We start from the raw sequence: 144,179 nt of genomic DNA, 5'->3' as shown, positions 1-144,179 counted from the left end.
TCATGCTTTTTTTTTGGATTAGTATGACAGAAAAACTCAAATATAATACATTTAAAAAAGACTTTCTCCTCCTTATTGTTCCAGAAGTTTGGCGTCCATTTTCCAAATGACAAATGGAAATGTTTGTATTGGGCCAACGCTGGAGTTTTACTGCTCTATGAAAGAACCTACACCCCATAAGCATGATTTGTAATCATATGCCTGAATAAATGCCATGTTATATCGTATTGTTTATCCTCCGATAGTAACACCTCATTTTATTGGCAACTGTTCTGGAAACATAATAGCCCACATGGAACTAATGAGAAGACGTGGCAAGGTAAATGTACAGCCAATAATGAATGGACTCAATTTGCCAAAGGAATCCATATGTACAAACACTGTGAGGCTAATTGAACATTACAAAAGGCTGCAAGAGTGTGAACCCTAAAACACATTTATTTGAGCGTACACTATTCGGAGGGCCTCATTAGTAATGGCGCTATTGAAGCTGAGCAGGAATATAATACTGTATCAAACATGGCAGTGGAAGTCAAAAACGAGGTTAATGAGAGGTTTAACAAAGCGCCACAGAGCCATGAAAAATAAACCGTAAAAAGCGGCTTCTGCAACCATTAAAACGGAGGTTTCTTCCCTGCTTTTCCAGCCAGTATCTCACTGTTACAACAGGAAATGCACACAGGCTGTTAGGCAGCAACACAGGCCTTTATGAGCTTAGTTATTACCACTGCTGGCCCACTTTTAATAGCCATATGATCCACCCAGCGCACAATGGGCTGCGCCGGATAATATCATAACCAAGTATTTACCATGGAGCCGTTTAAGATTTCCCAGATAAAGCTGAAACACTAGAGCTGCAAATTTGTTAATATCATTAAAAGATGTTACCAGTAACTGAAGCTGAGAGAATATGATCCCTCAAGGCCTCCGTCTGTGGAAATAATTTATAATGTAACAGCTATAAAACATGTACAAGTTATCAGGTTCAAGACCTGTCCCAGTATCTGAGGGCTCCTGTTACACATGGCACTGCCTTTAATACAAGTGGTAAAACAATTAAGGGAAATGGATTTTCCACCGTCTGCATGTCACAAATGAGCCTCTGAAGTCTGTAATAAAAGCTCCAGTTGTAGGAAGAAGTCATAAAGACGTTTAGACCTACAAAACTCATGTTTTCTTGCAGATTTACATGTATGATGAATAAAATGTGCAACTCTGGGTCCTTTATGCAAATGTGTTACAAACGCAGTGCCCTTTAAAACATAGATGATTGTAGTGAATAACTCCATACAACATTCAGCATTTTCCACAGCGCTCTAACAGGGAACAAGCGTCATTACAAATAGCTTTAACTCTGCCATATCTGCACGATCAGTACATGTATAATACCTATCTATATTGTCTAAGGTGACAGTGCTGGACAGCAATTTAGCTTTAGCAAATGGGGCATTAAGCCCCGTCAGAAGACTGAAGAATCGGACGGTCATTGAAGCTGCCACAGTGTTCAGTATCTCCTTTATTGTATTCACAGTGGTAATGTGATATGTCACACTGTTGCTAATACACTTCTGTACGCTGTCATCTGGCTGTAATGCTTATCAGGCCTGTGTTGATGATTTGCCCTCTTGTCAGGGCCAATTATGCTCCGATGCGTTATGGTGGCAGGCGGCGCGACTCGCTATTACTGGTGCAGAGGGATGACGCCATGCAGTCACAAACCTCTCCAACCCAACCTTCAGGTTAGCAGGTGGTGCTGCACTCAGTCTTCCCCTCTGTAGGTCGATGTAGGGCGAGAAGCAGGTTAAAGCTAGCATGGGTTGTTGAATGAGGAAAAAAATGGAGCTATTCTTCATGTGATTGGTCGGATTCTTGACGGCCGTTTCATATACAGCGTTGGCTGTTGTCACTCAGCATGGCCTTGCCTACGTGCAAATAGAAAAGGCAAATAAACATAATTGGGTTTTTAAAGCTTATGTATAATCTGTTGAAAAAAGCAAATATTATTCAATTAAGCTACAAATCCCATTGTATACATGCAGAATCTCATTAAGAATGCTAATCCTCTTTAATGACCTTGAAAAGCTTCATTATAACATAAATTAATCTATTTGGCGTGACTTTTCATTCCATATTTTGTTAAAGATACTGGATGTATGCAGCTTTTGCCCTTGGCTTTGATGAGTCAGTCACTATAAATGTGTAAAAAATAATTGAGTGTTATGTATGCATTTAAAAAAAAACATCGCACTTTGTTAAATTCCATTGCAGTGTTGGTATTTGCCAGCTCTTATATTCCTGCCATCAGGGCGAGGATGTATGACATAAGCTGTCAGGTGTGCGTTAGAACTTGGAAGGTGTTGCATTGCCTTTAGACTGAGATAGTCAATTCCTGGACTAGGACTTTGTAGTGTTTCCCTTTAAGCTCTGTTTGGTTCAGAAACAAGACAGTTTCCCAAAATAAAACTCCTCTCAGTGACCTTCCCTTTCCACTGAGTAGTGCAAATCCCCATTCTCTCTGCCAACAAGGACTCATTACTCCCTGTTTTAAAGAGAGCTTTCTGGTCCAGGAGGCCTCATTACAGCTGGAAAAGACACCCATGGGACATGCAAGGAAAACATTGAAGACCCCCCCTTGAGTAATAAGCCTGCAAACTTCTACACAACACTCAGTGAAGAACTTACAAACTGTAAAGCGAGCAGCCCCCCGCTGTTCCATAGGAAAGGTGTCTTTGAGGTGTGCAGATTGTATGGCTCAGTAGTCAGGAGAACTTCCAAATGCTCGCTAACTGATTAGCGCTGCACAACGGTTCAAGACAGCAAAGCAGGTACTTTGACACAACTGATGCCTTCACTGTCAAACACGGCTAAGAAGAACACACTTTGAAGCTTTCCTTTTAGCCAAATGTCACCACTAATATGCTGCTTCCGTCCCATCCGATTGTCAGAATAAATTACGACTCCGCTCATTAAATTAGCTTCATTAGTAACATAATGTCCCTGGTGGAAACAAAGACTGAAGTCTTTGATAACAAATAAGTGTACGTGAAAAATAAGCACCGTCTCTGCATCTGAAACTACAACAATTGTTGCAACAAGACATTTTAGAAGGAGTTATTTTTAGTCGGTGTCTATCCAGTGACCTTGTGGGCCGGATTGAAAACACAGCTGCTCATTTCTTTGGACAAAAATGTTATCTGAACTAATAAACTTTGGACGGCAGTTTACTTTAAGAGAAACATTAAGGGACCAAAAAACTCACAATTGAATTTTCCCACAAAGTCTCACAGACGGTTTTGTTTCAATATTGCTGCAAGCTGTGATTCCCACGTGAAAGGCATCAGCGAACTGCCTCCTCCTGTCACTCACTGCTAAGGACACAGAGCCTGGTACGTCAAAGCCGTGACCCCACGCTCCAGGCGAGTGTATCCACCCACAACCAACTCCACAGTGTCAGTTACACAGTCTGGACTTGATCACCAAACTAAACTCTTTGGGCCACTAAAGAAAACAAACATAGAGCATGTACTCACAGTTTGAGGAAGGAAGTTAGAAATCTGTTTCTTGCTAATAACTTTTAGTCCAAAGGGGTAACAACAGATATTGTAGTTTTATGTTTATATCTGACCCTGTTTCCAGTTTTGTCTACAAGAAAATGTTCAAAAGAAAAAGAAAAAACTGTCAACCTGTTTAAATCTGTAACTCAGCAAGTCTGCCTTTCTGGATCTGATCACTTTTGGATGACTTCGGTGTCTGCAGAGGTCAGCATTCCCAGCAGTTAACACAGTGGCAGATGGCATCTCCATAAGATTTAGTAACACATGTCAACTGAGGCTCCCTAAAGGGAGTTACCCGGCCCATTTATAGCATCAACTTCAATCTCATCAGTAACAACAGAGAGGTGACTACGGCTCGCGCTCCCCATGCAAATGCGAACGACTCCTCTTTTTTTTTTGCTCCTTAACGCTGATGCAAATGTTATTTTTAGTCATATCACTATTCATATAGTGAGGTTTCTTTGGTACCACATGCATGGAAATCTACACTGTTCATCATATTATACAGTTTATAATGACTGCGTTATATTTTTTGCTTTACATGCCAGGAACAGAGGATGACTCTGTTTTCCCACCATTTGTGACTTGTGTCCTTTATTTTAAGAGAAGGACAGTTTGGAGATAGATTACAGAGAGATAGACAGAAATGAAGTGATGACTTTGACATTATTTTGGTGCACAGAGAGTATGTGTCATGAGTTCTTATTGTTCTTATTGTATATAATATATTGTGTTCTTGTCTTGTTTTAGTCTTGTTTATTTATGTAATTCATTAGTGTTTCATTGTCTAGAGATTTTCTGCTTGAGTTCTGCTGTCACAGTCCTGAGTTTGGTTTTTAGTGTTTCCTGTTTTATTTTGTAGTTCTTGCCCTATGTATGTTTTGTCTTGTTTTACTTCCTGCCTTTGTGTGTTTTCCCGCCTGTTGGATTATGTGCCCTGCCCTTATTGTTTTCACCTGCTCCCTTGATTGTCTCACCTGTGCCCGATTAGTTTCACCTCCCCAGTGTATTTAGTCTTTGTCTTCCCTTGTCCCTGTGCTAGTTCGTTGTCGCCTGTCCATGTCATTGCATCGTGTTATTTCTCTGTGATCTCAGTGTTCCCTTGGATTTCTTATCGCCTGTTTTGTTGGACCTTTTTTTACCATTGGATTTTGTTTGCCTGCTCCCCTTGGATTCCTCATACCAGTAAGCCTTTTGTTTTGCCTTGTGCCTTTTAGTTTAACTAAATACTTATTTCAGTCTGCATCTGGGTACTCAACCATTTGTTTAAACCCTAAACCGGGACCGTATGAGCAATGTGGCTTGTCTACACTGCACCATCTTTTATATTGCTAACAATATACTGTAAATGTGCATATGTTTATGCATCATTGGACATCGGCTAAACAGCTGGAAAACACACAAAAAAACAATTATTTATATTTCAATATTAACTGAATTGTATCTCAAAATATGCATAATAAACTAAGGATGCACAATATTATCGGCACGTTATCTGTATCTGCAGATTATGGTTTGAAAACGACATATCGGCATCGGCAGATATGTTGTTTGTTTGCCGATATTTTCTGCTGATAAAACAGTGCTTTAATTATGCCTTAATGCTCGACGAGTCCCTAAAAAAGCGTTACGTAATGCTACGACAATAACTCTAGCCAATAGCAGTTAGCTCACATTCTCGTCATTTTACCGGACTTAACAACATCAAAAATACACTCACGGCCACAGCCGACGCTAACAGTGTGTAACATAAACATGAGTGCAAAACTAACTTACATGTTCATGGACGCACACACGATAAAAAGAGTCCGTCGGTCGTCGATGATCACTGATGTCTCCGTAGAAGGTGCAGTAAACAAGTCCGGGCATGTCTCCCTCACTGCTGTGTATCGGGGGGATGCTGCATTCAGGTGCGCTCAGAAACGTGAGTGATCAGACATGTGACCTTGTGTAGAACGCCTCTTTCGTCAAGTGTGAAGAAGGGTGCAAGATGTCTGCTGTATGGCAGTTTTTGGCCACTACAATAAGAGTAGGCATGATATCAGTTCCACCACAGGGGAGACTTGCCTTATATAGCGGTATCGGAATCGGCAAAAAATCCAATATCGTTCATCCCTATAATAAACTAATTAAGCTAAAGTTTCACATATAACACTGTAACCAATCCCTGGCTACAGTAGAGACGTGCCTTGTTTACACCAGCTCATAATTAGTTGCGTTCATGACAGTGAGCTGCATCGACTCTGCACATGAATTGAATCCACATTCTTCAACAGGTAGCGTCGAGTCATAGGGGACTGTTTATTGACGGGCCTTTAAACGTTCCAGTCGTTTAATTGATCAGCCCCGGAGCTCGCAGGCTGCTGGTCACAGGGTGCAGGGGAGCTGTAGGGCAAGGGGGGGGAACTTAAGAGCCATTAGGCACAAGTGAGTGCACAGTCGTTGATGTGAACAGATTATTGTGGCTGGTCAAGCCTTAAAGAACACTGATCGCAGTGATTATCTTTTCACCGGGAGCACTCACAGTGCACTGACACTGGCAGAACATTTAAGACATGTCCAGGATGAAGTGCAACTGGAGAGGGCTCCTCTCAACAGCGCGGATCAATGTGGCACGGCCTACCAGTGTAAGTGGCTTAGTGCTGACAGAAGGTCATCTTCATTTTCCTAAATTTATTAACCCCTTGGGTTCTGTATCTCACTGTCGGCCAACAGCATTATGTGCCTATCCAGCGTCACTATAAATCTCTGCTTTTATTTCTGCTAGCAGGGAGGTTTGTTACAATAATTCATCCTGTAACAGACGATGCAGCAGTGTAATCCCTGCAGCGTATAGCACGTGCAATCTGATATGTATATCCTGTATTAAGATACCAAACTCCTATCTACTTACATGCTGCAAAGCAGACCAGATAAGAGTGTTACCTTAAGGAAAAAATAACCAAGGATATGTATGTTTGGCCGTGCTTGAAGTAGGATCTTCTTTTTTTACAGTGTACGATATAACCACTAACAAACGCTCACTACTGCAAGGTGAATCTCTCTTATATGCATGTCATACTTTGCTTTTACCTCATCTACTGTATCATCTGAAGTCCAGATGCTCTGATGGAAAACACTGCGAGTTATTTCTGTCATAAAAAAAATCTGCTTCTTGTTTGCAGTGCTGTCAGACTTTTTGTTTATCGATACCCATAGCAAATTCTGTTTGAGTGACAGAACACTGCAAAATGCCAAAGTTGGAGAGAGCTTTCAAGTGGAGGGAAATTGAGTATGCAAGACTGACACTGACTGATTTAGCAAATGTCAAGCAGTTATCTTGAGCAACAAGAGCCACAATCATAATCGGAGAGGCTCACTTTCAAGTAGCTGTTGAAAGAGGAGATATTTTAAAAAAAGATGTTTCATCTACTTTCCCCGTTCGGCTGGCGTCCATAATTCTGAAGATTTTCTGCACTTCTGTTTTCATAATGATAGATATAACCTTGATATTCCACATTCCTTGAATCACATGACTGGGAAAAATATCTGCACAAACTTTGGATGCCGCTGAGAAAAAATGTGCACAACACCATTCTCGGTGTATCTGAGCTGTCACCGAGTTGTCAGAGTACAGTGATGCTGACAATTGATTCATGTGCAAATGTGTCCGCTCCCCGCATGGCAGTCAGAGTATATAAAACTCACTTTTCCCTCTGTGAGAATGACAGGATGCAGTGAGTCAAGACAACAAAGCTGTCACAAACAGCTGTCTGCACTGACAATTATCAGATTTATTTATTGACAACGATCGGGCAGAACCACTTCATGAAAAGCATCGCGTGAAGACAGGGACATCCTCTCCTGTTAGACAGGATGGACAACTATGATAATACACTGCACACTTACACTGATAGGATGCTGTCAATCACGTCCTCTTTGAAAGGCTGCAGACTGATGGCTGAAAAATTCTTTGAGGCACTCGTTCATTACCTTTCACCATCCTCTAAGAGGGAAGCGCTCCCAGTCAAGTCAGCGTGAAGCACCACATATTGAACTGGGTCACAGAAAAATAATGTTGGGGTAAGTGAATTCAGTGAAAAATAGCCCTGATAATGAAGATCTACTGTGTTAAGCACATAATGATGAAAAGGCTGACACTATTACAGAGGCAGCCTCACCTCTGTGTCGCATCGGCTCTCTGAGGACAGCTATACGTGCATCTGGAGAAACACGGAGTGTAGGCCACCGCCCTCGAGTGGCTTATGTACTCCTGGTCACAAATGCAGTGCCCTGCGGTTAATTTAATGATCTCTCCATCCAAAACCTCCTCTGAAAGGTGAGCCTAATAATCATTGTAACCCTACTTGTTTGCCGGCGAGCAGGGGATGCTTGTGACTTGGCTGTGGGGGACATGTTTTAATCCTTGCGGCCCCCGGTAGCACTCGCCTTTCTGCACAGGCAATGGCCCTTCATGTCTCATCTTTTCTTTGCCGTGCCCCACTGCTACCCATTACATAAAGAGGCTGCGCTGTTTGTTCACGGCTGTAAGTGTCACACCTATCTGAAGAAGTTCATTTGTATTAGTGGATGCACACAGCAGGCCCTGGAGCTCACGCCTTATGGGATGGATGTATACTGAGGGCCACCAGCTGATTTGGGTAACAAGGTTTTCCAAAGAGCAAGTATTTGGCTCGGGGTAGCTCCCAAGTGCTGCTGAATAAGAAGTATGTGATGAATAGTATGGTATTGGATTTTGGCTTTGTGTCATGATGCTCCCGGTGATAAATCCTACTTGTGCAGATAATGTCAAACATTGTAATATATCCAATGACACCCAGAATATTTGCAGCTAAAGATAGAGCATGCGACTACTGAAGCCAAATATCTCCTTCTTATATTCAGCAAGTGAAGAATATGAAGAGTTTAATAATGATTTTTCTGATCAAGGTACGTCTCCTTGATCATTTATTCTTATTTGCCTTCTCTTCCTTGGAAATGCAGAGCAAATACTTTCCCAAATTGGAGGTCAAATTATTATCATCATCTTTTGTCCCAGAGTAGATACTAGTCAAACAACGGGGAACAAAGACAGACATGTGGGTTTTAATTCCATTTTGCAAATCAGAAAAGCTGCAGCATATCGGACACAGCTCTTACCCTGAAAACCCTCATGACCATTAATTGTATACGAACATTCACACATGGTGTCTAAATACAAAAGAATATGTCTTCAAAAGCAAGGAATTCAAGCGTTGACAGAAAATAGTCCCATCGCTCCTGTGTGTACAGAGACGAGACTGACTGAGCCTGAACCTTCTGTCCCTGGATGTCATTCAGCCCCGCAGCCCGTCATGCTAACAGCATCCATCAGGTTACATTCTCTCGTGTCTTTAGGCTGTAATTTCCTCATGGAGTGGCAGATAACTCACCGCAGAGCTGATATCAAGTGCCGGCAAACTTTTGAATGTTACGCTGCACCTCCCGCTCAGCTGAAGTGCACGAGCGAGGTCTTTTAAATGGCCTGAGAGGAGACAGTGATGCTTTGAAGCTCACATACGAGCAGGAATTATTCCTGTGGTCTGTATATGGGCCATTTTTGTGTGTCTGAATAATCTTGCGTGCTCCGAATGCTAATTTACAGTGTTGAAAGTCTAACTGACATTTTTAATGCATATTCCTAGATCACAAGCAGCTGATCCATCCTTACTGTCAGGCACACATTCATCTCCACACAACTGTTTTGAATCTTCCTGTTCCAACATTCACAGTCTGAGAGAAAAGGAGCTTTTCTTCAACTTTATAATTTACATCTCACATATTCATGCTGTCAAGGCAGAATCTGTACTCGTCATTTTTATTATATTCCTTTGAAAACTGTGAGTTCAAAGGAATCAGTGTCACAAAAATACTTTAAGCAAAAGTTACGTAGGCTCTTTCCAGCTCTTATTAAAGCAATAAATAAGAAATTGGGCAAATGATTTTTACCGCAACAACAATAACACGCAGGACAATAATATGCATATGTATGTATGTATTTATACTACTTTACATTATCCTCTTTACTATACATATACAGTATATGGTTATAATATTACAGATAGATGATGAGATGATTACTATCGTTGTATTTGTGACTGCACTCTTTGCACAGAAACCTCAGACTGTCTTGTCAGCTTGAGACTCTGTCTTGAATTTATCTATCTATGTTAGACCTACTAAACGTACAATGCATGCACAAGCAATTCTTATCTCATCTAAAGTTACTATGGAAACAGCAAGACATAACTCCTGCTAGCTAGCAGCTGCCTGCTAGCTGTAGCCAACATTAACCCGGGAGAGACTCAGCATATGACAGAAGTAGTTAAATTTCAGCGCACAGCGCTAACTTACAGTATTCATGCAGCTCAGTCAGACAGTCTTCTTCTTCACACTCCTCATGCTCCGCCGTCTGGGGCAACATCTTCTCCACGTTAGCATCCTTGATAGAATTAGCGATCTGTGATCACGTACATCATCCTCTTTCCCTCGTTCCTTAACCATAACAAAAGTTTTGTGGTCCATAAAACACACTTGAATCTGAATCATTGAAGACGCTCTAACTTCTGACTAGAAACAGTTTTAGTGTGGTGCGTCTATTTTTTTTTTTTTTGTCAAACTTAATTGAACAATAAGTCAAAATACAACATTTAAGAAGTGCTCGACAAGCATACAGTAATTAAAAATATATTTCAAAAATATAAATTCATATAAATTCCTTGTTGTATATGAATGTAGACAAGGAAAATGATAATATGACTTCAATAAATTCAAGTGACGTATGTTTATGTTTTCCACACATATCATGAGCTAACCAATCAAATCACACAACATCATTATTACTCACGTCACTGGAACGTCATAACATATATGGAAAATATGGATATAGTTAGTTTCTTATGAAGATGAATATAAGCCAGATGGATATCTCTAAATGTATATATTATATTGATTATGTCATTATTTACACCTGTGCTTTTCCCATGTGACATGTAAAAAAAAAAGCCATATTATAAAGAGTGCCATATCTGCTCTTATACAAATAATACTTTGCTTCTGACCTCACTGTGTGATCATTTTGAGTTTTTTGCTATCATTTTGCTGTACTATTAATGTCGCTAACAGCAACTAATACACTTCTTAAGAAAGTTTACTGCACTTAATACATTGCACTTCTGTGACTTTCGTCTACAGCTATATGGATCCGTAAACAAATCATTCACAAATTATGCCGGGATGGCTCATTTTCTTATTGAGTCCCAGGTGCCGCTATTTTAATCATTACCTAATTGTCTGGCTGCTCAATCGACAGCATAGAGGCCTCCCACTCTGATTCTGCTGACTGTGGCAGGGCCTCCAAGATCTGGGTTAACCTTTCGATGTCCATTGACGCTCCACAGGCTGATGATGATTGATCGAGGTGGCCCTTGCTGTTAGATAATACCTAATCAGCGTTCGGAGTAATTTGTGTAAATGAGACCTCATTATTGATGGTAGGCAACTTTAGGAGCTTTCATGCACACTGAATCTAAACAGGGATTGGATCAGCAATAAAACTTTGCTTTGTGCCTCCTGCAGATTGAGGGCAGACGGGCTGGATGAACTGTTGAATGGAAAATAAGTGGAGAAGATGAGTTGACGGTGCATGTTGAGAATAAGAATAAACTGCATACTAGACTGTGGAACTACTACAAGACTATTATATGTTGAGTGGATTATACTCAGCATTTAATTTGGTCACAGGATTACCATGCAAGAGAATAAACAATAATATCTTCATTAGGCAAATAATGCTCGTCCATGCTGCCTGAAGTTTTCTCTTCCATTTAAAAATCCTTCATAATGCGACTTAGATTTGTCCTTCTTATCTTAATTGAGCTATCTGTGATGAACCAGGCGAAAATAATTTTCCTTCCCTTAAGACGACTTATTCTCAGAAACCATTCTGTCAGCACACTGCTAAAATAAGTCCGAGCAGGGTATTAAAATGATAATAGAGCGTGTGGGTGCTTGACAAGCCGTCCATGCTAGAGATTATGAAAAGTAACTATTATATTCAGCTCTTTACAAATTCCCACTCTTGTGGATTCGACTGCCAAAAGACAGACAAAAGTCAGCATGTGGACGGCAGTGGCCATGAATAATAAGCCTGCATTGGATACACACCATTATAATCATATACAGTAGCAACAATTACCTTCTGATAACAACATCTGTCCCATCGTCTGCTTGACGCAGCTCCAGTTTATCATTAGGTTGATGGTCATGGCGGCGCTTTAAAATCAAAGAGATGCTTCAGGTGCTGCAGCGTCTGAGATGTTGATGTTGGAGGATGGATGGTTGCCCCAAGGACACGGCCCCGGTCGCTGCCCCCGTAGATGGTGCTCTGCCCCGACAGTCACACAGCACAAGGCCCGGGCTCTGACATGACGACACCGGGCCTTGATGATGATTGATCATGTTGTTTTCTTCATTACTTTAAACCCAATCAGCGCATGCTGTAATTTGAGTAATGACGGCTCATTATTGGCAATTGCAGAGTTTAAGGGCTTCTTTATTTTACCCCACCAGTGGACCCTTTGGGACAGCATTAAAGGATCAATGATTTTGCTCTTTTTGCATATACATTGCTCGCTTGGAAATCCTACATCAACTGTGAAGTTCAAATGAACGGCCTGTAATGTGTCCTGAGGATTTTACAACGCGTGTTAAAGACTCTAGTGTTACCTGAAAACCTTAGAAATAAAACATCATGTAGTGCAGTTAAATGAGAGACCGGAGGTGATATTCTTCTGCTTGATTTGATCAATACATTCAAACATACCAGTAGATAAAGATGCATATTTTTAATCTATATAATTAAAGCAAATGGACAGTAACTAAATATGAACATTTAAAGTGGTACTGCACTTTATTTCAGAGTTCTTAAAGAGCATGTCATTAAGCGATTATACTGATCACAACAGCATGTGTCCTTACTTTTAATTATCCAATATATTATAGATTATGCACCATTATGCAAAAAAAGGGGTTTAAACTCATTTATCATTACTTCAAACCTAAACCGGTGTTCTACCTTTGCTGTGTATATGAACATGAATGTTACATAATTACAGTAGAAACACTTGTACTTGTTCATGCATTACTTAAAGTGGAATATTCTTTGCTTTGATGGAGGCTTGCAGCTCCTCACTCAGTGCTTAAACATTGCATACTGTGACGATTGCTGTTTAATTATTTATAATTAATACGTGTGCAAAAACTCTGTAATGCCATACTTTTGGTTTAAATGAGTCCAGGGATTTCGAGGCTAATTGTGAAAAATATAAATAAAAATATATACACAAACAAATAGAACTTATATATGTATCTAGGAAGATTATGTTACGTATGTTACGGAAGCCCTTAGCAGCCATGCATCCATACATTTTATTTGTTCCATTTTCCCATAACGAGTAATTTTTGAGATAACACACTGCACCGCTGTAATGTCAGATGATCATAACTTCTATCTCAAGAGTTGCAAAGGCACAAAACAAACATAGAAACAGGCTCAACTTACCTCATTAGTGTGGGCAATGGCAGCACGGCATGTGGGGGGCCGTAATATCGCAGTGACCAGCCTGTTGTTTTGAAAAATAAGAGAAAAATAAGTCGAGATCTCCAGAAAACAACTGTAAATTACTTGTGATCAAGGAAAAACGGAGTAAATAAAATGTATGGATGCATGTCCGTTAAGGGCTTCATTAGTATGTTACATTTTGAAAATGAAATACACTCTATACAATAATTTAATCACTACATATAGCACCTTAATATTCCAACTTAAAATCAACGACCATCAACACATTTATGTTACAAAGTTACACAACGCTGTCATTCTACGTGTGTGACGGTCTTGTTCACAGAGCTTGATGTGTCTAAAGCTGCAGCTGGATGCTTATAAGCTGTGACACGCATTCTGCGTCGCTGATAATCAGCTATTGATCCCAGCCATACAGATGTGGCTGTGAAAGACAAATAATCAAATCGCAAAGTTATTAAAGATGAAAATATGAAATATGACAGCTTAATTAAAATGAGTGCGCTAATTACAAAGAGGAAGGACACTGAGCTATGATAGAGACAGACATCTGAATGCCACCACTCTTGATATCTGCAGATACAAAAGCAACATTACCATTTCTAAAGCTGAGTGCTGCAGCCGAGCACTGTCTATAGCAGCAGTGCGGTATAAAGGCACGTCTAAATGAAGCTGTTTCTCAGCTAGATTGGGATCATATATTCTTAGATGAGGCAATCTGACCTTTGTAATAAATACCATGCAGGTGTTTAACAAAACAATCACAGCAAAGAGCATTTCCAATTTCACTCCATGCCAACAATCAATCATAGGTCCAAAGAAGGGACGTAGCAATAAAGGCACCTGCGAAGCCATTAATGAGCCTTTTCTAGTGCTGAGAGACACAGATGCTGAGAGGGACCCGGGCGAGGGAATTGTAAAGAAAGGTCATGCCACAACTTTACACAGTCTGATCAGAATCAATAGAAAATTTGGAGATAGAATATCAGCAGTCCTGGAGGAATCAGGGGCAGGAAGGGTGATTAATCATGCTAACACTTTATTATTATGTCTCTGAAGGCCACAGCATATGTGCACAGGACACTTTGAAAAGCAAACACTGAAGTAAATTGTTGTGTTTCCTCAACTAGTTTCATATGTTTTTTCTTTAAAGTGTTGCACTTCACTTTGATGCTACTATAATGACCCTCCCATCACACACTGTTATGAAATTTACTGCATAAAAGAATGCTGTGAGACACATGAAAGAATCTGCAGCAGTGAAGTCTATAACAATTCTTGTTTGTAGCCTTGACAATGTTGATCCTGTGAGGCACTAATGCCCTGAATTAGAGCAGATGAATGGGCCACTCTCCTGGTCATGACAGGGTTTCACTAGCCATCTAGTCTTTCCCTTTTCATCTTATTCCCTTTGGTGGATCCCTGGTCCAAATGTTGTCCCCTTTCTTCTGGTCTCAATTTCTGTTCATCAAAAGAAAGGTGAACATATGTCCAAATCCTGTGGCCTCAGCCGCAACACACTGTGTCATTAGAGCTGAAATGGGAGGGTTCTGCTGGAAACACACGCACACACACACACACGCACAGGCACTCAGACTCAAACGTATCATAATGGCGGATGAAAACACAAAAATGTACAGCACATATAGCGATAAAGGCGTCTTCACACACTCTTACAAGCACGAAAACACACAGCTAGTGGACACTGACACACACACACACGCACACATGCTAGGAGGTATTTGATGTTGTCCCTGTTTGAAGCCAAATTCTTGTTATCACTGCCTGCTCTATACCTTGCTCCATTTCCAGGGTTTTTGAGGAGAGTCCAGCGCTTTCATGTGAGAGCCACCGTCTATACAGAAGCCAACAGTCTCAGAAGCGGTGACACACTGACTGATGCTTAACATTCCCAAACCCTTGCCTTATATTAATACATGACAGCTACAACCAAAATACCAGGTGAGTGGAAACTACACACAGCCACTCAGACACAGACAAAGATGGGGATGTACACACAGGATATACCACCCCTGTCTGAAATCGTTAGATATATTCAGCTTTTTATGTCATATATCATCACCTTATTAAGTATCTCTGCCCCCTGCAGCACACCTCGACCAACAGCCCCCCTCTCTCCTCCCCACACTAGCACCCACTCCTTGTAGCTCTGTAGAGAAGCACTTACAGACAGAGGAGGTAGACATTAGCCATTAGGCCTTGTTGCCGCTACTTCCTGTCTCTTATTAGAAGAAGATTTTGAGCAGCAGGGACTTGGAGAGGAGGACGGTTCCACTTGTATGAAACATCTGGTGGGGTGTGGGAGTTGGGGCTTAACGTTCAAGCATGTCCCACACACTGAATGTTTTAAATTTTTCCCTTCTGTAAAGGGGCCCATTCGAGGACAAAGCAAAAGAAGAAATAAATCACAGAATGACTAACCATGCTCATAGAAAGAGTAAATAAGAGACTGAATAAAAATGAGAATAAGATGATGTTGTGAATTGGTCATTGTAGTTCTTTTTCCACTGGAAGATGAAAAGGAATATAGTTACTGCCGAAAGCACCTACAATGGGCACGTGAGCTTCAGAACTGGACCATGGACCAATGGAAGAAGGTGGCCTGGTCTGGCCTGGATGAATCACGTTTTCTTTTACATCATGTGGATGGCCGGGTGCGTGTGTCGCTTATTTGAGGAAGACGAGGATGCACTATGGGAAGAAGGCAAGCCGACAAAGGCAGTGTGATGCTTTGGGCAATGTTCTGCTGGGATGCTCCTTTGACACGTACCACCTACCTAAACATCGTTGCAGACCAAGTACACCTGTATTCCCTTTCAGCAGGATAATGCGCCCTGCCACACTGCAAAAAATGGTTCAGGAATGGTTTGAGGAACACAACAACAAGTTCATGGTGTTGACTCGGCCTCCAAATTCCCCAGATCACCATCCAGTCGAGCATCTGCGGGATGTGATGGACAATCAAGTCCGATCCATGGAGGCCCCACCTCACAACTTACAGGACTTTAAGGATCAGCTGCTAACGTCTTGGTGCCAGATTCCTCAGCACACCTTCAGAGGTCTAGTGGAGTCCATGCCTCGACGGGTCATGGCTGTTTTGGCAGCAAAAGGGGGACCTACATAATATTAGACAGGTGGCCATAATGTTATGACTGATCAGTGTAATAAGTTTTGAGACAAATTTGAACACGACACTGCAATTACTGTACATAGGTAAAAACAGTTTCATATACAGCTGATGTATTCAAACTTAGACAATAAAATAGATTTTGCCTATAACCAATTTCAGACTGGCAAGTGGATCAGTAAATTTAATTAGTTGTATCCTTCCATAATACTGAGTAAATAAAGAATATTCTTGTCTCTAATTTTTCAACACAGGGAAAATATTCACACCATCCACTCCTGTTTGACAATTGCAAACCATGCCAGTCTTACGCTTGTAGAGGAGGTTTATGTAAAAGTGGAAGGAAGGACACAGCTAATATGATAGCTCTTCCATTTTGGACTCACCGTCTCTCCATCCCCTCAAATAAGCACTGTCAAGATGCTGTGTGATTAGTAAACACTGTGATTTTGTGTTAAAGTTGAACCCTATGCAAATTGACTTAATCTTGGCAGACAAATACACTTTTTCTGACAATCCTATTGAAATTGTTTTTTAGTGTGAATTTTTGCTGCGGCCTAAAGCTAAAGCCAGCAGTTTGCACCTCTCATTATGACAGGAGAGTTTTAAGCACACCGGGTGACAGAACAATTTTTTGGCTGTTTGAATTTGGAGAGGCCCACGCCCACCCTTGAAGGCAAAACGTGAAAAAAAATTGTATTGTCTTTGCCAGATCTTTGCTGCCTTCCAAATTATCCAGTTAACATCGTTCATTGGACAGCAGGATCAGAGAACATTGCTCCTACCTTTTGAAAGGATAGGTTAAAAATCAGCTGCTTGACATCCACTAGTAAGGAAAACATACAAGTATTGTATGGTATGGTTTCATATCCTATTGTATACTATTTTATTATATCATATCTCAATGTATTATATCTTATCGTATCTTATTGTATTGTATCGTATCATATATTATTGTATCGTATTGTATCATGTTATTGTATTGTATAATATGTTATTGTATCGTATGTTATTGTATTGTAACGTATCATATGTTATTGTAACGTATCATATGTTATTGTATCATATGTTATTGTATTATAACATATCATATGTTATTGTATCATATCATATGTTATTGTATCATATGTTATTGTATTATAACATATGTTATTGTATCATATGTTATTGTATTATAACATATCATATGTTATTGTATCATATGTTATTGTATTATAACATATCATATGTTATTGTATCATATGTTATTGTATTGTATCGTATCATATGTTATTGTATCGTATCATATGTTATTGTATTGTATCATATCTTATTGTACCATACCTATTGTATCCCAGAACTGTTTTCTAAACATTCATTTAGACAGCAGCCACAGCTTTTAGTATGGCACATTTGCATCCGATCCTGAAAAAACTTCCCTTTTGTATGCAGCCTATCAGTGTGCAAATGAAAGAAAATGCTAGAGACAGAAAAATAGAGTGGTAAAGGCAAGAGAGGGAGAGAGAGAGAGAAAGAGGACAGGGTGGGGGTTGAGGGTGTACTTAACTCTATTGTTCTAAAAATGTTCACTTCCTTTTTGAACACATATTTGATTTACTATTTGGCAGGATTTCAATGCACTTTTACCCTCCATTTTCAGCAGAGGAGGAGTTAGTTGACACTCTCGATTCAGAACTCCACCAAAAGCTGAGGGGATCCCTGGAGAATCACTCATTCATTCAGCATTCCCATCAGCCCATTAGACTGGCCATCAGCCAACATAACTGCTTCCTGTTTCTCTAAGACACCTTTTTCATCCTCAGTATAATTCAGTTGTTTGAGAAAACTTCCAACGGGAAGAGGCAGCAGATTACTTTAGCCGGAGGATTCTCATGCATTTAACAAACTGAACCAAATATCAGGAGAATGGTGTTGCATTTATTCCCGCAATTCATCGCCTACTTGAAAAGCTCGGGCAAGGATTGGATTGAGATTTGAATCTATGGCATGGGATCCACTGGAGTTGTTGCAAAAGTGCATCAATCTGCTGTGTAAGTGAAAAAGTAAAGGGTCAACACGTGTAATGGGATTTCACAGATGCAACCATTTGCACTGACTCTCTTTGAAAATGAAACACCATGTGAGTGCATCGCTGACTGGAAGTAGACAGGAATAAAGGTAAGTATAAAATTCTAACAATGGACTATGTCTAGTGAGTGTGGGTAAATTATCACACATATAAAAAGTATTAATAGAGAAAAGAAAGTTGGAATAATTTGCATTTCGTCACATTTTACAAATGAAACATTTAGCCGAGGAATCGCACCCGGGACGTCCTACCTGCAAGTCAGCAGCACTAACCATTACACCACTCTGCCGCCCTGAAGTGTTTACAGGTTGGCTATATCGACCTGTCATCCCATAGAGATGACTTAAAGAGAGGCCCCAGCTGGGGAATCGAACCCGGGATCTCCTACCTGCGAGTCAGTGGTGCTAACCATTCTGAAATTTTACGTAAACTATTTTTAAAAATGTGTTAAATGATATGTCTAAATACTGCATCCCTTACTGTGCTGTTCAAGTAAACAAACGGATGATCATTATTACATGTATACACGCTGCACATTAGCCAAATTGAAGTATAGAGGGCGAAAAACAGAGAAACAGAACTGTGTTTTTTATACATGTAGGGCATAAATTATGTCCGGTCTTGCAAGCTTGATGCCACCGTCGAACAGCTAGTCAATGGAGAGGGCAGGGAGAAGCAATGGAGCGAAGTAATGTGTAATCTTACTACTCAATGGGCTGTGCCCAGCAACGGGCCTCTGAATGCTGGAAGTGTCAGAGAGATAAATAGCGGAGTGTCCCCCTCGAAAAACATGATTAATACCCCGCCTGGTGACGCTGCTGAAGATGAAGTGGGAGCAGCTGGCTCAGGCAGCGTAGGCACGCAGGGAGAGGTGGGAGGGGGGACGGGAGCGAGCGCAGCGGAGCAGAGAGGGCAAAGAGTAGGACACACTGGCAGCTAGGGGAAAGGAAGGCAAGGCAAGGGCAATCCGGGCCACCGTAGGCAAAGGGACCCCTACCTCCCTTCATTTCCCCGTGTATTAGCCCTATATTCACGTTTTTACCTTTTCGTCATGGTTTAGCACTTAAATAATCTTCAGCTACCCATTTCCTGTTTGTATACATGCACACAGGCAGGGCCTCAATGACACTTTGTTTCCTTATCAGCCCATGAAAGCCGAAGCCTGCGTCCCTTAATTATACAAATCTTACAGGAAATAAAGGCTTCCAGGAAATTCATCTCAATTCAATTAAACAGCCCAACAGTTCATAACCTTGCCATTTATGACATCCGGAATATAACGAAACGTCCCGCTAATATGTGGCACTCAACCGTTTTCCTGAGTGTTATTAACATGAGTGTGCACAGAGGTGAGGGCGGCACGAGGTGGTGATGTACTGCAGAGCCTGCTGCACTTCCTTCATGCTAATTTCTATATAAAAAGGGCATTTGTATTGTTTAATGTCAGCTTTTTTATTGCTTTGTGACCGCTCACGTATCGGCCGACACCTCTCAGTCGTTACTGAACGCACAAAGTTTTGTCAGACTGTAAAAAATCCAACTATAGTGTAAGTACAGTGTCCCCTGCTGAGTGCGGCCTGTTCCCGTGGAAACATTTGAAACTCCTGAAAAGAGTACTGAACACATGGAGTTATTGGGTCTGTTCTGTTGTGTAAGTAAACATGTCGAGGGGTGGGCTACTTTTTCATGGTTCAGGGGCCCCAACCCTCCCCTCACACAATTAACTTTTCCAGTGTAATGAGATGATTGATATGCTGGAAGTGTGTGCTTTAAGGAGATATTAATCATTCCCTCTGGTAATTTTAATCATGCGTTCCATCATCCCCAGCTGCTGAGGATCACCTTCCTAGCAAACAAAGGGCGGCCACGCCACTTGCATAGTCATTCTGTTCTAGTTTAACTTTATTTTATGCTGGTTCCTCCCATCTGTTCGCACAAGCCTCCACAGCCCACGTTGCACGTTGACAAGCTGGGGAAGCAGTGTGTGGGTGGGTGATTGTACGAGTGTGTGTGTGTGTGCATGTATGTGTGTAAACTTTAGAAACACAGGCATCTTTGAAATGGTAAATCTAATCCTCCAGGTCCGTGACTAGTTGGTACACCGCCACCAGCCACCTCCACTAACACGTACAGTAATGCATACAAACAGCGGACACACACACACAAACACACAGCCTCGAACACACACGATCGTTGCGACGCACATATAGGTGCGCACGTACAGAGACATATACAGAGGCATGTACACAAACACACACGTACACCACATGGTGTGGGCAATATGTCAGAGCAAGGCATAATTTGGCATTTGAACCAGTCACTATTATTGGAAGTATGAAGAAATGCTGCAGGGGAGATTTTCTTAGATGACAAACAACTTGGAAACTCTTTCTCTCCCCCGACTGCCTTGAAAGTCAAAGAGACTTATATATTCCCAAAACACTGATTAGTTCATGTTGAGCGCCTCCATTGTGCTGTACTGTACCTCTGCGTTGTTGTTGCATGTTTCCACCTCGGGCTATGGAAGATTTGGAAGGGTATTCCACAATGAAAGGCATTTCTCCTATGACTTTTATTCAGCTGCTGTTTTGTCGCAGTCAAGGCCACAGGGAAGCTTGTGGTGACCCAGCGGTGCTTTCAAACACAAAACACAACCGCTATACAAAAGCTAAAACCTCCTAAGTGGAAATGACAGAATTCAGGCATTTCCTGGAGATGAACTGAAACACATACGGAGGGTATGTAGTCACAAATTAATGCAAAATAACACAAAATAATATTGAATAAAATAGCAGCCTCAGTTTGGGCACGAGGTAGTAAACAAAACATAGAGGCTTGCATGTGCTCAAACCAGCGTCTGCGCCACACGTCCACTTGACAAGTGTCGTAAACGCACGCTTAATCATGTACTAAATTAATGACAACCAGCTGACAGATATTCCATCATCAATGCAGAAGTTTGTGAAAGTTATTGAAGGGGGCTTGCCTGGTTGTGCACAGATTAGCATTGCTTGCATGCAGTCAGAGGCCAATGCGAAGTAGATAGGTTAATCCCCAGGACGAATTGATAGGACACATCCCTAAATGCTCTGAGCTCGGCTGCTTCTAAAACCCATTAATTGTGCCCAATATGAAAAAAGGTAATTTAATTTTACATGAAGTCCGGCCTCATCTGTTATCTGTGGCACACTTCTGCAGAGTACATAAAAGGTAATGGAGGTTTTCAGGGGCTATTCCCCACTTATTATCTAATAATGATGAATGAATCTGCCGGGAAGTGACAGGTGTTTGTCGGCGGAGAGGCATCTATGTGCAACTTTCCTGGAAATCAGTTCTTATTTACTTTGAGGACATGAGGCAACTTCAGGAGCAGCGAGGGCTGCAGTGGCTCTAAATCTCAAGACCAAACAGGAACAAAATGATGTCCAAAGTGTCTTAGGATATTGAGCCTAATACAAATAATTTAATGTGTAGGTTAACATTATGTTGTTACTGTAAAAAGAGACTATTTGATTTTAAAACATGTCTTTAAATGCCCACTTTGTGAGGCCTACAACGTCTGAACGTACATGCTTTAGTAGCGACTCAAACATGGGATAAATTGACTGATTTTTCTCAGTAATACTTTGTACCAATAGGCTCATGAGTGGAGTCGCTGTGTGTGAAGATCAATAAGAGAGATTTATGGAAAATGAAGGAGAAGCGAATAACGTAGGAGACCTCTTAACCTTGCAGGTGTGTTTTCCCCGGCCAAACAGCACCTGTATTATTACAAACGCAGTGTTTTACTTCAGGGTTTGTCAGCGAATTTCATAAACTATCTTCCATTTAAAGACATTTCACATGTTATTATGACTTCATGCTTATCACACATCTAAACAGCGTTGATAGAGCGAAGCTCCTTACAGCAACTGTTTTGTGAAGGGTGCTTATAAAGCAAAGCACCCCTCATTATTTCCACCTTGCTTTACCCTGGCTCTCCTGCTCCACTGCATGACTAAAAGACAATTAATCCTAATAATCAGGGCCTTAGCCGTCATTCCTCATTCTGGCAGGCCTCTTTTTCCATAGGGGCACAGAGGGAGTGCCCGAGCCATGGATCTCTGCTGCACAGATGAACCTCTTACAGATGTTGAGTGAGCAGCGCGGTTAATCGCTTAGCCATCTTATGGCCTTCACACATGTATAAAAATGGAAAACTGAAGGTGGTGTTTCATCATGTCATGTCTGCTGCTGAACGTGAGACTGTGCCGGACAGGATATATATTTAGTTTGGTATTCTATGCAATGTCATGCATGCGCTAAAATAGGAAAGTTAATAAGAGGAGGATAGCAACGTGGGCGCCTGTTACAGCGTGTCGTAAGGCAGTGGTCCAACATGTCTGCACGGGTAATTTTAGCCTCATTTAACATGTTGTATTTTTCATTAAAACATTAACATGTCTGCTGAGGCAACAACTCTTAAAATAAGCAGGCTCGCACGCTGGCACCGATGTCGCAAACGTGCACACTATTTTGTCAGCAGTGCCAGAGCATAGTGACAACCCTTTCATATCTCAGCAGAAAGGCTGTGATGCAATGTTTGACTTATCAGCATGGGGACCTAATCTGCTCAAATTAGTGCCCAAATGTTTGGTGAGTGCTACAGGCCCTGTGTGTGGAAGCAGAGGGAGCGCTCTGACCGCCGCAGACAGGAGGCCCCGGCAAACAAGCAGATGCTAAGGGGCTGCTTTAGATGCGGATGAAGAAAATCACCATCACAATGCAGCAATTATGGCAAGTCTCAAATTCACTAGGCTGGAGCACAGTGTGTTCTCACAGCGTCTCAGCAGCACTCACAGCATCCCACACAACAAGCTCATTAGGCCAGCACACATCCTCCCTCTGATTTAGGCTGGAGGAATTAATGCAACAGCACCTGGTCTCCCGGAGCCATCCATCCTGCCACGTACAGCCGGCCACGCTCAGGTTATGCATTATCTTCTTTAAAAGCGTGAAATGTGGCCACCCCTGTTCAGTTTTAAGCTACACCTCTCTTTTTCCAGAGTGCTATGTGAGGGGCAGGCATATTAATCACACTCACAGCCACTAATGCTAACAATCAGTCAACACTGTTGGCCGGGCTCTCCATCTCTGGTGACAGGGAGGTTTGTCCTGAGGCCTGCTGATTCGTCCTGCTAGGTCTGCCTCGAGGACAAAACACACAACACAGGCAGCCTTATTCTCAAGCATACCCCTACATCATATAAAAAACGACATCATTTTTAACAACTAATGATAAAAATAACCCCTTTTAGTGCTTAAAAAAATATATCAATGCACAAATGGAACGCAGCCTATTCCAGGCAAATCCGGTTCGGGATAAACTAATTTGTAATTGGAGTGATTTCCTACAACATGGATACAACATATGTCAAACAGTCAAGTTTTGATAAACTAACAGCTGGCTGGTTCAACTGAGAGGAAACTGCCTACTGAGCAAGAATGATCTCTCCCTGAGTGTCATCCGCCAGCAGCATGAGGCAGAACCAGCATGTTTGGATTCCTACTGTACACCCAGAATATGGCTCCTCTTGTCAACTTCAAGCTGACAAGTGGAACATTGACACAAATTAATACAAAAACCTGCACAATTAATTTCATCCTGAGCTCCAGCTTACAAAAAAAAACAAATAAATTAACAGGAGAATGCATGTGTGTGTGTGTGTGCAGTTGCTTATGCAAGTCTGAGGGCGCATTTGTTATTTTGTCCCATTGCTGAAGAAGAAATGCTAATTATTGGGCTTCAGGTAGCGTAAAATGTACAGCTGTGGGGACTGTCAGTGCTCGGTGGACTATTGAGCTGGTGTGCGTCTTGACAGTGGGTGGCGTCTCTCGCTCTCATCCCAGGAATCACCCAGTGGCGTTTCCGTCTTCTGCGAACGTCAATCAGCAGGTTGCTTTGAAAGCACAAGGGAATCAAACTATACCTGCCGTTCTGTACCCAAACCCTTCCTCCTGCTTCAGTGTCTGTAGAAAAACATCACTCTAGGATGACCTATACTGAATTGAAGGTTCCTATGTTCCAGAAAATGGGAATTCGCCATTTAGCAGGTAGTTTGAATCAGTTTGATCCCCAACTTGTTCAAACATTGAGGTCAATTCTAATGTTTGCATTTTAGATCACCTCACCTTCACGGCTAATAGCCAGATGGCAGCGACAGTCCATGCACAACACTTATAAGTGGGGTCTGCTAGCAACAGCTGTGTGCTGTTCCACTGCTCTACATGACTGTGTGCCACAAGTCACTGCTATTTGTTAATAAAAATGTTTCTTTACACTCCACGCCGATGTTGAGCCAGATTGCTGGATCTTGGGAACAAACTTTATCGACCAGCTTGACGTCAACTTTGATTACTTCATTTGTGAAGAGCTCCAGATGTTGGAGTCTTCACTTCAGGGGATTGGCAGTACCTGTGCTGACAGCATTTGGACCAATGTGCTGTCGCAAGGTGGTGTAAATACACGTTTAGGTGAGTGCAAGTGTATTTTTATCAATTAATTGCAATTTAGTAATAATCACTTGTGTGCCTTCTGGCAGAGTTTGACAAGGAACTGTTTCATAATTCTTGACTGTGAGATTTACTGATTACAGCTGACTTGGTTTATTAATTACTATTTCAGAATCCTGAAATGTTATTTAGGCTATGGTCTGGATGAATACTTTATTCGTATGTGGCTGACCGCATCAGGTCAGTGTGCGCTTTTGTGGGCAATGTGTTACAAGGACTGTCCTTATGAGGCCGATGACAACGTGTTTGAAAGCAGGTGCGTGCTGCGGACGTAGGTGAGGACAGCAGACGAGCAGTGGAGGAGCAGCCCTGCCTACTCCCCGAACAAAGTATCCAGAGCCGTATAGACAGAGAGTCGCGTCAGCGGAGGTCCAATAGGCTTCATCATCCGCCATTGTGATGTCGCAACTCTCTCTCTCTAGGGCTCTGAAAGTACAGTCACTCACTCACTCACTCAGTCAGTCAGTCAGTTACTCAGTCAGTCACATACAGACCCATGTGTAGGGCTGACCCCGGTGATCAGCCAAAAACTCTCAATTGGACACCTTTATGTAGTTTTGGTGTTCAGTGATGTGGCCAGTTAGCTAGCCAGTATTCTTCATAAACATACTGCCAAATTGTATTCACTGTATATCAACCACATGCAATGGTATTGACTTTGAATGTTGCTAGCATATCGTTAGCTTTTCAGCTAATAGCAGAGCAAAAGCATTTTTGGTAACTCCTTGGAAACAACCCTCCCCGAGTGTGCGTTGGACTGTTCTAGCCTCCAAGTGGACCATTAGTACCAGATAATAGACACCTCATCGCTATCCCTTTCTTATCCATTCCTTATAAAAAATGCATCAATCATTGAACAATAATACAATCATAGAATTTGAATCTGCATCCTTTAACTTAGTTAAATTGCAGAGGATGGACGTCCTATAGGTCGGTAGAGAACAACACATGAGAACTACTCTTGACTTTGTTGTTTGGTCGCCTCTGCTGATAGGGAAGTGCATGACTCAAGTGCTTTGGTGCAGAGGACGCTGCTGCTAACATAGAAAACAAGTGAAAGAGTGTCCTGCACCAAGACCAATCGCTGCTTGTTTTTGATGATGCGTGTTTGAAGCTGTTTGATAGAACTGAAGTCAAGCTGTTTCCTCTCCCGCTGGAAAATGTCTTTCTGGTCCCTTCTTTTGAGAAAGGAATTTCAACATAATGAAGTCTGCCATTGTCTTAGTGTCTGTGCCATAACTTTGTCTCCTGGAGGGACTCAGCAAACTGCACATAGGTTCAAATCCCACATGTATTGACCCTCAGCTTGATCAGAGCATGGAAGGCCAGCTGCATCAGGCCTTCTCTCCTGTTTCCTCAGGGGAAGAGTGATGACATAGACCATGGTATTCCCAAAGTCAAGGATCCACTGGCTCCTCATTTGTCCCCAACTCTGCATGTCGCAGGGTGGATGAACCTACTCTCTAAGGGACTAGCAATGTCCTGAGGCTATGTCATTGGTCCGACCACAGCATGAGTCAGGAATGTTTGGCTACATGACCACCTTCTAAAGTTTGGAAAGGGAAGATCTCCTGGGTTTTCCACTGTGTCCACAGAGAAGCAACAGTGTCAGAAACCAGACGAACCCAGAGACTTGAGGAATTCAAGAGACACATCTTCATCTGGCGGCTTGAATGTTTGCGAGCCCAGCTGGGACACCCTGTAAATCCAGTGTCAATCCAGTTTAACCCCTGAGGTATGAAGAGTCCAATGACCCTTTCACCAGTTTCAGAACTTGAAGTACATGCCTGGCTCTTATTGTACAGAGGTGTTTAGGCACTGATGTGTGATAGATGAGTACAGCCATAAGAACATTTATGAAAGCAAGTGTTGGTTGCAAGAACACTAAACTGGCTGAGATCAACATCCAAGCTCACAACTTGCTGTGCGATCCAATACCAGGACCAACAAGGACCTTTTCGACCTAGAGGTGGTGAGTGTTGCTCTGGCTAACCTTTGTGGCTAATGGTGAGGTGGCAGCCCGTCCCATTCCATGCACCTTAATATTGGACTGTTACACATTAGATGTTGCAGAAAGAACTGGGGCCTTTGGCATCCCAAAATGTGACTTGTCATCATTCCAAATTCACCAACAGGAACCTGAACCCTCACACCCTGGCAGTCAGAACACCTTTTGTAGAGTTTAACCATCTAAGTTTCCAGGTCTGAGATCAGTAGCCCTGCCTTCTCTTCTTCTCTATACTTTGTGGATGAAGAGTTGAACAGGGTTGAATAGGTTCATCCTGTTAGAAAGACAATGTAAATGTTAATGTAGTGGGATGGAAGAGACTACAGAGCCCCATTAGTGGTTTCAGCCAATAACTGTTGTTATACAACATTAGAGTACATTTTACCATCACATAATGTATTTCTATTATCATATACAGTGAGGTCTTGCTTTGGTGGTTGGGTTGGAAAGCTTGTTCTCTAGGCTATATGCTCTCAACATTATGTCATAGTAAGGCAGCAGGATGCATTAAGTAGGTGTCGCGCAGTTTTTTGTTACTTGTACAGTTCAGAGTTCGCCGAAGACATACACGCCATTGATCTTATTAAGTTCAACTACGCTGAGTCACACGTTCTGAGTCAAAGTGCACAACAGGGACATGTTAGGGGGAAAAATAAGCTGGAAAAGGAGAAAATGTAAAACAGAGCATATGTAGTCGAGCAGGGTTGAAACTCACTTGGCTGATTCCGTCGCCCGAGGGAGAGCTAACACTAAAATGCTCTTTGACCATGAAATGGCCCTGCCCGGTAATGGTGGTTAATGGCTGTATGGTGCAGTGGTGCCGAGGCTAGGCAGGAGGGAGACCTAACAGGGGCATCCTGCCTGCTTCAGTAGGCTCCATCCAATGAAGGAGAAGGGGGGAGGGAGGTGGGGATAGTAGAGATGTTTTGCTTGAAATTAGAAATGTAATATACTACAGTCAGTATACTACAATCATTGAAAAGGAGGGATATTTGCTGGGTCTTTTTGTTGGCAAATGCATAAATGAATACACGGTGAAACCAAGCTATACCATCAGGAAATGTGTATTATTAAGAATAGACTGTATAAACTGTATATTGTGCTATATTCCTTGCATTCTGAAGCACTTTCATGGCCAAAGACATTAAAAAACAAAAGTCCACAAACTTATTATTATGAGAAATCATAATTGTTCATTTTCTAGGTTAATTTGACCTTTTAAAGGATTCACCAAGAAAAGGAAACAATTTATTCTGTTAGAAACATGTTTGTTACTTGCATGCATGATGGGAGAAAGTAAGTTATCGTTATTATAATAATTTATATTAAATTATTTTCCACAATATTTGATCAAATCTATATTGTTATGGATAACTAACACTGCCCCCAAGCTTCTATGTATACATGTATCAGATTAAGTTTGATTTAGCTGACCTTCAGATTAGAACATATATTTTAACCTTTGACCCTTTGACTCTTCAACTTGAACTACAGTTGATGCTGTAAATTCTTGTGTCCAGCTATGAAGAGCCTCTGACCGCCCTCACCACAGTAAGGTTTCACCAATGTGGCCTCCAGGTGAAATCCTGAAAGAGCAAAACCCCGGGGCAAGATGTGGGTATCAAGACCTCAGTAGAGCCATGGCATATCATGGGCCAACCATGGCCAGATGAGGTTACTGTTTGAAAGCCATCTGGCAATACAGCATGTGACAGGACAGAGGTGATGCTTGTATCGTAGCCTAAAAGTGTCTCTTTCTAAAGGTCATTATGAAGAGACAAGACATTACACCACCAGACCTTTCATTGCGAGTAGCCCAGCCTCTGATAGATGGACCTATCAGGTACATAAAAGGATTTTCTATCATTTTCAAAGAATACAAATGAAGAAAGGTATAATAGAGATTAAAAACAAGAGTACAGTATCCTCCCTTTGAAGGTTATAATTTCACCGGCTGGTCATTAAAGAGCAGCTCCAGTCATGTTTTAAGACATATAAAATGTTACGTTTAATCACCTTGTAAAAAGGCATCTCCTCCCTTTCCCCCTCATTAAAAATTCCCCAATCTGCATAGTCCCCGCCCACTATGCAAATTTCCAACCGCCGCCTCCGTCGTGAAAGCAAAACACGTCTGCCATCGTTTAGTGGAAACTTGTTGAAACTTGGCTAGCTTGAAATGTAGTAATTAGTTGTAGTAACGTTAACGTTAGCAGTAAGTAGTGAGTTTGCGAAACTTTAGATGAAGCTTACAGCTGGCTCGCGCTTTGCCGAAGTGGTTGCCATAGGTTGCACATGATGATATGCATAGCGTCACCCCATTAGCGTGATTGGCTCCTTCAGTTTGTGACGTCTCAAACCTGCCACTCTAAAAACGTGTTGTTCAGCCTGTCCTTGGTACACTGCAGTTTAAAAGCAGACAGGCCCAGCCACGGAGATGACTTCTTATGTTGTCTCTGATATGTCTTGTAGCACATAAAAAACACCACATGGAGATGTTTTATGAGGTTAAACACTGGATTTTCACTGGAGGGGGGCTTTAAGCTAATGTCTGTTTGCCGCTTGGTAATGGGCAAGTAGTCTGTGTACAGTGGGCTGGTCAAAACGAACGAAATGTTGCGTGCAATATTGAATTACCAAATATCGAATGTGAAGATGTGTTTTTTCGAGCACATTCACAATGAATTGGCATCCAAAGCCCAGCTTATTCTCTCGATTATTTTTCTATCAATGCCTCGTAGCTTCATCATGGCTGGCTTCCAATGTCAGTCTTGCAATTCAGTGTACATCAATTTTTTTCTACATAGACAATTTGGTCGTTCGTCTCTCAATTGGAAGGTTGGCGGTTCGATTCCTGACTGCTACAGTCACACGTCGAGTGACCTTGGTCAAGACACTGAACCCCAAATTGCTCCTGGTAGCATAGCCAACGGGTATGAATGCATAGATCCAGATTGGAAATTGGCACTTCAGTCATTACCATCAGTGTGTGAATGTGAGTGCGAATGCAAAAGCAGCTTTGAGTGGTCTTAAGACTAGAAAAGCGCTATATAAGTACAGTCCATTTACCATTTATGTGCATGAACATATTGTATGTAATAAACAAGCATTTATGAATAACTATAAGAGCACAGACTCACACATATGTCCCACATTAAGGCGCTGCCTTTATGTCGAACTGTTTGTTTAGCAAATCCAGTTTTAATCCGACTTGACGATGAGTCGTGGTAAGGAACTGAGTCATCAGCTGCGGCGTAGACAGCGAGGGACAGACAGAGACAACTGAGGGTTAAGCTGCAAACCTCTTGTGACAAACCTTGTCTGAGAAAGCTTTAGTGGACAACGTGACAAGTGAAATATGGGGTCAGCTATCAGTCATTCATCAATGAACCCGTCCTGTCATCATTTGAATTTTGAGCACTAGGCAATATTAACCTTTATAACCCTGAGTCATGGAGGACAGCTTGGCGATGCCTAAGAGTGACAGGCACAGTATCAGAGTAACTGTTGGGTGTCACTGTAATAAATGCTTTCAGTCACATAAAGCCATGGATGAAATGGTAGCAGCGGGATGATAGGCACTTGAGGAGCTCTTCATAAAAGTCTTACGCTAACTGCTTTTACATCGAGGCTTTGCCAACTCTTTGTGGACTCTACAAACATTAAATTTAAGTACTGTTTTTTTTGTGGGGATATTTTAAAACAATTACTAACTTGTGTCTCGTACACTGCTTGTCCTTTGTGCTCTAAGAGAAAGTTCTGCCAAGAAAAGCTGCCAAGGGCCACGGCGAGGCTCAGGGCTATTTAAACTAATCGTTATGAGTGTAAAGAGAAATGTAGCCGTAATGTACAGAGGGTACTTCACTGACCTCTGCCGACCTAAAAGTTCACTGGCCTTAAGTAAGTCGGAGATAAAGTTACATCCAGTGGGAGCTGGGTGATATCCACTTACTGCAATGCCTTGTGGGAAAAGACTGGTTGACACAAGGATCGGTGACTCTAACACTTTATAATCAGCAGGCTGCAAATGTAAATGATAGCTTCATCATGTTAGCTATCTTTGTAAAATAATAACTGGAGATAAAGCACGCCATGCTAAGGTTTAAAATGGCGTCTCTCCTTCTCCTGCGTTTAGCTGGATTATATTTTCTGTTGGTAAATTACTCCCTTTGGAGAGAGAAATTAACCCACATTTCCATATCAAAGCGTTATGAATTGAGCCATTTTCCCTGCCCTCCTGTTCTGATGCAGAGAGAGAAAGTGGAAGGAGCGTATAGAGGTAGCCTGCAGTGACACGCAGGCCGCACTGGTCTCCTTTCTTACAGGAGCGACACTCTAACAGAGAGAATCAGCAGCTTTCTACTGAAGCGAAGAATGAGATCACTGGGCTTTTCGTGCAAGGTCAACTTCCAGGCAAGACACGTCGTGTTTAAAATTCAGTCCTATCCTCACCGAGCACTTGAAACACACTGTGCCAGCCGGGGAACCTGCTTGCCATTATGCAAAGAGGCGGCGGGCTTAAAGTAAATACGTAATCTTAATGAATGCTGAGATGTGTGGAGGTGGGAGTGAGGGGAGCCCAAGTCAAGTAGAGAAGGGTCAGAAACACAGGGTGAGTAATCCTGAGTGTCAACAAGACACAACTAGCGCGCTCTATCCCAAATGTAGCTACGTTTACAGTAAAGTGAATCCAAAAGTTTTCTGACATCTCACCTCGTCGTTTCATCGCGCAAAAACAAGACGGTCCAGGAAGAATTTCCCAATTGCTTTTTACATGTAAGAAAATGTTGTTGAGCTCTTGCTTTTTGTGGAAGTTGTACAACTAGGTAAGCTAATTTAAATCCCTGTTGGAGAAAGGTTTGTGATTAATAAACAGATGCTAATGATGCTAGTAGGGAAGATACTTACATTATATGGTGTATTCAACGTATCTGTGAGACTATTACAAATTAAAACAATGAAAGATGATTGTTTCTGCTACCAAAGAGCCTGCTTATATTTGCTCATTTGTCGTATACATTGTGCCCTTTGTCACTGGCCCCAACTTGTCTCCGATGCATAAATTTAAAACAAAAGGACAGCCATTAGATGACATGTCACACAATATAGGGGTCTTGTTCTGGCCCCTTGCCCACTGGCTGTGTCCTTTGCTTTGCCCACTTTGCTCTACGAGACTGCCAGGACATTGAGCCTGACACATCAGAACTGCTGCTCTCTTGGTGCCCTCTTTCATTCGCACTATCACAGAGTCAAAGCCTGCAGAGACGAAGCTGTCCAGAGACTGAGCCCTGCTGGGTTTGACTGGGCCAAGATCCGATCAAGCCTCGAGGAGAGGGTCATCCTCTTCCCTGACTTCTACTTGCTATGATCTCTGAACCGATTCTAAAAAGGCCTCTGACTTGATTTGAGCAGACAGTCCCCCTTGAAAGCTGCCTTTGGTTTGGCTTCTGTAGCCTGGAACGGGAAGAGCGGGGTCAGGCTGCACACAGGCAGGAGAAAGCTCCAGCAAAGGCAGTGTGAGGGGGAAAAAACAGAGCTGATAGCCATGCTCCAGGTGCAGATGGCACACTGTTTTATGTGTGGCCTCAATGGATTATGTCAGCCAAGCTACTGGAGGCATATAATATGGGGAGATCACACAAAAACATTGTCAACCAAAATTCAAAGATTCATTAACAAAGGTCATTTCCATGACAGCAAACGCCTAATAGACGGCCAAGACTCCTGAAGTCACCATGAGGATGAAAGCAGGCTGCATAAAGAAGCCTTGAAAAGAGGATGAAGATCATTATTATCGCTCTCACAAAAGGTTTGTACAGTAAATTATGTTGCATTCATACAGGATTTTGTCAACAGCGTCTCATTTACATAAGATTTACGCAAGTCGCTTAAAATAACAGTTTTCAAATGAAGTGCTTAACTTAAAGCCTCGCATCACAACAAATATTTACGGTTTATGATACATGTAAACCCTCAAAACAAGAGGAATAAAAGCAAACACTACTGCTATACGAACAGTCCAAATATTTAATTCAATCCAATTATTAGCTAAGTAATTCTCCTGTTTGTGCACATCGTGATGATATGATCAAGGCCGACACTGCCCCTAAGGAGCCGATGCTGCCGCAACCCTGAAAACCAATAACGGTCAAAGGTCAGAGGAGGGGAAGCAAAGATCCAAGTCCCATCCTATTGTGTGACATGTTTCCTTCGCCTGCTCGCCCCAAAGGCTTAGTGTCAGTGTTAACACTTCAAACACTCAATATCTTCACAAAACACAAAGGACACAAATGCTTGCCATCCACATCATTTCTTCCAGGAACAGAGATATGGATCCTTCCCAAAGGTCACTGCCAGCTGAAGTTTCAATGATTAAGCAAAGCTTTGTTGTTTGACTTTTTTCCTCTGGGAAGAATCTACTTTTAGGTGCAAATTGAGGAGTTTGTTCGGTGTTATGGAATAAAATGCAACCTTATTTTATATGTCAACTTCAAATTGTAATAGGCGGTTATATTATTGCTTTAAAAATTGTATAATTTAAAGATGGACAATCAAAATCAAATGTCAAATAGAAAAATCACATCAAAGAATACACAGAGACTGCCTCTCTGACCATAATGCATGTTTGTATAAGCAGTATTAGTGTTGCATGGCATTCAAGCTGTAATAATGTACACATCTGCAGAGGGCAGATTCAGTGGACGACACAGACACACCTACATAAGTTAATTTTCCCAGTATAGAGCTGAAATCTTCCTCTGGAACTTTCCTTTTCCTGCCACTCGTGAACCCACAAACACTGTGCCTGCAAGCATTTTACAAAGCTCCGCTGCTACTGAACCTCCTCTAACAACACGCTCCAGAATCAGTGAAAAGACCGCATTGTTACCAGACAACTCTCTGTAACCAGAGTCCAGCGTCTACTCTGTTACACATTTATGGAATCATGCACCAGAACACAGACAATGTCGTCGGCTAATCTCACAAGACCTGGATCCAATTTCAAGCAGGCACGGGCGATTCAGGAATCAATCTGGTTAGCTTTCTGTTTTTAGCCTGCTGCTGTTATGCTCTGGGTGTAACTCAAAGGGATCTCTGGTTTCCCCTGGATTGTGTTCCTGCTCCAAAGGTGGTGATAAAACACCTTATTTTATGGGTCGCCGATTACTCACTGTAGCCCGATGTGTGCGCTGATACCAATCTTTGCAAAACACAAAACTAGAGGACTCTCCATATTTACAGTATCCTTCAATTTTGCATTTATTTCCTATTCTCCTGCACAACCACACACACAAAAAATAAAGAAAAATCTCACAAGTGCGGCAGACAAATATATAATTGTTTGTTCAAGTGTGTTTTGCACAGTATGAGACCTTCCGATTGCTGCACCAAGTAGAATGCACCGCAGGCAGTCTCTTGAGGGAAGGTCTCATTTTCTGCCTCCCGCCGTGAAATATTCAGTCCGGCCTGAAATAATATGGGACTCGTTTCAAGGCTTAGCACTTTTCAAATATGCTGGCAATAATGGACAGGGCATCAAATGAAGCACAGCCTCTCATAGCAAGAGGAGCAGAGGTTTTGAATCCCCAGCCAGGGTTTCACATAACACCATAGACAGTTGAAGTGCTGTCTGCATGTATAGTGTAGTGGTTAGTTATCGCTGGGATGAGCCTATGAATGCATGCCAACAATGAAATTCATACATCCTGTACAAGGTCTATTTAGTTTAGGAACACATGATGAAAATGATATCACAATATTATTTCAAAATACATTATTTATATCTCCATATTTCCCTCCTGCTTTTTGCATATCATCAGGGAATCTGAATTTCATTCAGCCTTAAAAAATAAAAGGGGAAAATCAAGAGTGCACCATAAATGCACAGAGATGGAGTGCAGAAGAATGTTATAGGAGGGGGCTTTGGTGAAAGGATTCAAGGATTTAACAATCCCACATACTCTCAGCCTGTCCTTCATCTCTAATAATCAAGCTTGGCCACAGAATATCCCTCTGGATGGGAAAAAAACATGTTGCCGGTCCGCCTCTCACTCATCTTTAGACTGCCAGTCTTGGGTCTCCCTCTTGAAGTCTTCTGTCACATTTACGGCTTCAAACACTAAGCACGGCCTTTTTTTAACTGACTGCCATGCCTTTAAAGCGAGATATCTTTTTGTACTACATTAGCATGAGATGAAGGGCAGTGCTTCTGATGCAAAGGAAGCCCCGAGAAGGCTGGACCACAGACACTATGAACTTGTTTGTTGCCGTACACCAAAGGCCACCGAAACAAGCTAACCAGTCTCAGCTCAGGTGAAATATAATAAATAGTATTCCTGCACGTTCACTGGCACTCTTAGTGCAAATAAAGTCACAGCTAGTGCTTGAATCTGATGTCTGTAGAGTTAATTTCTCACAGACTTAGGTGAAATTCAAATTGTTTTCACAGATGGTGCATGTTCATAGGTTCAGTTACTATAATCTGTAATAATCACATAATATTTACAGAATATGGAGCCTACTCTATGGAGCAAACTTTTGGAAAGGCTACAGTTTGTTGGTGTGCAAAAGTATGACAAACTACTTTCACCAGCTCTCTTTTACAAGTGAGGAGGACACTCAACAGACAGAAAACCCTCAAAGCCTCCGGACCAAACTCATTGACATCTGAGCATTCATCATCAATTATTTATAATTGATTAATCTGACATAGCTAATAAAAATAAAACTTTACCCATCAGGATTACACACTACTATCTATCTATCTATTTATCTATCTATCTATAAAAGTATACTTACCTTCAGCAGTGTGGATGACTTCAAAAGGTGCTGCACAGCAGGGAAAATTACGAATAAATACTATATTTTTCGATGATAATAGGAATATAGGCTTTATCCTACAAAATATTGTTGTGCTTAAAAATAAACATGGTCTCTCTAAAAACGTTAAATAAATAAACAAATAAATAAAATGAAGCACTGAATACATTATAAAAAAGTTTGGGGTCTGAAAACTTGAAAAAGAGTTGGTGTTTTATTTCCATGCCCGGAAGGCTGCCGTAAATGAGAGCTGCACAGTGAGGAAGCAGCTCCAGAAACCGGAGCGTCCACTGAGCGGCGCCGCAGCCCGCAACTTCCGCAGAGAGGCGTCCAGGCAGCCAGCCGGTGCTTCCTCCCTGCGACACGCTGCAGGCCAACCCGCTCCCTCACTCACTCCGTGTTGGGTTACAGTGACAAGGGCCCTGTCTGAACCACGACTTTTAGAAAGATAATATTACAGGTAGGTGCAAGCCACGGACCGTGTCACTATCGATAGACAAATTAAGCATTGAAAAACAAGACCGTGACCCAGAAATTCTCGCTTTAATCGGGTCACCGTGCTCGTTTTCAGCGCTGAGTGATAATGGCACCTCTCACTGTCCTTAGCATTTGAAGTCCCCTTACCGCAACCTGTAGCTTTTGGGGCAGTGAAAATTGTCCAGCTGGACGCCTTGTATTTTCCCCTATTGGTGCCTTTGTGTGTGTTTTGAGCCATGTACACCTGCCTGCTGATAGCTTTCAACGTTTTTTTTTCATCTAGTTGAAGGTCAGTTTACCCCTCTAATGAGCTGCTGTGAGCATTTGTACCAGCAGAGCTATAACCGAGGATGTAGCTAGCTAAATGTGTATATCCTTAATTCACTCTGAAGTATGTTAAGTAAAATAGTAGGGCCATTTAAAATGTATTATTTTTTGTAAATGTAATCCCTTTTTTGTTTCTTAGTGTGTCACAGTGTGTGTGGATACAATTTTAAACCCCACACTCCTGAATTGAGCACATTACTCTGACCCTCATGTTAACTCTGCCATATGCTGGAGGACTGTACTGATTCAAGTCAAGAGAAAATCTTCAGTAAAAGAAGGGTAAATCTCTTTCCCTTGCTGGGGTTTCTTCATGTTGCACATGGGAAACCAGAAAAGTCCAAGTAGGCTTGTCGGGTGTCGAAAGAAATGCCGAGATGCAAGCTAAAATTTCTCTGAAATAGGCCGAACAGAGAGTGTTTTGCTCCTACAGGGTTTTTGTTCAGGGTTCCACTGAGAAAGCCCAATGCAAAGTGGGCCTACAGCCAACTGGGATGGTTTCTAGGGTGGAACCTAAACAGATGGGAAATAGTATAAAGGTGAACACAAGGTCAATCTGAGCTTCAGTGATAAAGCTGTGGGCACTGCTCATAGCAGTGTTTTAAAAGTTGACTTAAGAAAACAGATTGTGTGGTCAGAATAAACTCTTAAGACCATATTGGAGCGCTTTTTTTTCAGGCTTCTTTTGTCTAGATTGCCACAGGCGGAAGCAGCAGACACCAAATGGTCAAAAAATTGTTATCATTATGTTTGTCTGGAAATCAGCAGAATGGGGGCGTTGATTTCCAGCGGGTGGGTTTTTTCCTTTGTCCCTTTTTTTTTTGTTTTAACCCAGATTTTCATGTTTTACAGGACCACAGCTGATCCTTCTCCCGGCACACCGTTGAGACGGTGGAGGTTAAAGCTCCCTGAACGCATTGGGACCATATTGCAGGTAATTAATATGTCAGCTCAATGATGAACTTCGTCGATACATCTATCACCACACTTACTTGTAACTGGAGTAGCTCGTGGGATGCTGCAGAGAGCGCAGCCTGAGAGTACATTTGTCCATTAGTAAACACTTCATAGTGTGTGTTGTGATTGGGGAGGTAGCGGGGCTCCTCTCCGTCCAGTTGCAGTCATTTTCGCCCGTCACCTCCTCATTGCTGTAAAAACACTTGCTGTGGTTTGGTAGATTAACAGAGAGCCCCCTAATGGAGTAATTACACCGAGCCAAACATCTATTTTTCACCTGTGCTCTGCCATTATTCTCTGTCCCCTATCCACTCCATTGGAAGTCACTTACTCTCCTTACAATGAGTTATCATTGACTGCCATTTAGACGTTCTGGAGCAATTTGTCTTACTGAGGCCACGCGCTGGCCTCATTGCAAAGAACAATCATTCTCCCTCCAATATATAAAACATTCATGGGGAAAAGGAAGAGAAAATGCCCCACAAACAGATAGTAGAGAGTGGCTAATAGATACTATAAAGGTGACAGACAAGGAAAATAATGTAGGAGATTACTGGAGCGGGAACAAGCCTGCACAACCAGTACAAAGCTTCAGGGACTATACTGCTGCAGGAAAAAAATCCTCCACGAGACAAATGTGTTAAATGGGTAGTATGGCAGCTATTGCTGGTGGTAATTGCTGTTGCTGCAAACAAACTATAAGTCTCAATTTGAATTTAAAATCTTACTCTTTCATTTGCAATTGTAAATTCTCAGTTTTTCTGCCGTCCATTATCATTTTATGTAAAATAACTGTTTTTATCGTGCTATATTTTCTGCATTTATTTGGTTTGGTTGGTTTTTCTTTCACTGTATGCTAGTTATTGATTTAGTCCTTGATTCTTCACCCGTGCTTTTCAAGCTTTGGATCATTTGTTCCTAAGCAGCATATAAAGAGGAAACCTCTTTCATCCTCTGGCCTGTGGGTCATTAGCCCGGTCGCACTCTGACTCATGCACCAAACTAATAGGAATAATAGACAGAACATTACATTGAAGTTTGTGCAGACTAAATTTGCAAGTGGAGATTTCTTTTGTAGCCTTGACTACTCCATTTGAGCATTTTCTTGTCTCATAAACACCACATACACGCAACATTATAGCTGCTGTTAAATTACTCTACTGTGCATCTGTGTGACACACCTCTCCTGCAGACAAGCATGCATTTTAGATGCTGTCTTCACTCCTGTGCACAATCCAACAAAGATCCCACTCGGTCCCAGCAGAAAGGGTTAATTGCATTCCTAACTGAGTGTTTTGTTAGATTAGTCTCCCTCTCTGCTTAACACAATGACAAATAACCATTATTCTTTTTCTTGCACTGATAATCGGGACAACTTAAACATTTCTTACCAGCACAAGTGAAACCATTAATCCTCGGTGATACTGCTGATAAGTGGTGACTTTGGAGTAATGGCCCTGTCACCTTAAAAAAAAGGGGGACAATTTTAACAATTAAAACACGGTGTCCATTATATTTGGTGCTTCCCATCTCTTCGTGTCATCAGGCGGGATATGACGGTGATATTAGACCAAATAATGGGATAAGTTTTATTGATGATATACATAAAAATGTTGTCCAAACAAAACAGTATAAAAACTTTCAGGCTCTCAGAGGAATGACTTGGTCAGTAGAAGAAAGAAGAAGAAAAATATTTTGTTTGACTACAGATATATATACATTTTATTATTATTGGGCTTTTGACTCAACTTTATTGGAAGATCACAGCAGAAAGAGAGACTTTAAAGATTTTGTATTGAGAAAGTGATAACAGATGTCCAATGCTGGCTGGCTTAAACCAGACTTGAGTTACATGGTATTCATCAAAGTCTTCAAAAAATGTCCCTTTTGTGAGTCTAATAAAAGGTCATGATAATTCATTTCAAATGATAGTTATATTTGCCTCTATAGCTGCAATGATTATTAATAGATGAATGGAAAGTTAATGTGAAACAAATGTAATCAGAAATTATTTCTTTAAGTCAATTTTCCATAAAGATGCTAGTTTTATGCTTTTATTTTGAAGGATGTCAGCATTCAAAGAGAATGGGATTTTGTTTTGGGCATTTTATGACATCATCTTTGGTTGCAGGAAAGTTTTAATCAAACTTTTTCCTATTTTTTGATGTCTTATAGAACCTGTGAAATAATCAGCAGAATAATTGATCATGAAAATAATCATTAGCGACATCCCTAATTGCATTTTTTCCAATTTCAGCTACTGTACTGTTTTGCATTTTGGCCCATTGAAACTTCCAGTGTTAAGTGTAGTCTAGAGATTTAATTCAAACTTAGTTGAAATGTAAATATTCTTACAAATGAGTTGTGATGTATTCAGGTACAAATAAGAAATTATTTAGTCTGCTACACTTAAATAAGAGGAAGGCATGGATGATTTTAGACCATGTTGTACAATATATCCTTCAGATCTTGTTGCAAACTGTCCATCTTGACGACAGTTTGTGTTGCCATTGTTTGTTGTACATCAGTCACACTGTAAGACTTCCAATGTAACTGGAAACATGATGATAACCACTTAAATACGAGCTAACCACCAGTGCCAGGAGGAGACGTTCAAAGACCTCACGCAGGCTAATTGAAAAGCTCTAATTTTAATAGCTTTCTCCATCATATGTTCTATGCACCATCATGGCTGTCTCCTGCACTAATCAGCTGTTGATGTAGCTGCCGAGAGGTGTTACACTATACCTGACAGGATGATAATAAACACGCATAATTGAGTTTTTGATTGCTTAAGATTTTAGATTATTTGCCCATTTTCATTTAACGACTTCAGGTATCTTAATGTTAAGGAAAAACACGCATTAATTGCACCAGTCAGGTTATAATGCTAGCCTTATTGTCAATTTGGTGGTTGTAACTTTGAACACGGGTGGATTGTTTTGGACTTAATGCAATTAATATTAGAATACGATGAAAACATGCCTACCTAATTAGTCAGTACTGCCCAAGATGGGAAAATCTGTTCAAGTTAGAGTTTGAATGGTTATTTTATCTTGTTTGTTTCATCAGGCACACTGACTAAAAACAGGACGCTCATGGAGAGTCAAAGAGCTTAATTAGCCAGTAGAATATTTCCAGAGTTAGCAGATAACGTCCTTTTAAAACAGATGGTGAGAAAAATTGCTGTTACCACCTGTTTTAGTCGTTGGATGTCATTAGATTAAAATAGAATTAAAAGGCAGGTTATGGAAACCTTTAACTAAAATTGACTGGAAATTAAAACATCAACTGTAGCCAATAGTCAGCATCTTTCTCTGTCTTTGTTGTTTAAGAATAAAGAGGTGTTGCTGCTCATCCAGTACAACTTAATGTAAAAAATAGATTCATAATTTTGGTAGAAGAAGATGGCGTTGGCGCCCATCAGTGCTGGTGTCATCTAGCTGCATCAAGAGAAGCAGTTTTAATGCAACCTAAACTAGCCCTGGATGTTGGTCTTTGGTGGGAACCATGACTATTATAATAGCATTGTGTTATCATACTCTTTATGTTCCTACAACACCACATCTTTATTGATCATATAGTCCCTCATCCGACATGCCACACTCACCATTCCTTGGCAGCAGCACAGTCCCCGGCACTTGATACTTAGTATTTCTATGGCCGTAGCTCTGTTTTGATCAAAGGGGGTTCAGGGGCCTAAGTTTCAAATCCCCCAAAGCCCATTTTGGCTACTCTTTGTTTAGCCCATTGGCATTCTGACCCCATGCTTCTCAGACTTTGAACTCAAAGCTTGGAAAAGCCGTATCGCTTCTTTAAACACATTATCAGTTGGCTAGGTTTTAAGAATATCACTAATCATCTTAAGGTTTTAGTGCAGTGTGGCAGCATCGCTCAAGCCTCGGGGCCCATTTACTGGCAGAGGCACTACTTTTCTCTGAAATATATACGATAACGACCGCGGCAGCAAGTGTTATGTAAGTTAATGCTATTCCTATTGGAATACCTTACATACAAGCTGTTGCAATTACTTACTATAAAAGTGAAATCTTTAAATAGATTAGTTAAATTCATACCATGATCTTGGAGTGACACAGGGTTGGGTGCAGTTTTGTGGAAAATATAGTGGAAATAAGTGTGATTCTTCTTTTACCAGTCGGGGTGTGGCTTGACTAACTGTAGCATCCTACATGTAGCATATTATTACTTATTTCCTCTCATTTCACTTATTTAGCTCTGAGAATTTAGCTTACTTTGTGTCAGGTTAAAAATTCCTCCTACACATCAGAGAACTTGGCTGGAAGTTGGATGTTAACTGTTAATGCTGCAGTTTAATAAATAATTGATGTATCACTGTCAAGAAATTGGCATGGTCTTTCTGAATAAATTTGACAACAACAACCCGTAGCAGTGGTGTAAATGTGAACCACATATATTAATAACCACACAAAGTTTGAAAAGATTTGTTGGCGCAGTCTGAGGTTTGACCACGTTTTTATTTAGTATGTTATATGGACATATGTTGTATTTTTCTATTGGTGACCGTGCTCTTTGTCCAAACTAAATAGTTGTTGATTACACTGAGAACGCTGGTTTAGTTGGTTAAAAGAAACCTCGCCAATTAGGTATGTTTCTGAACACATTGAGCGCTGTGTGTACGAACAATTGCCCATATGTCAGATGCATCTGCTTCATCCTATTGAGCCCCATTCACTAAACGCATACACTGGTGATGATCCTGATTAATGCATCGTTTAAACATATAACATTGTAGACATGTTTTTAAAAATGTCTTTCAAACACACATGATCATCCCTTTGTGCACTGTCTGTCTCGAGAACGCATTCGTACACATATGATTGCATGCAAGTGTGTTTGTGCCCCTGAGCTCCTCTCACACCTCTCCTGTCTCATCAGCCCCCATGCTCACGATTTGGCACCTTGAATCACATTGTCTTCATCTGGAAATATTTCAGCTGCATTTCTGCCACTCTAAAGGGAGATGAAGATAAAGGAGAAGAAGGTAAAAACACACCCTGTTGTGTGAATCCTAGAGAAGGCCTTGAACCCTGCCATTCATCCCTTTCACTTCATCAGCTGAGTCTAATTGCCAGAGAGGACAGGATACCCAGGGCCCAATTGTTCCTTATCCTCTTTGGAGCCTCTGAGGCATGAAAAGCGAAAGGCCTGCTTTTGATCTTTTTTTTTTTGTTAGTTTTTTTCTTTTTTTTTTCTGTCATCCCCTACTATCCTTCCCTTAGAGTGAGACACTCCTTTCACACTGTGCCCCCTTCTTCAGCCACGCAAAATAATTATCAAGCTCTGCTTCATCAAATAATGGTAGATATTGGAGGTCATGATGGGGAGGGCCAGAGGTCTGCAGGGGTGGCCTTAGGACGTGGTGGAGCTCCCAACTCGTCTTAGAGGCATGCTCCTTAGCTGCGGCTACCTTTATATACCTTGACCCCGGTTTTCGTTTGTCTGTCCTAATGAGACCCTCTCATGCAGCCATTGCAATAGGGGTCTTGCAATGGCGGGGTTGCGAGGCCAAAGTACAATGAGACACAGGGCTGTGCTCAGACAAGGGCGCATCTGTGCTATCTTATTAAGCCTTGGAAAAGAGCTCATGCGTCTCAACGTCCCATAGGCGCTGAGAGCAGATCTATTGACACCTACTTGTCCTCTGCGGTCAACACCTTTGAGTGAGGAGGCCGGCACACCCAAGTTCTTGTTAGAAGTAATTCTTGGCAGAGTATTTAGCCAGGCAGAGTGCTTAACTCACTTTGGGTGGCCATGTGGCGTAAGGATAAAGAATGCAATGTAATGAAAAATTCCTTGGAACCAGAAAAATGACGAGGGATGTCAAAGACCAGTTTGTCCAAAGCAAACAGTCCTCTTATTTAACAGAGGGCAGCAGAGCCTTTTTTAACGCTTATGACTGCACTTGATTTTTTTATAAGTTCAAAAGCATGCTTTAATTTTTGTTAATAATTAGCTTTTTAGTTTTGTGTGGAATTGGCAGCTTTCCAGAAATGTGTCAGAATGTGAAAGAATAAAATGTTGGTTAAACTCTTGCTGATTTATTAAAAAAAACTACAGTGTCAGACACTAAGAGTTAAAATAGCCAACCTCGCCACCTATTTAACGTACAGCCAACAAAAGGGACAGCAGGATATACCATAAGTAGAGCAAAATGACAAACAAAAAAACACAAGTAGGCAAACAAAAACCTTTAAGCAATCATGTTAAGCACGCCTAACATCTGAGCACTGTGCGAGAACAAAGCGGGGCTCCTGTCAGCGCATCGATCCGCTCCTGAAGGCACACACATCCATAGCTCTCTGATTGCTCCCTGCCTCTCGCGCCTCTCTCCCCCGCGCCTCTAACTCTCTCTGCTCCGGCTCCTTTCTGAGAATGTGCTTATCGATCTGGCCTACTTCGCTGGAGTTAACTCGGTGATAAAACCTGACCAAGGGCTTCCAATGGCCTGAAAGAGTTTGGGGAGAGCTGGAGAGGAGGCAGGCTGATAAAAGAAATCAAGCTAAATTCAGGAAAATATTTTGTTGTTATATGAAGTTAGTCAACCATTTATTTTATTGAATGTGCAAACTCTAGTTTTGACCTTTTTTATGCGTTATGATGTGGCCATGTAATGAGTCGTCTTATCTGATTTGCTTCTAAAGCAGCCAATGAACAGCTGATTTGAAGAGTGTTGTAAAACTAGCTTTAAAAATATTGATATAAAGAATTAAATGAGCATGTATTGGATTGCGGTTCATGTTCAATGTGCCTTTTGGAAACTCTGGTTAAATATATACAAGCGATTTTTCTTTTGTATTTTCAGACATTGCTGCGTTCGTCCATGATTTGATATTTAAGAACACATCCCCTTGCGAGTATTCAGTCAAGCACTTAAATCGATGCACCTACAAACTGTAGTTAAGACTCATAGAATTGTCTAGAAGGCTTTTTGTTACTCCGTCAGACTTTCTTTTTTTTTTTTTTTGTGGATCTTCACAAGAGATTTTCCTCTTCAGATGTCAGAGGTCTCGTCGTAGCACGGGGCTTTTATTTAACGAAGAGTGCGTTGAATAGAATTTGGATGGCAGCTATGTATAAAGTAGCCTTGGTCGATCGTTCGTGTGTAATTATAGCCCAGTCAGTCATAATGGACATAATGCAGTGTATCTGCAGAGTGCTACTCAAATCAAGAAGAAACATTTTAAACTTCAGTGTTTGCAATAATAAACTAGTGGAATATTCAGATTTAGTACTTTTCATTGACTTCCCTGAACTGTTAAAATACCAGTTGCGACTGAGTTGTCATTTAATTCACTATAAGCTATCTATTAGACTCAATAGAGACATCAGAATTATAATACTGTTATTGTGCAGTCTATTGTACATCTCCAACAGTCAATAGTTACTTGTGATTTTTAGCACTCAAAGATATCACAAATCAGTGTTTCTTTAAAAAAAAAAAGTGACTCATGTTTTGTGTGTCGGTGTGTGTAGTTGTGTCTCCAGAGTGTGATTACATTGTATGTTCGGTTTGTGTATATTTTTTGCAAGTGTGTTGTGCCGTCATGTTTGTAACATTCCATGTGGGAGGGTCTGTTGATAAGTAAGCCATCTGTAGTGTTCCGCCGAGCGACATGTTGTAGAGCGAGATTTGAGAGTGTGGAGAGACTTGACTTGACAAATCTTGGCACATAATGAGACAGAAGGGAGTAAAGGCAGAAGTCTGTCCAGAGATAAACAATTAGATTTGTCCCTGAGGTAAAGGCCAGGCAATGCAAGGACTCTCAGACTAACAAAATCAATATGGCTTCCAGTAAGAACACTCAGGGGGTAGAGTGATGAAGAGGTTATCATTCATTTCTCAGATTAGGACACACGTACACAATGAGCAACAATAACGTTTTAAAAATCAATGTGATCGTGATGGCTGCTGTCAGTGGTGTGTACATTTGAAAGTATGCATCTGATGTCCATCTATCCGTCAAATGTCATCGGTCTAATGAGACATGAAAACGTAGATCAGCAGGGAAGCTGAACTGAGCCAATCTTCTTCAGCAGCCAATAGTGACAGGATCTTAAAGGAGACAGCTTTTGGGAATGATGCTTTCACACCCCCCGATAAAACCATAATGGAGCACGAGCCGCAGACAGAGTGGGCAGTCCCTTTGCGTTGCATCCCCTCTGCCCAGACTTGAAGGTCTAATCTAACATCTCACCACTGTTCCCAGCAGGCCTCACAGGGGCAGCACTGCCAGGGCGAGGAGGGCTGGTCTGTTGGCTGTGTCGCCCTTGCATCGGCTTCAAAGAAGACAACAAAAAAAAAGAGAGGCCGAATGGTTTTTGGGATGGTTGTGGGGGCGATCACGACTTGTATGCGACCGCTGTTAGGCAGGGAAGTCTCCTCAGAGACGCTTAGGCGCTGACCATAAAGGTGCGAGCCTGAGCCATGGCCAGCCTGTCGCCTCGTCTCCATTGAGACGGCGACGTGGCACCCCAGTGGGCTTGTCTCTGCTGTGGCCCGGAGCAGCAAGAGCACTTGGGGATGTGGCCCGAGCATCACCTGGGCTCCAGGGGACCAGGAGGCACTGCTCTGATGACCTTCAACAACCTGCCAGTCTGTCATCCCCGGCCTGGGAAATAACAAGAGGAAAACCAGCTAGGGATTTGTGTGGAGACATTGTTTACGGGGCCATTGTGTCTTTGGAGGAGGCTCTTTGTTCCAGTGGGAACCAACTATAAAGAGAGACAGACTTTTCAGAACATCTCACTTGATATTCTAAAATTTAACCCTCTTTTTTTTTCATGTCAAGAGAATATTGGAGTTTTCAGACTATATTGTACTTTTGTACTTGTGATTGGTTAGTCAAAACGAAACATCTGGCAGAGGAGGTAAAGGGTAAAAGTGAATTTGCATAATTAGACTGCAATATTATCATACAGATTGTTGTGTTTCAAACACAGCTTTTTTCCTTTTTGCAGAAAGTGACAATACAATGAAATCACTGTTTGGACTCGCCCTGCCTTACCACTTTAGTCTGCAACATTTTATTGTTAAAGAACGTTTTTTTTTATCCAAAACTCTGTCACCTGTTATCCTCACAGACATGTAACTCATAGGCATGAAAATAGTCAAAACACTAACAAATATTCCAAATAAATTGTTGGACAGGTTGCAAGTGATTGATATTAACATCATTGATTTATTTGTTGAAAAATGTCATGATTAATCCTTTGTCTCTTAAGATCCCCATTATTATTAAATAAACTTGAAAACTTGACTATTATCTTTAACCCAAGTTGTCAATATTCAAGATAAAGGGCTAAACGACTAGCTCTAGTGGGCACCATTAGCTCAATATGCTAACCAAATGAAGCATAGCTGCTTTTAATTGCAGTGCTGTATGTCCTTCAGAATACGTAGAAAATCTATATATTTAAGTCATTATTTAGACATTTGTGCCATGTTATGACCAAAATCCCATATCGCGATATAGGATTTTTCATATCTCGACAACGATATATATCACGATATATTTGGTAATTTAACAAATCATTAGTCTTTATGAAATAACCACATGGTAAAGCTTATTTTTGGAAAATCCTGTGTGAATTTAAAAGTTTGTATTGACAAATAAAAAGTACTGAGTTTCGCTATGGTTTGCTCCAAGTTCACTCCCACATGCTACGATTAGAATTTAAAATTGGCGTAAAGCAGTTTAGCCGCTGGTTTTGTGACATCAAGATAGAGACGATATAGAAAAACAGATATTGTCATATTGTTTTAATGATATATATTGTCATATTGCCCAACCCTAATGCATTGTACACCTTATTTTTGATCTCAGTCTCGGCTTAACTGCAGTATCGCAGGTAATAAAGAGAAGGATCCTTTAGTTATAAAGTAAAAAGAAAATTAGAAGAGCAAAATGCAAATAAAGTAGTTTGCTGTCTTCTTGTGTTTCAGGGTAGCAGGACAACATTGCTTTAACAATTCAACATAAGATATATAATCATGAACATCAGACTAATTCCCTTCTAATGTTATAGGCTATTGTTGGTATCACTGTGATAAATTATTGCCAAATGGGATCTCAAATCTTTTGCATTGGAGTGTAAAGCAGCGCCATCCAAACCATTCCCTGGAGACACTTGTGTTGCTTTATCTGACAAACCAATACAGGAGATTCTGTGCAAAAATCTGTGCTTTCTTCCTTTCAGCCAAAAAGAAAAGGGGATTTTGAATGGAGTGGTGATTCTTTATGCAGAGCCGAGACGCGACACCTTCCAGACGGTGAGAGATGGCGAGCCCTAATAATACTGAGCTGTACAATGGTTCTGACAGGCGAGCAATAAAGCAATCAGGGTCCCAGGCATTCCAAATCTCTTTTACCGCCCACCCTCTAACAGACTGGGAGATGGGCGGCTGACCTGTGAGCTGTCAATCATGGGGGATACCTGCTGGAGCCTGATCAGGGAGAGCTGAGGGCACCGGTCCATCAGATCTGTTTTCACACTCCAGACACTAACATTGCAAGCATAACCACAGACACAAAAAGCCCCTCCGCCTCGCTCTTAATTAGGAGATGTGTGTGTGTGTTTTTTCTTTTTTAGGGAGGGGGGACTTGTTTGGTTTAAATGGGGATGGGAGTGTCTTAGATATAGGGGGGATAGTAAGTGGAATCCCAGTGAGACGGAGAATAACCTTTTCCCTTGATTTGGGAATCAGGCATTGATCTGTCACGCTGTTTTGTACAAGCAAGAGCTCTTTCAGCATTGCTTCTCAGTGTGTGTTACTCCTCAGTGTGTGTGTGTGTGATATGTGTGTGTGATGGGCGGTGGGTTGAGAAGGGGGAGGGGGAAGGGGGGGGTTTAAGGCTTGTTCATTAGCTGTCTGTAGCCCATTCCAGCAAATAGATCACCATAATACTGTGGTTAGTTAATGGCTTTCTGGTGTTTCCTCTAGAGTCTTCCTGTCTGAGGGCTGACTGCTAAAACTCCTCCACTGGTTTCTCCTCCTTTTTCCAAGTGGGGAGTCGTGTGTTCTGCTGCCTAACTCAGACAATTGGCTTCAGCCAGCGGCCAAGTCTGTGAGCAGTCTGGCCGCATGGATTCACATTAGAGAACTAAAAGCAACATCACAAATAACACGCTGATCTGACGTTCTGTCTCACCGATGACTGGAATCATACCGGTTCTCCCCAGTCTGTGTTTTCCCAATAAGGAGTTTTATTTTTGTGCTGCCACTGTCATATTTCGCACATGGTTTATCAAGCCTCAGAATGAAAATGTTTAGACCTCTGAAGATGAACACAAATGATGTTCACTTTCTCTAAGTAGATCAGTAATTATTTGCCAACAATATACACCACAAATGCAAAAAATAGGAATTTAACTGCTGTGGAAACATTACAGAAAATCAATACAAATGGTTATCAGAAGACATATTGGGATATAGATAAAACAAATCCACCCACTGCTGTGATACAGAGCAAATATATGAGCAAACACTGGCTAAAGTGCTGTTAAACTTGGTATGGATATTAATTAATCATCAAATTATCTTACAATCTGTGTTTAGATTTTGATACTGTTTGGAGAGTAGTGGGCTCCCCAAAGGAGGAACTTTTTCCATTATGGACACCCAAGCTTGGTGCTAGCTTGATTTTTGAAATCATACCAGAATCCAGTATCATAATGTAGAACACAAAATGTATCCACATTATACTCTTAGAGTGATTTAAATGATTTTATGGTCTTTCCTTTGGCACTGGACCATTTTTAGATTGACCACGTCTTCAGTGAATCAGCTTTGGTAGCTAGCCTGTTGTTGACAGGATGCTAATACTGCTAAACCCACTCACTATCATCACCTAATACCTACCAGCTAACTGCATTATCAGGCATTTTAGTTAAATCATTTGGTCTGTATTTGTTCTCTGGTTGTCTCTCAGTTGGTCTCATCAAACATATATAACCATGATCAGCTGATTCTGGCTGGAAAGTTAAGATACCTACCTGCCCGAAGTGAAACATCACAGTACCAGAGTAAACTAATGGCTGGGGGAAGTCAAGCATCCAGTTAGCTTAAAGTAACACAATGTCATCAGATGACCGTAACGAGGACTCTTGCGGAAATGTTTCTTCTCTTTTCTGTAAGGGACACAAAACTTGCGAAAAATCTAAAATTAGATTCCATCATTTTAAAATGACGGAGTGATCGGGTATACACACTTCCTGTAAATCTCAAATAGCACTGTCGAGAAAAAACACCCTTCTGAGTTTTTTTTTCCATTTGGGAAATGTTTGAGACAAACAGCTCAATAATCACAATTAGAGAGGGGTGCATTAGGAAAATTTACTGTATAAACCAGTCAAACATGCTGCCGGCTGGAGAACAGAGGAGCACAGAGTTGAAGCTGCTTTGATAATGGATACTCAATAGCTGGACACACATTTTTAGTTACTCTTTGTGTGCATGTCTCAAAGTTACTTTGAGATTACGAGGTATTCAGTAGCAGGGTTTACTCTCAGTAGGTCGGAATAACAGTAGATGTAAGTCTGTGTTTGCCCTTTTCAAAATATCCATAGAAACAGTGGCTGTAGTGTACAATTAAAGAACTGAATAGTCCTAATTGACTGTGCTGCTCTGGTAGGTGTTTGCCTTTATAAGGAACTGTGCTAGTGTGCCGTTTACAAGTTTAAATATGAAGGACACAGACAACGGAGAGAAGCTCGGACTCATGTTATGTGTTACATGTCTTTATCTCCATTCATCAATATGTGACAAAGTCAGATAATGTTATTTTTCACAGATTCAGATGCTGCTATTCTCTGTCTTATTGATTGAAGACATTAATTAAGCTGTTTAGCTTGAATGTTCGGGCGTAGGTTTGGTCTTAACATTGGTAGGGCAACAAAGACCACCCACTAATGCCACATTTTAGCCACTGAAAAATCGGAGTCTGACGCCACAACGACACATACGACGATTACATAGAGTATTTTCAAAAAAGTATATTGATTAACAGTTTATATTTAGAAAACACAAGTCTACGTTTGGTTTCACTTAAGGATGGCTTTTGGGTGAAAATGTCATCAGCCTAAAATGTCACTGTCAAAGTAACAGTGTTTTTGTGACTCTGTGTTTGTCATTGACTTAAATCTCATACTTTCTCAATATAAAGCAACATGAGGTTTTTTTTATTGGTTTAGTGTGAAGAATATTTAAAGTTTGTCTTAAAGGCCCTTAAACCTTAATTAAAAATCTATAGCATGACATGTATAATGTTAATGCTGATTAGGGGTGGGACAAATATCGATACGACAATATATTGTCCTCCTGGCTCATGCAATAACGATATTGATAGGCTGGCGCCAAAAATTGTTTGTTTGAATTTACAAATATGCGATTTTGACTCACCGCGTCACTACTACATGACTCCTCGAGGTGGCACTTATGACATGGCGGAGTATAACTTGATCGGAAATTAATTGGCAGAAGAAGACGTTAATCTGATATCGTGATGTATCATTATATAATTGTCATGCTAAATATCAGTTATCGCTGTATTGTGATATTATCGTTATCATGGGCCAGGTGTCACGTATTGTATCACATTGTGAGTTACCCTGCGATTCCCACCTCTGTCGGATGTTGAAAAACGTACACTTAAGTTTTGTTGAGTCGTAAAGTTTAAAGTAAAACTTGCTGGAATTTGATTGAGAAACACACCAAATGCCATTTTTTGACCTATTATCCAATCAATATGAAATAATGTGATTATATGGATAAATACACAATTAATTTTTCAGGTGCTCCATTGGGTTCTTTTGTATATGGTTTCATTGGTTTAAGGATGCAGTTATTCCTATATTTAATCTGAAACATTTCAAATCACCAAAATTGGAGAAACATGCTTTAATGCACAGCAACAATATGTTTTTATTATGGTACGCAAGACGTGCTGCCAGTGTGAAAGGGTTATTCTTTGAGACACCGTTTGGAAGTTTCTGTTTTAAAACGTTACATTATGTAAATCCATCAGTCCTCTTCTGAAGAGCATCTGTGTAATTGTATGTGACGGTATGTGTGTAGGGGGGGATTATATCTGTGTCTGGAGACGTGACTCCTGGTGACCGGTTTCAAAGAAATCTGCAATCTTAAAGTCTCGCTCTCTTTTTGCAAGCTCATGTGATCGCTGTTTTATGTGCGGGAAAGTGAACGGTCAATGATAGAAGATGAAAGAGCGTAGGTTTTAGGGGGGATTTGTACCTCAGCTATATTTGACTATGAGTGATGAGTTTTGCAGAAGTCTTTACTTAAACTGTCCCTCTGTGGTGCTCTGTACGCCGCCCCCCCTCCAGCCTCCCCTCAGCAGCCTGCTGTCTCCGGTCCACAGAAAGGCTCGTCTTGTTCTTCCAGATCTCTGATGTCATCCTTTACTGAGAACATGTATGTGATCGTCTGCAGCTGGAAGAGAGGCCCATATGCATTTTACATCACCCTCAGTTATTTTTGGGTCGGTGAGAAGCAGAGTTTACTGGACCATTCATGATCTGACATCACTGCTGAAGTCTGGTTCAGACTGGATTTTTCTTCCTATGCTCCTGTCCACTGACAGCAGTATCCTCAAGATACATCATGTCTTTTAAACTTTTATATCATGCCGCGTTTAATGTTCTAACCCGATGTCAAAACTTATGGTTTGGTTTACCGTCAGTATGTGTAGCTTACTTTTTATAATGATAATGGTTGTATTATGGTGGAGTGATTCTGCAAACGTCTTGGCTCCCTTGTTTGTGTCATTCACAGCGGTAACTTTGTCATCATCAGGTTACTTATTATTTTAACTCTTATTGTACCCAACAACTTTGACTAAAGAATCAAGTTGGATTTCTTAACGGTCAGAAGAGTCTTGTTAGAGAGTTGGAAAGAAGTAGATCCTGCTCTCCTCAGACTGTCTGCCATCTTTGTCGTCTGTGCGGAAGTTTTTGTTCATTTCCCCATTTCTCATCCTCAGCATGAACACACAGCAAAACAAACAAACCTGAAAGCCTGCCCCGACGACTCCTCTCCTTTTATTGGCAGCCGATACACGAACAAGAGGTTGTCTTGGCTGAAAAAAGCAACCGCTGAGGCGTTGCTGGACCTCCAGACCTTTGTGACCAATGGCGTGTCATCCCTCACTTTGTCATGTTTAACTAAAACCAATCCCCATTTAAAGCAGCATCCATCAGTGTTAGTTGAGAACAATGACAGATTGCCTTTCTGCGGCACTCAAAGCATCTGGATCCTTTCTTTACTCCCCCCTTTTATTTATGGTAAACAGCCTGAATAACAGCTGGGCAATGGGAATTTACAAGTTAATCAATTGTTTGTTAGGAGCCACAGCGATACTCCGTACCCAACCATCTGCAAGTTAATGTTCATTTACCATGCTAATTTTCCCATAGGCAACAGCATATCTATTGATTTCCTTAAGAGGGATTTAGCCACACTTAACATTATGATATACTTAATATAGAAAATGATACCTACACTAAATATGTGGGAGTGTTTAAGTGAGTCGACGAGGGATACAATGTCAAAAGTGGGTATTAAACCGAACACTGGATCCAGCTGGTTTTCATAAACTTGTTCACATCGTGCCAAAACAAGCAAAGACACTAAAGCAGCAGAAACGCTGTGAGAGTCATATTAAGTTTCACACACTGATGGTGCATCTAGGTAGGCTCTGTTTATCCTGGACTCTGTTCTTCCTGTTTAAGTGAAGTTTCTTTTGTCTCTCCTTCCAGGTATTTGTGCCTGTCGGCAGGGTCTTGGTCTTTTGTTCCCTCCTGCTCCCCCTCTGCTCCGCGAGACGACGAGCTGCATGCACACAAGCCTCAGACAGGTCAGTCACAAGCCTCCTTCAACTCACAGTCAGCAGTCTGCATTATTGGCTCCTCCACAATGTGAGCACATTCACACACAATCATCAGAGATGGCTTGTTTGGAAGGAAATACTATTTTTAATGTTTGGGTAGGTATCTTTAAATATTTTGGTTTTTTTCCTCTTAAAAAAAAGAGAAATGACTAAAACTAAAAAAACACATTGCAGGAACACAAACATTAGAAAACCAAATCCATTTCCCTTTGCTCATGACCCACTTACCCCTCAAAATAAACAATATTTATTTAATGAGAAAGGAGAAATTAATAGAAATCCCTAATTTTACAACACAGTACTTAGAAAACTGGTAAATACACAACGGAGCAGCAAAGTATTTGAGAGCCTGTTAATATTAGGAAATATTTTCTTATTAAATCTACTTTATTTGGCCGTGCTATCTTGGCAGCCTTGAACCAGTGTTAGAATAGGGCACCATTTACAACTGTGCTGTGAGCGCTGCTATTCACCTTTTCCTATTTCCCGGCTGCAGCACAGAAACCGCACGCTACTTTATTTATAATCCAACCAACCTCAGAGTGTAACTCTTGCCCCGTACTCTTGCTCGCATCACACAGCGAGGTCACTTCCCTCTGCACCTCCACCACTGCTCTTGCATTCCAACATGGCTCTAGGACAGCAGCCCAGCAAAGCTCTGTACTCCTCAAATCACAAAGAGGCCCAGATCAGAGCCGAGCTGGACGCCAGCCAGGATCCGGGCCCTCACAGCCCAGGCAGCTGGGGGCAGCCTATAATAAGTGGGAGACAATGAGAACTAGCACACCTCCCACGCTTTGCATGTGGATGTCGATCCAGAATTGAAATTAAATGGTTTCATAGGTTTTCCATGCAGCACTCTAATTATGAAACGATATGAAAACCACTGGTGGGTTTAGAGTTTATGTGTACATTAAGAGCATCTGTTTAACATAAGAGACCTTGAATTAAGAGAATATTTATTGTTCAGAGTTTTAAAGTACAAAGACAATATGTACACTTCTGATTGAACTTAAAGAGTGCATTTATTCTGCTGTGTCATTGCCTCTGAATTAATAAGCCAGCTTACTTTTTTATGTGTTACGCACACATTTTGAAATCCATATTTTATTGCAGTACATTCAGTTTATTGTAAAAACCTGGTCAGCTAAGCAGTTTTCCAACAGTCATCAAAAACATGTATGTACATATATATTTTTTTCACATGGGAAAGTAGACATATTAAAGGCCTTCTGTTTTAATGAATAATAATGAACAGTTCACCGTGATGTAGAAGGCGGCGGTGCTTTAATGGTCCCTCGTAGCCTCTTAAGCCTCTGGTGATAAATCTCACACAGGCTCACTCATATAACTAAAACCCAAACCCCATTCAACTTCACATCCATCAGTATTTGGCTGAAAGCGATGACAAAGCACTTTCAATTACACCAGTAACTGACTCTGGAAACAGTTCATAGCAGGGTCCGGGCTCCAAGACCAGGGGAGAAAAAAAACACAAGAGGGGGGGAGGGCAGAATGGCTGGTAGGGCATCCGTTTGACTCGCTCCCAAATAATAAAAAGGGTGGTGTGACTCTGTGACACAAGGGATGCCGCCAGCATCTCCAACCCAAGGACAATTCACCTATTTTGTGCGCTGTCACCCCCGTAGTCTGATTTATGGTCGGGACATCCTTCCTGTGACCCGTTCGTCCATCAGCTTGCCGCTATAAGGATACTCCTGTGATTAGAGGCTGAAGTATCAAAGCGTCCTTAGTCAGGGCCCTTGTCTAGCACCAGAGGGCCCTGCGCGGCTGAATGGGGAGTGTGGCGGCTGGGAGGGAGAGCGTCACAGCGGCAGAAGAGTGCCGTTCTTAACCCTGAGCTCCAGAGGAGAGAAGAGCTTTTTGAGAATCCATCAACTGTAAATGCTTCATTCTATAATGTTGCTGTTTTCTTTTCCATTTTTCATCCCAATTTGTAATTATATTACGTGGAGTGTGCAGCTCTCTAAAAGTTAACATGGCCGTGTTTAATTGGAGTGATTTTACTCATAATTGCATGATCCTCTCTGCCACTTTTGGCTTCCACTTTGTTTGAATAAGCAGGCTAATTTCAGCATCCGTCCTCAAAATTAATCAGTATAGCATACTTAATACTGGAGTTCAAAAATGAAATAATTGGGAAAATGTACATCTGTTTGGATAGTGGGAGGCTTAATCGTCAACAAAAACAGCCAAACATCAAATGCAGCAGAAGATAAGTGATGATCATTTCTCTCCCTTTTAAAATTCCTTTATTACATAAATAAAAACAGAGTGTGATCCTCCAGAGTGCCTGATCTTTTAAAGCAGCTCTGACTCCAACCCCCCTGATGAAAGGCCCACACTAACATCAGGAGTCCAGAGCCTTTACTCTCTAACTTCAGGCAATTATGACACAGAGGAGATCTTTGCCTTCTGCACTCCAAAAGAAGAAGAAAAAAGGCATTCCTTTTTTCCAAGCTTAGTTGTAAAAATAAGCTTGCTCTCCTCAATTGCAGTCACCCCGTGCCCTCTGCAATAGCAGCAAGGATGTATCGGAACAAGCCATGGGGCAAAACAAATCACTTGTGATTTACAGAATTATAAAGATTTTAATAGCTGCAATGTTTCTCTCTCAGATTGGTCTTTATTTCCAGGAGTCAAAGTTTCCTGGATGCCCCGGGCTTTTTAAAAGCAGTAATTGGCCAACAGAGAGACTTAGGAGCTCCCTGAGTGATTGAGTGTATTTGTTGCTGTGAACTTGAGGGTATCACTCTAAAGATCACAAGTCCAGGTTGTGAGAGCCTGCAACTTATCAAGCACAATTCGGTTTGCAGCCGAGAAAGTCAGACTACTTTTCCATACAGTTTTGTTTAAAGTTTTAACCTTTCTGTGGAACTTGATGCTTTTTTTTTTTTGCTGATTAGTTATGTTTCCAAATAATTCAGCATAAACCGAGGGGCTGCGGTTTGTGAACCGAAGACAGCCTTGAATTAATGCAGAATAATCGGCGTGATGAAGGGCATGACTGTTATTCTGGCATGTGAGGAAGCTGTCTCTTTGAGGGCTTGCATTGATTTTTGAAATGTAAGAAGGAATCATTTTTATTTTACTTTGTTTTTACCTGGCAATGAATCAGCACACCGCTTTTGAACAAAGATATTTCTTAAGAAGAAGCAACAGAAACAAAAAAAACTATAAAATCTCTGCAGGATTTTAAACCATTAGCTCGATGTTAAAAAACCCACATTAATAACAAACATTTAGAATTACTACTGTACAAAAATAACAGTTAAATCACATGATCACAGTTATCTTTGAATTAAACTGCATCTCTCACCTGTATTTTTAACACAGGCAGCATACAGTTCAGACTGTCGGCATAATTAGCTCTATTTTTCTACAATGTAAACTACAGTATAAACACCACACTGACAATTTACTATATATATTAAAATTGCATTTTGTCATTATGCAGTATAGAATATTAGATTAAAACGGACACGACAAGCTTAAGTCTCGCATATATATATGTCAGTGCTCTTAATATATATCTCAGACATGTGCCGAGCAGCTCTCATAATATAGAAAGCATGTGTTTCCTACCTGTTAGAAAAACAAGGCTGGCAGTAGCTAAGCTATATTAAGGAAATCCACCGGGGAGGCATAATCGAGTTTGACTCTCTACCGGTGGTCTCCTTGTTAGTGTTGTGAGTGTCAGAACTGACAGTGCAGGTAGCTCAAATGCCACTTAAGGTTTTAGCGTCAGTGGCTTTTGGAAAGAAATGACCGTGACCTGTGCAGCTCGAGCCCACATCCCACACCCTTTCTGCCTGACAGCTGCTCAATGGCAAGTGTCTGCCAGCATGCCGAGGGGAACGCTGCCAAGCAGCCGGAGATGGAGATGATTACCACATCCCTCTCTCCCTCTCAGCCTGCTCGCTGAAAACTGATACCTACTAACAAACTGCTGTCAACATGTTAGCGAGGCAGAGCGAGTGAGAGCTATAGTCTGTGCTGAGTGAGAAAAAAGGGAGGAAAGGAGTTGTGTGGGAGAGTCAACGTGAGGAGTCCAAACAAGTTAGGATTAATGACACTGAAACAAGTTTTTTTTCCCTGCTCCTCTTGGAGCTAACGCTGCTGTGGCAGACTTGAAGAATGCAATCAACGCTATAAGGAAAAGCCTGCTTACACTCGCATAGAGTGATGATCAAATGATAGATGTCAGACAGTGCAGTCACAAGGTCACTAGTGTTCATCCTCCTGTAGCTCATCATGCAAACATATGTATATCCACGTGCACTCGTGAATGCGCCTGTAAGAGAACATTCTTCGGTAAAGTTTTTTCTGCAGCAATTATAATCTGTGCTCAGCGAATGATACGTGTCAGAGTTTCTACTTTTTAAGTTTTTTTAACAGTGTTGTGGAGATATGCAAATCGCTACAGACCTTTACTCCAGTCACTTGAAACTGCGGCTTTCCTGCTGGGGAAAGAATGAATCCAGTTCATCCACAGAAGTGTTATAAATGTCATTGTTTTTGAATAAATCCCCCACTGTGCCACTTTTTAGTGAAATAAAGGAAAAATCACAGCTGACATATATTTTTTTAATTGTTGCAGAGGGGGGACAGGAAGCAGCATGCAGTTGCTTGAATTATGGGTAATTAGAATATCGCTGTGCTTAATTACAAAAGATTCTGATTGTCTGATTTTCAGCAGAAGGCCTATTTTAGCTACTTTCTTAATGCACGTTTGTTTTTGAAGATTGGGAATGACAATTATGATAATGTGCATCCCAGCATGAAATATTTCTGCAAAGACGGGAAAACAGGACATGTTAAGTCGACATAATGCATATGTAGATTCTTAGAAAAATGCTAATTAAAGACATTGTTACAATCTAGTTTTTGTAATTTGAAAATGAGGCTATTTTATGCTAAGATTATTTTCAGATGGCAGCAGCGTGCTGGTAGAGCATTGTTACAGGATACACACCGAGGGTTTGAAAAACTGCTATTTAAATCTTCCATTGAGCAGCTCTGTGTCAAAATCGCGCCGCCGAAATGTGGGTAAAAACACTCGCAGTCGAGCATTTATTTTACGCCAATTTTCTAGCTTTAAAAAACTTTGTATCCGGGGAATCTTTCTCTTCCACCGGGCTGTGCGGAGGTCAATGATTTACTTTATATTCTGTGTATAAAAGTTAATCAATGCCACAAATAAAAAAATCTGGGACACAATACACTGTGTACAGTAATTCACAGTGGAACTTTGTCGAGCAACAACATAAGTATTTCTCTAAAAATCAATTTTCGAGAAGAGACAATGGAAACAAACCTAAGTGCTAGTTTGAACCAACCCCATAAGGCTTCCAGGGAAACCACCGAGCCTAAGAAGCACTTTATTAGCCAGCAGGAGGGGGGGGTCAGGAGGACCAGCCCTATCATTGATTGAGGTTGGAGGATGCATCCACAGCTGCACTTTCTCTAAATTTCTAAGAGTAAATATGCACCTTTGAAGTGGGGGGTGCCTAGGAGCACTCCTCTGCACAGATTGTGTGGGTTTCTGTGGGGAGCTGTAGTTACGGGAAAGATCAATGGACAGGGCATTAGGGGGAAGAGTACACTACACTGTCCAGCCCTCCAGCCTACAGAACAACTCAGCAGCTCCTACATGGCCAGTATTATTGAGCTCCAGGCAGTTTAATTCTCCACGCTGTTTTCTCAGACTGATAAATTTCAACCTTTCCGGCTGCAAAATGTGTCAGAGGGAAAAAAAAGATGAAATGTACTCTGAACTTTATATACAGAGTTTGCTTCATATTACTGTGCAGCCACTTTTTTTTCTACTTCTGTTCTGGTTTGTGATCCTCAGAAAAGATGTGCAGAAATACATTTAAAAATGGTGCCTGTCTGAGCACTTTGACTCTGTGAGTCTGCTGCAGCGGAGGCATTGTTGTAAGGTGCATGGCTCCTATTTATGTAAGTAGTGTGGACATTTTTGGACATCTAACTCTCGTAATAAGGCTCTCCTAATTTAACCATGCAAGATAAGCATGCTGCATGTAAAATTTAACCTGTTATACAATAATCAAATAATATTTTTGACTGGAATCTCTCTCGTCTGCATAACAGCTGACTGGAAAACTCCTCCGTCCGCTTCGTGAAAGCATGGAAAAACCCATATCCTGCTCATTGTGGGGCTGGCTATGTGTACTTGTGGCAGGCTGTAAGTGCATTATACTAGTGCTGAACACACAGCTTCCATATTGTGGTTTGTAAAGACGATGGAAAAGCCTTTTGGGGTAGCCACACGTCCAGGAGAGGCTTGTCTGCTTGCGGTCGGCAGAGACGATAAGTGAGCAGAGATATGTCAGCCTTTTCACTTTAATGCTTTAAAATAAAATCAGTTAAAATATGTCAAAATCAGTGTTTTTTGATCCAGATATGATATAAAAACAGTAAAAAAATAACAGCAATTATCTACCAAAATTATCACTTTATTGTCTGTTTATCTGACTGAGTCACAATAAAATTAGTTCAGTAGTGTCAATGCGGTGCTGAGGCCGAGAGGACAACATGTATCATCTCCGCCGAGTGTCAGAGTGTCGAGCCTCCGCGCTCCCAGGTGTCGCCCGGGTTTGGCTCCACCAGCCTCGGAGATACAGCCAGAGAGCGTTAGCATTTACAACCCCTGTCACACTCTACAAAACACTGTGTCACTCAAGCACAGCCTGTGTGGCAGCTCTGGCATTAATGGAGACGTTGACATCTTCCGACAGAGTGTTTATCTAATACTAATGCTAAGCAACCAGAGCCGGTCGTCGGCCCCCCCACACGCACGCACACGGAGCCATCGAACCCCGCCGCAGACCTCGCTGTCTGGCAATCACACCCGTTTTCCCATTCATCCCTCAAGACTTATAGAATTCATAACAATGGCTTTGCTGCTGCTCCGTGTCATGTCTGTTTTTTATCGTTCAGTCAGATATTTCTCCACCAGCATCGAGCAGACAGCTCCGGCAGCCTCACAGGTGTTTTAAGACAAAGTTGAGTAAATGTATGACAAATTGCAGGAAGCGTCACCTGTGTATGCAGGCGTGAATCATCAGCTCAGGACCTCCAACAAAAGTTGTTTACATATTTCTGCTGCTGTGTTTTTCCTCCGACATTTTTGCTTGCAGATCCCCCTCCGCTGCCTTCTTCTCATTCCAACACAGGGTGGCCTTTAGAAGGAGAGAGTCAAGCTTGTGTGGAGGAAAGATACGAAGAATCGGCTTCAGTTTTTAAACCCTTAATGAAGACATATTTAAAGACATTATTTTCCCTTAGTATTTATTCAAACCTACATTTCTTTAGCAATGCTATGTATATTTAAAAATGTGGAAACACCTAACAAGCTGTAGTTGTTTGTGACTAACCACACTGAGCAGTATACAATGCACAAAAAGGCCATAAAAATTCCTATATCTTCCTATATGTATCAGAGACTGATGATGGGTTCATGAAGTGTATGGAGCTATCTTTAGAGGATTGATTTCCCATACTGCCACGCAGTTGGCTGCATTTATATTCCATGCCTGTGGCTCTGTGACCCCTGGTTCTCCTTTGATGTGGCAGGCAGAAGCACAAACCAGGATGAGGCAGAGAGAGAGAAGGCTGAGGGATAGCAAAAGGTGAAACAGTCTACAATGGGAGGGTGGGGTGGGGTGGGGGGGAGTTGGGGGGGGAGGTAGAGATTTTTCTTGCGGTTGCAGGTTTCTTGGAGGGATGAGAGTACGGGATGAGGGAGCGTTAAAAAAGAGCGCTATGAGTTTGCAGGGAGCGGCGAGCAGCAATGAAGCCATCATCTGACAGATCTGTGAGAGTCTGCACTGAGGGCGGGTTGGTGGTGGGTGGGCAGAAAGGAAGCAAGGCTGAGGGAAAGGGATCGGGTGATGGTGGGGGGTTGGGAGAGGGCACGACGGTGGCGCGAGCTGATAGAGACGTCAGCGCCGCTTCAGTAATCTCACGACGGCTGGCCGCGGCGAGGGGCCACAGAGGGGCCCACGAGAGCAGAGGCATGATAGAGCAGACCACCCCGACAACACTAGCAGGGGGGCGGGCAGTACGGACAAATCAAAGCGGGAAGAAGTAATTTTTGAGAAATTACAGAAATCTCCATGGAAATTAGCATGAAACACTTTCTAATCTCTTGCTTTTCACCGTGGACGATAGGGGTCAGTGCTTCAAGTTCTCCAGCCCTTGCTTTCTCTTTCTCTCTCGCCCCATCCCTAATTTCATTATTCCCTCTTGATTTTTTCTCTCCCTCCTGCTTTTTTTTATGTATACTCATTTTACAGCTGAAATAGCCCCTCCCTCCGCTCATATTCTTCAACCATTCATTTGCTTGAACCCTTTTCATTGACCACAATTAAACGTTTAGATTTCAAAGGCAAATCAAGGGAGAGCCAAGCCGTGCCCTCAGAGTGACACAGGATCAAGCTGCTGGGTGCTTTGGAGCCTCACATGGGGTGAATCCCCCAAGATTTGTCCTCTGCACCCTTTCCTTTTCGTGCTTGTGGTGTCTGTCAGAGCTCAGAGCGCTGTTCAAATGAATGGGAGGAGTGCGGCACCCCTGGTTGTGACCACGCGGTTATTGGTGATCAACCGCGTTTACGGCGATACAATGACAGAGTGAGGCAGAGTTCTCCTCCTCACAATCGCTCTCCATTTCAACAATACGGGACAAAACCCACCTCGAGGAGATGGCTGTGGAGAAGCATTGTACATATGCAAACCAGACTTTTATATTCTGCAGTTTTTCAGGTCTTTTTATATTTAGTTTAATAAGTTTTGATTGAAATAGCTTTTATAAACACCCTGTTCTTATGAACTAAACTAAACACTCTCCAGTGTACCAGAGTTTGGACCTCAAATCTAAGCTTGCACTAATTATTATTGTCAATAATAATATTGAGAGGAAATTGTATTGGTGTGGTTATATCTAAATAATGTATCAAGTTGTAATTTTTTTCCATTTTGCGTCCATGGCAACCCGAGTGTTGTCCTCTTTCATGGCCGCGGTCATATCATCAAACATTGTACTAAACAGAGCCGCTCCTGCTTCACTGAAGCACCTCCACAGAGAGCCAGACTTTGTTATTGTGCTACATGTAAATTGTTCCTCCTCATGTGTTCTGTTCAAGGCCGGACACAATGTTAAACTTATTTGGGTAAAATAAAAACAGGAACATTACATTTTAAGTGTCGAAAAACAAGCCTGAATAATAAAATAACCTAAAAACAGAAGGAAGTGTGAATGAGTTATTCTAATTTGAGATTAATTATTAGATAATTTAAACATTTAAAAATGTTTTACTTCCCTCGGAGACAGAAAAGTGAACGAGCTGCCAGAAAATTCAATCGAGGCATTTCCAAAAGAGACCAGGGTCTCTTGAAGCTTCAGAACAAACAAGAGCCAATACAAAAAATAAATTGGGTCATTTTTCTGTCCTGTTGTACAATATGTAAAAATAATGGCACCACAGTTATGATTTATCCAAAGTTCACAAAACTGATTTCTAATTTTATTAATACATTTTTTCCCTACATTAAATGAATTTAGTGGTTGTCATATTGTGTTATTCTGGCTCTCTTGTCACGTTGCTGAATGATTTTCCTCAACTCACAAAGTCGAATCACTTCCGCACACATCTTCCTTATTAGAAAAAAACAATGCACACAAATTCCCTAATAGGTACAGAAGACAAGATAGAAATAATGGGCATTAGGTCTGACAGTAAAATAGTGGCATTTGATTAGCGTTACATTGTATGCTGATTCATGGGAAATAGCTATAGAGGAGCGGTGGAGGGGACTTAATTAGAGTACTTGCAGACTTGGCACTTTGCAGTGACAAGCCGTAGAAATGTGTGTAAGATATAGAAACCTTTCTAACCTCTAGTTAAACCTCCTCTTCCGTTCTAACAGTTTGCCCTCTAATTAAGCTCCACAGTCGGATTGTGTCGGGTTTTTTTTTTAAACCGTTCACATACAATTTTGCTAATTGCAACCATAGAAAATGACAGTATTGTCCAGAGTCATAATGTATGGTATTGTCCAACGTGTCAGAAAGAGTCCCAGAAATGACCAACTGAAAATAGATGGGAAAGTTGCACATCTTGTGATTGCGCACTAAAAATTAGGAACACAAACAAGTCCTAATAAATTAATTTATTAAATAAGAATTGATTATTTGCAGCTAATATAAAAAAAGTTGTAAAATCTGATGTTAAATTGTTTCCTGAAGTCTTATCCATCATATCTAATATTTACATCTACAAGCCTTTTTTCAAGTAGCATATAATTTCTGTGCGGCTGTGTTTAATGTGCTCTAAAGCAATATAACAAGGCTACACAGATATAAAGCTTGGGACCTCATTTAACCTGACGGTACAAACATTTGGCAGGGTCTGAGTGTACCTGCTCCTAGCTGCGGTTCTGCCTGTAATAGATAGATGGCACTGCATCCAAGGTAGAGCAAAGGGCCCCAGACTTCTCTCTCCCATCTCTCAGGGTCTTACTCTCATTATCCATCCGAAAATTAACCTGTCAATTTATCAATCAACACCATCTTGAGTTTTCTGCCTCCTGTTTGGCGACTAGCAATGCAACGACGCCGACGCACAGATAACCAGGAGGTATGTGTTTGTTAGTGTACTGAATGAGTGCATTATCACTTAAATGACTGCTATGAATCACAATTGCTGCCAGGCGGTTGATAAGAGAAATACACAAGCAATTTGATTTTAAAGTATATATCTGTTTATGTATTCTTTTATGTGTCAAGGAAATAAGGTCAAGGCTGGGGCCGGCAGTGTTTCGGCTTTGTTGCATTCAAAGTCCCGTACAGTGTAAGGCCAGGTGGTATTGTGCAGACTGAATCCTGCATCGCCACATCACTGGAGAGGAAGACTTTTAGAGCAAACGACGGGTGGGCATGTAATTGAAAATACACAGTTTGCTCCAAAATAAATATTTCATACCTGCAAATTGCAATATACAATTTAAATGTAAACATATTGGTGTCTATAAATAAACTACATTATTATAAATGTATAATAACACTTATAAACACAAATAATACCATAAAGTAATGATTTTGATGATGATAACAATAACACTAATAATAATAATAAACAGTAACAATAATACAAATATAATAATAATAATAATAGTTATAATAAAAATATCAATAAATAATTAAAATGAATTAATAATAACAATACAAACAATAAGTATCAGACTCCATAAAATTAAACAATAAGTAAATAATAGTAATAAAAGGTTGTGTCTGATTATTTATATGAACAGAAGCAAACAAGTCTCTTCATAATCATTGATCTTTTATTTAATATTTAAATAGCATTATTTTGTTTAGTCCAAATTAAAAACAACTTTATTTATTTCCTGATAATTTCACGACACGACGCAGCCTTGCGAGTGTAAATATCGATATTGCAGTTTAAAAGTGTTTCAAGGACATTGCACACATTGCCTAATTCTTCTCTATTGACTTTGGAGTTAATGTTACATCTGCTCTTAGAAATATCTTAAAGGGAGGCGGATTGAAATATGTGTTTGCATGCTCAGCATGCTACAGAGTTCTAATAAGCACTGGGACATGTCTTTATCTCTAAATGGGTTCTAATGTGATAAGCTAAACTAGACCCTCAAAAATCCCCACCAAGTGCATCCACGGGTGGGGGACCTCAATCGCTGCAGTTCACTCTCCTTTTTTTTTTCTGGTATTTTCTTCTTCTCTGTTCAGGTTATTAGCGGCTACATGGCTGCATCGCCCGAAAATGGAAGGGCGCGAACAGAACCAGATAGGGGTTGTGAATAGCGGGAGGGACTTTTTCTTTTTCCAATTGTTGTTATTTGCAAATGGCCTTATTGTGTGGAGGTGTTGGAGAGGAGGGGGCGCTAGTGAGGAAAATGGCGGAGAGCATTTTAAAATGCTGACAAAAAGACGAAAAGAAAAAGGAACACAACATCTGGTAATTTGTTTCAGCAAGCTTAGCCTAATGATGTAAGCAGATTACTTTCCAACAGAGTGAGAAAGGGGCATCGGGGGCTCTTTTGTCTTTCTTTTCTCTTTTTTGTGCCCCTTATGGGTCTCTCTCCCCATTAAAGATCCAGACAGGAGCCACTGGCATATACACAGCAAGTTCACACTGCTGACTCTACGTACGCTCCTCCATGCCATTTGATAATTCACATACTCGAGAGGTGGATTCTGATCAAATCAGAAAATGTCTGGGCACACAGTAGGAGCTTATTTTGCAGGCTATTTTACCGCCTTAAAAGGGGAACCTCCCTGACAATCTGAGGTGGGATGTAAGCCACTCGATGCTGTGGGTGTGGGTGCCCCTGGCCCGATTTGCTCCCTCTCCTCAGAGAGCAGAGATCAGTGGTATGCCCAGATTGAAAGGGAGGGCAGGGACCCGGCGTGATGAAGGACACTGGCTCCCTGTCAACACGTGGAGGAGACTGGAGGATGAAACACACCATTAAGACCAATTTAGAGTGTTGCTCTAAATTTCAGCAGGACTGATCGATCCTGACAGGAGGGCATCGTACCGCCTGCCAGATCACTTAAACCACTGCCCCTTGTCTCGCGTTGCTTAATGTCATGTCATTGGCTATCATTCCCAGTCCAACAGTGAGCTGCTGGATTTCATTTCAATTACTACTTGTAGGATTACCTTTTATTTTTTACACATCAGTAATCAATGAGGATTTTGATAATAATGTCATAATGCGATCTCAGTGCTGCATTCGGTCCCTTTTTCCCTCTGTTCTTAATCCAAAGTGAAATCCTCTGAGACCAGCTGTCCTGTCGGTTTATTGATTTTCTTCCCTTTGCTCTGTGAGCGTCGGACAGAAACTTCACAACCAAGGTACAGAAGAGACACTACACCTTACTCAAGGGCTTAACCAGCAGACAGGTAGTTTACATGATAATAACAGACAATAATACAGTTTATTTATAGAAGCGTTTTTTGTACATAAATGCAGCTCAGAGTGCTGCACAGAATTAAAAAAGACAGATATCCTCAAATCTGACAAAATAATGAAACGAAAAGCTTAACCAATTTACAGCTTAACAGTCCCAGTAACAACAGAGGAATAAAATCACTCAACATCAATAATAAAACATAAAAAGATAAAGTGACATGCCGATAAAAGACGTCTTTATTTATCAGTATTAATTCCCACACCGCCCATATGAAATGTTTATGAGTAAATATGTGTCTTTGCTACATTAAAGTCCAGATTGTGTTTATTATAATACACCCAGTCCAACAGTAGCAGACTCTGTTATGCTATTATTATTGCAGTGCCTCTTTCTCCCTGCGCTGACATTTTATATGCCATCTATTTATTAGTTGGGATGTTCATTGCGGCAGCTCAGGTTAAGTATCTTGCTCAGTGTCTGACTGCAGATATTGAACCTGCAGCCCTCTTGTACCAAGTTCAGTTCCCTAACCACAACCAGTTTGCCCCTTTGAAGGATGAGGTCTCTGCCAGAGTGCTGCTATGTGTACCACACAGACAGTGATCTATTCTGTGTCTCATATCATGTTGCTCCATGTCACTGACTGATGTTACCTGCATCCCCCCGTGATGATTAGATCCATGACTGCGCCTACAGTTCCCTTATAAAATCACTTCCTTTCTTTTAACCCTCCAGACGCCGAGTCCTCTATCGGGGGGGGAGAGCGAGCGAGAGAGGGAGCGAGGGAGGAAGAATGAGTGAAGTTATTTTAAAGGATGATATTGCTTCATTGTGCGCTGTCACTCCATGCTTGACAAATGTTCCTCATCTGAGTTGGTGACGTGCTGCACTGTATAAACGGGTTATGAGCTGGAATGTAAGTTATGTAAGTCACAATGCTTTGAGACATCTGCTAAGCACATTCATATGTAATGAAACATAATGTAATAAAAATAATGGAGGCAACATAGAAGATTTATCCCCCATTGCAGGCATCAGGCTCTGCTTTATTGCAACCTTCCACCTGCGTCCTGACAACACCAGGAGGGTTGTCTTTAGCTGCACAGATTTTTATCTCTGGCATGTACGGTCTGCACACTTTGCACCCTTAAAAACACTTTAAATTATGCCCTCCCTTTCCTTGTTATAATTTTGATGATTAGTGCTTGCAAAAAGGGCAGTCTGCATATTTAAATACAGTGTTTTATTCTTGAATATATGGCAGCATTACATTATTTTTAATATAACTACAAATGCTGATTTTCCAGCTCCAACATTAAGAACAAAATCTGTTAATCTAGGATAAAAAAAATCCTCATGCATCACATTTATAATACATTTAAACATGCTGTAAATAAATAAAGTGTTGTGTTTTTGCAGACAGATATCGAGCCTGAAATTCAATGCAGTCCATGATGAGGGGAAGTGAACTACCAGCCCATCGTCCCTTTTAATGATTTGCCTGGTGCGTATCTTCAGGGGCTGTCTGCGCCACCAGCTGAGGCGTTAATACAAATATAGCAGATAATTTGTGAACTAACCTGTTTTTAAGTGGATTTCTCCAAAAGTGTGACAGGCAGGTGGGGAAACATGGCAGAAGTAATTAGGCATTTGCTGTTAGTGAACCGTCTTGAGAATTCAGATTTTTCAGGTAAAAGAACTTTTAAATCAAAGGATTCTGATGTTTTTTTATTTACTTAAAAGCATCCACCTCTTACAAATGTTATAAAATTAAGGCAACAAGTAATTCTACCAAAAGAACATCTCCTTAAATCATCTCATTAGCTTTAGCTGTTTTCCTTTAAAAAAGAAATAGTAGGGCAATTGATAAAGTCTTAGCTCCACCTTCGCCGCCTCTCCATTTTGTAATCACAGGCAGTTTGGCAGCACAACGTAATTAGTTTGCACGCCAGATTTCCCATGAGTCCCAACCTAGCTCAAAGCCAATCCCGTCCTCATCAGCAGCCCAGAGACTAAACACCTACTTTATCTGGTTCCCCCAAGGCTGTCCATCCATGGGGAGTCAGGGTGCCCTCAAAAACATTGCCAGCGAGGGCTCCAACGCCTCGGGCTGATATGGGTGAAACTTCAGATGGCAGATGGCACAGGGAAGGAAGGAGACCATATCTTTAAGATAGAAGTGCCAAACAAAAGTGGAACATCATATCCCGGAGCCTTCGTCCCAGGGCTCAGATTAAAGCATGAAATATATGTTTATGTCTTCGTTTCAAAACCTGTAAGTGATCAAAGTGTCTGATGTGTGCAGGCTTGCTGCAGGGTATTTCCATGTTTTCACCAGTTGACAATAAGCAAGGAAATGTTTCACAGCTTGTTCAAATGTCAGCATTGATAACCAGGACTGCTGACGTTGAGTGTCATTTGTAACAGCAGGTACAGCGCTGTGATATATGTGCTTTGCTTTACGTCATATTCGCGTTACAGCCTGATCTGTGCGTCCTTTAATCTTAGTGACTGAGGACTTTATTTGTAAGAAATGGTGAAGGCCGTTCTTTTGTCTCTATCTTATCACCTTCACTCCTTCCTTTGTATTTGTAGACGTGCGTACATCTGAATTAGCTCTGCCAGTCAACAGCAAGAAGTGATCGGGCAGTTTTCAATACCACTAGGCCCATCTGGGAGAAGGACCCTTTTCATTCGACATACTTGGCTGCTTGTCGCCTCACCATAATGGGCACGCTGAACGAGCTCTGAAGCAATAGCCAATTAAATGCCTTGAAGGGGATGCCTCGAGGCCCTGCATGAAAGGCTTCAGGTGTGAAATGCTTGTTTTTCAAGAGTGCTGCAAATGTTGGCTGCTTTCAAGTTTGCTATTGCCCTGCTGGCTTCCCCTTCCAGCCCACCCCGGCAGCCCTTCTCATGTGGAGGAGGGTAGAGGCTAGAGGTGATGGGCAAGAGAAGACCACTTAAGTACAATTTTCTATTCAGTGTTCCAAACCTGTGCACTCTCATGTTTTTCACCGCTGCCTCGTAACAGCGAGCAGAGTTTCAGATGATGCAGACAATAGCTTTTTAGCGCACAATGGAGAGAAGAGGAGAAGCTGAAGGGCAGACGGGGGGAAACATGGATGAGACAGAAAGTCTGTGCGTGAATCCAAACCAGGGGCTGCGGCGGTCGGGTGATGGCGGGGGTTGTCTGGGAGGGGGCTTAAAAGGAGATGGATTGTTTGCTAATTGTGGGCATTTCTGACCAGAACATGACAGGTTCAATGACTACTTTAATGCCTTATTGAATACAACAGAAGCTCCAAATGCAATTGTGAGAGAAGCTTCTGTTTTAGAGATTTGTTTTCAGCCCCTCCACGGGAGGGAAAAATGTTCATTCATAGTTCAAGTGTAAGAATAGGCTGCTGTGCCTCTGTGCAGTAATGGCTGTTGGAGCCAACATTTAAATCTAAAGTGTTACATCAAATCAAACTGCTTCATTTCTACTCCCAATGCAGAAGTTGCAAAACATTCTTAGATCATCGAGGGGCAACATTAAAAGGTGCCTGCGGGGACTAAGAGGGAATAAATCCCGGGGATATTAATCTTATTAGGATCATACATCACCGTGGTGTCAGGTGAGGAGACAAATGAATGGGTGCCTGTTTATCTGAGCTAAGCTATGTGGTTTACCTAGCCATCGCTCAGGGCACATATTGCCACTAATAAATTGGTTAAGTCTGAGCAGAGTGATTGTAATGAAGTTAAGGGAGCGGCTCGTCTGAGCTCTCGCCACTGCAGCCGGCCGTTCTCGCTTCCCCCTTTTTATCTGTCCAGAGTGGGAGAGCCCTTTCGATAAGATGAAGAGAGGAGAAATCAAAATAAATGGAGTCCATTAGAAGCAGCAATGCATCAACTGCTTGATAAAGTGATTAATAAACAGGCTGGGATTGTGATTGATTAAAGCATTTAATCAAACTGTTAAAAAGCACTATTGGCAATGGCGCATAAATGCCCTGCGTGTTTTAAATGTATAAAACGCTACATAACTACTGTTTTTTCCCTTTAAAATTACACATCTAAGCTGATTTGAAACATTAACAATAATGTGTTTTAAGTCAAAAATCAGTGCTCTCACATCGTCTATAATTAATCACAACCGTTCCCTGATATGTAGACGTGGTCGCTCTCTCTTAAATCTGTGCACATTTTATTCCCCATTTAACCAAAAGAGCAGTGATTGACTTAACAACACGGAGTCATTAAAGATGTTTGAAAAGGGCCCGGATACACTTGCATTAGGCTTCCAAACACTTAGTAATCAATGACTAAAATCACTTGCAAATTCGAAGGTGGCGGCTGAGTGGGCAGTGACAGGCTGGTAACAGCGTCTGTGAGACTTAAATGTCATTCAAATTCACTAATGCAAAGGCAAATACATAGAGCAGATTGACACATGGAGCTCGGGAAAGTTCAACCTTGATGTATAGCACATTAAGATAGGAAATTACAGATGTTGTAATTATCAGCAACGAGCGACCTCGTGTGCTTAAAGGTGTTGGGTTAAAGTACTTGTTCTTTGCTTTTAAGATGTGTAGCACAGGAAAAAAAGATTGGCACGTATCTGCAAATGGCATGCTTTTATTGAAATGAATGGGGTAAATTGGGAGAAAGTAATGTTAAGAATAATTTCCACAGTCAGAAGGAATGTATGATGTTCATTCACCTTCATGAGCGGCACACTGGGAAGAGGGTCCATTTATTCTGCTGGTTATTTCCATTAGTTCACATTTACTACATGCTTTCATTTATACACATTGTTTCTAACCAAAGCAGGCATTATAGTTTGAAAATGTTAAAACATATAGCTTGTTTTATAGACCTCAAACCTTCATGTACTATAGCTAATCTTTAAGGTCCGTGTGAGGTTTTCAGATTATGGCCTACACGTGTAACAACAATGTGGAAGAGGTAAAATGCCTGAGTTTAGACGAGTCTAAGCAATGCATATATTCGGGTTCTGCCTAGATGCTAAATATCATGTAAACATAATTTTCAATTCACATTATCAGCGATTTGCTATTGACTTTCTCTGTCCTAACCTAAATAACTAAGTACCGTTACATAAGTACTGCACTCAGGTAATTGTTTAGGTGCGTGTGGGGGACTTGAATATTTCCATTTTTTGCTTTTTGATACTTCTACTCAACTACTGTTTAGTTATTTTTTTCTTTCTATAATTAGGTGTGTCACAGCTTTAGTTATCATTTACTGAACATATTAGGATTTTATGTGCCAAATAAAAAAGTAATATAATGAGAATAAAGTCATAGTTTTACAAGAATACAGTCGTAATAACGAGAAAAAAGTAGTAATACAATGAGAATAAAGTCGTAATGTAACAAGAATAAAGTCGTAATTTTATGAGAATAAAGTCGTAATATAACAAGAATAAAGTCGTAATGTAACGAGAATAAAGTTATAATTTTATAAGAATAAAGTCGCAATATAACGAGAATAAAGTCATAATAAATGGAGAATTAAGTTGCAATATAATGAGAATAAAGTCGTAATATTACGAGAATTAAGTCGTAATTTTATGAGAGTAAAGTCGTAATATAACGAGAATTAAATCGTAATGTAACGAGAATTAAATCGTAATATAGTGAGAAATTAATCGTAATGTAACGAGAATAAAGTCGTTTTTTGAAAATGACTCGAGATTTTAGTTATTTTAGCGCAGGCGGCCGGCTGCTCTTCTGCCTAAAATTACGACTTTATTTTTGTGATATTACAACTCAATTCTCGTAATCTCAGATTTTTTTTTCTTAAACTTAAACGTGGCGCTAATGCTCTGTCGTAAAAAAGGAGCTTGAATTGCTCCATATAAATAATTATATTAAGTATTTATAAGCATTTAAAACAGCCAAAGAATGAAAATAGTGCTTTCATGTTGACATATCAGTAATCCAGTTGTGGTATTCCTACTTAAAAATAGATCCAATTTCTTCCTCCACCCCCGAGTTGCAGAACATAAATGTCTCTTTCTGTGCTGCTCTAACCCAAGCCAACAATTTCAGGGAAGCCAGGAAACTGCCAGTTCTGCCAGAGGGCATTCTGGGGAGTCCACTGCCTGCTACAGTCAACACACCATTGTTGAACAGACATCCTCATATCTGTGTTAACCTAAAGCATTGCTAAAAAGGTTTAAGTACCCACAATGCAATGTTTTGTGCAAATGATTGCATATGTTTCTATTTCTTTTATCTTAAAATGTCCAGAAACATTCATAATAGACTCTAATTTGTGTTTTTAGAGTCATAATCATTTGACACTCAGTTGAAATTACCAGATACAGTGCGTGCTATTTAATCTGAAGTCTCCTACAAATGAATAGAAGTCACATGAATGACACATGAATGACTTGTTAATTATGCAAATGGAGTGCTGCAGGAACCTGGTAAGTTGCGGGAACTCTGTCATCTAAAAGGGTATGGGGAGTGTGATAATGTAGCGCCTTGGCACGGCTCTCTTGATGTAATGACAGGTCAATTTGACTGGCTTTATGCTCTGCACCCTGGTTCCTTTCTCTGGCTCTGCTGTGGCTGCCCCCGCCGCCTCCCCCACCCTTCTTTCTCGTGTCCCTTGGACTTTGATTTCTCCTTTGTTCCATTGGCTCCTCGACTGACACTTCCCAAGAATAAGAGATGCCACACAACCATGACCCTTTCACACCACACCGATGACCTCTGTCTCTTCCATGCATGACCTCTCACCTAGATGCTGACAGCTTGATTAATTGAAGAATGTTATGATTTATGAGTATCTTCTCAGCATGATTAACAAGGCAACAGGTGGCACAACCAAACAGCTAGCTCCACCATTTCTGCGGGAGGAGAAAACAATGAAGGATTATATTTAGAAACCTTGTTTTGTTCAGCAGTGACTGTCAAATTGGTTAAGCCATATATCATTTTGACTTTTTTGTCCACCACTGCAGTTCGGAAATCTTCACAGAAAGGATTCTTTTGTGTTGAACTTGTCAGACGCTCAGCAACATGTCACGTCCCAACAATGTGGTTTGGTAAGAAGCTCGTCCAAACTCAACTCAACAAACGTTTGGTCCAAGGTTTGCTTCGGCCTACGGAGTCAAAGCCTGAAAACGCAGCAAAAGATTACATTTTTTTATTCGAGTTCTGAATGTCCCTTACTTCATGATGACAGTGTGTTAAGACTTGACTCTACACAGCTATAAGTGTCATTTAGAGAGCAGCCTTGTAAGAGGAAATGTTGTCAGTCGTGACACAGGGCCACGTCCAATTGTCTACCCAAAGCTTTGCGAGTTAACTCACCTGACAGCTTCCCAGATAAGTCCGTCTCGTAGGCGAGACACTTAACTTCGTAATGGAACTTGGTGGTCCAACTCAGGTGACAAGGCGACCGGGGTGCAGGAGAGGTCACGTGAGACCTTCTCATCGACTCGGCCTGTCACGGAGACGGACTATAGAGCGGGATAGCAGCCTCTTGACACGGTGTCACCGGCCGACTGTCCAGCTGAGCGAAAGCGCATGGTAAGATGTGGCCTTTTCTTTTGACATGGGTTTCTTCTGACCTTAGCTTCAGGCTGTGACAACTGATGGATGATTGATGGTGCTGTTTCAGCAGCGTCAGCGAAAAAGCAGGGGAACCTCGGGGAAAGAGTCTCTCTGACCCACAGTGACCTGGCTCTAACTTGTGTTGGACAACAAAAGATGGTCAGCAACAGTTTGTGCCTATCATCCTTTTCCTGATGTCTTAAAAGGGTTTGTCTTTCCCTCGTTAGCAATATCAAAGAAAGCTTTGAAGTTTCTAAATTCATATTAGTTTTGGCAGTAGTGTAAAATCCTGCCAACTGCTTTTGAACTTACTAACTGTTCCTGTGAGATTCAGGACAGTTATACGCTTGTAATGCTAGAAGAACACCTGCACCATGTGAAGCAATAGGCACTGTGTAAAGAAATGTCTCGGTGTTGTGTTTACAAAGAGTTGCCATCAATGAAAAATTAATTATCTGCGAGTCAGCAAAGGTTAATTTTGGTCCGAAACCTTTCGATCTGGAGGAGCTGACCCCGGCAGTGCTGGTCGCCGCACTTGTGCCTGGCTGAGGCGACACATGCGATGACCTGTGACACGGCCAGTGACAGCAGAGTAAACTGGGCCGCGCTCCCCTGCCTCAGTGCGCCTGGAGAGCTTAGAGAGGGCTCCCAGCTGAGAGGAGCAGGTTAAAGCACAGCGCCGCTCTAATGTCAGCAGCCCGGCCCGTGATCAGCAGCCCCGTCCTCTACAAACACTCCCCCGGTCCTGCCACCCACCTCTGTTGTCTCTTAGAGACAGTGCTGCCCACCGCTGGTTGCCCCATATGTTTGGGCTGCACACAAGGTGGTTTCTCGGATACTGTGGTTGCTAATTATAAATTTAATTTGCATTTTAATTAGAATGGTGGAAAATTAAAGCCTGCCAGCTGGAGAATTTCAAAACGCTTTCCCTCCCTCCTTTTTCTCTCTCCCTCTTCTCTCCCAGTTTAGACTGAGCGTGACTCTGTCCTGGATGTGATTGTGTAAGCGCTGCAGTAGCACCTTCTCAGCGTGGGACAGAGTGTGGTGTCACTTCTGAGTAATACCGCCTTAAGAGTAGTGTTTGCTAAGTTTCTATATGTGTGTGGTGAAAACTTCCACGTCCACAAACCTTCCTAATTAAATAATTAATGGCTCATTCGACACCTCGCGTAATTCAGTCAAGCTCATAAAACTCCTCGTTGTTTATGGGAGTTATTGAACGTCTTCGTCTGCTCTAGTTTGATCAGTAATACAAGATCCAAATCCCTGTCATGGTTCTCAACTGACACGCTTTACACATGCAGGGAGGTAAGTGATCTGCATGTGTGGGCCGCTAATATCATTCAGTTTTGGTTATTATTTTCCAATCTCCATAATTCGTCCCGTTCCCCCGTGTTGTTCCACCACGGCCATTCTCATTCCCTCTCTCTCCTCCCACGGGCGTCCTTGCTCAATAATTGTCATTAATTGATTGACAGCTCTGATAGACCCAACTAACCCCAGTTCTGCTCTCGTGTCTCTGTTTTAAATGAGAGCTTGTACATCCAGTGACCTTGTCTGCCCATCAGCTGTCAGCGAGTGTGAAGCCAATCCGGGGAACGTCTCACCTTCGCAAAGTAGACCGTCCTAAATGATTGTAATTGGTTTGTGAGTCTATTCTTGTGCTGCACTGCGTTATGCATGGCGAAGTTTTGTTTAAAGTCTTTGTGTTTGATGCATATCCAAAGCATGCATTTAGCACTATAATTTGAGGTGTACCTCTCTTTTGTTCCACTTTTTATCGCACTTTTCACCAGTTTGTACTAAAGGAAATGTTACAACCCAAAGAGTTGCTTTGAACCCTTGAAACCCATCATAGCAGGGTGTCTCCTCATCCTCTTAATTCGTTTAATATAGCTACTTTTATCAACTAAAAAAGTCTTGTTGTGTATAAAAGCGACTAAACTCAATATTTTTACCACCTAATATTTCTTGTGATATCTGGCCTTGAAATTAACAACCTGTATTTTCTACCAACATAAACATTAACAGTTTTCCAGGAGACAGCTCCACCTTTTCTCCACAGCTGAGCCACTGCTAATATAGGCTGCATAATTTTTTCTCCCTATAATAATCCATGCATGTCCTCGGCACATGTAATGTCTGACATTCTTCCAGGTTGTTTTGGTTTGGGCGGCTGCCAGCCCCAGTTTTGCACCTCTTTGCAGGCCCAGTTTGATGTGGTGTGAATAACATTCAGACATACACACACGCCCTCATTAGCATTCATTCAGGGTAGCAATGCAGGACACCCTCTCTGCTCTGAGGGTGGCATTTGGCAAGGGCCAAATACACCTGGCAAAAAGTCTCCGTCTTTCTCCAGCCCATCACGCTCATCACGTTTCGCTTCCATCGTGCACACAAAAACAGACTTTTGTTTCCGCCAAAAGCTGATTACTTAAATTATTTATATCACACTGTAGTAAACAATAATTACATCTTAATACTGTCAAATGCATCTGAACGGCGCAGACAATACAGTCGTTTTAAAGTCTTTGATGTGATGCAGCGGGGGAAAGTCTCTGCAAAGCAGCGATTAGACTGCTGATTAAATAAAAAAAAAAATGAAAGCACAAGAGGAGAGTCCATTCAGTGACCCTCAGCAGTCTGGCATGCAGCAGCTTCTCCCTCTAAGGCATGGATCCATCAGCCTTAGTCTGGAGCAACTGTGGCTATGTGAAAAAGGCTTGGCAAGAGGACGGCTCGCATTCTCCAGATCTGAATCTGTGGACTGCTGTGTCTGTTACTCTGTATAACAATCCCCCCGTCTCGCCGTGCAAGATACATCCACTCTGCTACTTGATCTTTAGAGCTGATATGCTACAATACCATTGATGGTAATGTTGACACTGACATCACAATATAAGTCTCTTCTGCTGTTTTGCAGTAGTGACAAACTGAAGCTAAACTTTTAGGAAATAAAAGCCTCCATTTTTTTCTCAACACATTAAGAAAACTAGTGAATAATTTTCCTTTTAGCTTAAAAAAAAGTCCTGGCAGCTGGCTGCTCAAGACCCCTTTTAGGTTTATCTTTGCCAATTGTCAAATATTTGAGTGTATGAAGTGGTGTGATGAGGTGCAGAGACAGATATTTGAAGGGATTTTAACTCATTTGAGCAATTACATGCTTAACTGGCCCAAGATAATCTGTCATCCAAAGCTTCTGTCTCGGGCTCTCCCTCTCTTTTCCGATCCTCCGCTCTCTCATACCCTCCTACGTGGCACAAGAGAAGCTCCGAATAGTGGGATTTAGAGCACAAAAGCTTACCCTGAATGGAATGAAGGCCTCGGAGAAATTAATTGCTTCTAACAAACAGCATGACTGCTAGCATGTTTTGTGTCCTATTCTTATCAGCCTGCTGAGGTAGAGGGGTGGGCGACAGGTCTGAGAAGGGTGAACCTACAAACGGGGGAAATAGGCGACAGGAATTAGAGCTGCTATTATTTTAATGGTATTCAAGGATAGACGTGAGCAAAGGCTTTATGCTGTGTATCTATATAGGTATGTGTTGTTGTACCCTTTGAGATCAGGGAAGCATCACAGGTGTTGTTACAGAGGTTCAAATTAGAGACCTATGACAGGCTGCTGAACATACATTTAATTTAAACAGCATATTTGAATGTCCATTCAGTGTGTTAAGCATTAAATACAGGCCTGTTCATGGCTATCTGTGGCATTATGCTTCATAAATTAAATCATTTGAAAAGACTGCAATGTTTTCTTTGAGCAAACAAGGTTAAAACTTTAATTTATTTTACTGCATCAGGACAAAAGCTTTGTTAAAAGGATACATGTTTGAGAATCAGTGCTTTTCTGAAGGCCAGAAAAACGTCTATTTGTATGTATGGGAAACAATTCTCCTCTTATATCTAAAGCAATGTTAATATCTTAATATCCTTCTATTTCAAAACAGTCAAACAGCCTTTAAATCACGCATTTCAAACATAATCGAAGAATAAATGTCTGTAGCATTTAATTAACTGTATAGCTTTGGAGAGCATTCAGGGAAGCATTAGCCGAGGCAGTTATGGGATTTACTTTAGCGAGGGTGTGTGGCATATTTGCCCCAGTTCTGTTCCCTGCTTGCTCCCTCTCCCACATGTCACCATTCTGTCTACCACCAGCAGCATGGCATCTATCATCCAGCACAGACGCCGCGGCACCCCACAAAAGGAGGCTGGAGCATGCACAAAGACATTTGCATTTTTGCATCTCATTACGGTTCTAATTGCATGCCGGTGTAAGCGGCTCGCTCTCCATTATCTCACGTAATTTTATCAGTGACGTTTGAAACGTGTGTTTAAATGTCAATTATTGACTACAAAAAAAAAGGAGTGACCTTCTTGGAGTCATCGCTCTCTCTCTCTCGTCCATCCCATGTTCACTCTTCGTCTCTCTCTCTCTCATTCTGTGCTCTTATCTGTTCCTTATGTCTTATTTGGTCCTCTCACTGTCACGCCAGCTTTATGTTGACTAACTTAGCTTATCACATTTCATGACAACAGTCAGTTGACATGCATGCTGTTAATAATGCTAATACACTCACTGTCAACAGCTTTTGTTAAGTTCTCATTAAAATAACAGCTATAATAAAAAAGGCCTGACAGTGCAAGTCATCATTAATAAATGATGAGTTTGGTACCAGTTTAACTTGTATTTCACATTAATGGGGATATAAAAATAGACAAAATTATATTTCAGTAATATAGTGGCTCCATGCACTGTGGCACTGCTGCCCTCCACTCATTAAAAACACTGGTGATCAAGATGAAAAAAATAGAAGGATTATTAGACCAAATGTTTAAAACAAACTGATCACTTATTTTGTCCTGAATTTTTACATGTTGCATCATGTGCACGTGCAATACTTAAAGGTGTAATCTCGAAGATCTCCGTTTCGTTCTCTTTGGCGGCACCTATGGCGATAAACGGTAATTGCGGGAGCACACTTCCCAGATATCCAGACAGTGTTGCATGTGTGTCGTCCACGGTTGGCACCGGTTGTAACTCTTGATTTTCCTCGCTGACGGTCGCTTTCCTTTTTAGACTGTTTGCCTTCATCTGAGCGTCGAATTTGTTTCTTTTTCTTTGGATTTTCACTTATTTTTGAAGTTGTATCTGTAGTCATCCATCTTTTCTTTGTTTGTTCAGCCATAGTGGATTACTGTTTACTTGTAGAGACCGGAAAAGCATCCGCTTAGCTCCGCCTACCCTCTCTGGCAGACCAATCACTGCTGGGTGATGGAAAATGCGTCACTAACTGGGCGCCGCTTGTGATTTTTCCCCCATAGTTTGCACCAGTCCGTAATTCTTCAAATGCAAAGAATGCAAATAAAAACCTACAAGATTACTACTTTAAAGTCAAATTTGCCATCCAGGCAATTCCAAAGATCCCACTGTTTTGTCTCTTTTTCTTCTAACACTGTTATTAAAACTTTTCCAAAAATACTTTTTACAACCACAAATATTCTGCTGTTGTGACAAGCCTTGTTGTAATATTAGTTTTATTATTATACGAAGAAACTTTTACAAGCAGTGTTACCTCACGCCACAATGCTACAGAAACATTTGCGTCAGAGGATGACAAAGAAATAATAATGTGCAAAGTCATTCTTAAAAAAAAAAGTAATAATTATGCAGACGCGATATAAAGTACATTATGTCGACTCCGCAGCTCCTCTGAGAGAGAATACTTTCTCTATTAGAGCCTTTTTGGTTGTGATATTTGGGATGTTGCATTATTACTCGTTGGACAGCATGTTCTGTCGTCTGCTGAACTTTCAACCATCATTTCTGAAATCCTGTTCGTTTAACAATAGAGGAAGTCTTACAAAAAGTGCATCTTATTATACAGAGAAACTTACTTGTTAAAGTCAGCAACACTTTTTCTTTTGACGACTACTTTGTGGTTATAATGAGAGAACGTTTCCCTCATCACGGTAAGTTTATTATGTTGGGAGACTCCACAGTCTATTGGTGCTGTGTGCCTTTAAGGCAGAGATGGAAAAACAGAAGTTTCATATTTTGATTAATAATAAAAACCTTTATTTTTCAGTTTCAAAGATGTTGTTTTCCTTGCATAGATAATGATTTGAAAAAATATTGTTTTCCAAACTTCAGTTGCAGCTAAAAGTGCTCAAAAAAATCTGAAGCTTTGAAGAATTAAATTGATTGTGTTGCTTTCTTCCTGTTTAGAAATCTCTTTGATATCCTCGTTATACGAAAGGTCAGCTTTTGTTTTACACCTGGAAAATGAATAATAAATTACAGGAGGATCAACACTCTTCATTACATATGAATCTTATTTGAGTCATAATTGATGAAAAGAAGTACTGGCTGTCTTTTATATTCTCTACCTGGGAGATAATTCACGTCTTACGCTGCACGGTATTTTTTAAAACAGTGCAGTATAATAAGAAACGAAGCTTCATGCACTGTGTGGCGCTGCGGCAGAATGAGCAGGCCTGTAATGAGCTGACAACCAGAGGAACCACAATCTTTAAGAGTTTATCAAACTACTTGCACCTTCTAATTAAAGGAAGCACAACCCACCAGGATACATTTACATTTGATTTGATCTGGAGCAGAAAATCTCCCTATTAGCATCCTCCTCCCCATGAATATGACAGTAATTGCAGTCTCACTCTGTTCCTGTTGTCCTTCTCTAGTTGAACACATTTAGCAAATTTAGCTCGTACTGTAGGTTATTATTGCGCCGTACAGTCTGGGGAATCAAATAAATCACTTAGGTTATCTTATTAATTAAGTCAAAATAAATGTGCTAGAGCCAATTTATTCACTCCAAATACCATGGGATCTCCCACCGCAACTAATGGCATAGTCTGACATTTCATCGTCTTAACAAATAACCTGAAGTAATTCATTTAGATTTTTCCAATTAGAGATCATTTCTTGTGCCTGCAACATAGTATATATACAAATGAATTAGCATTTTAAGCTAAGCAGGAAGTGTCAGTCTTCTGTTGTTTTCTTTTTAAATCCTACTGGCTGCCTTAATTATGAGCTGAAGCTATTTCAAAATAAACGTACATACTAAGTATATTCGCCTATATCTGCGTCAAAGTATCAGCTAATTCTATAACGAGCTGGATAGTTATAGCATAGTTTGACAGCACACTTCTTTTTCCACTAATAAACACATTAGCAATTTAGCAACTTTTCTCCCAGCAACAGCCCAAAGCTAGCCGTGAGCATATGACAGTGCTGAACCTCCGTGCCCCTGCCCTCTCCCGCCCCTCAGGCCCTCGGTGGAATAACACTTGATCCATAGCTCTCGAGTCTCGGTCCACGCCTCCTTTTTATGGCCTGTGGGCATGTGAAGACCCCGAGCCAGCCGTGCTTATCTGACCCTAACCTTGGCGTATGGTGACCTTGACCTGCACCTCACCCCTTCCTCATCCTCAGGGCTACATCTGTTCCTTTCCCTAGGACACCCAAGTAGTTAGTGATATTGAAACATCACCTTGGGGCTCCATTTGTTTTCTCTGGAGAGGTCAGTGAGAGGTTGTCATTAGGACTGAACTTGATCCTCCGCTTCCACATAAATTGGTCCCGTCCATGCGAGGAGTGAGCACGCTGTAAATAATGAGCGTGTAATGCTGAACATGAAACAGAATCGCAAAAGTGACACTCTATACTTTTCCTTTTCATATCACAGTGATCAATTTGTTCCCAGTCAGATGTGTCGTAACAGAATACAGCTAAAAACAACCCACAAAAACATGTATGAAGAGTTAAACCTGAAGAAAAGAGGCGTCCTCTTCTCACCAAGTCATTGTAGCTGTTATATGAAATATACCTCGGCAGACATTTCTCTCACAGTGCATCCTACACAATTGTTTTCCATGCTGTCATTTCAGCTCGTTGCTTCGTCCCAGGATGATATCTTGATTGTGATGCCCTTTATTATTTAGCTTAGTGTTTCAGCAGTTCTGTGAATCGGCTGACCTTTTTGGGATTCTTCCCTTTTATTCTCTCCAGTACAAACTAGCGTCCTTGCCTCACTGCTAAGCCCGAGATGGTATTAATATTAATGAACAAACACTGACAATGTCAGGTTTTAATGCATAATAAAGAGTTCTCATTGATAGTTAACTATGTGTGGGCAATAAACGTCTTCCATGGCAGGATGCCATCTTTAAGCCTGGATATTTTAATAAATCATAACATGGATTGATGTTGGTTTATTCTTTCCTGTTGTTCGGATCAAATTCGTGGCAGACACCACAAAGGAAAGATGTGTTTGGGAAATTAAGGGGAAGAAAGAAGTCCTCGTAGTAGTATCGTGTTCGCTAAGTATGTGAAAATGTATTTTCTATCTGGATCAGTCTCGTGGTATCATATCACAGTGGAGTCAAGGGGGAGGCTAAAGGTTAGAACTCTGAAACATGGCATTGATCCTAACACCTGACAGCATCTCACTCTCTGTTGCACACTGTCTTTTTCTTCTTTGTAATTATAACACAGCATGTGCTGCTTTTCCTATTGTCATTTTCCATTGTTTTATAAAACAAACCAAGAAATAAACACAAAACAATGATAACATTATTTTTACCTTGATGTATTTTATATCCACGGTTTTATCAAAGAGATAATTTTGGAGAAATTCTCTTTTTCTTATTACATGGGCCCAGACGTGAGGCTGAAACCAAAGGTGTTGTGGAGCCCGCTGTGCTCTGCATATCATAAATCAGACCTAACTGACATTTTTTTTAAAGAGAATGAATATCCACCCACTCTCTGTGGAAGGGCCACGCTATTTGTATGGTCAATGTGACCTTTCTCCATACCCTCTCAGATTAGGTGTACCACATAGAAAATTGCGCTCTTGCTGCAGTCCATAAATCATACCGGGCCATTTTTTCCTTTAAAGAGGTATGTAAATACCAGTGTACTAGCTAGGTAAACAACACTAACCCTGATACAAATGGCTGGAAAATTGAAGAAAAGCACCTTATTTTTCAGCTGAAATTGCTTTTGAAACCCAGTTCTGGCACATGGGATGAAGGAGCCATGGAATGATTTGTGCTGGGGGAATAGAAATGGGTTGATGATAACCACACTCGACACAGTTCCTGTGTTGGGGAGTTCTAGCAATGATCAAAGATATCATTGTTGCACATTATTTCCCCCCGTGCAGACCCAAATGCATCTGTATCTGAAGTGACATCCACCCCCATGCACTCAGAGTATATTTCGTTTTAGGGGACAAAGGCCCTCCACCACAGTGCAGAGAGGGCTGGGATTAACCAGTCAGTGCTGCTGCTGCTGTACAAGCCTTCAGAGAACTTTTGTTTGACATGAGCTAACACAGTGAAAACATTCAGTGGGATTTATTTGTCTGTAGTGCGTAAATCTTTAGCTTTGAATGCAATTAATATGATGCTAATTTCTGAAATAGAGGCCAACTGACAAAAAGTTTTCCATATCCGAAAAGAAATTTCTACATGATCCAAGTCACAATAACAGGATAGAGTTTCGTACAGAAACTGTAATTGAAGAAAATTTCCCAGCCAAAGAAAGAGGCTTTGTTGTAATCTACAACAACACATTTATTCACAATAGCAATCAGAGTAGACCAGTGAACATATTGCATACAACAGAAATATGACTTTAGTTTATTCGCAACAATTTTGTGGGATAGAATCGGAAATGGGAAATAATGGGGCTCATTCATTGTAGAGTATCTACATGAGATTGCTGGGTGGGCAGCATGTTGCAGAATAATCTGGACCCTCCTGCTCCTCAGTTTGTCCCCTCAGAGTATTTATCCGTTGGTAGCTCGACTTCTCTTAGTGTCAAATGTAGACAAAGGGCTATTCCTCTGGTCTGCATGTTCACCAAGCATAATGAGCCAGTCTGCAGATTTGGCTACAACGTGACTGCCTTCAAAGCACAAACATTTCCATTGGAGGATGCAGTTCTAGTTGTAACAGTATAAGTACGATTTCTTCCCCAAGTATCCGCTCGTGGTCTTTTTGGCATCTCATCAACACCTGAAATCCTGCACAGCGAGTCTCAAGGAGAGCTGCAGGGCACAACCCATGACAGCCAAAGGGACAGCTAATTCCCAACATCTGGTACAAGCTGGTGCTGTCCGTAGTATCGCCATGATCGTGGTATCGCTGTGGTGGACGCTGCTTGGCAGCTTGTGGCTTCAGACTGTTGAAGAATCACCCCCATCGTGTTCTAAGCAGAATGGGCGGACAGCAAACTGTTTCATTTCGGCACGGTGGACCATTGATGCCTGCAGTAGATCCCCTGTTATCTAATCAAACAGCACTGGTCAGTTATGATGCCAACTCCTAAATCCACAGCCGTCTGTAAAGCCGTGGGGGGAGATTAACCGCTACAGCGCCAATGTCCTACATTCAAAGACTTCCTCTTAAGATCTCTTTTCCTGGAAAGTACAGTTATCCATACAAGCAAACACAGACAGCGAACACAGAAAAACAGCCTAAAGTAAGAGTCCTTCATGCTGTAATGGGGCTATCACAAAGACCACACAGCTTGCGTTTTGGAAGAAGACTTGATGCTTTCTAAACCCTCTTTGTCTGAAACCACTAGAATATCTCAAAAAGGCTCGAGCCTCACCGTCGTAGCGTTGGCAAATGTGTTGTTTTGCCAGGTAGGTGCTGCCTTGTGTCTCAGATCCCACATGAGTAGAGGAGAATAAGAACTCAGTGAGAAAGATTGCCCGAGACATTTATCCTTTCTGTCTCATGGTCTGCAGGAGCCCTAATAAGACCACGCGTTCTACAGTTTCCCTGCTATGTGGGTGCACTTCATTAAAACCCAGAAGCAGAAGCCTCTCACATCGCAAGCAAAGAGCTCTGGGCACTTTTTTAATATTTATATCACAGTCTGGTGTGGCAGTAATGATATTAGGGAGCTGACGAAATTCTCCACCCAGCTGGACATGTTAATTGAGAAGCCACGATTTAAAGGCAAAGTTCACATTTGTGCAGATGGTGGGACAATGCACGATGGCAGACCTAGGTCAGTGTCATTTCCAGGCTATACCTTAATGGAAATATTTTTTCTCTCTCTCTCCTTTTTTTCCAAGAGTTTGACACATACTAGTCCCAGAGGTCCATAGCAGTCTTTGGGGTTGGTTCTTGTACCTCAGTGCCCTTGACGCAGGACTATATTATATAGCTGACATAATTGCAAATTTCTCTTTCCACACCTCCACTTTCAGGGTGAATTTGTTGGAAATAAAGGACTACAATATTTTCGGAGAAGAAGTTTTTTTCTCTCTCTAGGTCTTCTTTATCCTTTCTTACACACCCAAATTTGAGGGGGAAATAACAAATGAAAAGCTGCTCATTTGTTATCAAAAAACTGTTACTTATTAAACCTCAAAGCATTGCTGAATATTGTTCCAAACATTTTTGCATTAGGTCGGAGTGATCAGATAACTGGGACTGGGTGGGGTCGCTTGAGGTGGAAGGACAGTATGATCTCTGTTTTGTTTTATATTTAATTGTAGACATGTATTAGTCACCCATCCTCTAAACATGCGTCTGGTTATTGCGTTAGATGGCAAGGTACAGTTGGCTGTTGTCTGCGAAACGGTAAAATAAAATATTGTGCCTCTAAATAATTCTGCCTACAGGATATAGATGAAAAATAGAAGAAGACTCAAGAAAGAGCCTTGAGGGACTCCACATGAGTATTGTGAAAGTTTGCACTCATACTTTGGGATGCCATAATTGCTGTTGTGAACATAGCTAGTAATAACCTTATACTCTTCCAGGCCTGTTAGTTAGAGCACTAAATACCTCTGCCCAGGAGGACTGTACCTGAAAGTTATGTTACACTGTCCAATCATCACATGAAACAAGACTCAATTTCACTGGAGCCAACTGCCTCAGGGCCCAAGTTAATACTTGTCCCCTCACTTGGGAGACCTGTCCTTATAAGTTATATGCAGCATTGTTCGGTGATAATGTGGCCATCAATCAATAGTATTTGGATGATTTCAAGTAATAATAATGTTGATTTAAATAGATTATAAGACTAATTAAGTTTAAAAGTTGTATTACACCAGTGTAAACAGTGCAATGATTACATTGCTTGCAGCCGTCACTTGGAGTCACACTGCTGGGAAGCTGAACAGATGGTTTATCCTTAGCGAGATGGATACTGTCGCACCACACATCTACATCAAATTAGAGTACCCAGAGCGAGCCCTCCCCCCCACTCCGACCATACACCGGAAAGCAGGTGTCTGCTTAATAATTTGGTCAAAGATCAGTGAGTTAAAGGTTGAGGCCAGGGGCAGAGAGGGCCGGGGTCATCCTGGTGGTAGGGAGGTGGTGAGACATGATCTCCTCAAGTCTGGAGCAGCCAAACCCCAAGGTCATCCATTAGTGCTCTGGCCCATTGGTGCTGGAAGACCCACAATAAATTTACTGTGCACCCTTAACCCTTTTAATACTCACCATGACCCAGATGAGGAGATCAGCTCCCTTAGGGAGGGGCACATTACATTATTAGCACTGTGCATCCATTGACAGCTATTATATTCTAACAGGGTATTATGGGTGACTTCATACTGTAAATACTTGAGCACTAATCCTAGATAATAATGTGCATTTTACACATTATATAATCAATTGTGTTTAGTTTCAAGTGAAGTATAAATGAAATCGTCTTAATAAGTCTGCTGCGTTTTGTTAATAAAGCAGTGAGTGAGATTCCATCTTTAATTTAAATAACTGAAAGATATTTTAATATCTACAATCCTTCCTCTGGCCATCTGTGATCTGTTTCAAACTGGCAGATAATAGTGTCACATTTTTTAGAGAACATCTGAGTTATGACTGATCATTATCGGGTCTTTCAAACAATGAACAACTTATCTACCTTTTAATGCGATGAATTTTTCTATTCTTACATGGAAAGGTGAGGCTGAAAGGAAGGAGGAGAGGGAAATGTCAACAGTGTCAACCACTCCCTTTAAATAGGACTCTCCTATGATCCCTTGCTACCATGCTTGCTCAAACCTTTCCAGGTGTCAACACCGGGCGTCAGAAAAAGAAATTAAAGTGACATAGTGTTGACAGAAAGGAGAGACATTCCAGTTTTCACCCCTCTCAGGACAATGAGGGAGCCATCACCTCAGCTCAGACACAGGCACTAATGAATCAAGCAACACCTTAACTTCTGCAGTGCAGGGGGACTTTTGGCCGGGGGCATCCATATCGTGTCATTGATAATGGGATCCTGTATTGGACTGCTGTTGATTTGATGTCTGCCGCAACCTCTCTCATGGCCTCCCATTTTGACACAGCTTAATTTTGCCCCTTGCTCGTAAAGACATCCTGTTAGAAGGTGTTTCACAAGTGTAAGGTCTTCATCTTTCCTGGTTATTTCTCTCCTCTCAGACCCTAATACTGTGCAGTGTATTATAAAGCAAAGAGCTCAGTTACATTTATTTTACCCACAAAACATATGTGTAATGTAGGTGTGAGAGGCAGCCCTGTGTAAAGTGGTGTTCTTTGAGTTTATTTTATAAAGTAAACATTGATGGAAGGAGAATTAGAATAATCACTCAAGTGAACGTACTTTTTAAAGATGTGAAATTCAAGTAAACGTACCAGGCTAAACATGAAATTAGAAGTAAACACTAGGTCAGTTAAATGTACTCTGATTAAACACTTCTGTGTTACCTTTTCAAGTAATAAAGCCAGGGCTGTGACAAAAAGACATATGATGGACAAATACATGAATTGCTTTAAATGTTACATTTTGTCTAGTTGAACAACAACACACCATTAAATAGATAAAAAAAAAAAAAAAATTACTGCTGATAAAGTAAAAAAAAACGTCCTTTTTTATGCTTATATTGACTTCTTTGTCATACATGTTAGTTAATAGGTCTTAATTATAGGACTTTTAGGAGCACTTAAAGGAAACACTTTTTAAACTGTATGTGTTATAATCTAAAAATAAACATGTTTATGATGCCAGTTTAAAGCTGTGCATATAGGCCTGGTTGATGCATGACGTTGCAATAATCAAGACGAGCTTCAGAACATTGAAGACTTTTTCTAAATTTTGAGCTCATAACAAAGTCCAGATTTTTGATATGACTCTGAGCTTAAAAAAAAGCTGGATTTTTAACCTGTCTGTTAAACATTGCTGAATATTGTTCCAAGTAGGTTTAGGTGATCAGATAACTGTTTGAGGGACAGGGCAGGGGTGCTTGAGGCGGAAGGACAGTATGATCTCTGTTTTGTTTTAATTTAATTGTAGACAAGTATTACCCATCGTCTAAACATCTGTCTGGTAATTGGGTTAGATGGCGAGTTACAGTTTGGTGTTGTCTGCGAAACAGCAAAATAAAATATTGTTCCTCTGAATAATTTTGCCTACAGGATATAAATTAAAAATAGAAGAAGACCCAGGGAAGAGCCTTGAGGGACTCCACATGAGGGATGCCATAACTGCTGTAGTAAACATAGCTAATAATGGCTTGTTATTCTTCCAGGTCACCACCTTTGTTACTGTATAAATCAAAGGATTTGGCAGACATGGAGAGCATCGGCACAACTGCAGTCATGTATTAGACTAAATAGCTAACTCGCATAACTTTAGTTAGATTGAACAAAACAACTACTAATTATTCCCAAATGATTTACTGTGTAGAGTTTGGGGATTTGGTACGTCTTTGGTACAGTGTTTTCACACAGTTTTAATGTTTTTTCCAGAAACTTTTGTCTAGTTTTGTAAGAATAATAGTGTAGTTTATCATGAAAATCTATCCTGTGAGCTAACCTGACTTAAATTAGTGTAGCTACTGTAAGAGTCAATAACTGGCACACTGCCAAACCTTTCAGGGTGCAACTTTAATACATTGATGTTCTCCATGTTATAAGAAAAAGATTATAATTAGACTGTTTTACACTTAAAGTGCAGAAATTATTCAGTTAATAACCAAACCAAGTAGAAAAATAATTTACTGACAGAATATCCAATATCACAGGGATAGTATGTTTGCCATTTCACCCTTAATAGTAATAATTTGCTGTGGATCATTTTATGTGTAATGCAGATTAGGTTATCTCAGGCACTAATATAAATAATTGTCAGTAATTGGCTGTAATGGTAATGGGGAAAAAATTATATTAATTTGCATAAATTGTAATTATACACATTTTTTGAGAGGTAACAGAAAGCCTTCTGGGTAAAATTGTGAATACACAGTTTATCAGTATTGGTCCCAAGCACAGAGTCAGTTTAACTGTGGGTTTTATTAATGTGCATTTAGATGAAGTGTTGAGTATAAATACTGTGCATGAGCACCGTTATGCTCCATGTGTAACTTTAATTAGATGAATGAGTCTTACTGACTTTCTCACTCTTATTAGATTTCCTGTATGTGCACCTTCTCTTACATGTCTCCACTGTCATGTCTTGAGCTGTCGTCGTTTCCCCCCACCAGACACACATCACGCACCCCCAACGTCCCCCCGTGTGCAAGGCTGGTGGCTCCATTGTATGACCTGTTCTCACACTGTTCCATCTTCACATCACGCAGCCAGCCTTTCACAGCAGCAATTCAGCAGCAACAATCACACACTCACGCCTAAAAAAAAAAGACCTCTTGCTCCCTTTGCCAACCAATTAAGAGCCATCTGGGCTCCAATGCAGGAAGAAAACTACGACACAATCATACATATTTTCATATTTTCCAGATATTCTTAGATGTAACAAAGCTTTTTTTTTTCTCCATGATACATCTTCACTTAACTGAAAATAAATTACTCCTAAACAGAGAAAGTGCTCTTGTCAATATTTTGTTAATTGCGTGGAGCTAGTGGAGGCAACAACACAGTTTAAAAACACAACAAAGCCAGCCATTGCTTTTGAAGCTGCCATGAAAGTGTGTGATTCTCGGTGAACTTGAGGTCATAGATTCCCAGTGGCTGCGTAGGGCAGGGAATGGAGAGCAGCAGGGTTCAAGCCTTGGGTCACTGGAGCTTCAGAAGTGACCAGCCAGCTTTGTCCCAGGAGGGATGATGGTGACGGATTCACTGGTGTTTTCTCATGGTCCACTGAACCCTACAGCAAAGACTCCAACTTAGAGCCTGCAGAAAGAGGGAGCACTGCTCTCATCTGCAGTTCACAGAACTCCAAAAGCGGGGCCGTCTGGACGGGCTCCAGGATGCCTCCAGATACACTAAATCCAGCCACAACCTCACGGTGGCACTGCCAAACCTCATTTCAATCTTTCCCCCAACATATAATCTGCTGTACACATCAGGCCTCTGACATGCACCGCAATGGTTCATTTCCCCTTTGTAGGGAAGTGTTGAACCCCTGTGTCGTCAAGTAGGCTTTATAAGGCAGAAAGATGTGAATAGAAACTCCACCCTGTCTTTTTTTTCTTTTCAATCAAACTAAGTTAAAAGGCTTACTTACCCCTAATCATAATATCAAGCCCACTGGCATGGTATGTCCCAGCTGCGGCCCGGCACAGCATTTCCCTTCTCCCGGTACATTGTTCTGGGCAGCACATCCAAGAGCTCTTGCTGTGTTATGTACTTAACTGAGGTCAGAGTTGTCATTATCTGGGTCTTGTTGGCACTAAGGCCTCCTCTGATGATAGGACTCCCTTTCAGACCTGCAGCTTTTAGCACTCCCTACGAGCTAACCTCTGTGAAGACCAGGCAATCGACCACCTGCAAATCTAGCCCAGGGCCTGGACTGTGTTTAAAGGGGTATGCTTTATGACATTCTGTCACATGTGTGCTGTTTGCCCTAACCTGCTGTAAGTTAGACGCTGCTTGTTTTTCCTCTCTTTGGTTTGGGGGGATTTGTAAAGTTTATATGAACTGACAGGAGACTTCTGTTCAATTGTTAATTAGGTGGGTCAAAAAGACTGGAGGCCAGCGGCCTGTCATCCACAAACCAGTCAAAGCCCTGTGCCCGGTGCATTGCAGGTATTTGTTTCCTGTGCTGTTTGTATTATATCACAATTTAAAGCTTGCACATCATCTGCACCAATTGGAAAAGAAATGATCTTAAGAAGCATTTGGCATAGACTTGAGGCAAAATCACAACAGGAGATGAGTGTTAGTGGAGGCTTTGGTTTTATTTCCAGATCTAAGCGCTGTCGTCCTCGTTCTAGCAACACTTCCTCATTCATGTCGGCCCCATGGTGTTGCTCTGTTAGAAATAATTTTTCAGAATATACAGCATTTTGAAAAGATACACCTCCCCCAGGCCTCTGTTGTTCTCTCATTCTCTTGCTCTCCTTCTCTGTTTCTTTCTGTGTCTTACAAACACACACACACAATCTGCAACATGCACACAACCAGACATGCACAGCCCCTCGTAAAACCGGTTCTCCCCCCTATAGCAATTTTGTCAGAAGTTGACAATGTCTTGATTTAGTTGTCTGGCTGTTCCGGCCAGTTTTCCCTGCTGCGCTAATGTGAACAGGACATCCTGCTGGGCACCAAAGAATACCACTTCACGGCAGCCGCATAGCTGGCAGCTTTTATTTATGGCGCTACCGAAATGAATGGGTATTAGTGTCCAAACATTTCACCATGCTCCTGCAGCCACACACAAAAGCCACTGATTTCCAGCAAATCTGCACTTATTTTATTCAAGAAGACTAAAGCTAGGGAGAGCGAGCGAGAGACACAGACAGAGAGCGAGGGAGAGAGAAAACATTTATAATGACTTAAAAGACCTCAAAAGAAGAATAGGAATTGCGTTTGAAAAGGATTTACGCGACTGAAATCGAAAAAGAAAAAAATGGCCCCTCCATTTCACTGCATTTTTGTCTGAGTTGAAAATGGAAAATATCTATATCCCTAAAATGACTCAACTTAAGTGCTTGTATTCACCAAAAACTGCACTTCCTCCACAATTACCCAGTTTCCATCTGCTCTGTTTTTCCTGCTAGCACAAAGCATTGTGTTTTTATGGGACTGTGCCAGAAAGGAAAAAGTATTTTATCATTGCTAAAATTGTCGATTTAAAGTGTCTCCGCAAATCACTCTTACTACCATTTTGCAATCCAGGCTGCCTACTGTCTTGTTAACCTCTGAATTTTAAGTGGACGCTTCCCATTAGATTGCAGTAGCACTGCTGACTCCTCTTGGCTTTTCTGCAGGGAGCAGGCTGAGGCGGAGTGCTCTCCTGGCCCGACGCTGCACTCTGCCTGGTCTCCGTGTCCAGGACCTCATCAGCACAGAGTCCGCCTGTCCTTGTGTCCCTGCCACTCACCTCCCTGCTCTTCATCTGTCATTCCTGCCCTTCTGCAAACACACTCCACTGACATTTTGAAAAACTCTGGCATTCACCCTCAATATGGATTTTTGTTGATTATAGCTTTCTGTCTGTGAAGATTGCACGTATTATTGACTTTGCAATCCCATGACTATTTGCGCAGATTTTTCCTCCCCTCTACATCTCGCTGAGGTCTAGCAATAATATTCACCCTGCTTTCTCATAACCTCTTTTCATTATCCTTTCTTTTTTCATATTTTTTATTCCTCTGCCATATATTTTACTAATCCCCTCTGGCCGCGACCCTTTCTTTATGCCACCAGAGATCAGAGTTTCTGCAAAGCTTCGGTCACTGATGTCATTAAGATTGGGATCTGATACACTAGATGTCCATTGGTTAAATGCCCCTGGCCTGAACTCCCCATTGTCCCCTAATTCCAAGCGGCAGCTCTGTTTCACTTGCTGCATAATAGCCCATAGGTTAAAGTTCTGCTGCTTTTGCTTTGAATTTACATCTTTCACAGGCTCCAGCCTCTTGTTCCGAGCTGCCGTTTCTTTTTTTTTTCCTCCTTTCATTTCTTGCGAGCCTGGTTGCCTGCAGGCAGCACGGCTGTTTGTGCTGTAGCTTTTCTGACAATCTCCCACATCCAGGCATCTTTTGGAGGGTCAGAGGAGAGCAACTTGACTTAACAGGTCAACGTAAGTGGGCTCCGCCCTTCTCCAGAGGGGAAGCCATGGAGCCCTCCATTAGGAGCTGACCTCCACGTTGCTCTAGTCTGGCCCCAGCCAGGGTATCACATGGCTCTGCCTGAGACAGTCTGCTCATTAAAGCCTCCTGCCCATAGCAGGATTAGGCCTTTTCATGGTTTATCCTCTACTCTGACAACTGACAATGGGCGAGGATCGCTGCTTCAAATGGAGTGTGCATATGAATCATGGAATTATAATTGCTCTTTCATGATGAGAATATTGGAAAATCTATCCACATGCACAATGCAAAGAATTAATTGGGGTCTGTTTTCAAGGGCACATTGCTACACTATATGAGCCCAAGAAATAGGAAGGGTGGTAATGAGGCATTTTCAATACAGCCCAGCACCTGTACACAGCCCGCTGTTTGCACACATACATTCATACCTCCTGCCTGTAACCTTTACCCATCATGATATTTTTACTCAAAGTTTCCCTGCACTTAATACTCAATGGAGCGTCCTGTTTATTTGCGTTGTGATGCTTTCAAAGAGCAACCCCATTACCAGTGGTGGCCTTCTCCCCGCGACCCGGTGGTAGCTTCCTATGGGTGTGCGGGTTACGGAGGGCTGTAGCTCGGGCGCGGAGCAGGAAACCAAGATGACACCACGTCTTCAGCTGTGTGGGAGGGAGAACGCTGGAGATAGCAAGGAAACCGAGCCCCAGTCATGCTTCCTATTTACACCACAACTCTGTCTGTTTTCATTATTCATATTTCATGTGCTATCATGGCATGAAAGAGAGTTATTCCCTTCATGGTGGAGGGCAGGTTGCAGCTGACTCTCGGGTCGAACAGCTCATAACACGTTGGGGCAAAGAGGGGAGGGGAGGGGGGGGCGCTTTCCTGGATTCAAAGCATCAAAACAGCCTGCACAAACAAGAACTATTTTCCTTGAGCCTTAAAGCTTCAGTAGTTATCTAGAACATGTTGCTTTACACAAACCAGCTGAGTGAAAAACCTCCATTTTTATAATCAAAAGGTAAAATTGTCACTTTTTAATGATTGCTTATAATTGTAAAATGAATTAAAAAACATTACCTAATTTAAGGTGTGAATAACAGCGCTGTCATTTACATACGAAGTGAAGCTTTTTCACACTCATCTGTAATAAACACAACGTGAAATGGAGCAGGTATATTTAAAAGGTGTTAATGAACTGCTGATTTAATGCTCTCCTTTCTATTTCATATTATCCCCTTATCAATAACCACGTGGCACTTTTTCATTTCACATTTACTTTTGTGTTTGTTGTTTCTGATTTGGAGCGACAGTTGTCTCAGAGATTGTTCTCGGAAAAGTTTATTATATTTTATTATGGCTTTTTTTTTTTTTTTTTAGATTTTTCCACTTTTTAAGGATCTGTGAAACAATCTCGGAAAAAAAATAATTTTACAGTATTCCACTGATAGGAAATTGATGCAAAATCATGTTTTACCTGTTAAATCAAAACTCAATAATATTCAGCTTTTCTGACGGGCCTGTCGACAGGACAAAATTGATCAGAAATTAATTTTGTTTTGCGAGCAACAGGGAGATTCTTTTGGAGCGCTGTCAAAAACAGAAAGAGGCCAGAGAAAAGAAGAAGTGAAACTCTGTTAGCAACACAATTAAACTCTGGTAATGAGGTCAGACATCAGATCCAGTGCAAGTGATATCATTACGCAGCCTGAACGGATGCTGCTCCAGCTGCCTTCTCTTGCTGTGGGATTAGACTGGCTGTCCTGAGGGCAGCACTTTTACTAGGCTGACCCCTGCCTGCCACCGGGGCACCAGCCACCCCCTGGGCTCCGTGGGGCTTTGGCCCACAATCCTGGTGCCAGTGGCACCAACGGGACTGCGGAGAAGTGAACTGTGCTGCCACGTGGGATGACAGGACTCCATTAGGAAGCACAGAGACAGGCAGGCACCAGCACACAATCCACCCTGTGTTGCCAAGTACGAATCACTGGGTTCCTCTATTTCAGTCAGCTCATTTGTAAAAAGCAGCGAACAATGAAAAGGTGATAAAAGGACGTTGTATCAGTGATGAGAGAGCTGCGTTTGAACCTGCTGGCTCACAAATACAACGCGTCTTTCTGCCGGTTCTGGAAGAGGAATGCGTTCTGTTTGGTTAAAATCATGGTTCATACTTGCAAACAAGATTGAAATAATGAAACGTACAGATTGGTAGCAGTCTAATTTTCTTTCCCCATTGTCTAAAGCCTCGTTTGCAAAGTCCCTAGCAGGAGTCGGCTTAATTTGTCTTTTCTTATTTGGTCTGCTTGTGTGTTTTGTGCTGTTCTCTTTTTGTCTCCCATGATTACTTTGAGGATATCGTTATGACATTCAGCAGCAACAATAATTCTTCTGTTCTAATTCATATCAATTAGTAGGCGACGGTAATTCAAACTGACGGCACAGTGTATCTTGAAAGGCTTGCGAGGATGTTGTGGCGGCAGCATCACTGTGCAGCCAAAAGCCACCCTCCTTTCCCCTTTCTTCCCCCCTCTCTGTCTTTCAGTCCACAACAAGGGGCTCCAAGCAAAGCGGACAATACAAGTCGGAGCCAGTACTTTGATAATTAGTTATTGATTGAGAACAATGGCATGGCGTACACTGTCGTATTAGCTAGACGCCAGTAGGTCGCGACACCGAGAGCAGCCATCAAGAAACGAGGGCCAAAACATGCCTGACTCCCCTAATAAGATATTCCTTCATGTTTTTCTCTTTCATTTCCCTCCTCTTTTCCCTTCCTCGGGCATGTTAGTGCTCAGGCTACACCGGGTCAAAAGTATTAATGCTTTTGCACAAACGAGTGCATGATGAAGGAGAATTTAATTAGGGAATGCCCACTCAAGCTTCTGTACCACATTGCCCTGTTTTCCTTTATTGTTTTTCTGACTTTTTAGCACAAGCTTCCTCCCAAAAAGGAAGAAAAACAGCGTTTAGATGTTTGTGAATTTTCTGGCACCGCTCGTGTTGTTTTCATGATATGCAGAAATAGTTATTGCCAAGAGAAACATGCATGAAAATATTGTGAAGCATTGTTACATACCAAAGACCACCTATGAGTTGGTCTTATCTTGGCTCGCATTAAAATAAACACTATCTTGTATTATTTCCAACATGTGATTGACCTGAGCTGTATCACCTTCTTCCTGACGGCGTGCTCGTGCGGAGCGAAAAACAGATGCATTCCCGCACACATATTGATGGCTGCATGTCAAGAGATGGTGTCACTCGGTGAAAGTTTGGCTTTTAACCAAGCCGTGTTTACATCCGATGGAATATCCTCAAATAATTGGTAGGTCTCCTCGCTAAAGAGGGATGTGTCAGGCTTGGCATCGGCGTGAAAGAAGCTCCCTAACTCCCTTCACCTGATCCGTGGCCTGTAAAGATGCACCTGGCATTAAACAGACAGGGCGGCAGCGTCAACGGAACAATGGAGGACTGTCAGGACCGACAGCAGGCCACGGCTCCGCCATCACCGCTCTGACAGCGAGGGCCTCAGAGGGTAAACTGCTTTGCTGGAACTAATTAAACAGATGAAGTTATGACATGAATATGCAGATGTTGTTTACATTTTACCATATGGTATTATTTCAGGTAATAACGCACAGGAGAGCCTTCCCACTCATTAATGTGAAGGGATGGAGTGAAAACACTGTCTATCAAGAGACACTCGGAGCGTGTGCGAGAAATGTGATCAGACTGACAGTCGGGTGTTGAAATGTATTTCAAGCCACCCAATTAACATACATGTTGATAGCTGTTACAGTTTGATTCAGATAGTTAGCATGCTACACGCTAGGCAGCCAGAGTGGAATTTATTGATCTAAATGTGTCAGATTTCTTTTAATTTAAATTGTAAAAATGAACAATATTGACCATGTTTGACAATATTTAACTATAACCAATATCCAGCCTCCTTTAGATGTAATATAGTCGCTCCTGTTTGTCCGAGCTGCTGTACGTCTGTAAGTTCTTCCTCGGTGCACCTGCCATAAATCCAGTTTAATTCTCAACGCACATCCTGCATTTAACTCAACTCTTTTTTCTGCAAAGTGTAAAAAGAAGTCGAACTGTCGAGTTTTTTTTTTCCCTCTGCAGTTTTGTGTGCAGCCTCACCATTCCCCCGGAGCGGGTGCTGAGAGGTTAAGAGGGAAAGGGCCGATGGAGTCGCGTTTAGTAAGAAGTGTGGGATCACGGGGGCCAGCTGGTGGGGTGATGGGGAGCGTAATTGTGCCCGCTGTGTGGATAGGGTGGGGGGTGAAAGGATGGGGTGAGAAGCCCTGGAAAAAAAGGGAGGGGAGGGGACACCTCAATTACCTGTGCTCCCTCTGACCCCTCTCTCCCTCTGTCTCTCCACGGACAGACCCGCTGTCTGAGAGGCGGGGCCGCGTTTCCACAGGCAGATGCACATCCCCCTCCTTTGTTCCAGATAGCGTTCGCTCTTTTTCCTGAGCTGCACAAACTTAATTGCAACAATCTCCTCTATAATGCGTTTTTCTCCGTTATTTGTCGCTGTCAAAAAATTGAAATCGTCTCTTTTAACAGGAAAAAAATCAAACGTTTTTTTTCTGCTGTGTGTCGATGTTTGATCAGGGAAGTCGGCCGGGCGATATCAGATTAAAGATGTACAACAAAATAAAAAAGCACATTTACCTGAACTGAGCCGCTCTCTCAAACATATTCAGCAGGTTACATGCAGCTGTCAGAGTGTATTTCGGAGCTCCTGCTCGGGCTGATACAGTAAGTGACAGAGACTGGTGTAAAATCAATACTTCACAGGAGTGTGATGTCTTAATAAACTCTCTGTGTTGTTCAGACAGGAAAGCTAGACGTGTACGAGAAGGACTACAGCGCAGGCCATTGTGGAGCTGTCAAGTCTAGCCCTCAAAAGCAGATGAAGCTGTCAGATTATTAATATGTTTATACTGACAGGCCCCAAGTCCACCCCTAAAACCCTCCCCTCTTTCAATGTCTCTCAAAAAATATGCTCGGCTTCAAAGACAGAGGCCACGGGGTTGGATGCAAGGTCGGAGGCCAAATACATTTTGAAAGCAAATTCTCTTCCTTTTGCAACCTGTTTTTATTGCTGTCGCTCCCCTTCTCTGCTGCGACCATTCAGCTGAATCTTAGGCTGAATTGGCAGCAGCTTTCAAAGCGCTTGGCAGCCTGGTGATCCTCAGGAGCTCTCAGCTGACATCTCTCCGGGCTTGTCTATGCTCAGGGGTCAGCACGAGCCCTGACTCCCAGGACCCACTCACTCAGGCGCTACCATGAGTCAGTCCCGCAGACTGAAATTAAAATGTGAAAAGCTGCGCGACTGAAGGCATTCCTCGCCCCCCATGGCATTTTCCTTTCTCTGTGACAGTTCCTCTGAGACTGCTTTTTCTTTCATGTTTCTTTTCTCCCTTTAGATTATTTAACAACATGCGAACAGAGCTGTCAAGGAGAGACATGCTTGATCGACAGAGCAAGGGAGTGTCTCAGTCAACATGGGGTTAAATTCGATTTTCTGCATGTTCAGTACGCTGCTCTCAAGCCAGTTATTGCCTGGGCTTGATGTTTTTTGATGGATCAATTATCCATTATAACATGTTGCGAAGCCAAACATAACGGCAACTATGACACCTGTCACAATCTTCTATTAGGGTAAGGAAATTGAAATAATTTAATGACAGCTAATTTAGTCTTTGTTTTGAATCTCATTACGGCCGCGGTAATTGTGTTCTATAAAAAACTGAACGTGAAATATGACTGCACACTCAAAGCAAAGTACCCCGACTAGAGCTATTAATTTGATATCTCTCAATGAAAACAGAAGGGAATAAATTGCGCTTTATCAGATTCAGACAAAAACAGGTTTGAAATGATAAGGAGATCTTTTTTTTTTTTTCCTGTTTTAAAGTCGAGTTGAGATGAAATTAGAGTTAAAGACGGAGATAACACGGAGGAAAACAGAGACGAGGAAACACAACGAAGCCTCCATATTAAACTGAAAAGTGAAGGAAGTGGAAAAATTAAATTAAAAATAGAATATATATTCATTAAAAAAATAAGGGTGTTTTTGTCATACAAAGCATCACAGCACAATCTGTGTGGTTTGAGACTCACTTGCTCTCCCATAGCTGTCCCAAACCTTAATGAGAATTGCCCATTATCACCGCATCATATTTAGCATCGCCCCGCCTAATAAGTCAAAGATATTACTCCAGATCGGGACAAAAGCGCTCGAGAGCTGAATAGACACGATATGCTTGTCAATAACACGTATGTGAGAAAGCTGCGTGGGAGCGTCTTATCGGTACATGTGTGCATATACTTGAATTTGCAAGTAAAGAGCCTTATTGGGATTACCCACGGTACATTCTAGTGTGTATCATAAAGAGAAAGAGGGACTGGATGTGTCTCCCCTTTTTTTTTTTTCCGGGGATTCGGTAAGCCTTCTGTCAATGGTTTGGAGTTGAATTGGCCCGGGATCGCTCCCCTCATTGCATGGAATGATCTCAGACCTAATTTAGTGGGCAGCTCAGGATCCAAAGCATACAAGGCTCCTCTCTGCATAGAATGTGTGAAATAGATAGAGCAGCCATCCCTCAGATGTGCTGAAGTAATCTGCAGCCAGAGCTGGTCCAGCAGGCCTCGCCCCTAAAGGGATTGATGCAGTGTCAGAACCTTTGGCTCAGGGGTCACCCTCTCTTCTTGCCTCCCCAATCTGACAAAAGCTGAATTTCTTTCCCTCACTATTCGTTTCTCTTTTTTCTTCTATTGAATTCATCAGCGAGGGAGGCATGAGATGTGCGATGTGAATGAAACATTTTCATTAGAAGGGAGGAGAATCCCCCGGTCAGAGACAAGGCCGAAGCTGATCTGAGCCAATGACATCCCCACCAATTCTTTTTTTTTTTTTTTGTCCCTCTTACTTTCCCCAGCTGTCACTCTCTGCGGTATGTGGCAAAGCTGATTGAAATCAGCACCGTGTCAGGGCCGTCATATCTCCGAAAGACATAAAACATGCAGAAACATCAATAAGCAACAGGCCGCTGACAGCTCTCAGGCAGCGATGGCGGCGAAGGAGAGATGAGGGGAAGGTTAGGACTCTGGGGGGGATGCTGTGCAGTTGAAGTGTCTTCTTCAGGCTTCAGTGAGACCTAGGGAAGACAAGATAAAGTCTATCAGGTTATCGCCTAGTTCAAGTTGCTTCTCGGACAGCAAGGCCACTGGGACGCCGGATGTCAGAAGATGTGTGTGTACAGTAGCCGTGTGTGTGTGCACTCGGAGCTCAGAAAGACTAGAGGAGAAATTCTCCTCATTAAAATCAGGGAAAATATTTTTTTAATGCATCAAACCAGCCAGAAAATTCAATTTATTTAGTAGATTTTTAATTATATTTCTTATTTATTGTATTTCTTTAAATAAAGAAAAAAAAAATCCTCTTTTTTATGTGTCATATGTTCTTGTAAAATATTAATAATGCACTAGTTATCCCCAGCAGTGAGGGCCAGAGACACTTTGGGATTTCAGAGTGATTTAATTCACTAATGGGAGGTAAAGGTGATAGTCTGTTAGATCACAGCCTGACACTAACTCTTACCACTTCTAATGAGGCAACTTTTTAGCCCAGAAAAACTGCTGAATCTCCTGTTTCTCACACCTGATAATGCTCGTCACAGTGCCCTAACCTACCTGTGTGGAATCCTGATGCTGGACCAATAATCAGCTTTACAGGATCCCGTGTTCGACGGGGTAAATTTAGCAGTAATTAGCATGACACAGTGAGCCGAGTTTCAGCTGAAGACCAAGTTCCCTCAAAGTTGTAGCCTGTTATTTCTGTGTTGATGGGTTAACGTTGTGGACAGGCGCCCATCTGCATATCAAATGTGACTCCCATTATTTTATGTTTCCCTCTGCTTACAGCGCCTCCCAGCACTCCTCCATGTTCTCCTCCATCTGCCTCCTGTCCATTGATCAGCCTTCCAGGGCATCAGTCTGTTTAACATCTGCTACAAGTTCCAGCAGCTCAGGTAACTATCTCGCTGCTCTCCACCGCCTATTGATCTTCATGTCCACCTGCAGGAACATCTGTTTCGGCATGTCGTTTGTCAGCGCGAACAGCTACCTCGTTTCACTTCACGTCTTGTCCACTTTCACTCACACTCGCAAAGAGATTTCACTCCTAAGTGCTTGTTAAATTGGTGTTTGCATTGTTCTGTGAACTAATGCAGAAAAAATAGATTAGTGTCCTATAATTACTGCATGTTGGGAAATAGTGTGAGTAAGACTGGATCTTAAAGATATTCTTCACAATTTATATTATTTATATTTATTTTAAAAATCTACATTTAATTACAAAATTATTAATAAAAACACCACATTATGTAAAGCTGCCTTTCCTACTGATCCTATTAATTTTATTTATTGCACTGAAGACTTTTACTTCATCTTTTGATTATTTGTCCATTACTTTTGCTCAAAAATTTTACATTATTAATCAAAATATTTACAAATTATTTTACATGCATAAAATGTAATTTAAACTAAATGGCATCCCCCAATCAAACCACATGACAAAATCTGTTATTGGAACATATGTGATTTATTTCCTCTAAACAATCAAACAAATGTGCTATAAATGTGCTGTAAATTCAAATTTATAAACAGCATTTTTCCAGTGTTTCACACATCATAATAAGACATAAATCCACATTTTATTTGTTGTATTAATATTATTCTTTGCAGAGAGCATGAGAGGAAGCCACGGGCCGAGAGGAGCTCCCATCTTGGTATTTGTCTCCCTCGCAGGCTCGAGCTCGGAGGAAGCGCTGTTGCACACTTTAATTTGCTCTTTTGTAATGACGGGGCGTAGGTTAGTTAATTTCAATTTTTGATTTCAAAAGCTATCAAATACAGCTCAGATGAGAAATCAATTTTCCCAGCTGCCCTGGCTTTGTGGTGAAAAGAAGTGCCGCCATTGGTGAACGGCGAGTCACATGACCCAGTCAGGGATTAGTTCAGCAGGCCCGTGTTGCCACCACCTCAATTACAGGCTGCCTCTTGTCATTTACCTCTATAACATCTCATTTTCAGACACAACTCATATTTAATTCATGAAAGCCTGCACAAGAGTAATTGTAATATAGATTGTTATAGAAAATTTGACCAAATTTAGACGCCAACTTTTTGTTTTTTATGCCAACGGCAGTGATTGTGTCATTTCCTGTAATTATGGACAAACACAGATTAAACAGTGAATGTCTGATTTTTGGACCAAAAGAAAAAGTTATATAAATATATGTATTTTTTTATTTTACATTGCTGAAAATGAAATGAATTTAATTGAAAAAGTTGTGTCCTGCTTCATTATTAGGACTGTCATGTGATCAGCAGTGTTAAAGTATGACTCAGGGTGGCTCCACTGACGGTGAGCACTCACTCACCTTAATAAACCCTGCTCCCTGTTGTTGAGTCTTTTTGATTTATCGGTCTAACTAGTCTTAAAACTGTCACATATCAATCGTGTATCAATAAATCAAATAAAAAAAGAAGGTTGTTTGTTTAAGTTAGAACTTCACAGTATAAACAAACAGACTGTATGTTGTGGATAAGTACTTAAAAAATAATTTTCCTTCAAATAATCGATCAGAAAACTAAGTTTTATACATCTACACGTATTTATACATAAGTCTAATTGTTGGCACTACAAACGCTCAAAGTGGACAGTGTACACAAGCATCTTTTACATTCTTTTGAAGCCTTGTTTGAATATTGAATCCAGTCCAACGTCTCTCTCTCTCTCTCTTCCTCTCTTTCTCTCTCTCTCTCTCCCTCGTTTCCTCTGCACAACACAAATTGACAATTTGCTCAGTAATCACAGAATCTCCTTTTTTCATATGGATCAGTTCGTGGAACAAAAAGTAGAGTGGAGGCAATTTCTGGACCCAACATGAGATTATATCCGTTTGACAGTTGCGTTATTCTATGTGGTTTCCATGACAACTGGGTGAGGCCTCCAATAAAACCAACCTCAGCTGTCATCTCTTCACCTAAAAGCTTTGTAATTGCTCTCATTTGCATACTACAATTAAGTGTGTTAGCTCACAGCAAGAACAATCAACCTCCACTAAAGACTGGGGATAGTATAATTATTATATCAGTGGATTGGTATAAAACATTACTGACGAGCCTTTGTTTGACGGCTGCATTGTACTGTCAGCCTGGTTTTACCACTTATTTTCATAAATACACACATTTAACAGACAGTGACGGGTAATGCATCACTGTAATGCAATCAGAGTGTCTTTATAATCACATAAAAGTATCACTTTTAGTCCATAAATTATCATTCAGGCTTTTTTTTGATGGTCAATACAGTAAAAGATATCTTCATCTGTTTTTGATGGGGGGCTTTTTGACTCGGTGGCTCACTTGACGAGCGAGAAACGGAGTGATTTGCAGCAGTGGGAGACAGTTTGAACTGCTGATTGAATGGAAAGGTTATGTGCATCCAGGTCTGAGCATTGTTTCTCTTTCCCTCAGATGCGCAGTGGCTGTAATGAAGAGCTCTTGAACTCGCAGTCAGAGACGCTGTGACAGGAGTTCAGGAGGATGGCTCTTTGGCTCTGCTGGACCTCGGCACAGACTCAGGTACACGCTCGGGCTCATGTGCACCTGAAGGCAGCAACAAGCTAATACAAAAAGCTGTCACTCATCGACGCTTCACAAATCAGTTGCTTTTCATTTAAAGCGCCGTTCAATCAGCAATCTTTGTAGTGATATTGAAAAATACAGCTTGTTTTCCTCTTAATAGTGTTTATTTTTGGGCCGAGCTTTGACATGAAATTAGAAGTTACGAACTTTAAACGAGAGCTGTCGTCATAGAGGCATGACTCCATCATGTGAAGTCTAAAAGCAGCCGTGTTTCCAGCCGTCTGCGCTTTATTTTGGAGCCTGTGATACTGCAGCACATCTTTGGGCAGGTACATTTTATTTAGAGTTTGTGCCTCCGGGCCTTGAATCGAAATGAAAGACCAAATGGCAAGTGCACCATTCCCAGCTCTCTGCAGCCTCCCAACACAAACTGGTCAAGCAGAAATGAGACCTGCATCAATTTTAATTTGTATTTATCCCGCTGATGACCCGCTCCTTTCACTCTGCCGTCGGAGGCACAAATTACACCCATCATAACTCTGATTCTAACGGCCCACGGTGCGCTATCAGGAAATTAACATGGTTATATACCACCGGCGGGTTCAAGGTGTCACAACACAATTATACAATCATGCAACCTGACGAGCTCTGACTGGTCGTCGGTGTATGACAACTAAGCTGGAGGGCTACACTGCCTGTCACATGCAGGCGGGTAAGATAAGTTCAGTGAGGAGTAGACTGTGCCTCAGTGTCTGCTTCTCTCTATCTACATCAGTTAAATATCACACGGCTGCTGCAGTCTGGGCTGTTTTTTTAGGGGGGGGGTAAAGACCCACATCTGAACTTATCTTTGACTTGTCAGGCTTCTATTCAGCACAGCAAATTGAGCCTGCAGAACCCGTAAAAACATGAATCAAAGCGTTATAACATGGGCTGCTTGTGTCATTAACAGAATTAAGTCATCAGCGAAGAAATAATTTAAATGCTGCAGCACCGTGCAGCAGCTCACTGTGACTTTCAATCAACCCTAATCCTTGTATCTCATAAAACTTGGACCAAAAAAACCGAAGGGAAGCTCCCCTTGCCTGGATCCCCAGTGTGCTCTCAGTGTCAAGCCATTAGGCTGTGTGAAATGAGGTGCCACTCATGACTTATAATGCTGCACATCTATAGATGCAATGGTGAAATATAGCCCTTCAATGCTCAGTTCTCTGCTGGAGTTGGGAAAATAATTCCGCTCTGATAGCGCTCCATCCCGCAATATCCCGATTCAAAGTCGCGAAGACGTGAAGAGGGCTGTTGGATAAATTCAAAATAATCCACTTCAGGATCGCTGCGAGATTAATGGGAAACGTGTGTGTTTGCTTGTGTGCGCGAGCAAACCTGCGTGTCTATGCGAGAGCGACAACGGATGCATAAATTGTATGAAAAACCAAATAGTTGTACATACAGTAGGATGATGGTACTAATACGATTATCAACCTTGGCGATGAGAAGAAATGACACACAGAGGAAGAAGGAACAGAACAGAAGCTTCCAAGAAATCTATTTGAGAAGTAAAGTATGTTCATTGTGTCCAATTTGAAAGCACGTCAATAGAAGTACAATCGATGAAAGTTATACCGACTCCTGCTATACTTGGAGACGCACAACAAAAGCACGCTAACAGCAGCCTCCTCTACGTGAGTGTTTACCCAGAGGTACTGTAGATGTAGCAGTGATAAGGAAATAAAGCTAATAAGTGTCACTTTGATGTGACAACAAATTATACATGCTTCTATCAGATCTCATTTCCATTCCACAACACAGAGACAGAGAATACCCTGAAGCATGGCTGTTAATGGGAAGCCTCTATCAGCCATCGTGGAAAGCCTGCCTCATTACTCACTCCAACACAACTGTGCCCAGGGTGGTCGATTTCCCCAACGGACTCCGGGTTACAGACCAGAGACGCGCTGCGCCGCGTATGACTTGTTTTTCAATGTGCGGGGCACAGATGCCGTCATGCTGCAAGTGTGCGAAATCAGGGAATTAATTTAGGCTGAAATGTTTTTAAAATAAAGAAATCGGCAACATAAAAAATAGAGCATGTTTTTTATTAATGCTCTATTTTAGGTCTGTACATTTATATCAGACTGTAGCAACCAATCATCCTCGTTGTCATGATACGTCTGATTCTACACCCCCTGATTGTTATTCAGACGGGGCGCCAAATACTCGCATAACCTTCTATCCCTTCCAACCTGTGCAATGAATATTTTAAAACCTTAATGTATATTGGCCATCTGAATCTCCAGCCTGAGTCCTTCCTTTGTCCGTATAATCTCAGGCACCCGTTTCTTACTACTGTGGGTGTAACCGAGCACGCCTGCACTCGGGTTATTTCTCTCCACTATTTGCAATCACCGTTGCTCTCTTGGTTTTACTCTCTCTACCCCTGTTTCTAGCTTCCCTGACAAAGTCAATAGGGGGCATCCCTCATCTGTCAAAAACAAACATCAGAACACTTCTCCTGCTTTTTTTTTTCTCCCCTTCCTCTCCCCGTCCCACTTCTTTTTTTTTTTTGTGAGCCGTCTCTCTCTCTCTCACAGCCTGTTAGACACACCGCAGACTCTCAGTGTGCAGATTATGAGATTATTAGTCGCGATGGTTTGCTCGTTGGACCTAATCAACATAAGCGCAGCCTGTAAGAGCAGTCAAAACATATAAAGGGGGAAAGTCCTGAAGAAGTAGCTGACCCTCTGGTGACTCTCTCACCCAGAGGGGAGGCAGCAGCGCTCGCTGTGTGTGTTTCAGTGCAATCTGTGGAGCAGATGGCTGGAGTCCCGGGCAGAGAGCAGCAGGTCTCAGCCTGCATGTCACCAGGATGATGTGAGCTGGCTCCCTCTGTGCTTTAGTTAATATCCTCCTGTATCACAGACTTGTTAAGGGTCTGGGCAAACTTACCGACTCTTTAGGACAGAAAAATAGTCCCCTCTGTTGCTCTCTTTCCCTGTGTGTCCCTCCTGGTTGCATCTAACCTCTCTGTGGTTGTTTATATATGTTATTTAATAGAGGAAATATTTATGGATAAAATACCAGATGTACATATGCTTTCTTAGCTAATTCAGCTCATTAAATCCCCGACACATGAAGGCATATCATCAAATTGAAACAGAAATTGCACACTGCCACCAAACAGTCCTTCACACTGACTTCCACTCCCTACAATGTCCTGATTCATCCAGGAGCAGGAACATGATTAATATGACACAGATTAAAGATGTGAAGCTGAATTGCCTGAATAGCATGCCCTCAAACTGCAATGTCATAGAGTAATTATGGACATTAGTGCGTCTCTATTATTAGATAATATCCCTGACTAAGTGATTTAACATCGACTTTGTTTGAGAACTTTCTGCTCGTGCTGAAATCATTAAAGCAAAATCAGCGGCGAGGTAAATAAACATTTGCTCGACTTGTGTCCACCCAGCTCTTCCTCTGCCACTCAGGCTTTAATCTTTGTTACTGGCAGGTAGAGCAGGCTAGGCCGTGCCGTGTGAGGTGCAAGTGCTTCTCCTCTCTCCCTCTCTCTCTCTCCATCTCTCTCCGCTCGTATTATATAAAGAGTGGCAGCAGGCAGAGTGACAGACTGCCCCAAGAGATGACACCTGTCACCGGGGGGAGTGCTGCTAATCTACAAGCCTCATTTTGTTTGAACTCTTTGTCACCTTGCCGTCAAATCCTCATCTTCTCAGTCACTGCCAGCTTCGCTCCCCTCTGCTTCTGCGCTCGGCTCTGCTTTGCCCAATCTCCTCATAATATACAGTTCCTCCAGCATCACTACACACAGCTCGCTCCTGCAGACAAACCAATATTCTCTGGTGGAACATTTTCCTGCCTGGAAAACACTCATTTAATGAATGAGAAATGTCCATGCTTTTATTTATATTCTGTTATGTTGGATTTATAAATAGAAACAAGGTGGTGTTTTTTTTTCTACAGAGTCAGAAAAGTCAAAACTTGGCAGGTGATTGTCCTTCTCAGACATGTGTAAAATTGCCTACGTGCCCTCAGCGCATGAGAAGATGATGCGTCCTTGTTCAAATGTTTTTATTTTCCACACAAAGCCCCATTCATTCATATTGAGATTTGTCTAAGTTAAAGTGATGTGAATAGAACTGCAGTCTGGAGTGGCCCGGTCTCTATGGAGCAGCACACTCCACCCCCTGGCCAAATATCTATATTGTCCACTTCTACAGACTGTGCTTTGTAATTATAATATAATTCATTATGTCTATGCTGCATGTGTCACAAAGGACGAGTCCTCCCCAAAATCCTCCTGGGCTGTTCAGGCTGACCGAACACATTCTTGTTCCCGTTTTAAAGCCTGCGGCTTGGAAATACCCCCTCACACCCCCATAAACAATAGATTTTCCTATTTTGCTTAATTGAGATATCAGGCGCACATCTGACAGCTCGACCAGCCCCTAACTCCGGCTGAGGAGAGCTATATAGTGACAGGAAATGGGAAGGAGAATGAGACAAATAAGATTAAATGACAAAGAATCAAATAGTCATAATGAACGTATAATTAATCACGTATAATAATAATAATTCTCCCTGCTAATAAGCCTTATTAGATACCTAACACAATGTAATAAAATCATTATTTACAGCCTGGAAAACGTTCAAGTGTATGTTGAGTCTTCCTCCTGTTTTAAGATAAATTGTGACAGCAGAAAGGGAAAAAAACACATGATATAATCCAAGTTGCAGCTGAGGCATCTGCCAACTTCTTTAAATACCTCCATTAAGTGGAATTATCTTTTCCAGACACATTTTGTATGAATGCGTCCAAAAATCCCCGTTCCATTTGGATTGCATGGGGTTTAATTTAATCCTTTTGCTTATTAAAAAACTAAGATGCAGCATCTTTAACAATGGAAGGGCGAGTCTGCATCGTACACAATGGCTAAGGTTAAATTGAAGGTTGTGTGTACCCTTTGCTGTATTAAAGGAGCATTCATATTCAAATAAAAGCAGGCATCACTCGTCCGTGTTGCATAGCAATGTGCAACTGTGCATTTGTACACAGAAGGCAAAACTGTAATGCAGAGTTAGTGTTTTCTGATAGTAAAAATGAGCAACATTGTTTACCTGTTTTTTATTTTTGAGTTGCTTAAATGTTGTGTAACCAATTATAAATCCTTTCTTAGTGCATACGACACAAAACTATATTGTGTCATTGTGTGTGGTACATTGTTAAAGTGGCTACCTTTACACAATCACACTCATGTTGTTAATGATATTTATAAAAATGGGTTAAAACTGAACATTGGGCCGGCTGATTTTTACCAAAATAATTCATCCAGATGTTTTAGAGCCTGCGGTGTGTGAATGTGCTTCCTGATGGAACTGCAGCTCCATCTTCATCTTACTATTTCATGAGAAAATATCTCAAAGTTCTGCTGAAGTACTCTTATGATGGCCATACGTATCTTTAACGTTTGGACAACACTGAATATTGTTAATTTCAGTCAAATTCAATGCAAAGTTTACTTCTACAAACACGTGCTAACTCAATAAAGCTATGCTAAAATGTACAAACTAAAGCTCTTAAATTAATTTTAACCAACATTTGTTTTATTAATTTCAACACGTATATCTTCAATATTAATCATGTTTAACAAATGCAATCTTTTACTGCCAACAGTGATAACTCGGAAGCGTTTACAATTTCAACCATGTCTGCTCATCAGACAGAAGAGAAGTGTTTGTAGCCAGTGTGCAAAGCAAAATTGAAGATCAAACTATTCCCATCTCGTGTTTTCATCAGCTTTTTTCAGTGAGATGGAGGGAAAAAAAAGACTTCAAAGTTCAAAGATAATTTGACATCTGGTTGTCACAAGCAACTTATACCAATGTGAATTTTAAATCTATATGATGTGAGCAGGTATTTAAAGTTGTGTTGGATGCTCTTGAACATGAAACGTTCACCAGCAGTGGTTAAACAGTGCATTGCAAACATATGGAGCAACTTTAGCTTCAAATATAAAGACGTGTCGGTGCCTATATTCAGAGTTCTTCCTCAAAGTGTTGATGAATGAAAATGTTCCAATTTTTCAGCTAATGATATTGATTTTAGAATGTGAGCCATCAGGATATATTAACTAACAACTAAGAGGTATAATAGGAAAGCAAATATATCTCCTGTTATATCTGTTGTAATTCTTCACCTTGAAATCCAAACACCTTATAAACAAACTTGTGTCCAGCTTCTTCAATTCACTTTGTGTATTTTGGCTCTTGTTGATTGTATAGAATTACCTGCACGCACACAGACATACACATACACAATGACTTGTTATGGGTCCACATCCGCTCCTTCTCCTCCTCGAGAGGCTCTACCTTGTGATGCATTGTCTTCCCCCTCCCCCCTCTGTGTCGGGGTGGAAGTCACGTGGCTGTTGGGAAACAAATAATTTCACGGGCTATATTCAGAGCATGTCTAAGAAGAGCGCAGCAGCTTGTCTTGGGAGTCAAGAACTTGGTACAATGTCTTCTGCGATGGGATGGCCAACACAAATGGGCAGGCGCACCTATCCAATTAACACCCCGCCTGCCAATCCCTGTCAGGTCACACGCTGACTCCCAAGGCTTGCTCTACCTGTCTCTGCTGCTCTCAACACATGCCCAGCTCCAATATAGAATTAACGCCACTTTTCACCTGGTCACGCTGACATGCCATAGATTAGACTGGTGCAGCATGGAGATATGCTAGGCGCTCCAAATGAGGGCACCTGGGGTTAGGATTTCAAATGCAGTGGGGCTATTGTTTTGCCACTGCTTTAATATTAATTAAACTCTGAGGTGAAAATGTTCTTTACCAAACTAGTGCTTAATTCCTCCACAAGTGAACACCTGATAAGAGATTTTATTTAATGACCACCTGGATGTTACAACTTATCGCACTAGTTAAGACCTTAATAAAACCAATAATCTTCTGGGGCTAAGTGCTTCTTTTGTGTTGCACAATTTGTGCATTTTTATACATTAGCACATATGCAAAGATTTGCCTTAATCCCTAAATACATCACAATGCCAATGATGAGTGGAACCTCCAAAGAAAGAAAGAGACTTTGTATTATTTCCCAGATATCTTGACAGCACATGACCGCTAATTTATAATAATTTCTGCTCTACCAATTGAGCTCGACCAGCATCCCATTTACAATGTTATTTTGTGCGTGTCTTCCCCACCAAGTTTTAATCCTTTTTCATGTTGTTGTTCACAAAAGCTTTATCCATGTTCTGGTAGTCTTTTTCCCAAAACATACCTGTAGAGTCTACACTCTGTGACTTAAGGCTTTTTATTCACTACATAAACATTGGACATACACGAACATGTTCTTGAGTATTAGGCTGATTTCTTGGTCAGAAGTTCCTAAATATTTGAGAAGAAATTCAACAGAACCATAGAGGACTCATTTGTGAGGATGTGCTGCTAACCTCAGTCGCCTGATAGTTTCAGTGGACACAAATTAAACCTGTTCTCGAGCACTGAAATAAAGCTTTAGCCAACAGCAAACATTCCCGTACTTCGACAACTTGCAGATATAGAGTTACATTGCTCCCCCCTCCATTGTAGTTCTGTCTCTGGTCACCAAAAGTCAATCTCCTTTTTCCCCGTTTTTGGTCTCCACCACCTCCTCAAAAAACCATTCGGGCTCTTGGAAGATTGTTGAAGACCAGAGAGTCACTAACTTTGGACAGCAGGTTTTTCTGAGCTTGTTTGCTGACACTTAAATACTCACTTTTGTGCTATATTGTGCTAATGGTCAGTGAGTATAGAATTTGGGTGTGCCATTTTCGTGGCCTCATGTTGGCAACAAGTTTTAAGGTGTAGTGAGAACGATTTGTACAGTCCGAACTGTATTTTATTAATTCAACCTCTGTCAGTATTTACCCTCATATGGGTGGGTGTTATTTCCTTTCACAAGTTAAAAGCATTTTAATGGGTTTATAACTGCAGCAGGATTAATTTCCACCAATCAGAAGTGACTATGTCCCCTTGAGCTGTGTGGGTGGTTAAGAGTACAGCATAAAGTTTCAATAGGCTATTTCACCGTGTCATGGGGCATACTTGTAGTGTTTGTTTAATACTTCACAGAAAGCAAAATAGGGCAAATAAGTTGCCCACTCTAAAGGTGGTGTTATCAGATGAATAACATTAAATTGCAATTCTATCTCAGTCCGCCACATACAGCTGATAACAAACAAAAATAATTGCAGGATATAGTTTGATGAGTAAAGTTTTGCTTGTGCAACTGCTACTGAAATTCTTCAAATTAGACAGAATGAGCTCATTGTACACTTCTAAAAGCTTTTCTCAGACCTGGGAACTCCCCAGCTTTTGGTAACAAATGTGCCACATAGTACAAATCGTCCAATTGTGACCATGTTGACACAAACTGTATTTCTTGATTTCCCATCATGCCCTTCTCTTCTTTCCAAACTCTCCGACAAGTAATCTGCCATCCTTCCTCTGAACACAGAGTTTCTTTTATTTATCTCGAGAACCTGAATTGTTTTCATGGACACTTCACGTTTTTTGGGCGGACACTAAGTTGCAGTAGTCTACTTTGCTGTAGGTTGCTCCTTCCTTCTGCTCTGGGAAACCAATCAGTTCTGATGGACGTAAAACACATAACTACTTGTGCAACAGTGTGGTCAATGCGTCACCATAGACACCAGATTAGAAGCCTTAGTGTACTGCCAAACTCCGGGAGATTTACCTGGCGGTGACCGGCTTTGTCAGCGTTGTTGGGAACTCCTTTGCCAAGGGCTTGAATTTAGGCGTAAACAAAAGCCCTCCACGATAACTGAAAGCGTTAATAGTGTAACTAAATATTTTAGTATTGAGGTGGAAGCATCGCTGTTTTCAGAATCAAATAACTCTTCACTGGTTTAGGCCATTTATTGATCAAGTTGTGCAGAAGTGTCCACACAAGCTGGCACAAGGCACAAGTCCTTTTTACTGCAGTCTGACGTCAAACTGCTATGAACAGTCAGTGACGCAACTCCAAGGACATGTATGTGTAGCTTCAGAGGCACTTCCGTATGATGGTGACATCATGAACAAGTCCTTGGGCTTATGGCTGCGAAGTATCTGCTGCAGGGGAACCTACAGACACATGAGATGGAGTATACTTGAGGGACCAATGGAAGAGGGTGATTGAGGAGAGGAACTGAGCCCCAGGGAGTTGCCATGGCCTTACCTAGAGAAGCATGAGTTTAACTGAAACAACAGGAAAATGTATGTGTGTATCGAGGCTTACTTAGCGAGCCAAAGGAAAGGTATCTCAGCTTCTGCTTGATGTTGGCCATAAAAATCTCAGTGCTGGTCACAGTCAGGCACAACTTCTTGAAATCACCAATAAAAACAATAAACACAAAATAAAAATAAAAAGTAAGTTTTTAAAGAAGTAGTTCAACCAGCTCAGTTGTGCAGCTTACAACAAACACTCTTGGTGGGAAGCTGATGAGGGAACATGTCATTGCATTAGAGACTCCCACTGGTTGGTAAGGTTGACTTCAAAGATGGGGATGAGATTGATGGGTAATAGACTCTAACGTTGGCAGATGGGGGAAAAAAGCAGCTGATGTGTATTGGAGAAGGCACCTGCCTCAAAGCAAAACTGGTACTAGGACTTTCCCTTCTTTGTTTTCTACTGCAGATAGTATCTGCTCACTGGAGTCGGGTGTCTCAGCTAAGTGTTATAGTGACAGCATGTTGAACTGACATGTGTTGCCTGAGTCTGTGTCTTCAACACAACACAAACACAGGCAGGAACTGACAACTAGGTAACATACTCAACAAACTTTAGCTAGGTCATTTTTAGTCAGTAATAAAATGGGTATGCTGTCAGTGTGTATTTCAGATCTTTCACTTTTGTCCAAGAGTATGCAGGTCAGTGCAAACACCGGCAGGAACACTACGTAATATAATTTTTTCAATGACCATGAGTTACATACATGGAGTTGCCAACTATGTTTAGTTGAGTATTAAAACTTGTATCTTTCGCTGCTGCAGACTGCTCAACCAAACTTCTTGGAAGGGTTGTTCAAGTGGTCCAGGGAATGATTTTCTGGCCAATCATTGCTTCACATGGGACCTCAACCAACATGATACCAAAATAAATACTAGGTACCAGGTACTAGTAACTTTGGCTAATGGAGAACCAAAAAGAGAACGGCTCCCAGAAAGCCAAGCCGGGCTGTACCACGCAGTAGAAATGAGGCGCTTGTCCTCCCGTTAATTCTCCTTTGTTGGATTCATTACGCTTGGGTAGAAAACAGTAACAGTGTAGTTATCTTTTCATAAAACAGAGGAAGAATGCAAAATAAAGTGAATCAATCTTTAGTGCCCAGTAGTATGTCATTAAGCTCAGGAACCAAAAATGCACTTTGAAACATCAAACTGTGTCTTGTATGATTCAGTAGCCAGATGATGATCAGAAGCAGCAAACCACAAAGCGAAACACAACCCACCAAACCAGTGCCCACTACGTTTTTTAAAAGCTTACACAGCGTTTCTCAGTATCTCAGACGGGTGCTGTGATCACTACATTTAAAGCCCGATGAATGAGCTTTTGGGTTTGATTTTATTTAGTAATCAACTGAATGAATATAAGTAATCTGAATCAGGACACCAATAGGATGGGTCTACTGCCAGACTCTACTGCCAGGACATTTTCTGTGGGGAAACTCACAACATGTCGGCTACAAAGATCATTTTTACACAACCCACTCACCAGACAGACCGCTGGTTTTGGACCATTTCTCAAATACCCAGATTACGTTCTGCCATGACATTTTTGAGCACTCACTGCCAGAGCTTTCACATGATTATTCCTACAATATCTGCTCAGGACAAAAGCAGCACCGTTAAGGATTGGTAAAGGTTTGGTTTAGCCAACTAAAGCTACTCGGTTTAGGTTATGGAGACAGTTACAAGGGCTAATAAATCCATTGGTTAAGGTTAAGGAAGAAAAACAACGGTTATGGTCATCATTTCAACTGGTTTTTCCCATAAACCCACATTTAGACCAAGTGGTTTATAATTCTGTATCATTCTTACATCCATTGTTTCCCATTGTCCATTTCTTTGGGGCGGGTGTGACTCAGTGGTAGAGTCGGAAGTTTGGGGGTTCGATCGCTGACTGCTACGGTCAAATATTGAAGTGTCTTTGGGCAAGACACTGAACCTCAAATTGCTCCCAAAGGTGTAGCCATTGGGTATGAATATCCATAGATCCTGATTGGAGATTGGCACTTAGGCCTTTGCCATCAGTGTGTGAATGTGTGGGTAAATATGACATGTAGTGTAAAAGTGCTTTGAGTGGTCGAGAGTCGTCTGTTGTATACCTCTACTAGTTTTGACCACGACAGTTTGATTTAACAACTCTATGAAGTTATATATGTGCTATGTGTTGTTTTTCTTGTGAAAGGCAGGTAAGGCAAGTACTCCCTACCCCCTCCACCCCCTCCCCCTTAAAAAGCCTCAGGTGGTCCTCTGTGCAGATAACAGTTGGTAGAATTTGATACATCACTCCCTGTATGCACATGTAAAAATTCAATAATACTTTAAACATGGCTTTTCTCTCTGTCAACTTGAGCGAAGGAAATATCATTAGGCCTGCTTTTGCCGGGGATAAATTCTGCTATCCTGGGATGTTACAAACCATTAACATCAGGCAAAGACGTATCACTTTCCAGGACTGAGTATTGTATGTGAAAGGCTAGACTCACCTCCGCGGTTCCCAGTGGATATTAAGCTAACAGGTCTGGATTCCAGTGGGCACCTTAGCAAAGAGATCCTCTTTATTACGCTGGAAGTCAATGGCACAAATATGATCAGGTTGAGGTGAAGCAGCTTTGTAGGAAGGGGTGCAGCTTGTCTACGCCGCATGTGATGTGCAGATTCTTTACACTGCATTGTGCACACTGACAGGTTTGTGATCTGTTTGCACTTCATGGGTGTCTAATTGATTAAGATTAAAGCAGGACGGTTTGTCTGGCTGAAAAGTCCTGGCTGAGTTGTATTTGCTGAGCCCCTCCTTTTTTTTTAAGAGCAAGTAGACCCTCAAACGACACACCTAACATGAGCCAACACAGGCCACATGCTGGTGTGCATGCTGGTTCACATGCTCCACATGACACAGCAGCTGAATAAAGCCATCACTTACTCACTGAACAACTGGGCTTGTGGTGCTGCTGTCTGTTCAAGGAAGCTCTAATGTTTCTGTATAAACTCAAGAACTTCTATTGAATATATTCTGCTCATACAAAATGTATATTAAATCAGCCTTTAAAAGTCGTCTTTCTATGTGGATTATTCCATATTAAACCTTAAGATAGTTCCTTATTTAAAAGCAGGATCTTAAAGTGGTACCTAAAAAGACATACCTGTTATTTTAATCATTTAAAAGTAATTGTATTTCTTGGCAATGTTCACGTTTGCAGTGAGAGCTCTGTGATGTAATTATAATTGAATGGACAAAATCCTTGAAACTGTTTAATTAAAGCATAAATTTGAAAGGTAGAAATGAAGTGGGTTGAATAACAAAGGAAAATATTATGTCAAAGTCGGAGAAGTGGTTTTATTTTTCCGCTGCGAGCTGCAGCTAAACTACAAAGTGCGAGAACTGAATCCTGTCCTACTTCACTTGCTTTGATAGTGGACCACCATGTTATAAATAATGTATTAAAGGATTTACAATGCACAGAAAGAGAGCTGCTTTCAGAAGAATGTGTGAAAAAAGCATGTTAACTCTTCGCAGCCCGGACCCAATCTGAGTTCTAAAAGACTTCATATATTTTCTTTTGTATTGTCCAGGTTAAGAGAGTGTTTGGTTTCCTTTTTACAGTTTGTGGTAGCTTATTTTTTCTGCCAAAAGGTGTTTGAGGCCTACTGGGACCACTTAAAAGTTTATGCAGAGCGCTAGCCAAGTTGGACAAAAAAGCCTTGAAGTATACACACACTGGCCCCTTTCTCAGAACCTCTCAGCTCTGGCTAGGGGGAGTGTTGTTGGTTTATGAGAGGGAAAATAGCCCCAGCCTTCTGCAAAAGTGAAATGGGATTAAGGCCTTTGTTCGGCCCACAATGGCGAGGGGAATTAGCAATAGTTGTAGGCACTTAGAAGAGCTCTCACACAGAAGCTTATCCCAGATTTTGCACAATAATCATTTGAATATCAACAGTGTTTTGCAACTACAGCGCTAATGTATAAACCTCTCTCTTTTAGATATTGAAATCCCCAAAAGGATTTTTTACCAATGGCCACATCACAAATATGCACGCTCTTTATGAAGCATCATATTTTTGAGTATCATTGCGCTTCATGTTGCAAAAAAACAGGACATTTTAAAAGTCTGGAGGATAAGTTGAAAGTTTGGGAAAGAAGTTTTTAATATTACATCAGACTATATTTATTAGTTTGTTGACTTAAATCACATAGAAATACAGTTTAAGGGCTGCGTATGGCATCAACTTTATCTAATGTGACTGATGTCTTTAAACATCTCAGCCCTACTACCGATATTTTATAGCACATTTGCAGCATCACTGCTCTTTTTTTGCAACATTTTATTGCAAAATTCAATATAAGGAACACTTATCATGTTTATTTTATAGTGACGTTTCTATTTCTTTTATCTTATTGCTGATCTTCTATTCAAAACAACAAACAAATATGAAGCTTAACAGTCAGATTTAAAGTCTAGATCACCAGGATTAAAGAGTTAAAAGCTCAGGAGTGCACCATCAAGTATAAATTAAGATTTGGTTTAAGTATGAGTGCTATATGAGAGTTTTGGTGATATTAGCAAAGACACAGGATCCCGTACACTGACTGCAGCGTTGGACTTCTCTGGGATCATCCTCCTCCCAGCGTAACTCTCACAGAGGAGAATAATTCCGAGCTTCTGCCTCAGTTGAGTCTCACAAGACCGGCCTGAAGAAGTGTGATGGCCTCAGCATTTTTGCCCACACAGTGAAAACGTATTGTCCAAATCACAAAACATTGAGTGAGATCAGCAGACTTGTCAAGAGGCCCTGGCTTGAATATGAATGATGAGAGAAGAGCAGGGTGGTCCTGGTGCTGTTTTGGTGTTAGGCAGGTGAAAATAAGCCTAACTGTCCCCGCCAGCTGCCTAAACCACAAACAGGAGAGCAGAGAGTTTACCACATTAAAAAAAGGGAAAGTTGGCACTTTTATGTAAATTAACACCAGTTACACAGAAATTATCCTCAGACATTGGTGTAATTGTCCAAATGTATTTAATTTCTCCAACATGATTACAATATTTTAAGCTCTAACGTGTAATCATAACACCATCTTGCTCAAATGTGATACTTCAGGTAAACTGCAAGTACTCCAGCTAAAATGAGAAGGCTGAAGGTGGTGTTTCAGAGTGAAGCCGTGCATGCATTTCTGTCAAATCGCCGAAATTAAGACGTAACACCTCCCCTTCTTTCCTGTCCTTAACACATGCACGCACGCTAGTTCAATTCACTCGAGTGTCTGCATAGTTTCTGCATTCAACTGGATACAATGATGCACAAGATGAATAAAGTTATCTCTGCAGCTGAATGGGATGTTGCCGGTGGGAGGGAACAGGGAGGGTCCCTATGCGCCCGAGCTGAAAGGAGCTCGGCTTTGAGGGCCAGTGCAGCAAGGGTCAGGGCCCAGCTGCTTTCAGGGGTGAAAGGGACACCGGCGGGCTGGACTGACTCAAGAAACCGAACAAAACCAATCGTGTCAAATAAAGACATCCCAGATTGGACGCTGACAGATCCCGTCCCCGAGTCGCTGAACGCACTCCGCACATTCAAACTTTGCTCTGGTTTGTATCATGTGTCCCAGTTAGAGTCCCATTTCACTTCATATATAAATCTTAGATTTTTTTCTTTTGTTAACAGTCTTATATACGGCTTTTTTTGTTTAAATTTAGTTTAAAGTTTTGGGTCTGAACTCAACATTTCTACACAGGTAGGATAAACTTTTTATCATTCAGTGTTGCCAGAATTTTATTCTAAACTTTAAAATCATGCTTTTATATGTAATTTCAAAATAAGAGAACCTCAAAACCCACATAGTCAAAGTCCTCTTATTTTTTTACCTATTTGATAGTTATTTTTTATTCACTTTAAGATTGATATAGCATTTTTAAACACATACATTAGAGATTAAAAGTGCTATTTTTAGATGGGGTTTCTCATGTGTTGGATATTGTGCGGTGTGCTAAAGCGTGCTGGTAAAACTAGCGTGCACAGATCTTAAAGTAGTTTGCAGTAAGGTTTTACTTTCTTTGGAATTGCTTTGTTGGCAGTGCTCCTATTAGACTGTCATTTGGAAGAAATACAAAGATATTAGGCCTCCCCTGTCGATTTTATAGGGTGCAGAAATTCACTAAGTTTGAATTTGTGGGGGGTTAGTGGGATAATAATCAGGCCACATTATAAGGAATTGATGGTTCATTTTCCCTGTCAGCAGTAGCAGAGCTTTGCCCAAAGATGTGCCGACCTGTGCAGATGGGGTTCAAAGCCAATTTCCATGTTAAAAACTCCACACGGCTCGCAAATCCCTCTGACTGACTCTTGTTGATCAGAGTCTGTGACAAGCCTGTCTTCTTAAACAGGTCTGCTCATGTTAGTAGATGGAAGAGAACAAATGTACAACAAACAGGCGGCCCGGATTGAGTGTAGTAATAGTGTTGTTGTCATGCATACCCAGAGGCAATGACATAAAGACAAAAGATAGCTCTGAGTGTGCTGTCAGAATGTAAAATATGGCCCATTATATGTGTCATACAGTAATTACACAAACTGTAAAAAGTAGTCCCTTTCTTTTTTTTTTAGTTTTATTCTCCCTTTCATCAGATGTATGTCAAGTGTCGCTACAAAGCTTTAATTCTTGCCAGGAAATCAGTTGGACCATTCATCATCAACTCACATTTAAATTCATTTTCCTTCAGGCTCCTTTTTTTTTTTTTTTTTTTCTGCCTATGTGCCCAGTTTACTCTGAGACAGAAAATCTGTGAGAAGAATAAAGAGATCACTGGGATGGCGGGAATTTGTTTGATGAGTTATGAGATGAACCAATTTAAAAAAAGAGGGAGAAAAATACATCTGCCAAGTATCATGCTTAGCGTCTTGAGGACGGCAGCGTTGACGTCACTCTTTATCACCCTGCCTGATTTTTTTTTTTTTTTTTTTGCTCTAATGCACAGATACATACTTTGAGAAGAGGACAATTTAACTTGTAAGTTAGCACATAATTACTTTGTCCCAGAACTGGCTTTATTTTTTAAGATTTTTTTTTTTTTTTGGTAAAGCCATCTATCTTAATTGCAATCACATATTCTTCAAGAAGAGAGGCATTTGGAGAACAGTCTCATTTTTCCACTTTGTTCTTTGTTCGCTGTTATCACACGGCTCTGTGTAATGCTGTCGGTGCTATAAGCTGCTAGCCTGCTGCACTGTGCTGGATATATTATACCCATTGAAATGCCTGCTGGCTGCAGAGTATTAACATGGTGAAAACACAATCTTGGTGGGCTCCGCTCGACTAACAATAGATAGAGGCATGATGACTTATTAAACACAGCCAACCGGCAGCATGGCTTTTCTCATTACCTTTTTTTTTCAATCCCAGCCTATAAAGCCGATGGCTCTGGTGACAAAACTCTTGCCATGTAATTCTCTCTCGGGCTGCTTTCATCAGCCGATTTGGTGGAGAAATATGAAGCAGATTTTATCGTTCTCTATAAATTCACAAAAGGCCCTCAAGTTGCCCCCATGGAAGACATACCTCATCTCAGTGATGTGCCACCACTATTGCTGATCCCGAGCGTTTGATAACAGTCCCTCTCCTTTTTAATGATTTGACAGGCGTCACACATGAGCCCTATAGACACAGCAGCTTTTAATACACCTTTCTCTGCTTGTTTACACCAAACCTGCTCGGAAGAACATATCTACCATCTCTTTCTCTCCCAATACATGATATATATTAAAACAGCTTTACGATTTTATCAGGTTTGCACCAATGCTGTGCACAAAGAGATCTCAAAATAGTGAACATTTTTAATTCAATAGCTTTAAAAACTTTTATTTTTATACAGATTATTTTTTTATATTTGCCATCGTGCCTGTTTCTTTTCATCAACACTCATATAAATCTCTTTGTTCCTGCAGAAATGCTTTCATTAACACATAAATCAGGTAAATAATAACAATTCACAGTCAATCAAATCAGCTGTAAATAACAAAATGACACATAACACACGCTACAAATTAGTTATTGGAGAACCAGAAGAAAATAAGCACTAATAAGACAGTTACTGTCATATATCATTAGATTTAATGTGTTTGAATGTGCTTGTGTTTTACTCGCTGTCCTCTTATCTACCTCTCTCATGTGCGCTCTGGCACATCTGCAGTGTGCTGCCGTGCAGCAGGGATTGTCTCCTTTGAAATGTTTTGACTATGGTGTCATTTTTACAAACTTTCATCATGCCTGGGTACCTAATCAATTGAAATTCAGCTGCCTCCGCCCCGAGCTCTGGTGTAACTTGGACCAGCTTTCATCAGCTCAGCCTTTTTAAAAATAGAAAAACCTGCTATGATGAAAATGTTGAGTTTGAAATGGATCTCCAGCCTCTCTATTAAAACGGATGAGAGTAAACAAAAGTTTCATACATCATTTTTATTTACATAATTTACATAATGAGCTCTATGAGGACTCGTGGTTAAAATTAGAGGACATGTTTGTAGTTTATAATACTGCTGTATATAAACATGAATGTGTCAGTGTGAGCTGTAACATCCCCCCTCAGTCCTAATTAGATTCCCTACATTATAATGTTTGATAAAGCCTCAAGGTGTGGTCCCTTCTATCAAAACATTTCTGCAAATATTCCCTCCTGTTAACTCTTTGTGGGCCGGCGTTACATAATTATTTCATATGTGCTATCTTCACCTCCATAGGGGGAAATATTATCTGCAATAATCATTGTCATCATCATGATTCTCTCCGTGGTCTGTTGGCTCCAAATAAGTAATTTAGTTGTAAAGCAGCTTCATTTATTTTGCCTATTCATTTTTCTTCCTATCATATATCTAAATACAAATCTTCATTTTATAACTGACAGCTTATTACCTCTGAGCACATGCTGATAAATTTAATTCCAATGAGTTAGCTTCCATTTTCGGATCCCATTATCCACTAATGTGGCAGCAGCGTGAGGCAGGAGCAAACTTACAGGACGACGAGTATATGTCTTTACATATAAATGTATATGCCTATTATTATTATTATTATTGCTGTTATTATTATTATTATTATGTGCCATATATTTAACATTAATTTGTAATTTTAAAGAAAATTAACATCAATTTTGTATTTATTTTACACCACATGGTAACAAAAAATAACATTTAAATTTGTACTTTTTTTTTAAATAAAAAGACAAAAAATAAATCTATACTTTTTTTTTTTAAGAGAGAATTTTTTCGTTCACCCACATTGCACTTGTGCAGATTTTCAAAATAAAGCCCAGCTGTGAGTGTGCTGAGGTTGAAGTGAGTGTTTTAAGCACTGCGAGTGTTTTCTGGTTTGTATTTCACTTCATTCACAAACATGGCTCCTTTCTAAACACACACCTCGTACGAGAGCAGCATTATGCCACCATTGGGTCTATTTTGGTGAAGTAAAGAAGTAAGTAAACAATTATTATTAGCTTTGATGTTGGCCTGAATAGCACTCAATTAACAATGTGGCTAATGAGCCCATTAAGGATGAAAGTGTTCTCAACAGGTATGAGAGGATACTGCTGTTTTCGGACTCTCAGTTCTCAGCATTGAATGCAGCATGAATAACGGTGCTCTTTCTCAATCGCTTCAAAGGCCAAACCTCTACAGCCCCGAGAGCAGAGTTAAATAAAGGTTCGCTTGCAATTGAAAAAGAAAACACAGACAGATAAATATTTTGAGCATGAAAATATTCAGAACAACAAGAAAAATCCTGGAAAAGTAGCAGAACATGAAAGTCGTGCAAATATTGTGACTAAATAAATTCCTCACTTGTTTTCTGTTTTGTTTTGCAGCATGAAAATTAAATCTTTAAATTCCCCAGAAAGCCCAAAGTCAATTTGTGTGTTTTTAAAATTCTAATAAATTTAGCTTTAATTACATTTTTAGTTTGAGTAAATATGAGCTTGGCTCAGTCTAATAGTAATTACTGGGCAGAACAAATAGGGCTTGTCTGTTGCAGAGAAAGAGGAGTGAAAGAAAGAGGCTGTGAGGCTTTCTGCTGCGTTTCCTCTGAAGGACTTCCCACTGAAGCGCAGTGAAAGCCTCACGCGTGGATTATTCCCACATTATCTGCTGCTGGATTCCAAAAGTCTCTTGTTAACTAGCAACAACATTTTTTTATTATCCAGACAGCTTTCTTTGTTTGTTTTATATCGAGGAAATTATGTTTATTTTAAATCTTATTATAAAAACCAGAAAAGTACGAAGGGGGGGAAAAAAATATGTTGCAAATTCTCATTTGTATCTTTTCACCAGTAAAAAATGTGACCTCAAAAAATCATCTTCCCTGTTGTGGCAACATTTTGAGATGTTATTAAATGTGTGCGTGATGAGGGCAAATTCTCTCGCGTCAAGAAATAAACAAACTCCTTCAGCTCGATTTTAAAACCAGATTTTATGCAGGTGGAAAAGAGAGAAATAATTTTCTGGAAAGAAAAAAATCAAACGGTGCAGAAAAGCGGCGTTTAAAAACAGTCAGTGTGCAACAAAAAGTGACAATAAGTAAATAAAATGATTTAACAGTGCGTTGAATGCATTTATCTATTTGTAAAAACCTGCTTGTCTGCACAAGTTTCCAATGTTATCAGTAGTTTCAGCTCAAGAATAGCTTGAGGTGTTTTGAGTGTAAATCCGTCTAAAGCTGCCAGCGCTGACATACACAGCATATGCTAAATACAGATAAGAGTATTTTTAATAGATCTGCAAAAAGTCTCCCCACATAGCTCAATGGATGTGCTTTGAATGTAGTTGATAAGTTGGCTTAAGCTGAATGCTGTATCCCACTGCAACATTGTGCTACTGGGTGAGCCCATCACAAACTAGCCTTCCAATAAAGACCACTTCCAGGGGAGGGATTATAGAAAAGCCTTCGAGATCAGCTTCATGTCTTACTAGACTTTCTGATTATAAATAGTGCTATGTGACAGAAAAAAACAGGCATTGCCAAGGATCATATGGGGAAAAATATCTTTAAGCCATTTATTTACCTACAATGTCAAACTGGGAAGAGAAGTGGTGCTGGGACAGTTTTCTGAATTCCTTCCTTTTTTATTCTCTTAGATTAAAAAATCTGCTCGTTTTTTAGTTATTCGTTAGTTTAACCTTTTTAAATCGATTAAAAAAAAATAGTTTTCTCTGAAGTAAAACTTTCTTTTTTAAAGTGAAAAATGAGGCGTGAAACTTTGCTAAAGAATCCAGCAGCAAAAAAAAGTCCCATATAATCCCCATTATACGGAGCGGAGTTACTCTGCTCCGACTCCTGTGTATTAATTTATGTCTGTGCTCTCCGAGCTCGCTGAACTCAGGTCGTGAACTTTGCCTCTTATTATTTTAAACGTGAGGAGGGAATTCTGCTGCTTCCAGTTCTGCTAGTTCAACTTTAAAGTTTAAACGTTTATCGTGTGATAAACCAGAAAAACACAGTTTGGATTTTATTACAGCAGCGTGGAAGACTGGAAATGTAGATGGATGTAAAGTGTAGTGAGTGTTGCGTGTCTTTGTCTCTCTTCAGCTCTCCTCAGGTCATCTGATGGAGAAACGAGCGGGCAGATAAGCCTCTTTTATGCTTCCAAGCCACTTAAAGAGCTGAAGCACCAGCTTCTGTTGCTACACTGCGAGGGAAGAAAACAAGTCATTTGTGTACAAAATGGCTTCTTCTCTCTAAAATGAGTGTTCCCCCAAATCCTCAATATTCTGTCAGCTGTAGTTCACCGCTTTTACACGTAACTTTAAAAAGAGAGGCTCTCTTTAACTGCAGTTTTATGTCTTCAAAAGGGTTTAAAAATACACATAAACATCTAATATTATTGAATAAACTCGCACAGTATTCCTGATTTTAAATTATATTCACTATTTTGTAGCTGTGACTCTTATTTTGAACCTGCTTTCATTATAACAGAATAATCTCTGGATAATTTCCTTGATTGTATTCAAAGTAAATGTTTGTTCATGCAACATTTTATTAGCTTGACTTTTGCTGCAGAGCACAAAAAAGAAGTGGTCTAAGAATGTATTTTCTTCAGTAATATGGAAATGTCCTGAGTTCCTGCGATATGTCACGAGGGCATCTCTTCTCTGCCTCCTTAATAAGGCGCTCCTGCAGGCCTCTACTGTAATATATTTCACCAATAAAGCAATTCCAAAGCCAGCCTGGCCTTTTGACCAGCACTGAGAGCGAGGAAAGCAGCGGGCCGCCTCTGCTAACTAGGCTTACTCTCTAATATTAGATACCTGTCCCCTGGCTTTTCACAGGGGGGCTTAGCAGTTGATATTTTCATTTGGTCCTGCCAAGATGCGACACCCCCGCTTTAATCTTGTGTTTGACGTTAAGCGCTCTGTTCATGAAAAGTCTGCGTGAACTCCAACCTTAGGGTGGTGCTGTCATACAAAAATGATGTGGTGGGGGGAGTGAAGCTGGCTGCTCTATCCTTGACCTCTCCCATTGGCCTGCCAAAGTCTTTCCCCTGCCCTTCTTAATCAGGTGGGACCCTTCCCTTTTAGAGGGGAGATGGGAGATTCTCTGCATCCAGCTGCGTCTTTTATACACACTGGCACAGATGTCTGCGGAGTGAAGATGCTGCGTTCGTTTATTTAAGGAAATTAATAAAAGCAGGACATTTTTTTATTTTTTGTTTTAAACATTAAAAAAGTCAAGAAGTAATTCACGCTTCTCTTTCAACTTCCAAATTACCAAAGGCAACAAATCCAATGTCGTGTTTAAAAATGTTATAATGCAAGATTAATGGTCTTAATTGAAAACAGACGAAGTGCAATTACCTTCTACCATTTCATCTTTGCATCCGCAGGTCCACGCACGTTAGAAAGTACCTGGAGCAGCACACAAGCACTGAAGGAGCAGACTAATGAATTTCTTATGACGGCTACCTCGCCCTTCATTCAGCTGCAGGTTTTGTGCGCTGCCTCCGCGTTAGCATTTATTGTGATGTTGAGGACAAACAAGCCACTTCTGGGCAATCGTTAAGATGAGTTTCCCTCCTGATTGATGTGTGGAATCAATTGCTCCCCATAGCATCCATGTCAGTCTATTACCACAGTGCCTGGTAATGATAGGCTGTTCTCCACAAGATTATAGAGCTCTGTCACAAAGCAACAAAGACTGGCTTCCCTCAGTCTGACCTGGTCTGCTATAATTGAGACTAGCTTCATTTTTACTCTGCAGGTAAACAGAAAAAAAATTACAATGTTGATGGAGGGACGACTTTATTATATTTAAAACAGTGTTTTGCGATGAATTATTAATATGTTTGAATTATTGAATAAAAGATGCTTTTTTTGCTGAGTTCTGCAGGACTCTTGTTAAACTCCATTTTTAAATTGCTTTAAAGTCAGCAGTGAGGATCACGTTTGAAACGCCCCCTGATCAGAATAAAAGTCCAGCCCTTTCCAATGCAAACATATTTGAAGTGATCAAAACAACAGGTGTTTCCCCTCCACATGCCCCTCTGTGTAACTGTCCTTTTTTTGTCATGTGAACACCACACCACAGCTCTCTTACTGCCAAGCTGACTGCAGTCCAAGCCTCTAAGTGCCAGCAGCACTGCAACTCATTTAGTTTGTGGCCCAGAGATGCAGCACACAGCCCTGATCCTGATTACACACGATCAAAGATGAATTCTGCAACAATTAGATTATATATCTGAGCCTGTGTTCCTCTGAGACGCCTAATTGAATCGACGTTACAGTTTCATAATAAAACAATTGGCATTTTTCTTCAGGTTGCCCTCAATCGTGTGTGTAAAAACTACAATATGTGCTGCGTTTAATTACCTCCAGTGGAATGTGATAATCAGAAAATATGCTGCGTATCAAGTGAGTCCCTGCCCTAAGTGATATCACACTGCAGAGTTGGAGTTGGAGAACGATGACATGGGAACTTCAGTCAAGACAAAAGGCGCGAGCTAATGAGACTGGTTAGCGATTCAAATTTATGGAAATTGTATTAATTACACACACCTATCTTTCATCTGCAGCATTTGGTGGTGGCGTAATTAGAAGCAACAATGACGGACGGTCCCAGCAGTGGAAGCAGCAAACGGGATGAAAGTGAGCGGAGCAGGCAGGAGAAAGTGCAGATGTAGTGAACTGGGCCTGGCCGTGGGCAACAGGCCTCATTAGAGTCACACTCTGTTGATCAGCAATTAACCTGCTTTGTTTGGCTTGTGATTCCGAACGCGCCGAACAGCAGTCTGCCTCTGCTCTGCAGTGATGAAGGTCTGCGCTGGATGTTTAGCTGGAGGTGACCGAGGCAGATCAGAAGAGCTGCCCCGTGTCATGGAGGAGAGACTTTTGATTGGTTGATTGGAAGGGATGATTGACCCGGTGGAGATGAATGGCCTCGGTTCATGTTAGATGATACAGCTTCTTCCTCTAAACATCTTTAGACCATGTTGATCTTATTATTCTCCATGAGGATTTTTTAACAAGTGAAATAATGGAGAAAAATTAAAGGAGGTCTGATTTTTTTCCCTTTATGTTTAGCAAATTATAGCTCCTCTCGACTCGAGTAAATTGAAGCAAAGCGACAAACTGTTCTAACAGTTAATGCATTGTGTTGCAAAGTGTGCAGGGAAATAATGTATATACAGTAGATGTTACAGTCGTGATACTTAATTAAACTTTTCTTTTACAGTTAAGAACCAATAATCTTGCATTTATTTTCCATTTATAATCCTGCATGTCTTCGACAAACCTTTAATTTATCGACCGTAATGTAGAACGTGCCATCATCCTGATAGTATCTACTTTCTGCAGCATGCAAAGTGTGCAAAAGTTGATGCCATTCACATTTTCATTTGCATTGTTGTTCATATATGCATGCTTTTATTTAAGGCATTATTTTTAACCTTTTAAAGGAGGATCTGTCTGTGTTTCAAAGTATGTAAAACTGACTAAAATGTTTTTCCTTCCTGATCATAGAAAGTTTAGCAAAGCTTAAACCCTGTTCAAATCACCCGCTGATCAAGATACTTCACTTGTTTAATTGACTTTAACTCTGAGGTGAAGATTAGCCCTCAAAGCAGAGGCGAAACCTCACCTCTGACAGTGAACCCCCAGAGACCCTCCGCTGCATGGACAACAAATGAGCAGCCAGTCTTAACTTTTATTACCAGCAGTGGAGGTCATATTTAAAATGAGAGATTAGCCGCTCATCACAATATTGGTGAATTATCAACTACCTGCAATGAAAGCAACCCCTGGCTGTGGGTCGATAAGAGTTTGACTGCATTTCGAATTAATTTTCCTCAGCTTAGAGAGGCGCGCTGCTATCTTGTTATTGATCACAGCGTTAATCCATAACCAGGCTCATCCTTTCCCCGCGGAGCGCGCAGGAAAATCTAAAAGGAACGCTGTGGAGGACTCTTGACTCCGTATAAAACCTGGAACAGACTTAAAAGTGATTAGAGTTCATTATTTAAGACTGCGTTCCCAGACTATTGTTTCACACGTCAGTTTATTTCGTATTGATCTGTACGTGTTTATTGTTCTTTTTCCATTTTACACCAACATTCCTCCTGCTCTGTATTCCTCCGGTCAGGGTTGTGTTTATACATGACGATTGATTGATTTCCCCGACAGCAGGGACACTTCACACCTCAGCTGCTCTCTGTGTTTGTCTTTTCCAACAGAGGGACCTCCACTGTGGATGAAATTTAGCCCCGACCTCTGACCTTTGGGTTCAGCGTTTGTCTCCAGTCCAGTGACCACAAACAACTCCTGGATTGCTGTAAATGTCAGTGCAGCGGCGTCTCCGCCCTCTCCCCTGTGAACCATAGGGCTGCACTCAACCTGCACTAATAGGACACTTTCATGAGAGCTCCATTATCGCCTCTGCTGTATTTGATATCTCGCATTTCCTCCTTATGATGCCTCTTTTAACTGGACGATGTCATCAAAAAAACAGAAATAAGGGTCACTCTTTTACACTTTATTAAACTTTCTCTAGTTTCAGCTCTTAAATTCGCCGTCGCCCCGCTTATTGCGCTTTTTGAAATCCAAAATGTGTATTATTTTTTTAATCATTTACATTTTATTTTGAAATTAAAGATTTCAGATGCAGAGTTGTTAATGTTAATGCAGGACGAGCTGCTAAAAGTGACCCATTTAGCAGACAAAGCAGCTGGTACCATCCATCATAAGGCTCGGTTATAATAGAATGTAATTCATGTTCTGGAGACATTGGTTGTAATGCATCCCATTTTCAAGCACTTTGGCTCGCCCTTCCCCCTCCCATAAACACACACGCTCCCTTTCTCTCCTCCCCGGGCCTCCCGAGGTTGGTGTCTCTGCGTTAGGACTCTATTGTTGCCTACTGCTGGATAATGCCCTTATTAATTGTACCTCTTTGTAAGGTGTCAGCTGTAGCCTCAGATTGAGATGGATGGATCTCTGGAGTCTGCTCCCCGGCCCTGCACAGACGCTCTATCTCTGCACAGCACACAGATGCAACAGTGAGTGCTGCCACACACACTCTGCCTAAAAGCTGAGATAAAACAGGCCATTTTAATTATTCCACCGAAAAAGGAAACATGTTTCCAAAGTGAAAAAAAAAGCCTATTTCTGTCATTGCTAAGGTGAGCCCACATGTGATGTGTTTTAATTATCTGAATATCTGAGCAGTGATGAAATATCTTTTTTTATTGATTATTTCAGTGTGTTGCAGAAATACTGCTTAATTAGGTGGATTGAAGCCTCGGTGAGATCAACAGCATTAACATCAAATCCTTTCCCTCTCATTAAAGGAAACAGAGTCAATTTAATTAATGCATATTAATCCCCACTGATGCTCATTTTAGCTTTATAAAAAGCAGCACAGTGTGGACTTCATCTATTTCAAGAAAAGCAGCCTCTGGATCGACGTGTATTAGAAAACCTTTTCCATAATCACTAGATTCGGTAACTTACTAATGTGTAAGGTGCTTACCTGTGTACAAAAATGCATGTTTGTTTGTCTTAATATTAGTTTTAATTAACAACTCAATCATTTACTTTAACGTCTGACAGCATCGAGATAAAACAGTTCATAGTTCATGTGTCCGTGTGAAAGTGAAATCTTATATAATTATGAACATGCCCTTTATTTTCCTAATTTATAGAATGTCTGTAATAACCTCCATATTAATTTAGTCCATGTCATCCCCCTGTAGCTTCTCCTCCACTGATACCGAGCGGCTTCATGTCTTGTTTGAATGTTCCCCGCTGTTAGCTTCATGAATGTCAGTGGACGCCACTTTAACCCACCCAATCACCATGATCACACAGTTAAGCAGGGGTGAAGAAGTTCTAATAATGAGATGATCTGAAGCCGCTCTCTGACAGCGTGCAGGAGATCATTTCCCCGGAACGAAACCAGCTCACAGCAGAATTTTCACAGGGAGGATCTTACAGGAGCTTTTTGGGATGTTTGGGATATTTTTTAATCAATTGTTCTGGATGCTCAGTATTTAAAGAAAGAGACATAAAAGCTGCTAATTTTACTCTTCTCATAATCTCGAAACAGGCGAGTTACTTTGGTTTAACTTTGACCTTTACTAACACTGCTGTTACCTGTGTGCTCTTGAGCAAGGAAGCATGTGCCCACTAGGTCCAATAAAGCTGTTTTGTGTTTCCGGAGAAAGCCTTCATAAAGTTATTTAATAAAAGTGTCAATAAAATAAAATAAAGTTTATAAAAAAAACTCTTATTCTGAATTAAATCAACATATTGGACAAGTAAAACAAATTGTAAAAATCCTCTTTTCAGTCTGAACAAATTCCTTTACACGTTTAAATTCTTTAAAGCACTTTATCCACTCTTCTTCTGTGAAACAATACGGTAGCTGCACAGGCAGCAGTCTGAAGTAGGAGACTGGAGGAGAAAGGAGAAGAGAGGAAAAAAAAAAAGCACAGAGCAGAAAATGGAGATCCATTCCCTTCAGATCCCATTTAGAGAGGCCCTGCACATTTTTAAAGTGTCAATTGTTTTTGTCTCTTGAAGTGTAGATGGAATGTTTGAATTCCAGTATTAACTGTAGTGCCTGCTGAGTTAAATTATGGTCCCTGGGCTGTGGGGTGGGAGTAATCAATAAGAATACACGAGGCAGTGTGTAATGTGTCTGCTCCTAGCAGCAGGGACACTGTCCCCCTTAGCCTGTCCCCCAGCAGGTTAGATAAATATGATAGTGAAACAGGGCACACTGGATTATATGATATCAATGTAGAATCAGGGAAGTGCTATTACACTCCCCGAGCCCACTGTGAGTACTATTGACAGGGTTGGCTTTGAACACGGTAGTGTATTGCTCTCTGTGTTTCCTCTCTTTTTTCCTCTCTCCCTCTCTCTCTCTCTTTCTGCATAATGTGAGGAACCACGGGAGGAAAGGATCTATATTTCACTTAGCTTTGATTAAAATGGCTATTTTATGCCGGCGCCTTGAAGTTTGGTTCACTGCACCCACAAGTTAATCTGCAAAGGGCGTGCTGTGATCATAATTTCTAAATTTCCTCATGTTGTTTTTGCATAAAAAGGCCAATAACATAATGCACAATCAATATGCAATTGATTTTTTAGTGATCATAACATTTTCCGACTGATAACTGGACCTTCTCCGGGTCTTAAGTTGACCCTGTCAAATGTCCGACCAATTAACCAGCGTGCCCGTGTTGTTGTTGTGCTGCTACTTGCTCATACAGTAACCTCATATCACTGATCTGCTCGGACTATTGATCAGCTCTGCCTGCTCAGCGGTGAAAGGATCAAACCTGGCACGTCTAAAAGGCCATTATCAGCGTCCACTTCAGATAACCTGCTACAACCTGATACAGGCCTTTCCACAGGTCGCAACCTCCCTGCCCTCTGCAGCCATCTAACCTACTACTGCCCCCCCCTCCAACCAACCATCATTATCATTCTTGTGTTAAATGACACACAGGTCAAGAAGACTGCTCCGTGTTGATGTCTCACATGTGAATAATCCATGTTGCTGCAGGACGTCTGCTGCAAAATGTCAGGCTTCTGCAGGATGTTAGCATAAAGGCAAATTACAGTGTATTAAAGACACTTTAGGATGCTGCACTTTCTACAAATTAAATGTAATATTCTGTCGAATTTTCATGCAGGAGAATCACAATAATACCAAAGTTTTGCAGCATTGTTTCTATGATGAACACTTTTATTTTGGTAGTAAATTTAATTAAAGGTTTGCAGCAGAAACCCTCGCTCTTTCCCTCATTCCTTTATTTCAATTAAAACCCTCACTGGGGGCCGGGGGCTGGATTCGCTGCACTGCTACACTCTCCAAAAGTGCATTTTCCTCCGTTCTGAGAGGAACCCAGATATTAAAGCAGGTTTTTTTGGGCCAGGTATTAGTGACATCGCGGCTGCTTTCACACAAAAGATTTGGCAGAAGCTAATTTGCATAAAGGTCGGAGTCAAGCTCCTGATGGAAGTTGTGCAGCATCCCCGTCTCTTAGCAACACTCTTTCTCTCCTGGTGTCTGCGTTGAATCGGCTGGTCCTTGGCACTCATCTTTCACCAAGAAAATTCATAATGAAATGCCACCCGGCAACCTGCATCTATCACCAAGAGACACTCCTCACTCCTCTCATGGGCTGCAATACTTTTACTCTGAAATTAATAAATGAGTGCATTGTCTGAGCGGAGGAGAATGTCACCGCTATGTGTTCGGATTTTCTGTGACTTTGGTTCTAGGGGGGATAAACATGTTTATGAAGAATTGTGCCAAGATTAGAGGCAAATTAGCAGGTAATTGGAGACACCTGCAAAACAAAGGGGAGGCTGGAGAGGTGGCAGTGTGGAGGGTGATAAAGGGAGAGATTGGGCTTCTGGGCTGGCCTCCACCCATTTATTGGTGGGGGGAGGCATTTAAAAAGAGGGGATTTGGTATGTTGAGAAAATGACTTTTGTCCTCTTCCATGGTGACAGCATCCAGATGCTGCCAAGAGATGTTAATAGAGGGTCAAATTTTGGACAATAGTATCCATCATTGCTTTCACAGCCGCCTCCATCCTCCGAGCCGAACGCTTTCTCCATCCTTTCTTTCAGCTCTCTCCGCCTAAAAGAAGAGATGAGCTCCAATTAGCGTTTTTGGCTAAATCTTACAGCCATAAACTATAGTGTAATTACACTGCCGAGGATTTCTATCACCCTGGTCACGCGGTCTTTGCCCAGCACGTTTCAACTTCCTGTGAAAAGGTCAAATCCTCACACACTCACTCCCACTCCTTTACGTCCTCCACGCCCTTCTGCGTCACGCAGGTCTTCCTCTTCCTCGTCGCGCTCGTCCACATTATCCAAGTCCTGACAGGTGCTGGGCGGACATTAAACCTGCTGCTTTCTGCTTCCAAGTCCGCCGTGTTTCACGACTCATTTCCAGGCAGAGTCTGTCTGTGAGGAAGTCTGCCTGAGGAAACGTCTCTGTGCACACTGGGAACTATTTCAGCTCTCCCTGCTGCTGCGCCCAGAGACACGTGCACCCTTAACGGGCTCGTGTCACTGCAATACTGGGATTATTATTATCGTTATTTTTTAGAAATAATACTACAACTATTAATATTATTATCATTATTATTATTAATGCATTTTTACGTTACATTTATTTGATTGTGACCTATTTTAAAGTATAAATTGGTTGTATCAGGATAGAATCTGTTTGATTAAAGCTGCACACTTCTAAATAAATAGTTTGAAAGCAAATAATAAATACTTTTTTATTTTAATTAAAAACGGTTTCTATGTTACATGAAGCATTTACACCTTGAGGAAATTATTTCCGTGGTGGCCACGTGCGTAAGCTCATCACATCCCTAAACTGTGACACACACATTTTCGTGAACGTAAGTTAACCCAATAAAAACAGAGAGATGTATTTATGTTTAATTTTTTTTCTTTTTATCCTCATGCAGCTCGCATTATATTATTTTTCTTTTCTGATTATTAAAACAGCACCTACAAATGTAAAGAATTGTCCTTTAAAGGTTATCTAAATTTTTTAATTAGTCTATTTTTATTTATTTATTTTTGCGGACGTTTCTCTGTCGTGGAACATAAGACTCAAAGCTTTTACACACCCTGTGTGTTACACATGCTCTGCCGCCCTGTGTGCGACATCAGTCTATAGAAGTGAACCAGGAGGGTTCTCTCCTCTTTATTTCCCTCTCGCTGCCAGAGGTCGTCCACTTTCTGTCGCGCGGCTTTAAAAAAACCGACTAATTGTTCCCCTTTAATAGCGTCCTAATTTACCCCTTTAGACTCATGCAAAGCTGTGTAAAATAGTCCCAACATAAATACTTGTAAACCCTCTGAGGAGCTTATTGATCGATACATGTGAGAAGGGAAAGCACCTGCTCTATCTGTCCATCTCGGGATCCTGAACGCACCACGTAGGTGTAATTTCTGAGACGTTCAGGTGGGATGTGTCTCAATCGGGACTGAGATCAGAGGCTGTGATTGTCTATTGGTTCAGATTGGGCTGCTCACTGCAATTCTAGGAACTTTTATTGCAATCCGCAGATTGTAATGATGGAGAGCCCTCGATGTGGCAGCGCTGATTACATCACGCGCTCCCTGCGCGCGTGTGTGTGTGTGTCTACCTTTCATCTCAGGTATTTATTCGTTCTGCGCGCGCCGCAAACAGCCCCAGCTTCTATACGTCTCTGTCAGTGTTCATATAGGAGCGGAGTCTCCATTACACACAGCGAGATTAGCAATCTGACAGTTTGATTTCATCCATTATTCATTCATTTATTGATCTCACTGTTTAATTAGAAATCAGGCCAAGATGGCGCTAAAACATACCCAGCTGTTTTATTACATTTTGCGTTAAAATATACACTACTCGTTTCCTATTGGCTGCGAGAGGTTTGTTATTAAATACACACAGAGTGAACTTTAGGGCTGGAGGCTCCTCCTCACGCGTTATTAATAATGTGTCCATGCAAAGTGGAGGAAATATTTACGTCATTAAAAGTAGAAATATTGCAGAACAAAATGTATAAAAATCCTGAAAATTCCACTTTATTATGTTTGTGCTATAAACTAAATATAGCCAACTCAAAACGAAAACTACTCATAATAAAAAGACCCTTGTTGTTATTCTGTATTATAGGCTATATAATATTATTGTATTATTATTATTACTGATGGAATAATGTGTAATTCTGCTGGCAAAGTCAAGCTTTTTCCAATTAACACAAACTTTTTAGTAGTTCAGTGCGGTGCAGTGCGTCATATTTTCTAACACCCTCAAAAGTTTTGTTTATTTATTCTAGTAAAAGCACTGGTGTAAAAAGTAAAATACTGCCCTTTAAAATGTTATGCACATTAGTATAAAGTAACCTGATTTTACTGGATTGATGACTGTACACACAGGAGTAAATTTACAGTCAAATCAAATGTTCATCATGATGTGTTTGTACAATTTTATTCATATTTTTCTCTCTGTATTCATTTATTTATTTATTTATTTACAGATGTTTGTTTTCTTTGACCAAAGAATGAACCCCCTCTGACACACTTCCAGAGTAACCCAGAGGACCGTGAAGTATCCACGTCAAGAAATACCAACAACACATCAAAGAAACTCCAGTCCTGCACCTTTAAGTGAGTAAAAGTTCAGAAGTTTATTCAGTAAAATGCACACAGATACAAAAGTACTCATTATACAGAAAGACAGCTAGCAGAGTATTACATTTATTTATTTATATTTATCTAACTATTTCTTCTAATATTTACTGATGCATTGACTCCAACGCTTCATTACATGTTGTAGTATAGGCGAGTCAAAGCTGATTAAATACACAGTTTGTAGTTTGCTCTGTAACAATGCAGCACATTATGCAAACTCATATGTGTTTCATGCAAAATCTCCTTTTGTTAGCAGCTACAGCCGTCACACTGATGTTTAATAGAAGCAGAAAGATATCTTATATTGCACTCACATTCAGTATGAGAGTAAAAGTACTCGGTTACTTCCCTCCCTGCAGCTGACAATAAATCACACTCATGTGTGTGCAGCCTGTGATCACTATCAGCTTGTGATTTGCAGCATGTTCTTATGAGAGCCCTCCCTGTGACATATGGAGATGCTTCCTCCCACAGCCACACCTGACTGATCCTCTCCTCTCCTCTCCTCTCTCTCTCTCTCTCCCTCTCTCTCTCTGCACAGATGATATCGCACGGCTCGCTGCGACAAGATTCCCAAACGGCTCCTCTCCTTTACAGTGAAACATGTCGCCTGACCATGTCACCCGGCTACACCCAAATATTGTGCATTGTTGCTAAAGAGAGGTCAGGAAACTGCCGAGTCGGGTTTGTGTTCTCTAATTAAGTATTCATGAAGCAGCAGTGGGAGCAAAGTATAGGTTTACACTACACCGGTGGTTCCGACAACATCAACCCCCCCCTCCACCCCTCCACCCCTCCCTGGTGTGTAGTGTAGTGCTCGGCTTCCCCCCCCTCCGCCCCCGCCCGCAGACAGGCCATCATTCCTAGTGTACTTCCAGCAATGATATCAAAAAGGTTTTTTTGGTCAAGCCAAAGAGAGGTCACTCTAATAATACCCAAGGTCAGTGGTGGGAGCCAGAGAGTCTCCCAGTCATTATTCATTTGTTCACAGAGTTAATGACAGTTGCAGGGGGATGAGAACTTGGAGCCAGCAGCCATGTGATGTCACCAACACATGCCAAGGGATTAGGAGGGCAGGCAGGGGACAAGAAGTGTGGATTATTCAGGGGGGAAAAATAACAACAACCTTTATTGCTCCATCGCTCAGCTCTTTATGTTTAATGCTGGAGCTGTGACAAAAAACATGCAGATATATCTCTGAATTATGACCAGTGGCTGCTTTTAAAGAGAGAGCCTTTCAAAATAAGAGGCAGCTTTAAAAGTGATTTTATTTATCCCATAAAGTCCAACCTGCAAGTTCTTTTAGGAGATAATTTGACATCTTTAATACCCTTATGTAGATTAGAGAGCATGTTTTGAGACTAAAAAACATCATTAATTGAAAGTCTTTTACTAGATAACTATTATTTTGTTATTTTAATACTTCTACTTTCACAAATTACAGCATTAAATAGTCCCCACGTTTCATACGATGCTGCAGTGACAACGCTGGTGAAAAACCAGAGAGCCTCCATGGAGAGAATGAACAATGAACACACCTTATTCAGTCATCGTGCAGGCAGCGCACAGCGAACAATGAACCCCTCCCTCCTGTCTAGCACCATGTCTGATAATGACCACATCCACCCGCGCTGATAGCGCTCTTCTTTTATGACCTACATGAGCATAAATACGGCGCAGATAAAACCTTTCAGGGAGGATATTGAGAATATGATCAGCTGTGCACGAGCGGCAGCACAAAGTGTATTTTGTTCATGTTATATGAAAGCCACATGTTGCATATGTAGAGTACCTGCTGCTCGCCATGATGGGAAGTATGTGGGTTTCTGCTTTATGCACCAAAAACTGCTCCATATGTTGTTTAGTCTAAACAGCAGTTAGTGAAAGTCTTTGTTGCAGAGGAGCTGGGAAAGGTTCGCTTCCCTTTAAGCTGCTCTCTTCTTCTTTCAGCCACATCTGCACAATAACTAGAAAGAAAAATAATCTGCATTTTGTCTCATTCTGCTGCAGGGATCTCCGAGTCTCGGCACCTCGCATGCAGATACAGTAGATTCCCTGTTCGAGCATAAGGTCAGAGTATAAATCTGAACTGCGTTTTGCATTACTTTCAGATGAGTGAAGCTGTCAGAGCGATAATATGAGCTTTCAGTCCCACTTTCTGCCACTTCTCCCCCATTCTAGGACCAAGGGGTCATGTGAAAATTGAAAGTGACAGTCAAAGCAGCATGTTGAACAGGCTGATTGGGCTAAGCTGTCATAGCCCAGATCAGAGCTCTTTAACACCAGGCCCATCAGAGGTCCTTCTGTTAGAGACGCTGGATCCCTTAAAAAATAAAAGCCTAACAAGGTGAGGAAAACATTCATCCCAAGCTGAGCAGGTCTGAAAACGCCTGATGATGTCACGATCAGCCGCAAGAAAAAGTTTTAAAAAGTTGAGGACAACTTTTCAAAATAAAAGCGCCAGAGTTCACTGAGGGCTTTCTCTCTCTCGTTCGCTTTCTTTGTGCTCGTTGGAATGAAAATGTTTGTATCACCTGTTCTGCGGATGATTTAATGAGCGCGTGACGCTGTCAGATGAAAGAAGCCTTACTTGGTGGAAAGCATCCCCTGTCAATTTCTATTTAGTTTCATATGCAGCATTGCATGAAGCAACGTCAAAAGCAATCAGCTCGCTGCCGTCCATTCACATGATAATAAATCACGTCATTATCACTTTTACTCGGGTCCATCTTTGAAACAGAGGCAGAATGAAATATTTTTGTCAGGTGGAAGAATAACTTATGATCCTTTTATGTCCTGCTGAGAACCCTTGAAAATAATAATACAGCACAGCAGAAGCACATGAACAAGTGAAAGGCAGCGAGTGTTATAAATCTGATGGGATTTGCATATTTTGCCTCTCGAGCAGGAAGACGCAGGCAAAAGAAATCACATGAGTGTGAAGGAGGGAGAAAAGAAAAAAAAGGAAAACACACTCAGAAGTTGGGGTTCACATTAAGAGGGATGTGTTTCTCCAGAACTCACTTGTGATTGAAAACGTGAGGATTTCAAGGTAAAAAAGCTCCTTAAAGATGTTTTTTTTATGCTCATGTATCTGAAAGACTCAAAGTCAAGAAGATTATTAATCAAATAATCCGTCACAACGCGCTAACTCGACCTTTATTCCTCCTAACAGCTTCTCTTTGGTCCGCTTCTCTCTTATTTCAACACGTTTGCTTTATTACGACATTAAAAATGCTTGAAGAGCCTCTAAACACGCTGACACGCCTGCCTGTCAGATAATCTCAGTCCTTGCTCGGGATCGCTGTCAGACAACTCGGGGACTCAGAGTGTCACACTGTGCTGTCTCTCCTGCTGTGCTGGGGGGTTGGAAGTGAGTGGGTTAAGGATTAGTTTGTTCTGTGTTTGATAGAAAAGTTGTCAAATTTTGTTGCTTAAACTTGTAGATTTATTGATGTGAATCATGCTGGTTGTAGGTGTGTTATTATAACTGGTGTATCATGTGAAACAATTAGAATCCTGCTGCAAACTTTACAAAATAAAAGCCCCCAGGGCCTCACTGGACAAAGAAGCAGGGCTCTTGTTGGAAAATAAAAGCTTCCCCCTTATTTAACAAAATAAAATTTCTTAACTGATCTGAACTTAAAGGCAACTTCACATTCACATTCAACAATGTGCTACTGCTTTAGTCCTGAGTTTGTGTGTGTGAGAGAGAGAGAGAAAGAGAGAGAGAGAGAGACAGGAGGAAAATGCATCTTGTTTCAAAGTAAAATAAAAAATTATTACTTAATTTAATTTGCAAGAAGATGCCCTCAATTTTATCCAATTCCACCCCTAAATTAAATGAAAATATTAGATTTTCTTGTCGTCTTTGTGCCTGTAACACTTTTTTTCCCCCAGAAAAACCCACTTCTAAAGTTGGTAAATGATTTGGTGATAACTCTCCCCCCTCGTGTCATCTCTTCTGCTTCACTTCAACACTTGAAACTTGTTCTCGTGCGTCACAAAGCTGCTCCACTATCAGTGGAATCATCTGTAGAAAGATGTGATAATTTGATCGTTCGTGTGAGGCTCTGAATTATCAAATTATCATCACAAAAAAAAGAAAAAAAATCAAATCCAGCTTCATCCTGTTTGGCTCGGGCACCAGGGAAAGATGAAAAGTTTCAGTTAAACTGAAGAGTTTTATTTTGAAAATCATTGATAATGAGTGTGTAAAAAAGTCTTAAATTAATTCCTTATTTCTGTTCCTGTGTGCCAGGATGATTCTCCGTTTAAAAGGTGTTTCACATTTTAACTATAAAGCTTCTCTCGCAGCAACAAACTGGCTCCATGAGACACTTCAGAGCTGTTTCCCTACGCTCCTCTCTGTCGACACACACGGCAAATTAGAGGAGAGTGTGGAGCAGGTTTTGTGCATCCAGTTTCCTCGCACACACACACACGCTCACACACAGTCAGACATTAGAGACACTGTTGCTTTAATTGTGTGATACATGTTTTAATGTAAGAACAAAAACTTGGGCTCGCCTCCTTCCTCTAAAGGATCAGGTAAAAGGCTCGTCTCTCCTGCCTTCCAAAAAAGCACTCGTCCTCCCGTGTCCATCCCAACATCACAATTCTCCAACCCATGTTCTCCTTTTTTTTTCTGATTCCACTGATCTGAGCTTGAAATGCGAAGACAGCAAAGCACTAAGCCTTCAAACGTGTGATTTTTTCAAAAGATCTCTAGAAGCAATCTCTGCCTGACTGACCCCTGACAGCTGCAGATCTCTTTATTTCTCTCTCTGCTGGCACTTCATTTGGTAGAAAAGCTCTCAGATTCACACCTCTATCAGGCAGCACCAGTGTTTATTATGTGCATACACACAGACGAGCCCATATAGTGCACACCTCAAAGGCGGGCTGCAGTCTCCTAACAAACATGCTGCAAAATCTCACAAAAAAGCATCATTTATGTTGCGTTTTTTACGCACAAACACCTTATTTATTGCTTAAAGTAATTAAGCAAAATGGCCTTCTGGAGACAAGATACCCAACATGATGCATGCTTTTATTCTTTATTCACTTCCTCCTCCTGTTTGCATGTCTTCCTCTTCTTTCCTAAAGTGAAAACTAAAAGAACAATCACCTAAAATCCCCCAAAACTCCAGAAAAAAACCTCCTCATCGTGGTGTCCAAATCTAAATGTGCATCATTTGTATGATAACACACTTCAGAACAGATGATCTGCACAAACACACACTGTAAGTAGCAGTTCCATTTAAACACACTCTCCCATTTAGTCCGATTATAAATATCCGCACCACAACAAAATTACCTGAACAAAAGCATGTGTTCTTATGTGCAGTTTGTCGTGCTTTTATTGTGGCAGCGTCTCCTCCGTCACTGGGAGTGCAGGGTCTGCTGGTGCCTCCCTCTCTGGAAATGAGACTGCAGGCTCTATCATTAGATCGGATGGCAAGTCTTTATGCAAAGTGTTTTGCATAATTACATACCAAAGCCAGAATAGCCACCCTCAAATTTTATGGGTCACAAAGCATCAACAATTGCCGCATTATTGTCCACCAAAGTCCAGCCCCACCAATGACAAGGGAGCAGAGAGGAGAAGAAGAAGAAGAAGAAGAAGAAGAAGAGGAGAAAGAAGGCTCTGCCTAATCTGAGCTGGGGAGATTGAATTTTCCTTCCTATGAAAAGTAAAGAAGATTATTGCCAAACTGACAACTTGTTTACATTTAGATGTAAAGTTCAGAGGACTGGGCTTCAAGGAGCTCGTGCAGCAGAGCCCACAACATGCAAACGCTCCAGCATCAGCCGTCCACCAACCTGCTGCAAGTTACGTTCAGATTTTAAAAAATCTCTTTTTTTAAGAGAAAATGTACTGATTTAAAAAGTTTCATCGTGTTTTATTTAATTTAATTTAATTTAGAAAAGTATTAGAGTAGAGACACGTACCCAGCAGGAGAAGCAATAACATTGTAGGAGGTTGTGTTCATGAACCACAGCGGCTGTAGTAATTATTCCGATTAATTGTTGATTAGTATAAAAGCTGTTTTATGAAATGTTGAGTTTTTACGAGAGATTCGTTTTAGCATCCTTTAGGTCTAAATAAATGACTGTCACTGTGGTCCACTGAACCAGTGTGGAGCTTTCATTTAACATATATTTGTATATACTATTGCAGTAGTTAAAATAAAAATAAATTAAATGAAATTCCGATCATTTTAATTATTACAACTTTAGAAGTCAACAAAAGCTGATAAATAAAGCCAATTAAGATCGAAAAAATACCTGAAAAACGACTTTTTATTTGCAGCAATCACAACAAACTGATGCTGGGAGGAGAGACAGAAATCTAACCATTCTGAATTTAAAACATCATCAGACGCTTTCATGTTTTATAAGAGCGAGTACATCCACCGTGCACAGGCCGGGAGCATGCTCACCTCCTACAGAGAGGACAGGCTGCCTCGCGAGCACACAAAACAAGACTTCGTTCTGAAATAAATAAATACATTTTAAAGAGAAAAAGAAAGCGACACAAGCGGAACGTGCTTTAAAAATGTACAACGTGAAAATAAAGTGAGACAACACGGAGGCTGTCGGTGTGGGAAAGGTCACGTTTTTCGATCGTTCTCATTCAGGGAACATTTTCTGTCCGGTCTGTTTGACGTGGAACTTCTCCCCCCCAACACACATCATAAAACTATGTCGCAGATAAAAACCGTTTTGTTTTTTATTTGTCAAGAAATTCAGATTTTTTTTTAATGAATATCGAATTATCTCAAATACTGACGGCCTTGAAAGCACCACCTCTGAGGTCGTGTCAGTTTACTGTAAAATAAACTTCCTGTTAATTTTTCCACAGCGTTTGTGTTTATTTTTAATTCCATAATATTTCATATATATTTCTACTTAAACGACACTTAATTTTAATTATTAATTGTAGAATTGATCATTCGTTTTCTTCAAGACTGAGTTTGTACCGTTTAAATTCAATTTGTCGATCAAATGTGCTGAATTCCAGCTCACGCGGTCTCCCAGCACAGCTGCACTGCTGTTTTATCTTTAGAATATTTATTAACATTATTTTATTGAAGTATTTCGCAGGAGATTAAGAGAGGAGCCTAATCAGAGCTGCACATGAGAGTGAGCGAGCAGCGGAGCAGCTGGGGTGAAACGTGCAGAACAGCGCCATCTCGCTGCAGCGGACACATCTTCCTTCACAGCTCTGCTTTTCTTCCCCTCCTTCCTGCTGCTGAGACCCTCCGTGAAGATTTGTCCTCTCATAAGGTTGACCGAGTTCTGTGTGCAGAGCCAGCTCTGACAACAGCCTGCACGCTGCTGTCTTTTGGCGGCCACCAGTCCTGTGTGTTATCGCTGTTCATTAGAGCAGGGGGTCCCGGAGCGGGGCGAGGACCTGCGGGGGTCACCCAGCGAGGAGGGGGGGGGAGAGGGGATGGGGAAGGGAGGGGGCAACTTGAGAAGTACACTGTCATTTCACAATTCAACAAAATTATCAGAGTCAAACATGTACACTAGTTCCCCAATCTGCGGTCCCGGGACGCTGGTGGGTCACAGAGGGAGATAAACGGGGTCCTCAGGAAATCAGAGGCATCATTTAGTTTCTCCGGTGGCTCAGGATTGCTTTGCTGCTGTGCGTTTACAGCATGTATACATTTGATGATGTTGATCCTGGTCTTCTGCTTCTCGGCTGCTATCTGCACTTTATGGGCAGTGTGTGGAAAAATCCCAGCAAGCCGCGGGAAATGTCAGATGTGGGTCCCCGTGGCAAAAAAAAAAAAATGTTATCACGCGGGGCTGTGAGGCGTCTCTGCGCGGGGTGTTCTTCACATGAAAAGGTGCGCGAGCCCGAAAAGAGCTCTAACATAATATGGCAAGAGGCGTTCACACACTCATCTTAGTTGTGCTTTGAATTCTGCTTCAATATTACGGGACGTGTGTTGCAGAGCAGGGAGGAGAAACAAAATGCTGCGTTCAGGAGCTGTGGAGAATCCCTGCAAACTGGATGAGAGGTCAACAATAAAGTTTCCCTGTGTTTTTTATTAGTTTTATTTTAACCCCACGAGGTTAATAATTTTATTTTTCACAAAGACCAAATCGAGAAACAAATATTCCAGTGTTACAGTAAGCACGGCCTGTAAGGAAAATAAACTCAGTAATGCGTTAAAAAAAACGCGGGGCACGCAAACACAAGCACGTTTAACTGCGCAGGCCGTTTATTGTCACCTCTGCCAGTAAAGATGCCCAATAAGCTCCGTTCTGCAGAAATGTCAGACGCGCCCTCGGTGCCGTTTAAATGAACGCTGGAGTGAAGCTGTCTGCACCGAGGAGCGGAACAACGACTGTACACCTGCGCGAGCACACAAACGCGTCACGAGGCTCTGCTTTCGATGGACACACTTCTAAGGAAGGAATCACTTTTTTTTG

The sequence above is a fragment of the Semicossyphus pulcher genome, unplaced genomic scaffold, assembly GCF_022749685.1.
Source record: "Semicossyphus pulcher isolate SPU_LCO1_2020_fin unplaced genomic scaffold, fSemPul1.0.p SCAF_8, whole genome shotgun sequence".
Lineage (NCBI taxonomy): Eukaryota > Metazoa > Chordata > Actinopteri > Labriformes > Labridae > Semicossyphus > Semicossyphus pulcher.
The sequence above is the reverse complement of the archived record's forward strand: the minus strand, read 5'-3'. Positions refer to the sequence as shown.